General features: G+C 49.7%; 2 protein-coding genes across 9 annotated transcripts; both read left to right on the forward strand.

Annotated features, from left to right (window-relative positions):
• Positions 1-699: 699 nt before the first annotated feature.
• Positions 700-80,178, forward strand: SYT17 (synaptotagmin 17). Of its 8 annotated transcripts, none has more exons than XM_070484855.1 (8): positions 714-1,009; positions 5,045-5,067; positions 5,715-5,863; positions 11,717-11,865; positions 14,676-15,295; positions 47,502-47,622; positions 49,311-49,466; positions 78,806-80,178. In XM_070484855.1, the coding sequence occupies exons 1-8, from the start codon at positions 826-828 to the stop codon at positions 79,000-79,002; spliced, it is 1,599 nt and encodes a 532-aa protein (XP_070340956.1). In that variant the 5' UTR covers positions 714-825; the 3' UTR covers positions 79,003-80,178. The 8 variants fall into 8 exon arrangements, with proteins under 8 accessions (XP_070340962.1, XP_070340956.1, XP_070340960.1 ...); XM_070484859.1 differs by having other exon boundaries at positions 841-1,009; positions 5,050-5,067; XM_044747085.2 differs by lacking the exon at positions 714-1,009 and adding an exon at positions 1,134-1,524 and having other exon boundaries at positions 5,050-5,067.
• Positions 80,179-85,527: 5,349 nt separating this feature from the next.
• Positions 85,528-106,232, forward strand: CLEC19A (C-type lectin domain containing 19A). The gene is made up of 5 exons (XM_070484862.1): positions 85,528-85,728; positions 96,586-96,751; positions 102,060-102,153; positions 104,619-104,751; positions 106,027-106,232. The coding sequence occupies exons 1-5, from the start codon at positions 85,641-85,643 to the stop codon at positions 106,104-106,106; spliced, it is 561 nt and encodes a 186-aa protein (XP_070340963.1). The 5' UTR covers positions 85,528-85,640; the 3' UTR covers positions 106,107-106,232.
• The last annotated feature ends 36,640 nt before the right edge of the window (positions 106,233-142,872 follow it).

The raw sequence follows: 142,872 nt of genomic DNA on the forward strand, positions 1-142,872 counted from the left end.
CCCTCCTCATAAAGTTAAGAGGAGTCAACTGCAACAATATAAACATTTATTGAGTGCCTACTCCAGTCAGGTACGGGAATGAGCAAGGCAGACGAGGATGAAAGCAAATCATGCTTGTGAGGCGTAGAGCACAGCGCCTGCAGAATTATAAGCGCTCAACCTGCACTACATGCCACGTGCTACCAATGAAATATTCTCTCCTACTCAAAACCGTATACCTAGGCTAGATTTTTACACGGAATATATACAAGTATGTACATTACATCTTTCGCTAATGACTTCCACATTCATGTCCTTATTTATTCCCACAAAACAGCCCTGGAGGATACGCAGGGCAGAGATTTTATGCCAGTTTCACTGACGAAAGGACAGAGGCGCTGGGAGGTTCAAAGGTCGATAAACTGGAGTCTGGCAACAGGAGATGGCTGGGCATTTTAAGAGGAGAACCAGCGGAGGCCAAGGTTCCACGTCAAACCCGTCCCTGGAGAGCCAGCCCCAGCTCCGCAGCCTTGGGGCGGTGAACTGGCGCGCGGAGGCCTCCAGGCCCAGGGCGCCCCAGCCACGCAGCCACGCAGGCAGGCGGGCGGACCCGCCCGGGGGCGCACGCTCGCTGGCGCGGAGCTCCGAGCTGGCAGTGGCGCGCACGGCGCTGGTGCGACGCTGGGTGGCGCTGCTGGGCCGCCCCACGCCAGACCTGTTGAGCCCAGGGCGCAACTCGGGCAGGTTTAGGGGGACCCGGCGCTCCGCTCTCCCCGCGCGCCCCTGCATCCCGGCTGCAGCGCCTCCCTCGGGGCGCCCCACGCCCCACCGTAACTTAAGGCTCCCATGCCTTTGGCCTCTGCGTTCCCCGCCGCAACAGTTCTAGGCGCGTCGGGTGGGGCGGGAGTAAAGTTTTTCCAAGCTGGTCTGGGAGAGGGCTGGATGGGGAGGACCCTCCCAGCTCCAGACTCCATGGCGGGCTGGACTGTGTCCCCTCGGCGTCAGGGCCGCCCAGGGGGCTCTTCTGTCGGTAGGTGCCAGCCCCGGGGCCGACCGGATGGGCTGACCCGTGCACCGCCCCCTCCCACCCGCTTCCCCATCCCCATCCCCCTCCCCCGCCTCTGGCGCGCACCGGCCCCGGCGTCTCCGGCCCCGCCTGCGCCGGGGTCGCTGCAGTCCCCGCGGCTGCCCCAGGCTCCCTCCCCAGGCGCCCCGGCTTGATTCCAGCCCGGGGAGCGCCTCGGGGGCAGCGCGGGACAGCGAGGGAGGCCGAGGCGGGGGCCCTGGGCGCCCCAGCTCTCCCACCCTGGGAGGCGGCCCCGACTCCGGGAGCCGGAACGCAGGGAAAGGCAAGGACGGGGCGGCCGGCGGAGGGGCGGGCGCCGTTCATCAGCCACGCCAGTCACGTCTGGGGCCACCCGGCTGCCTTCTTCCTTTCCCCCTTTGCTTTCTCCCCCCTCTCCTGTTGGCGAGGGCAAAGTGGCCGTGGCGGCGCCATGCCCGGGCCGGAGTGAGTGCGCGCGGGCGAAAATGGCGTACATCCAGGTAGGGCTGAGGCTGGGGGGCAAGGTCCGCGGGGTGGGTGGGGGTGCGCGGCCCCTCGGACTGGGAGCGCCCCCAAGGGAGGGCATCCGGTTAGGCTCCCACAAACTTGCCTCGAGAAAAAGGATGCCCGAGCGCAGGCAACCTGTGCAGCGGCGAGGCAGCGCCCCAGAAGAGGCTGGGGACCCCCACACCCCGGGATGAAGGACCCCGTGTGGACTCTGCCCGCGCACCCTCGCTTCCTGGGGAGGGAATGGGGGGGTGGGGCGGACTTTTCTCCCCACTCCCCCCTCCCTCTCCCTCTTGCACCCCACCCCAGGGGAGGGGCCGCGGGGAGGGCGGCCCGGGGCGCGCCGGCCGCCCGGCCCGCCAGCTGGCGTTGCCGTGGTGACGGCTCCGGCTAATTGGCCGGCGGAGGGAGCCCGAGGCAGCTGTTCCGGCCAGGAGGGACAAGGACATCCTCTCTCCCGGGCACTGGGTGCTGACGGGTGGGGGACGCACCAGAGGCGTGCTGGTTGGCGGTGGCCGCTGATTACTTTAGGCCATTGAATTGGGGTCTGAGAGTTCTGGACCCCTATTACCTTGGGGAAACTCCCCCAAGAATCCTTGGGCTGACATTAGTAACAAGCATCTTTTTGGGAGCGTGGGGGCTGCTTGACTAAGAGAGCTTTCTCCTCAATATGAGGGGGCAAGTGGCTACAGGTCAGTGTCAAGGTCACGCAGTCACACCCGTTGAGCGGCTTGCCTCTGGGGCTGGCTTCTCTGAGCCCGACAGAGAAGCCTACAGGCTCCTACATTCGGGGTGCATCTGGCCTCACTTCTCCTTGGCCACAGCCCGGGGGCTGCTGGTCCCCTGGTTCCCCTCTGGCTCACACATCCCTCATTTTGTCCTTTTCTGGCTGCCAGGAACTCTGTGCTCCGTCGCCTGGTGTAGATTCACTCCATTGGCTTCCTTTCATGGAGTCCCTAGGTCTTCTTTTCAAGTTCAATGAACGTCATAGTTACTGTACACCTACTGTGTGCTGGATGTTGTCAGGGGGACTATTCAGTAGTCACTCGACAAACACTTGGGTGACCACCTACTATATGTGGGCACTGGGGATACAGCTGTGAAAACAGTATGGTCCCTGCCCCTCAGAAGACACAATCTAGTGAGAAATGAACAATGTTGGAACAGGCTTCTGTGGTTCTTAATGACCACTTTCAGCACAGAGAAATTAAGTATCTTGCCCAAGGTCACACAGCTGCTTAGGGGTCATGGTGAGATCTAAGAGGGAGGGTGGTGGGGAATTTGTTAAACATCTAGTATGAGGATGGCCCAGTGATGTTTGTTGACTTTCCTTCTAGAACAAGGTGTTAAACTTTTTCTGTAAAGGGCCAGATAGTAAATATTCTCTTCTGACATTTGAATTGCATATATTTTATATGAGTCAAGAAGTATTCTTCTTTTGACGTTTTCCCAACCATTTGACAGTGTACTAACCATTCTTAGCTGGAGGGCTGCACAAAAACAGGCTGCCAGCTGGATTTGGCCTGCGTGTCATGGTTTGCCAACCCCTCTTCTAGAATGTCTGGGTTCTCCTTCTTTCTCTTTCTCTTTGGCTTGAATCAATTCTCCATCGGGCCAAACACACAAACCCAGTGGACCCGATGTGAGGAAAGACGACGTGCTTGGGAGCATCAGAGCGTCTTCTCTTTCCTCTTCATCTTCCTTGGCTTCTCTTTGCCTCCTGACACTCATCTTATACTGGGCCTTGAGAAAGCTGGATGGTTGGTCCTCAGTGGAGGTCCGCAGGTGGTCTTGTCTCTGCTCATCGTGGTCTTATAAATGGTTCTCCAAATCACCAAGTACTCGGGAAATGCCTCCCCAGATGAAAAGAATGGGCATGGATTGTGAATTAGCGTCCCTTTATCCTTGTCCTTTCTCTTAGCACTTGCTCATGGAAGCCCCACGAGGGCATGGCTGTTTGCTGCTCTCTTCACTCCTGGATCAGCCAGGACAGTCCCTGGTGCCTGGTAGGTTCCAACTGGACTTGACAGACCTCCTTGTTCTCATAAGCCACAGAAAGGGTGCAGATATTTTGCAGCTGGTCAGCACACCAGCATTTTCATAGTCAGTGTCCTAGCTTAGCCCTTCCACTAAAGAAAAGAGGTAACCGAGGCTCAGAGTGGCCCCCTGACTTGCCCAAGTTGCACGATTGGCTGCTGGGGAGGCCGGAACTAGCGCCTGCCCGCTCAGCTCTTTGCATGGCCCCCCGCACTTTCTTGCTCTGTGTATGGTTTGAGTTTCCGTTTGGAAAAGTTTGTAATCAGTGCCTGAGATTTCGCTTCCCAAGCTGCAGTCACTCCCTTACCGCTTCAAGGACTTTGGCTTTTTCACGAGCTTTGTACCACCTGTACTGTTACTTACTTAATATTTTTTCTGTAAATGGAGTCACTTTTTTTTAACTTTAAGAAATCATATGAAAAGGAAAACTTTATGTCACTACCATAGTAGAAAACCAGGATCACTTGATATAAACAGAAGGCAATTGGAAAAATAAACACAATGAGAATAAATGCCACTTTATTAGATTTTAGCTGGATGGAGCTATCTCCATGGCTCCGAGGGGGGGTCTGCTCTCTGTTTAAAAAGGAAGGAGGGGTAGAGAGATTTGCAAGTGGTAGAAAGATGTTAAATGCAATGGTACCAAATGAAGACTTTCTCCTCCTTGCAAGAGAATTGAAAAAGACCCTAACTTTCTCCCTCTAGATTCAAAGTTCTGAGTTTGAACCCCACCTCCTTTCCTCTCTGGGACATGTCCCAGGCTGGGATGCGGGACCCCCTCCTAACCCACCTGGTTTACTGGGCCCACTTGGAAAGCCTTCGAGACCCTGGCCTGGAAGAGAAGGAGGGAGCCCGTGCCTTGGGATCCTGCGAGAAGACGATGGGGTGGGGGATGGGGCCGAAGAAGGGAGGAAGCCCCTCCCTCCTCCCCCAGGACCAGTTATGGCTTACTTTTCGGCTCCCTCTATTTGTGGGTGATCATATGAAGCTCCCTACCGTCACCATTGGAGCAGAATTGGAAGGTAGGGCCTCCGAGAGGGTGGGGGTGCCGAGTCACATCCCCTCTGTGCCTGCCTGTGTGTTGCTGAGCACGTCCCTCTGGGTGGGCTTCCTGGCTGTTTCTGTAGAGGAAGGTTTGTCTTCTGAAGTGTGGCTGCGTTGGATAGCTTGACTGTCTATCCACCCGGGCTGATTCATAACAGCATACGGTGCAAAGCAGATCGAAATGCTCAAGTTTCCCATTTATTCGGTGTTGGTTAGCCAGGAGCCTACCAGCAGCCCTGGGAATAGCAACACCTTGCTAGGAAGTCAGCTCCCTTCCCACGATGGTAAGTGGAAAGAGGAGGGCTTTTTTGTCCCTTTTCTTTCTGTTTTCTTTTTTGAGTTGCTGGAATATTGCTAAACTGGTCTTGTCTCTCTCTTTTTTGTGATCCCCCCACCCCCTGCGCCCCTGGCTTCATCGTGGATCTCTAAAAGGGCAGTTGGAACCGTTAAACAAGGTGGGTGAATTCAGTGGTCCGTTTGGTCTGGTTTCAAACCATGAAATGCTTGCCTTTCGTTTTGGAGTCTTCTGTGGGGCTGTGGGGAGATGGAATTTTAAACAATCACCAGATGTTGATAACAGCACCGTTGCGAGGTCTTTCTGTGGAAGGGAGATCCCCGTGAAGAGATGCTGGTCCCGGAGATGGGGTTCCCTCCCCAGCGCTACTTATTCCGCTCGATTATGTCTGTTTACATTCGTATCCCAGAGATGATGGTTTTAAAAGATTTTTGCTTGGATTTCAAGAAGACAGAGTCATATCCATTGTGTTTTGAGAACATATTGTCTGGCCCTCACGGTGTTGTAGACAACCCACCCACATGTCAAGAAAGACGTTCCCAGAAACTACAGGAGAAAATACCTGTAAATGTTTTGCTCTCTGTTAGTGGCTCCCACGAGTTGGTGTTTGCCATCCTCATGCCAGCAGTTGGTAAACAGAAATGGAAAACATTTTGCTCTGTGTTCACGGTGGAGACAGAGCCCCTGGATGGCGGGGGGCGTCGGCTCCTTATAATTTTGGGTGTTTTTTTCCTCCTCCTCCTCTCTGCCCTCCTTTACCCCTCCCCCCCACCCCTCTCCCCTGCCCACTTCCCGCCTTGGCCTCAGGGTTTTCTTTCTAGAATCTCCGACCTGCTGCTATGCAGGTGGACTTGCCACCGCTGCTGTCAGAAGTGCTGTGAATCCAGCTGCTGCCAGTCGAGCGAGGATGAAGTGGAAATTTTGGGACCTTTTCCTGCCCAGACGCCTCCGTGGCTGTAAGTAAAACCGCTCTGAACTTTCTGGAAGGCGATCCCAAGACCTTTCTGTGCTCGGTTGCTGGGAGGGGGTCTGGGCCTGTGGGAGGGAGGATTTCGGGTGGGAAAGAGGGAAAGGCCGAGTTTCTGTTGACCCCCCCGCTGTGGGCGGGGCCATGCTCTGTGCCTCTCATTTTGTTTAGCGGGCTGGCGAGACCAGCTGGCGGCGGGGCTGTAGTTCAGCTATTTCACATCGGGCCTCCTGAGATGGGAGCTGGGTGATGCTGAGCGTGTGGGCACTTGTGATCACGTTGAGTGTCTTTCCAAATGGAAAAAGAGCTCTGTGAGCATCTATATTCTTCAAGGGATGTCCAGCTTCTAAAGGTGTCCGTCCAAGTCCGTGTGACAGATTGTCCTGGCACCTGGTCCAGCGCCTGGTCCTTAGGAGATGCTCGAAAAGTATTTGTTGCATGGATGGGTGGATGGAAAGAACAGACAAGAGCCTCTTTGCTGGTCTGAGCAAGAACCTCAGGAACAGGGAAGCAGAGAAGCACCTCCGGGCTCCATCCTGTCCTCCAACGCTGTTTATGTTCTCTCTGGCATCTTTCATTTTATTTCCAAGTCATTCTCCTCCCGCGCCTGCATGCAACATCTCCATCTGCCAGTCGCTCGGATATTTTGGGAATGCAGTTTTGAAGCTTCTCAGGCACGTGTCTGGTCCACCTCTCTGTGGCTGGGAGGGGAGCGTGGCCAGAGAGTCTGCGTGGAGTCCAGAGGCCGGGGCCTGGGAGTCACCCAGCGTAACTTCCCACGATACGCAGAGGGAAGCCCAGAGAGGGAGGGGAACAGTGCAGGGGCTCACAGCTACAGCCTCGGCGGGGACCCCGCACTGTCTCAGCTAAATCCTTGCACTGAGAGTCCATGGGCCTCTGGCACCCCTTCTTTGCCTCCTAATCGGGGGTCATGCCGCAATCCTTTTGTCGTCTTAGAAGCAAGTATCAAATATTTCTGTAGCAGAATGGCTCTGGGTCAGGCTACGTGAGCTCACATCTTATTTCTCCTCCTTTTTTCTAGTTCTATGACCTTGGTCAAGTTGCTTGGTCTCTCTGTGCCTTAACTTCCCATCTGTTAACATGGGGACGATAAAAAGAACAGTATTTATCATCGGGTCCTTGTGGTGATTGCAGGAATTCGGATATGGGAAAGCCCTTAGGAATGCTTGACACTTTGTTGGCAGTCATAAATGTAAGGAATTCTTCTTAGGCTGTTTGGTCTCAGTTTTCTCATCTGTAAAGTGGGAACAGTGATAGAACTTATTGTATAGGGTCGTTATTAACGATAATGGGATATGTACATAACATGCTTAGCGCAGTAGTAAATATCCATTTTTATCAATATCAGGTATTGATCGCAATTCATGCAACTGATATAAAGGCAACCCGAAGCAACTCTTCCATCATTCATAGATGGTAGCCTGCATCCCACAGGTGTGCATAGAGTTGAGAGGTTTGGTGAAACCAACTCATTAATCCAGGGGTCATTTCCATTTTTCGGAGCCCGACCTGGGGAGGTTGGCTCAGCCCGTCTGGTATCTTTCAAGCCATGCTCAGAAGGATGCCAGCTCTGTGAGGGCAAGGTTTTATCTGTCTTGTTCACTTTGAAAAATAGTTGTTGACTGACTGACTGAGCTACAGGCAGAAATTGAATCCTGCAAGCACCAATCGTCTGGCTGGAAAGTTAATCTCAGTTTCTTTAGTCATGTCTCTAGTACACCCTGTGTGCCTGGCACTGTGGGATGCACAAAGCTAGATAGAGTCCCATTACCATGCTCAGGGGATTTTAAATCCAGTATAGAAGGTAGATATGTAAGTCCAGTCACCACCTAGAGTTGTGCATGCATCCCCTTCACACTCATATGACAGTCCTGCATTGAGTCTTGTTACAGAAGAATCCAGGGATGATGGTTTCAGGCATAGCTGGATCCAGGAGCTCAAATGATGTCACAGGCATGCATGCTCTCTCTCTCTCTCTCTTTCTTCTGTATTGGCCTCATTCTTAGGCTTGCTTTCTTCTTTGCTTCGCTCTTAACAGCAGCAAAGACACCAGGAAAGGCTCTCATTGCCCTGGCTTGCGTCATGTGCCGGTCATGTGAGCCAGTCACTTCTGCTTGGAGAAAGTGATGCTCGAATGGTACCTGGGTTGCCGACCACTCTGGAACCAGGGGAAGGGTCACTCCCCCATAAAACACATGGGCTAAGCTAGGAGACCCAGGGTTGGCAAACTTTCTCTTTAGAGGGCCAGACAGTAAATATTTTAGCCTCGTGGGGTTCGTCTCTGTTGCAACGACTCTCTTCTGTCATGTGAGAAAGCAGCCATAGACGAGACACAATGAACGGGGATGGCTGTGCTCCAGGAACACTTCAGTTACAGGGCCAGGAGCGGGGTCGGCCTGTCGTTGGCTGACGTTTGTAAAAGACAGTTTGGGTTCTGTGAGCAGAGATGGGGGAGTGGACCCAGGCCGGGCAGGCACCACAAATGGACACCACATCTAAGAGGAGTTGGGGGAATGATGGAAAATGGGCCTGCCAGCTTAGGTCCTGTGGGGTCCTCAGTGCCAGGTTAGGGAATATGGGTTTTTCCTGAACCAGTGGACACCCCCGGATGGACCCTGAAGATCAGTCAGGTCTGTGTTTGCCCCTGGATTCCCAGATGTGGAGTGTTACAGACGCATGGCCTAGATCCTCACTCTGGATTGGAGGACAATTGCACCCTTTGTGCAAACAGCGGACTCTTTCTGGGGACAAGGGGTTGAGACCCAATGGGAAACCACTTCTTTTGGTTTTGTCACAAGCAGAGAAATGGGCTGGAACCTTCCCAGCAGGGCCAACACACTGCACAACTCCAGGAGGTGCCATTCCCACAGCCATGTTAAATGGTACCACCCAGAGATGTGCAGTCTACAGCCTGAATGGCTGTACATGACCTTTATGCTTCCCAAGATGAACCAGGTCTCCCTTAAATCCCGGGCAGTACTTGGCACATTTTTGGCACTCAACATGATGCAAAATGTTACAAGAAATCTGTAAAGGGGTGGCAGATTTAAATCATTCAAAAAGCAAATTTACAGCTTGTGCTTTCCCCAGATTTATTTACCAAGTGGGCAGTTGTATGTTATCAAACAGGCAGGGAGGAGAAATGTCAAGTGTACAGGCTTTGCAGTGCTATTCCTACCGTGACATTTGAGCCAAGAACCACAGGGCACACCTCTCTGCAGGGCGGCATGTGGCAGCTGAGCTGGCCCTTTGTGTGTGTGATTTTGGGGGACACGCCATTACTTGTCACACCATGAATTGTCCTTCCTGTGGGTCCCCCGCTTTCCTTGGCTGGGCTGGGCTGGTGAGGGTCAGGAAAGCTGTGCAATCCGACTGGCTCCTTTTGTAGCAATGCCGGAAAGACCCTCAGTGAAGAGTGAGTTAAAGTCAGATTATTGGTTTGTTCAATAAGCACGTGTTGAGTACCTACTGTGTGCAGAGCTCCTACTGGCCTCGCAGGGGATGCCCAGCTCAGTAGGGTGGGCCATGCGATCCGGAGTCTGGAATTGCTGGATCCAGTTGGGGTTCTCCCGTTTAACAGTGGTGCAAGGTAATTCCTCATCCTCGCCTCCCCCTGCCCCGGAGCTTCCATTTCCCTATCTGCGAAGCGGGCGGGGCGGTTAATGACAAGTAATTCCTGGATTGTTTTCAGGATGGAATGAGATGTTTCCTGCGGAGCATTTAGCACAGTCCCTGGCACATCGTAGCTGCCTGGCATCTGGTACCTTCAATAATAATAAGTACAGACCCCACCATGATGAAGTGTGCCCTGCTGGGGGGGGGGGGGTGGTGCGGACAAAATGCGCGCTCGGATCCTCGTGACACAAGGCGCATCAGATGTGCACCACAGGAAGGCTTTGTTCATTCACTCATTGGGAACATCAATGTGGAGCACCCCAAACGTGTGAGTGGCCGAGCTGGGGCAAGGTCGGCGGTCGTGAATGAGACAGACACCGCTCTGCCCGCACGCAGCCCGGCTTAGTGTCGGATGCAGAAGATGAGCAGTGAGACACGACCAAAGATGCGTTGAGTGCAGTGTTGAAAAGGGAATAAGGAGGGTGCAGGGATAAGGGCTGACGGGCTGGGAGATGAAGCCGAGACCTGAATGATGAGAAGGGACCAGACCCGTGAAGGGGACAGAAGAACACGCCAGTCAGAGGGAACAGCGTGCCTTGACTTGTCGCAAGAAGGGCAGGGTGGCGCAGGGCCTGCAGAGGAGGCCGGGGCGGCTCGGGCATATGTGGTACTGGGCCTGAGAGGACTCAGCCAAGGCTTCCGGAGGCGGTGGCCTTTTAGCTGATGCCCGAAGACCGATGGGGCTTCAGAGGTGGAGGCTGCTGCCTCAGTGAGGTGTGGCAGCCGGGAAACACACAGGTGGACATGGTGCCCCAGTGGCCAGAGCGTTCTGGCCCTGCCTCCCTTGGGAGATGCTGCTGCTTGCATGTAAGGGAGAGAGAGGAATGATTGATACAGTCTGACCCCGTTTCTGTGCCCCCCGCTCCTCCCCCCATCTGCCACATTCACCTCTTCCAGAGCAGGAGCGAAGCCAGGCCTGGGCATCGCCCCCCCTCCGTCTCACATGCTGGGGCTTGTCCTGGCTGTGACCCTGACATCGCTTTGCAAGAACATTAGATCAGTCTCATTTCATGCACGGGATGCGTCTGAAGACCTCACAGGATTCGGAACTTGCATTTTTCAGGACTAGTTTCCCCGCGGGCTTGAATGTTAAGTTGGGGGATGCAGTCACGCAAGGTATCAGTCTACAGCTGTGGCAGTTGACGGGGCTGTGGGCAGCAGCCTCCCTCACAGCCGCATCGCCAGCGTCTGTTCCCCCGCCCTTCCCCTCCCTCTGGCATCCCTACCTAGCTTTATGAGCATCGGGGCGTCTGGAAGCCACCGTTGTAGTAACAGCATCAGCTAAAATGCATCGTGCGCCTACCTAGACAGAGCAGGCCTTGTTGCGAGCATCTTCTCTGTGTTAACCCATTCAGTGTTCTCAGCAGGCATATAAGGTAGGTACTGTTATTCCCATTTTACAGTCAGCGAGACAGAGGCACAGAGAGAGGAAGGGACTCGCCCAAGGTCACACAGCCAGGGATCAAACCCAGACACCGTGCTCTTAATTACTACCCCACCCCACCCCCACGGTGCTTTCCATGTTGTCAGCGTTTCTCATCCTCACTGGGGGCCACATTGAACCACGGCTGCTGCTAGTTCATAGCTCTTTCTTCACATCGAACTATTGTTCTTAAATCATTGCTTCTCAGGGCGTTTTTGTAGCCATTGCCCTGCCATTCAAAGAACGCTTGAATGACATTGCCGTAGGATATTTTTTAAAAGATGTAAGTTATAGACACAGTGGCTGTTGAAACAGCAGGACAATTCGCACCAAAAGCCACTTGCAGAAGTCGGGTGCATATAAACAGCCACGTGGTTCCTTCCAGACTCGGCGTTGACAGGTCTCGTCTGTCTTCACCAAGGTGGCGCCCCCGTGTGGCAATATCCTAAATAGGTTTACAGAGTCCTCCCCATGGCCCCAGCTTTGCCCTTAGGCAAATTATTGACAGATTGTTCTGTCTGGGGGAATCTTCATTCATATCCATTCATGTCATTTCATATTTTGTGCAAAATGCAAGCGTTACTGAGAGTTTCAGGCTACCACACTATTTCAGATTTGCGTTGTTTGAATCCAAGTTGTGTAAACTGGGTCTGTCCCCCAAGGGCAGAGATGCCAGTCCCTGGGGATTCTTTGACAATCCTTGAGACATTCTTCCTCCTCTAGGATGGCTAGCCGGAGCAGTGACAAGGACGGGGACTCCGTCCACACAGCCAGCGAAGTCCCTCTGACTCCACGGACCAGCTCCCCCGATCGGAGATGCTCATCCTCGGACACATCTAAGTCCACGCACAGCCTGACCCGGAGGATTTCAAGTGAGTGTCTCTGCCGTGACTGTCTGGGCTGTCCCGGGTCGTCAAAGCTTGGAGGCTTAGCCGCCATTCAGAGTCCGTGGATTAAAATCCCATTAGCTGGGTCCCCAGGACAAGGGAAGAGAGCTGGCTTTCCCAGACAGTCAGCGGTGTCCCCAAAGAAAGATGTGAAGGACAGGGCCGTCTCTGGGGAGGAGTCGGAGTGGGGCAACAGTCCAGGAGACAAGAGAACAGAGAGATAATGACAATGTGACAGGAGTGCATCGCACCTGATTGCTGAGTTCACTCAGAAGCGGTCATTTTTGATAGATTTTTGTTTTTACTGATCACACGTTTCCTTGAATTGGCTCAGTTGATTGACATCATCAGCATGTATCATTTCAGACCCCGAAAGGTGAGTGTCACCACGTTATACAGCAGGGCTTGCAGATTCAAGTGGCTTCAGGGGCCAGGTGGATTGTGTCGGTGACTGAGTGCAGAGGGCTGGATAGAGATAAATGTTGCCCTAATGCAGTGATAAATGGCAGCTGACTCTCAGCCTTGAGAGGGTACTAGGGCAGGGTGGGGACTGCGGCCAATTGCAAAGCTAATACCCTGTTAGAAGGGGGCCGCTGCCACTCAGCTCTAGCCGTGTGGGATTGTGGGCCCAGTGTTGCCTCATCTTTCTAAAAAGAAACTGGCAATCTGGGCTTTTATAGGAAACTTCCTTACTTTAAACCCAAATAAAATGTATCTATGGGTCGAATTTGGCCCTAGGCCCCCTAGTTTGTCCCCTCTGATGTATAGCGTATGTGTTTGACCCAATGATGTGATTTGGTGGGGAGGAGAAAGTAAAAAGCCTGAAGACTCCCACCCTCCTCTCACTCCCCTAGAGTTTCTTTGCTCCCTCATTCAGCTGATGTCTGAAATTAGCTTAACAGAGGGAAAAAGCTTAAAATTCATGAAACAAATCCACCCAGGTGGAAATTCGGTGTCTGATCTTTCCTGGGAGTAGATGGGGAAGAAAAAGGAAGTAGAGAAAAGCTCAGGGGCTTAAGATAGTGAAACAGAGGGGATGTCGGCCTTCTCCAGGCCCCAGCCTTTCCATTTGTAAGATGAGAGGGCTGGTCTTGACCTGCGCTGCCCGCTACAGCGGCCACCAGCCGCATGTGGCGGCCGAGCATTTACATGGGGCTGGGCCGAATGGAGATGTGCTGTATGTGTCACATACACACTGGATTTTGAAGCCAGTGTGAAAAAAAGATGATTTAAAGTGTCTCACTGAAGTGTTTTTCTATGGATTACATGTTGGGATGAGAATATTTTGGATATATTAGGTTAAAGAAAATATTAAAATTAATTTCACCTGTCATCTTTGCACTTTTAAAAAGTTGTCGCCACTGGAAAATGTCAAGTGACCTCTGTGGCTTGTATTTCTGGCTCACGTTTTATTTCAGTTGGATAGCGCTGGTCTAGATGGTTCCTGAGCCTCGTGCCCAGTTCTGTACGCAGGTGATTTCTATTTAGCACACAGTTATCAGAGTGGTTACCGTGCACCAGGCGAAGCTCTCATGATTTTAGTCAAGTTATTTGGGCAATTCACAAAATACTACACATCCCACTAATATGAGGAATCTGATAGTCAGACTCATAGGGGCAGAATGTGGTTCTCAGCGGGCAGTAGGAACGGGGTGGGGGGGTGTCAGTTTCAGATATGTGAGATGAATACATTCTAGAGATCTACTCTGCAGCATCGCGCATAAAGTTAACAATACTGTGTTGTATTCTTAAAAATTTGCGAAGAGTAGATCTTGTGTTCTTATCACACACAAAAAGTTAATTAAATAAAAAAGGCAGGAGGAAACTTTTGAAGGCGATGGGTAGGTCTATGCAGAGACTGTGGTGGTGGTTTCATGGGGGCACACTTACCTCCAGCCTCATCAAGTTGTATGTATTAAATATGTACAGCTTTTTGCATATCAATCGTGCTTCAATTAAGTGGTTTAAAAAAAAAAGAATGCCAAGGGCTCGTTTCTAGAATAGAGGGATGAGCAAAGATTAGAATGATGGCAGCAGTGAGCTCTGCTGGTTGATGGAGGAGGGAGGAACCCCCTAAGTGATGAGGTCTTCATGTGATCCTTGAAGAAGTACGAGAGTTCCCATCTAGCGGGTTCTTACCACGTGCGCGCTCTGTGCCAACCCCTCTCCTTGCGTTTGCTCAGTGAATCTTTACCACAATCTTTGAGGTGGGTGCTCTTATGGACTCCCTTTTACAGATGGGGAAACCGAGTCCCAGAGAGTCTAAAGAATGTGCCCAGAGTCACATGGCTCACCTGTAAGGAGCTGAGATGCAGTTTGACCCAGGCACTCTGGGCCCTGAGTCCACTCTCTGAAAGTGGAGGCAGTACAGGGTAATGGTTAGAGCCAGGCTCTGGGGCCGGACAGGCTGGGCTCGACTCCTGGCTCCTCCTCTTACTACTTGTCTGACCTTCAGTGAGTTACTTACTTAAAGTGTCTGTTTCCTCATCTGTAAAATGGGGATACAGTTATTCTCTAACACCTGGTGAAGATTAGATGACTTGACGTACGCCGTGCATTTACAACAGCGCCTGGCGCTTAGCTGCCGTGCTGATGGGGATGGAGCCGGGAATGCCACCCTGCTGCCTCTCAGGATAACTGAGAGGATTTCAGAGTGTGGAGACCAGGTGGCGAAGAGCATTAGGAAGCAGAGTGAACGATGTGAGAATCTGGGAAATGGGGCCTATCTCACAAAGCGGCCCAGGTCTGGTCCCATACGCGGCGGTGTTAATTTCTTATTTCTGGTGGCCGTTTAGGTCTCGAGTCCAGACGACCCAGCTCCCCGCTCATTGATATTAAACCCATCGAGTTTGGCGTTCTCAGCGCCAAGAAGGAGCCCATCCAGCCCTCGGTGCTCAGACGGACCTATACCCCGGACGATTATTTCAGAAAGTTCGAGCCCCGGCTGTACTCCCTTGACTCCAACAGCGACGACGTGGACTTCCTGACCGATGAGGAGATCTTGTCCAAGTACCAGCTGGGCATGCTGCATTTCAGCACCCAGTACGACCTGCTGCACAACCACCTGACGGTGCGGGTCATCGAGGCCAGGGACTTGCCGCCCCCCATCTCCCACGACGGCTCGCGCCAGGACATGGCGCACTCCAACCCCTACGTCAAGATCTGCCTCCTGCCGGACCAGAAGAACTCGAAGCAGACGGGGGTCAAACGCAAGACCCAGAAGCCCGTGTTCGAGGAGCGCTACACCTTCGAGATCCCCTTCCTTGAGGCGCAGCGGCGGACGCTGCTTCTAACCGTGGTGGATTTTGATAAATTCTCACGCCACTGCGTCATCGGGAAGGTGTCTGTGCCTCTGTGCGAGGTGGACCTGGTCAAGGGCGGCCACTGGTGGAAGGCGCTGATCCCTAGTTCTCAGGTAAGGGGTGGGTGGGCGGTGTCTCTGAAGCTTTTGAAAAAAATGATGATTTTTATTTACTGTTTAAAATTTTTTGCATTTTGAAAACTTTTTTATTTTGAAATAATTTTTGACGCACGAGTTGCAAAAACAGTACGGAGAGTTCCAGTGTATTGTGTATCCGTCAACCCCAGTGATGAATCTTACAGGACCAGAGTACATTAGCGGGACCAGGAAATTGACGCTGGCAGCTAGACTACAGACTCTTTTCAGTTTTCACTGGTTTTTACATGCACCGCTGTATGTGGGTGTGCACATGCACTCGTGTGTGGAGTTCTATGAAATTTTATCACATGTATAGATTCATGTACCCACCTCCAACCTGGGAGCTTTTTTGTCATTGATGCCGGGTTATTTAATAAGGATAGTGATTGTCCGGGGTACGAAGCTATCAGTCATTTTGACTTTGGGAAATTGATTTGGGAAAAATAAAATGAGGGCTGAAGAACAGGATGATAGATGGATGTTTTTCAGGCAAATTGTGAGATTGGCTTCCCTCCCATTTCCAGCCCGGGGACATGCAATTGGCTGCGTGGGAAGCCACCCACGGACGGGCTCTCTCTCCAGTGGGCCGTCCCTCCGTTGGGGATCAGTGGGCTGGAAGATGACAGTGCACCCACTGTGGATGCAAGGATGTGGTGGGAGCCCCAGGGAAGGGAAAGACCCAGCCAGTTGGAGGCTGGTCTAGCCCAACCATGCTGGGGACCACAGTCCTGTGTAATGCAGGCGGGATAATTTTGCATCAAACACACCTAGGTGCTTCTCAGAGCTGAGTTCTACTGGCCTAGGATTTGATGATCCAGTGTCACGTTTGGAAGTTAGGTTTTTAACATGAGGTCTGGAGGGGCTGCTCCACTGTCAGAGAGAGTGTGTGTGTGTGTGTGTGTGTGTCTCTATGTCTATACACACCATCAAAGATAGGAGATTTATCCCTCTCTTAGTTTGGATTCCCCAAGAAGAAGACCCCAAGGCAAGGGAAGGCATTTATTAGGAAGATGACTTACAGGAAACACCAGGACGGAATGCGAAAGTCATATAAAGGATGGCTCATCAGGCCGGCTACCGCTGTGGGTGACTGGAGCTGAAACGTGCTGGGGAAACAGGGAGCCAGCGTCAGACACACGCCTGAGAGTCTTTCCACCCCAGGAGTGAGGGAGCTGGGGCGTTTATACACCAGCTCCTATCAGCCATTGAATGAGCGCAGTTGGGAGATGGGGAGCTTCATCCCCTGGCTTTTCTGGCCTGTTACACTGGCCGATAAAGAGACCTTGGACCTCCACAGACGCAATAAAGTGCATTTGCCGGCATCGGGATGTGGGCCTGTGTGCGCTGAAGTGGGCATGGCCAGGAGGTGGTGGGAGAGGTGTTGGCAGCGTCTGCTATAGTTCCCAATCCTGCCTCCCATCACGTGATCGGGTTCTGTTGGATGGTGTCCATGTATCTTCTTTGATATTTGATATCACTGGGTTTTCAACTGTCAAGAAACTTAGAGTCGAAAGAGGGAGACCCACTCGACCAAATAGATTCTCTATGGCCAAGCTCCATTCTTCACGCTGGTGCAAGGCCCTGGACAGACAGACACTCTGGACATCCCCATCCCTGACCTCCTTTAGGTCTTGGTGGAAATGTCACCAGCAAAGCCCTCCTGGCATGTGTGCCGTAGTTTGGTTCTCCTGAAATCTGAAGCCGACGCAAGGACCTGGGTGCAGGTAGTTGATTTAGGGGGTGACCCCAGGAATGAGGCATGAGGGGGTGAGGAGGAGACAGGGAACGAGGGAATGAGTTCAGCAGTCAACAGTGTTTCTTAAGGTCGCCGTTCCGGCAGTGGGGGAGGGCAGACTTTCATTCTGCTGGAGCGTGGCCTCCGCCCTTGCACGTGGGCCAGGTGGGCTCCCACAACCCCACAGAAGGGCTCGGGCAGAAGAAAGAGGCCAGGTGTGCTGCTGCCTGCCTGCGCTGAGACCGTGCCCGAGCGGGACCATGGGAGCATCCGTAGCTGACCCCAGAAGCAGCATCCGCAGCATCATTCTGTTTACATGGCAGCCCCCCCGCTCTGGGCCCCCCATGTCCCCTTCTCCTGCTTTATTGTTCTCCATGGCACTTATCATCATCCCATAGGTCATACATTTGACTGTCTGTCTCCCCTGCTAGTATGTAAACCCCATGAGGGCAGAGGTTTTTGTCTATTTTATTTACTTCTGTCTTCCCAGCATCTAGAACAGCACCTGGCGTGTGGTCGTGCTCAGTACTGTTTGTTGAATGAATGAAGGATGGAAGGAAGGAAGGATTCCCCAAAGTGAATTTCCTTCTTCCCTCCCTCCCTTCTTCCTTTCCTTCCTTCCTTCTCACACAAAGAAAGGCTCGTGGAAATTGAGTGAGGGAAGAGTGGCCTCCTGTCTCCCATCTCAGGCTTGCCCTGGAGTTGATGCTCTCGCAGTGGGAAGGCCAGGTGTCTGTGGATGGCTTCCCTGAAGCAGAGCCTGATGCAGGGATTGGGTGCAGGTTAGTTGCCTAAGGCTGCGTGATAGCACCACGCACTGGGTGGGTTGTAACTACAGAAGTGCCTTGTCTCACAGTCTGGAGTTTAGAAGCCAAGATCAGGGTGGGCAAGGCCCCACTCCCCCTGAAACCCGGAGGGGCTCCTTCTTTCTGGCCTCGCTGGCTTCCAGAGGTTGCCGCCATCCTCGGTGCTCCCTGGCGGGTAGCTGCGTCACTCTGGTCTCTGCCTCTGTTGTCACACGGCCTTCTCCGTGTGTGTCTGTGTCTTTTCTCTTCCTAGGGCACCAGTCATATTGGGTTAGGGGCCCATCCTGCTCCAGTATGACCTCATCTTAAATACTCGCGTCTGCAACAGCCCTATTTCCAAATCAGGTCACGTTCGGAAGTACTGGGCATTAGGATGTCAGCATATCTTTTTGGGGGGCACAGTTCAACCCTAAAGAGGAGAAAATCCTGAGGGGAGGGAGGGAAGCAGTCTAGGTGAGGGGTGACCGCCCGGTGAGGGTGTGGTCCTCATGGACCTGTGGTGGGGAGGGGACTCTGGGCCCTGGATCGCCCTGCACCGTGGGATGGTGCAGTGGACAAGGGAGCCCGCTGTGTGTACTCCCACGTCGGTGGGTCGTTGGCTGGGACCAGGCTAGGAAATCTGATTCTCGGCTGGGCGGCCAGGGGCCTTCCTGAAGCTCCTAGACTCTGGAACAGTGGTTCTGAACCACAGGCGGTTTTGCCCGCAGGACATTGGGCAGTGCCGGGGGGACGTTTTGGGTTTGGCGGGTGGGAGCTGCTACTGGGATCTAGTGAGTGGAGACCAGGGATGTCGCTAAACATCCTGCAGTGCCCAGGACAGCCCCCACCACAAAGAATGAGCCGGCCCCGAATGTCAGTAGTGCTGAGGGTGAGAAGGCCAGTGTGGAGGAAGGAGAGAGAGGAGGTGGGCGGACGGCGGCAGGGTCTGCCATGCCAGGCGAGACGAGAGCTGGGCTTTCTGTACGGTGAGGAGGTGTTTCAGAGAGAGACAGTCATTGGGGTGGGCAGAGAGCCAAGGATGGAGGCTGAGAGGAACATGGCCAGGGAACTGCTCTGCTGTTCATTCCGTGTGTGGAAAAGGAGCTATTGGTTCCGAACAAAGATCCACATCAAGCAAATTAGGCCTGCACTGGAAACAGAAGAAAAAACCCTCACACGATGCGCTGAGGCCATTAGAATGGATGTCACTGCTGGTTTGCGTTGGAGGCCCCCGTCTGCCTTCACCAAAGCACCTGGCTGGTCAGTGGAATGGGAGGGGAGCTGCAGCTGTGTCCTGGGGCGGAAGCCAGAGCTCTGCCATTCCTCGTTTGCAGCCTGGCTTCATGAAGTCAGAGGAACTCTGAGGGTCTGGTTCTCCATTCTCTGCCTTGGAGAAGCCACGCGAGCAGGAGGCTGGGAGGGCCAGCATGGGGGCACCCTCTGGCTCGTGGCAGAACGTCCCAGCTGTTTTGTGTCTTTGAACATTGTGCCTTTGATCTTGGCGTTCAGGAGATTAGCGGCTAATGGAGCTACTGTGAATTTTTTGGTCTCATTGATAAGGTTTGGCTAGAAGATACTGGAAACGAGAATGGAGAAATAGGAGGGGTGGGGGAGTGACTGAGTAGGCTTGAAGTTACACCGGCTGCTAAGATAACTTCTACTCGTCCCAGTGGGCTGAAGCGAGTTGACGCGTTGGCCATTTAGAGGTGAAATCCATTTAGGCTCAGCTCTTTTTGAAAAAAATTATTAGTAATTGTGACAAAACACACATAACAAAATTTACCATCTGATCTGTTTTTAAGTGTACATTTCAGTGGTCTTAGATACTTTCATATTCTTACCCAACCATCACCGCCAACCATATCCCGAAGTCTTTTCATCTTGCAAAATGAAACTCCGTGCCCCTTGAACCATGGCTCCCCATCCCTTGCTGCCCCCAGGCCCTGGCAGTCACCATTCTCTGTGTCTCTGTGAATTTGACTGCTCCAGGTACCTCGTATAAGTGGAATCATATAGTATTGTCTTGTCATGACTGGCTTATTTCACTCAGCGTGATATCCTCCAGGTTCATCCATGTTGTCACCTGTGTCAGAATTTCCTTCCTTTCTCAGGCTGAGTAATATTCCGTTGTGTGCATGGACCACGTTTTGTCTGTCCATTCATCCATCAATCGATGGACGCTTCCGGTTGCTTCTACCTTTTGGTTATGTGAGTGATGCTGCCGTGAACCTGGGGGCACAGGTACTTCTTCAGTCCCTTTTTGAGCCAGAAAAGTATCCAGGATGAAGGCGGTTCATGTCCTCTTAGATCGTGTGGCTTTGGGAGGGAAGGGCAGGCGAGGTGGAGAGATTAGCTGCCCGGTGGACATGCCGGAACCTCACGGAGTATTAGGAAGGACCAGAGTGCTTGTTCCAGCCCTTTCTCCAGGTTGGCTGTGACTAGAGTCACGTCACCACGTGGGTCCTGGTTTGCTTATGTGGAACGCAGACACGGTACCCACCGCCTTCCCGCCCCCGCAGCGCAGCTGTACGGGTGTAAACCCATCTCAGGAGAAAGTAGCTTCTGGACGTGAAAGTCCCTCGACTTGAGGAAAATTATGATATATTATACACAGTAAAGAGACAATACAAATATTGTACATATGCGAACTATTCATTTAGTCAGTCAATGAATATTTATTAGCTGCTTACCATGGTTCAGGGCTGCGGCTGCTGCCTTAGCTCTGAGTGAGTGAGTGTCTGTGGCAGCCGAGCCGAGTTCTGAATAATCTCCCTGTGCTAACTTCTTTATCCTCTCAAGGCCCGTTTTACAAAGCGGGGAACTGGGCTGAGAGAAGTTGAGTAACTTGTTCGTGCTTCTAACTGGTAAAACTGAGGCTCTTTGGCTTAAAAAACGGTGTTCCATAACTGAGACGTTGGACTGGGTCTCTCCAGCTCGCAAAACAAAGTCCCCGCCCTCAGGGAGCTGGCATTCTATGAGAGAGAGATGCAGCAGACAGGCGAGTTCACAGATCATGCCGTGTTGGCACTGTCTATGCCAAGAGGAAAAATAAAGCAGGAGAAGGGGCTGGGTGGTGAGAGTGGGGACGCTATTTAGATGGGTGAGGAGATGACATTTAAGTAGAGGGCTGGACAGAGTGAGAGCGTAAGCCTGGAGGATGTCTGGGGAAGAGCATTCTGAATAGTGAGTGTGGGATGTGCAAAGGCCCTGGGGCAGGAGCTGGCTTGGCACGTTGATGGCTAGAGTAGAGTGAGTGAGGGCAAGGCCAGCAGGAGGTGTGATCAAATTTATATAAGAGGCCGCATCACATCAGTCTTGTAGGCTGAGGTGAAGACTTGGCTTTTATTCCTAAGTGGGTTGGGCAGCCCTGGAGAGTTTTGAGAAGGAGGGGTGACCAGGTCAGACTGCCCTGGAGAGAAGTCACTGGGGGACACTGCCAAGGTACTTATATCCAAAATATATAAAGAACTCCAACGACTCGAAAGGAAAAGATTTACTTATTTAACTAAATTTAAATAACAGGCAATTTAAAAATGGGCACCAGTTTTGAGCAGATGCTGGACCAAAGAAGACGCATATCAACGGTCCATAAGCCCGTGGACGCGTGCTCAGCGTCATCAGCCATCAGGGAAATGCAGATGAAAACCACAGTCAGAGGCCAGCACACACCCCCCGACCATGTCCAAAGTGACAAAGACTCACCCACCAAATGTCGGTGAGGATGGGGAGCAACTGGAACTCCCAAGGCTGTGGGGTATAACATGGCATAGCCACTTAGCAAGAAGTTCTAGCATTTTCTTATAAAATGAGACCTGTATCTACTCTGTGATCCAGCAGTGCCACTCCTAAGAGAAGTGAAAGTGTTAGGTCCACAGAAAAACTTGTACCTGAATATTTACAGCAGCTTTTCGCATAATAGCACCAACTGGAAACAGCCAGGTGTCCGTCAAGAGGAGAGAAGATAGAATAAAAAAAAAAAAGAGGAGAGAAGATAACAAACTGTGGTATGTTCATATAATGGACCATTATTCAGCGATGAGAAGGAAAAAGTGTGGATTTACACAGCATGGGGGAATGTCACAAACATTATGCTCACACCATTATGCTAAATAGAAGCCGGACCCAAGAGAGCACATCATATATATGATTGCGTTTGCATGAAGTTCGAGAACCGACATAACTAATCTACGGTGAAAAATCGAAACACTGGTTGCAACTGGGGTAGTGAGGATGGGGATTGACTGGAATGGGGCAAGAGGGGAATTTCTGGGCCGCTAGTGATGTTCTGCCTCTTGATAGAGCATTGGGATACACGCTGTATGTCTTTGTCAAACTCATTAAGTACTTAAGGTTTGCACATTTCGTTGTCTATAAATTTATCCGGAAAAAAAAAAGAGCCATAAACAGATTGAATTCTGGTTGATAATATGCCTGCTGAAGTGTTTTGGGGGAAGTGTTCTGATGTCTGCAGCTTACTTTAAAATGCATCCCCAAAAAAATCGATAGGGCCGGTCTGGTGGCTCAGTGGTTAAGTTTGCATGTTCCACTTCAGTGGCCCAGGGTTCGCCAATTCGGATCCCGGGTGCGGACATGGCACCGCTTGACAAGCCATGCTGTGACAGGCATCCCACATATAACGTAGAGGAAGATGGGCATGGATATTAGCTCAGGGCTAATCTTCCTAAGGAAAAAAAAATCGATATGCAATAAAGCAAATACAGCCTATTTAAAATATATTAATTGTAAATTATTAATATTGATAACTTCATTGTAGAATCTAGATGATGAATATAAAGGAGTTCGCTGTGCGATTCTTTTCAGCTGTTCTGTATTTGAAGATGTTTGTAATCAAATGTTAGGGAGCAAGAGAGAGACGAGAACAGCTTCCCGTTCGGAGCAGTTTGCAGTGGCCTCCGAGGCGGGAGGTGGTGATGGCCGGGCTCCTGGTGTAAGGTGGACGAGTGGCCCACTCGGGAGGCAGTTTAGAGGCAGTCTCTGATGCCCAGGACCAGTCCTTAGACATTAAACTCCAGCTTCAGGAGCCCTGTAAGCAAGGGCCATGAAACAGCCTGGGGGCTGCGATTCCCTTACTTTCACAAACGTGGAATACCCCGGGAGCTGTCACGGGGGTGTTCCCAGACCTCAGCCTTGCTCGTTCCAACTCCCTGAGTCTCGGGTGAATCTGCGCTTTAGCGGCTGTGCTGGGACATTCGAATGCAGGTGAGCTTGGACCTCGTTCTGGGAAGCGCGGGGTGGATGGTGGAAGGTGCACAGGGCGCGGCTGTCTGAGTGCCGGATGGAGGCTGCCTTTAGGAGTATGTTTTCTGGAGGCTTCGGGAAGGAGCAGGCTCAGGTTAGAGTGCTCCTCGATGTTCCTGGGAGATAATTCTGAGTCGTGGAGGGTGTCGACTCTTTTATTGCAAAGCCAGATTGCCTGCTGAGGAGGAGTGTTTGATGGGGGCCCAGAAGAAGAAAACCTGTTTAATCAAAGGTGATATTTGCACACCTGAATGCTGGGTACCTATGTTTCTGAAAATTGCTTTAACCTGAGATTTGCTCCGTCCAAAGCAACGTGGCCCTGGAGGTGAAGTCTGTGCGAGTTGCCTTCGCCAAGTGAGGTTCAGCGATGGTAGCAATAAATGTGTACTGGGTACTTGCCCCATACCAGACCCTGGGCTGGGGGCAGTACTTAACGTTACCCTACTAGATGGGTAGTACCGGCTCCCCTGCATCTTCCTGAGGCTCAGAGAGGTTAAGGAACTTGCCCAAGTTTGCACAGCTGGAATGGGGACTTGAACCTGAGACTGACTCCCAGCCCACACTGCTATGAAATAATCACCTCAGCAGAAAGTCCTGGCCAAGGACTGGGTGGATGTACCTGCAGGATGTCACCTGAGCATGATAAGACAGTCTCTCTCCTAAGAATACCCACATCTTGGTATCAGTGCATCTTGCTTCCTTCCACCTTTGGAGCCGTCCCCTCGGAAGGAATTCTGCATCTGCTCTGAACCTGTCTTTTAGGAATGTCTTCAGAGTCTGAGGGTGCTCGTGGCTTTCCTCAAGATCCCCACAGTGATTGCATTTTCTGGAAATGGCCAAAGGGCGTCTGAATTGGTAACCAAGATAGGTGTCGGCGGTGGGCACGGCTGTGTTGTTTGAGCAATAGAAAGAAAAATTGTGTGACTCTGACGTCGAGACTTCCTTTCGTGGGTGGCCCTGTAAATCTCTTTTTCTCAGGAATCTGGGTTCAGAGTGACAGAACCCGTCTCAAACTCACTTTGGCCCAAGAGGCAAGTCTGGGGTCATGTGGGCTCCTGGCAGCACTGGGCCTGGGGTCGGGGGAGGTGCCCTGGGAATCTTTCTCAGCCAGAATGTTCCTCAGCTCCGCCTTCCTCCATCACCTCTCTTCTCAGGAAGCAGAAGTGGCCACAAGTTGCCTCAGCCTTGCCTCCTGTCAGCTGGGCACGCCAGTGGAAAGAGAGATCCTCGCTTCCAAAAGTTCTGGAAGTCCCAGGGAGGACTCTCAGGGGCCTGGCCTGGTCGTGGGCCGGCACAGCTCTGTCCTCGCTCAGGTGGAGGGCTGCCCATCATCACGCCTGGTGGGCTTTAAGCGGGAGGCGGTGTGGATTAAGAGGAGGAAGAGTGAACGCCTTCTTGCATCATGGCCACACCTCAGTTCTCTCTGTTGTCGTTGTTGTGTCTCTGGCTGACGTCCCCACTGAGGAAACTGGCAGGTGTTCAAGAGCTGGCCCTGGGGCAGGCGTGTGTCCACTGTTTGGAAGGTTCTGGCAGTGGGCGGGGGCCGTCCTGGCCCTGGGAGTGCATCTCATGGCCTCTTCCTCTTGGGGTCCCTTCACCAGGGAGCAGCCCTTGGGGACGGGCCCCAGTCAGATGGCGCCGACCCAGCCTCCTTCTCTGGGGCTCGCTCCCCCATGGGAAAGTCACCTGTTCTGCATTGGGCTCCCCTAGAAACAGACCCTGAGACCGAGATTCGTGTGCGAGTGTTTCATTTGGGGGGGATGGCGAGGAAAACCAGAAGGGAAGGAGCGAAAGGAGACCGATGAAGGACGTGCTCTCGGGCAAGTTGACACTGTGGCCCTGGATTGTGATCCTTGTGGGCGCTTGGTGGAGCCCGCCGAGGGCTCACGGTGCCGGGGTGCTTGTTCACCGGCTGCCGGCAGGCCGGGGTTGAGGGAGCTTCCAGGGGGCCTTAAACCCTGCCTGGCTTGTGCACACGGGGAGAGAGGACAGGTGGAGAGATGCCGGGCTGGCGGGAGGAGCTCGGGGGTCCTGAGGGATGTGGTCAGGGCTGGGGGCAGGGCCGCCCCTCCAGCATCCCCACACTTCCTCCGGCCACCTCGAGGGCTCCGAGCACAGGGCCTTCCATGCTGCCCCTTTGCACTGCTCGCCACCTCCCTCTGTTCTCCTTGCCTCTGGTCAGGAAGGTGCAAGGCAGATGAGCAAGACCCTTGGCTGAGCAGATGGCCGCGGAGAGGAAGGTGCCCGTCTCCTTGAGGAGCCGGCTGGGCTTCGTGAGCGGCTCTCTTGGCAGCCATCTCTGTCGGCTTTTGGGTGGATGAGCGGGGACAGTCCCCAGCCCTCCCAGCTTGGCCAGTGCCCGCCCTTCTGCTTCTAGAGGCGGGGGATGGAGATGGCGTGAATACCACAGGACCCAGTCTCTACCCCTGAAAATCCCAGAGGGAGGTGCCGGGCCCCAGTTGTTGCTGGCTCTTGGTGCCTCTCCCTTGTCCCCAGCTTCGGGCCAATTCTGGGGTCAACAGAAGTCCCCCCTCCACATCCTGTCAATGCTCAGCTAAAGGCTCGGCCACACCCTGGGGTGGGGTCACCACTCCATGGACATCAGCTTCGGTGGTTATGTATTCTCAGTTTCTTTGGCACTTAGAAGCTCAGGGGATGCTCTTTGAATGGAATGAATATCATTGTGTAAAGAGCATCAGCTCTTGAGTTAGACTGAGCTGGTTGGGGTCCCGGCTTTGCCTGCACCTCTCAGTTGGGGGTAATAATGCTTACTGCCTGGGGAGTTGCAGGGGCGTTGTGAAGATAACGTAATGATGCTGACTCTGACATAGTGCCAGGCCTGAGTCTAAGCACTTCTGTTCTATTAACTGTTATCATCATCCCATTCTATAGATGGGGAAACTGAGGCACGTCTTAAATAACACGCCCAAGATCACACAGCTGGGATTTGAACCCAGCCTGTCCAGCTCTGGAGGCTGTGCTCTTGGCCACTCTGCTCCACTGCGTTGCCCCTTGAAAACCCAAGGTCAGCAGGCTAAGCCCCAGGCGTGATATACACTGAATAAGTGGTGTCTGGGTGCTCGGGCCCCGGGAAGGAGGAGAGAGGACGCCAGAAAGAGGAAGGACAGGTTGGAGAGCAGCTGAGATTGAGGCCATGAAGAATTGGCCTTAGAATCTAGTTTGTGTTTCAATATACGGTTGTGGTTGCTTAATGACGGGGATACGTTCTGAGAAATGTGTCAGGCGATTTCGTCATTCTGCAAACATCGTAGAGTGTACTTACACACACCTAGCCCACCACACACCTAGGCTCTTTGGTACTAATCTTATGGGACCATCTTGTTATGTGTGGTCTGAGGTTGACCAAAATGTTGTTATGCATCACATGACTGTGTGCATAACACACACTCGGACAACACTCGGATCTTAACCATGCCCCAGGCAGAGAAAAATAGAAGGAACTTAACACCTTTTTTTTTTTTGCTGAGGAAGATTTGCCCTGAGCTAACATCATGCCAGCCTTCCTCTGTTTTGTATGTGGATCACCGCCACAGCATGGCTGCCAACAAGTGGTGTAGGTCTGTGCTGAGGATCTGAACCCGAGCCGCTGAAGTGGAGTGTGCCAAACTTAACCACTAGGCCATGGGGCCAGCCCTTCTTCTTCTTTTTTTTTTTTTTTTGCTGAGGAAGACTGTCCCTGAGCTAACATCTGTGCCAATCTTCCTCTATTTTATATGTGGGATGCTGCCACAGCATGGCTGACGAGTGGTATAGGTCCATGCCTGGGATCCAAACCCGCAAATCCAGGCTGCCGAAGTGGAATGAACCAACCTTAATCACTATGCAATAGTTGATGATTCAAGGCACTCAGAGTTACGTGCTGATTGGGCCAAGTGCCTGGGAACTGCCTGGAGTGGTACCCAGCCTCTCCTGACTGCCTGCTGTGTTTCGAGGTCACTCAGCACTTACTGCTGTAACAGGAAGGCCCTTGACCAGGCAGATGTTGGTTTCTGACATGCCCCGAGCTGCTGTCGGCCTTGACCCTCTCAGCAGAATCCTGACCTCTGTGTGTGTTAAAGGCATTTCCTGCCCCGGTCTGGTGAACAGCAGTGTTTTGGAGATACTGTGCAACCACGGCTGGGCCCAGGCCAGAGCCTTACAAGGCAGTATTAACTAGAAGTTTCTTTTCATGTGGTCCTTCTGGTTTTCCTCCCCTGACATAGAAATGGAGTTTTCATTTCAGAACTCAACACAAGCTTTTGATTCCCAGTTATAATATGAACCAGAAGGGGAACCAGAGATGACTTGGCCCAACTCTGTTTTATAGGTGAGAAAACTGCAGCCCAGAGAGATTGAGTGACTTGTCCGAGGTCACACAGCTTTCAGTGACAGGAATGAGACTAGAGTTAGGTTGCTTGACTTCCAGGCGGGAGGTCTTGCCGCTGTGCCACACTGCTGTACCTTACAAGAGAAGGGAGCACAGGCTCTGGAGTCATCCAGACCTGGGTTCAAGTCCCAGCTTTGCCACCCTCTTAGAGGTGTGGGCCGGCGAGAGTAACTTACCTCCTCTAAGCCTCAGTTTCTTCATCTGTAAAATGGAGATTGCGTGGTGTGCTGACTAGCAGTCAGAGGGCTAGTTCATGTGGGGCTCAAAGCACAGACCCTGACCTGTGTGCACAGTGGTGCTGTCTGGAGGTCAAGGGCAGGGTTCTGCGGCCCCATAATCCTCAGGCCAGGGTCAGCCCAACCACTTCCAGTGTGTGACCTTGGGCACCTGCTCCACGTCACTGATCATAATGGTAATTGCTGACTCTTCCAGACCAGGCACTGTTCTACAGCTTTCCATGTAAGTTTAAAAACACCCAAAGACTATCATTATCCTCATTTTGCAGTTAGAGAAACTGAGGCACAGAAAGTTGGAGTAACTTGCCCACAGCCATGAAGCTAGTGATGGAGGAGGCTGCCTTCAGATCCCAGCATCTGCTCTTGGTCTGCACCCTGCCTCGTGGAGGCTCAGCTTCCTTCTTTGGAAAATGGCAGGAATAGCCACTCCGACCTCAAGGGTTGTGGTTAGGGTGGCATCTGATAATGCCTGTGGTGTCCACGTGGGCCCCGCATGTAGCAAGGCCTCAGTCAGTGTGCACCAGCTGCTGGTCAGCACTCGGTAAATGTCGCTGTCGGTCATTGCTGTGATGATTGTATTGAGCTCTTCCTAGCCAAGGGCTGGGGATTCAGTTTGACCAAGGAGGTTAAAGCAACATTTGCCAGCCAAGCACTTCATCCACTCCTTCTGGGGTCGAGAAGATGAAGCCCCAGCTCGGAGTGGCTGGAGGGTTGGTTGGCCCTCGCATCTGGCTTCAGAATGCTGGGGCTCTGTTCACAGAGGGAGAGGTCCAGAGTTTCCACGGGTCGTCACCATTGATTGAACACATGCAGACGGCAGGATCTGGGACCACAAACCCGAGAAAGATCCAGTCCTTCCCCTTGAGATTCTCATCATAACACAACAAATGGCGAGCACTTGTCGACGTTTGCTGTTTCCCAACACCGTGGGAAGCATTCTCCCCGCGTGAGCCTGTTGAATTCTCATACAAGCCTGCGAGGAGCGAGGATCAACCCATTTTACACACAAGGAAACTGAGGCTGGTGCGGGACTTGCCTTGTGGAAATGCTGGTGGAACCAGGACTTGGACATAAGTGACTCAGGAGCTCAGGATTTCCTCATCACCTGGAGTTACGTCTGAAACCATCAGTAACTATGACATGAGGTAGAAATTAGTGGGGCCGTAAGACAAGGGTCTTTCCATTTCAAGCAGCAGGAAAACTGAGTCTGGCCAGCTTAAGGGAAAGGATAAATAAAATGATAATAGGTCCACTCACTAAATGCTGGGCTCTAAGCCCTTCCCATCCGTGACCCCACTTAACTCCTTCAACAGCTGTGTCTGGTAGGCGTTCTTACCATCGCCATTGTACAGATAAGAGAACGGAGGCCAGGGCTCAGGGAACCCGTCCAGGGTCACATGGTAAATGGCAGAGGCGGGATTCCTACCAGGCTCTTGGAGAAAAAGAAGGGGGTATGGAAAGGGTAGGGGACTAGATCATAGAAGCACAGGAAAACTTGAACCCAGGACGCTCTGGGACCCTCTTGAGCAGATGTCCAGGGACCTGACTGTCCAGCAGAAATGGAACGTGAGCCCGTGGATGTAATTTTAAATTTCCCAGTAGCCACGTTAAAAAACTAAAACAGGCAAAATTTATTCGAGCGTATTTTATTTAATCTAACGTGTCTAAACTGTTAGCGTTTTCACATGGAATCAATTTATAAAAAATTATTAGTGTGAAGTGTTACATTCGTCTTTTCATACTAAATCATGGGATCCGTTGTCTATTTTATGCTTACAGTGTGGCTCGATTTGGGGCCGCCTTTCTCTCTCCCTCAGATTGACTCTTTCTGTTCTTAGAAGAAACAGCCACCAGCCAGCTCACAGCCTGGCACCCGGCGTTAGTTTTCTTTTGCTGTGTAACAACCACAAACGTAGCAGCTTAAAACAAGACCCTTTCATTGCCTCACCCTCCCCAGGGATGGCGCAGCTGGGTCCTCTGCTCAGAGTCTCCCCTGGTTAAAATCCAGGTGTCGGCTGGGGCTTTGATCTCATCTGGGGCTCGGGGGTCCTCTTTCCAGCCCACTGTTTATCGGCAGACTTCAGTTTTGTGCGGTTGTAGGACAGAGCCCACAGCTCTTGGAGGCCTCCCGCGGTTCCTGCCCCGTGGCTCTCTCCACACATGGCAGCTTGCTTCCTTGGGGCCAACTGGAACCTGAACTGGAGCATGTCTGCTGCCGCTCTCTCTCTGACTTCTAAATCCTCTTTGAAAGGGCTCGCCTGATAAGGTCAGGCCCACCCAGGATAATCTCCCTTGTGATGAATTCAGAGTTGGGGGACCTTAATTACCTCTACAAAATCCTCTTACCTCTGTCATATAATTAGTCTAATTGTGAGAATGATGTCCAATCATATTCAGGGGTCCCACCCACACTCAAGGGGAGGGGATTGTACAGGGCGTATATGTACACCAGGGGGCCCAGCCTGGGGGGCCATCTTAGAATTGGACCTCCCACACCCCCACATGGGTGAGGACTCTGATTGGCTGGTTTGGTCACACAGCCATCTCTGAGCCAGTCTCCTGGCCAGGGAGAGAAGGGTACTCTAGCCAGGCAGGGACAAATGCCCAGGGTTAGCCCCACCCAGACCCAGCCAAAGAGGTTCTGATACTGGAATAAAGGGGGGAGGGATGCTGAATAGAGAGATACCTCCTGTAGGGCCTCCCCAAACCCCAGACTGAGAGAAAGTGCAGTTTCTCATAATCCTGACTTGACCACTTACTCCTTCATCCATTCGATAAATATTTACTGAGCATTTAGGCAGGGCACTGGTGTTGTCACAGGGGACTCTCACTGTGTGACCTTGGGAAAGTTACTTGACTTCTCTGAGCCTCACTTTTCAGTGGGGATAAAAGCCAAAGAGCATAGTTGTCAAGAGTGCACAACCTGGAGTCAGCTTCCTTAGATACTTACCCTGTAAACTGTTCTGACTCGTAACATTGAGGACACCAAATTTGTGGGGATTTTTCTCCACACCCACAAGTTCTCCATTTCTCCAGACACCCACTGGGTGTCCTACAGTGCTGTCCAATTCTGACGCTAACTGCCTGGAGTTAGCTGACCCCACAGGTTAACGACTTAGTCCCATGAGACTGCCCCCACTTCACATGCCATCGCAAGCCCCAGGTTGTCACCAGTACTTCTGACCGACCCAGCTATAAATGAGGGGTCCTTGTGACATCCTCCTCAGGTTCCGTAATTTGCTAAAATGGCTCACAGAACTTGGGGAGGCACCTTACTTACTATTATTGGCTTATTATAAAGAATACAATTCAGGAACAGCCAAATCGGGGAGAGGCATAGAGCAGGGTATTCGGGGAGGGGTGTGGAGCTTCCATCCCCTCTCCGGTGCACCACCCTCCCAGCACCTCGATGGGTTGGCTAACTCAGAAGCTCTCCAGACTCTGTTATTTAGGAGTTTTTATAGAAGTTTCATTCCGTAAGCACGATTGGTTAAATCATTGGCCATTGGCAACTGAACTCAGCCCCCAGCCCCTCTCCCATCCCCAGAGGATGGGGATTCGGGCTGAGTGTCTGAACCTTCTAATCGTGCCTTGGTCTTTCTGGCGACCAGCCTCCATCCTGAAGCTTTCTAGGGACCCCCAACCACCAGTCCCCTCATTACCATACAGAAGACACTCATCACTCTGGAGGTTGCAAGGGTTTTAGGAGCTATATGCCAGGAACTGGGGACAAAGACCAAATAGATATTTATTGTATTGCACTCTGGCTCTGCTGTCTGCTTGCTGTGTGATGTCAGGCATGTGCCTTAACCCTCCAGGGTCTCAGTTTACTCATTTGTACAATGAGGATAATAATAGTCCCTCTCCCAGAGGGTTGTAGTGAAGATTAAATGGGAAAATAAAGGAAAGCACTTAGAACTCTGTGCCTGGCACATGGTGTGCTCTCAGTAAAGTTGGGTATCATCCTCGTCATCCTCATTAACACCATCAACATCATCATCATCATCAACACCATCATCATCAACATGAACATCATCATCATTAACATCATCATCATCATCATTAACACCATCATCATCATCAACACCGTCAACATCATCATCAACACCATCATCATCATCAACATCATCATCATCAACATCATCGTCGTCATCATCAACGTCATCTTCATATCTTCATCGTCATCATCGTCATCAACATCATCATCATCAACACCATCATCATCGTGAACATCATCATCATTAACACCACCATCATCATCAACATCATCATCATCAACATCATCGTCGTCGTCATCATCATCATCCTTATCAAAGGGTTCTTTTCAGAATTGAATGAGATAATAGATGCCGCATGCTCTGCTGTGGTTATTCATTTATTTAGTGAACATGTTAGGAGGGTTTCCCATGTCTACGCTCTGGTGTGGGCTCATGATCTAGACAGAAGGTGACAGTTAGAACCCGGAGTCCTAAGTTGTGCCCTATGCTGACCCCTCCCTCACCTCCCTGGGATGGGCTTCCTGGGGAACTCATTCACCGCCCTGTGCCCATGCTGTGCCAGTCCCTGGCTCAGAGTAGAGCTTCTACTTGTGGAATGCATGACCTGTTGGGAGCATTTCCTCTAAGAGGTAAGTCTGGGACCTGGAGGGGCACCTGTGCCCACTTGTAGGTGGGGTGGGAGCAGGAGGGAGTTTGGGCAGTCTGGAATGTTCTGTTTGCCTGGCACATAGTTTGACCCTATGAAGAATGGTGCAACGTAAGATTGAGGGAAACTGAAGTTGGGGGTTGAAGAACCTCATAGACAGCATTTCTCCCGAGGCGGGCAGGAGCCATTAAGAGATAAAAAACAGGGGGGACCCTGGTCAGGTTTGCATTTCAGCTGCTCCTTCTGGACGCGAGTTCGATTTAGATCAGATGAGTTAGATCTCAGCCTCAGCACTCTTGACATCTTGGGCTGATCATTCTCTTTGGGGAGAGGCTGTCCTGTGCGCTGGAGGATGTTTAACAGCATCTCTGGGCTCTACCCACTGGATACCGGTAGCAGCCTGTCCCCCAGTTGTGACAACCAAAAATGTCTGCAGACATGGCCAGATGTCCCCGGGGGCACGATCGCCCGGTTTAAAACCACTGGCTGAGAGATGAGTGAGAACAGAGGTGGGTGACCTTTGACTGCGGTGGGCGAGGCCACCGGGTGTGACTGAGGGCAGGGCTGGGCTCGGAGTCAAGGTGGTGTCGTCGTTGGAAGTGACATGAAGGCGGAGGGTGCGGGAGGCCTCCAGGATCCTGCTCAGTTGGCTGCGTTGAGGGGCTTGCTGGTTGGCGGTGCTGGATGGTGAGGTGGGAGGGACGGTGAGCAGGGGGGCGCGGGGTGATGAGGATGACCATGGAGCATCCGCGTGGAGACTCGCCCTGCACTCAGCTAAAGCTCTCTGAGTGATCTCTGATCCCTTCGCTGGAACACCTGTTACCGCTATTTCTGGGGCACTTGTTGAAAGCACGAATTCCCGGTCTCCTCCTCTGAAGAATGTGAGCAATTAGGTTCAGGGCGGGCCCAGTGCTCTGTTTCATGAGCAGCCCCAGGTGGTGCTTCTGCTGAGGGCAGCTTGGGAAACACTGAACTTGACCAGCCTGGGCCTGACCCCTGCCTGGATGGACCCCTCGCTCATAGCACGTTCAAGACTGAACTCTTGATTTCTCTCCAAATTGCTCCTCCACGCCTGCTCCCTGTATCCATTAGTGGTACCACCATTTACCCCCAAACTGAGGAGTCTTATCCTACACCCATCAGCAAATCGCGTCAGCCCTACCAGCCTCTCTCAGTCCCTGCCACTCCCACCACCTGCTCCACGCCACCATCATGTCCCACCTGGATTCTTTTAACTCTCTGTACAGGTCTCCCTGCTGCATCCTTTTGCCCCACTTAATGTATTCTGAACACAGCAGCTAGGGGAATGCAGTAGAATGAGTATCAGCTCCTGTCTGATGTGGTTTCCCATCTCATTCGACAGAAATTCTAAACAGGCCCCAGACCCTGCTTCTTCCTCCAACCTTTTCCCACCTGTTCATGGTCTCCCTCATTCTGTTCCAAACCAGCTTTGCTGGGTTTCTCAAGCATACCAAGCATGGTCCTGCCTCGGGACCTTTGCACTTGCTGTCTCTGCTTGGAATGCTCTCCCTCCAGACAATTTCATGGCTCCCTCCTTCCTCATTCAGGTCTGGCCTCAATATCACCATCTCAGAGAGGCCTTCCCTGGCTGCTTTCTTTAAGAGCAGCCCCATCACTTTCTATCTCCTTAAGCGGCTTGATTTTTTTTCATAGCACTTACTTCTCGCAGACATTACAAACTGATTTCTTTATTATCTGTTTCCTCCACTGCAATGTGAGCTTCAAGAGGATGGGATTGTTTCTGTCTTGCTCACCACTGGCCCCCCAGTGCCTGGTCCATCACAGATGTTCAATAGAGATATTTCTGGAAGGGAAGAAAGGAAAGGAGAAAGAGAAAACCTATCAGGCTTAGGCAGGACTAGAACTCAAAAGAAATCAGCCTGTTTGGCCCACACAGTAAATGTGATACTTACAACCCTGGGCATCAACCAAATTACTAAGGGACACTGTATAATGTAAAAGAAAGGTGGCCAGGAGTTGAATTCTGGGGAGAACTACATTTAAGGGCAGGGGAGCAGGAATAAGAACTCTGAAGAAGACCCAGAAACAGAAGGTGGAAGGTTAGCAGAAAACTAGGAGAGACCGCTGTCCAGTGGACCACCAGAAGAACTTCAAGAAGAGCCATTCTCCACTAGAACTTTGTGGGGTGTAATGTCCCCTGTTTTCCCCAGGAGGAAAGAAAATGAGGCTCAGAGTGGTTCAGCCACATGTGCAGGGTCACACAGCCAGTACCTGGTAGAGCTGGCATTGGAATTAAGTCTGTGGCTCAGCCTTTTGGCTTCATCCGCCTCTGTATCAGTTTCCCGGGGCTGCAGAAACAAATGACCACAGGCCAGGTGGCTTTAAAAACAGGAATTTATTCTGTCACAGTTCTGGAGGCTGGAAGTCCAAAATCAAGGTGTTGGCAGGGTCCGTTCCTTCCGGAGGCCCTGAGGGGGATTCTGTTCCAGGCCCGTCTCCCAGCTTCTGGAGGTGGGCCCATCCTTGGCGTTCCTTGGCTTGTAGACGGATCACCTGATCTCTGCCTCTGTCGCCACGTGGCGTCCTCTGCCCTTCTCTGTCCGTGTCTCTCCTCTTCCTCTGAGGACACCAGTCATATTGGATCCAGGGCCCACTCTCCTCCACTATGACCTTGTCTTGACTTGATTATACTGCAAAATCCTGATTTCCCAATAAGGTCATGTTCATAGGTACTGGGGGCTTAGCACTTCAACATGTCTTTTTAGGGGACGATGTTTAACCCACACCAACATGCCACCTCCAGTTACGGGGGGAGGAAAGAGAGGTGGGTGAGAACATAAAAGATGTGGTCCCTCCCTGCAGAAATTATACCACGTGAAAAGTAAAAGAGGCTCATAAAAGAGTTTGTTCCGAGAGGTGCAGGGAAGTGAATGATTATAACACGCGTCAAAGAGGGAGTCAGAAGGAGAGACGGCCAGAACCGTCGGAAGAGGAGGAAGTGTAGCCGGAGAGATCATTTAAAAATGCACGTCTAATTAGGTGACTGTCTGCCTAAAGCCTTCTGTGGCTCCCTATTCCTCAGGATAAGTCGAAACTCCTTACCTGGCAGGAAAGCATGAGCTGACGTGTCTTTTCCCCCAGTCTCAGCTCTGCCCCCTGCCCCGCAGCCGCCCCTCTGCCCCCCTTCTCTTGTCTGTATTGGTCTTTTCAGTTGCCCTGTGTGCCTGCTCCAGGGCCCTCTAACTCCTGTTCCTACTTCTGCAGAGGAGTCTTAGGGAGGTCAGCTCCCACAGCACTCCGTTATTCATCGTAGCACACATCACAGTGCTAGAAAATCATCTCATAATTCATGTTATGCATAATCATGAATTAAGTAATGTTTACTGTCAGGAAGTGCACTTCAGGGACCTTGACCGTCTTGCTCACTGCTGTGCGCTTTGTGTCTAGCACAGTCGCCCAGTCATCGGATAACTATTGAGCTCCTATTGTATGCTAGCCCTGTGCCCGACATGTGGTAGATACTCTGTCAATATCTGTTGACTGGATGGTTGAGCTGGATCCGAGGTTGGGTAGGGACAGAGAAGCAGAGGGGGCCTTTCTATGCGGAAATGGAGTGAGCAGCCAGAAGGGTCTGGGGGCTGGACCCTGCTGGCTCATCCTGGCTCCTCTCCCTCGCATAATTCTCTCCACTGTTGGTCCTTCGTTCTGCACACGGGGTGGCTGGGGACAAGGCTCCTTGCCTGTCGTTTCAGGTTTGGGTTGATAGCGTTGCGTGTTCCGGAGCAATCTGTGCCAGAACAGCCGTCTCTATTACAAGACGCTCACTGGGAGCCCACTTTAGGATAAAGTTAATACCTCACTCTTTCGAGATGCTTGAGTGGGTCTGAAGTGGGTTGATCTAATTTGGATGGCCATTGAGTCCTAGACATAAACTCTCAGACATCAGGAGATGGAGCGTCTCTCCCATCTTCCCTGGGAGGTTTAGCTTCATACGCAGGATATAAACAAACGTTTCTCTTGGCCAGCATCCACCAAGGGTCTGTTCTGTACCTGGGGACATGGACGGAAGTAATGTAAGATCACTGTCCTCAGGGAACTCACGGCCTTGTGGGGCAGAAAGACGGGAGAAAAGATGGTCACTACGTCAAAAGAGAAAACGGAGCCTTACCTCCCACCACAGACCGAAACCAAGTCCAGACGGCCCAAGGACTTACATTTGAAAGGCCAAACTTTAAGTTTTAGGAGGAAGACAAGGAGAATATCTTTTCAACCTTAGCGTAGCAAAGCATTTCTAAAAAAGTCGTAAAGTGCGAACCACAGAGGAAGAAGATGGATATGTTCTACTGCTCTTAAAATTATGCATTCTGCTCTTCAGAAAATATGGTAAAAAAAAAAAAAAAGAGCAAGCCACAAACTGGGAAGTTTGTTTGCTATATACATGTATTGTTCTGCTAGGACTGTTATAACAAAGAACCACAAACAGAGTGGCTTAAACAGCAGAAATTTACTGTCTCACGGTTCTGGAGGCTGGCAGACCCAGATCCGGATGTCGGCAGGCCACGCTCCCTCTGAGGTTCTAGAAGGGATCTGTTCCAGCCTCTCTCTTGGCTTCTGGTTGTTTCTTGGCTTGTGGCAGCGTCACTCCGGTTTTCATGTGACATTCTCCCTGTGGGCATGTCTGTGTCCTAATTTCCCCCTTTTATAAGGACACCCGTTATATTGGAGTAAAGGCCCACCCTCTTCCAGGATGACCTTGTCTGAACTAATTATATCTGCAATGACCCTGTTTTCAATTAAGGTCACATTCTGAGATACTGGGGATTGGGGCTGGAGCCTATGAATTTTGGGGGGACACAGTTCACACCATAGCAACATATAACTGGTGAATAATTTAGTCTCTATCATATTTACAGACTTTTTTTATAAATGAATCAGAGAAAGACGAATATCCAATAGAAAAAATGAAATGAACAGGGTTTTCAGAGAAGAGAAAGTATAAATGGCTGATGAACATGAAAAGATGCTCAACGTTTTTAGCAGCCGGGGAAATACAAACTAAATCCACAGGAAGATATCCAGTGGATGGGAATAATTAGAAAGCCTGATAGTAACAGATAAATACAATCCAGCACAAAATGCGCATTGTCAGCCACGCTGTAGGCATATACATAGAGGGAGGGCATTGAACTCACAAAGACAGAAAGGCAGTGTTTCCTTGAAAAAGGGGAAATGCAGTTAAATTGATATATGACTAGATATTCAACCAAAGAAATGCAAACAAAAAATATTTGAGCAACCACCCTGATCCCATGACCATTTGTCAAAATGTTAATACCCAGTGCTGGTGACATGGTGGGGACACTCCTGTCCTCACTTGCTGCTGGTGACTGTGAAGTTAGTTCAGCCCTTTTGGCAAACAGTCTGGCAGTTCATACTGAGCGGCTGAAAAACATCTGGATATTTTTGCTAGATCTTGATATAGTCTCTGAGCCAGTGATCCCATCCTGGGTTTTATTAGAAGGGTGTAATCTAAAAGAAGAAAAATGCCAAAGCGCTGGATTTTAGGTCATTAAAAATAACCTGAGTACTTAGCAATAGAAAAATGGTTAAAATAAGTTACGGTATTTCAGTCTAATGGAAGATGCTAGGTAGACATTAAAAATGTTACTTAGGATGTCTAGGTAGTAACATGGAAAATGTGTGTCCATTTATTTCGTTGTGCGGGGGAGAAAAGAAAGCATGTGATGAAATGTGCAAAGTGCTGAGATTGTGGTTGGATTTTGCTTTTGAAAAACTCCATTCCTCTTTTACCTTTGTTTGTGCAGTAAATTAAGAGACAGAGGGTTTCTCCCAGCCCCTGAGAACAAAGGCGGGAGCGCGGAGCAGCTGTGTTTGGGCATTGTTGGAAGTGGTGTACACGCGTCTGAAACCCTCTGCTGGGTGAGCGAGAGTGGGAGTCTGTTTAGAAGCACTTCAAAGCATGGCAGGAGGAGCGCCCGGCTGTTGTTTTCCCCAGAAAGTGTCTTTTGTCCCAAATGGTTTTCTTTGATTTCCTTTTTATTGATTCGAACTTCACTGCGTTCAAAGGCTGTGGGGATTTTTGTCTGGGTGGAGAGCAAAGCAGCGTTTGCCCAAGCCGGCTGCTGGGGGTTTGCAGGCTGGCTTCTGAATTCGTTTGAGTAATTCACGGATGGTCTATTTCAGTTCTCCCAAGCCCACCCCACGTGGTTCAACCAAATTCAGTTCATCAGGCTCTAAAAAAAGGAAAGGAGGCCTGTTTCTTTGTGGCATTGCCTTTTCACAGGAAAGGGTAGCCGTGGCGCCAGTCGCCCAGTGCCTTCTCCCACCTCAGCTTCAGTCTCTTGAGGCTGGATAGGGCAGGTGACAGGCGTTGACTGGATGACCCCTCTCGGACCACGATGGGGCAGCGTCAGCCTCTGTGCTGGGGGCTGCATAGCTTGTTCTCATGGTTGTCTGGATTGAAGTTGTTCCAGGTGCTATGAATGTCATAGGGGCGAGATGGAAATTGTTCTTGCCTTTATGGGGAACAAGAAAATATCAGATAAGGACAAAGTGCCCTGAAAGAAAGAAAACAAGGCGATGGGATTGAAAGCGATGGAGGCAGGGGACTGTTTTCAACTGGGTGGTTGTGGAAAGCTTAGAGGAGGAGGTGACATTTGAGTTGAGAGTCCCAGGTTGAGGGAACAGCTGGTGCCAGCCCTGGGGCAGGAATGGTCTTGAGGTTTCAAGGAAATGGAAAGAAGGCAGATGTGGCTGGTGGATGAGGTCTGAAATGTAGGCAGGGATCAAATGATTTAGATCCGGGCAGACCAGTTGTTCTCAACTGGGTGATTTTGTCCTCAGAAGACATTTGACAACGTCGAGAGACATTTTGGGTTGTCACAATTGGGGGCAAAATGCTCCTAGTATCTGGTAGGTAGAGACCAGAGATGCTGTTAAACGTCCTACAATGCACGGACAGCCCCCTTGACACAGAATGATCCAGCCCAAAATGACAGTGGGCCAAGGTTGACAAATCCTGTCGTAGACTAGGCAGAGCGCTTTGGATTTCTTTCTAGGAGTGATGGAGGGCGTTCAGCTGGGAAGTGGGAGAATGGCCTGCTTCAGTTTTCTTTTATAAACCTAGAGTATTGGACCAAATTATTCCAGCTCTGACATGCCAGCCTCATCTGATTAAATTTGGGTAGGAGAAGGGAGACTTTATCAGTTGTAGATCCTTCCAGAATAAGCAATCCATTCTGCTTGGGTCAGCTGAGCCCCCTTCCTGGGAGTGTTGTATGTGGTGGTTGGGTTTCTGCTTGCAGCGAAGAAGAGAGGCCTGAGGAGGAAGCGGAAGGATGGAAATCGTCGCTCGATCTTTGGTTTGTAGCTGGAGCTTTGGGCTCTGCCGATCTGGAGGAGAAGACCCGAGACTAGCTCAGCTGAGGGTGTGAACGGACTTCCCTCAGATCTACTGGAGAAAAATTTGAAGTCTTTAGTTGCTGTTAACGTTCATTCAGGGTGGAATCGTGTATAAGAGAGAAGGATCTGAACCAGCGCAAAGTTCATAGGTTTCGTCGAGATTTCTCACCATCAGCACTGTTGACATTTTGGGCCGGGTCGTTGTGTGTTGGGTGGCGGGGGGGGGGGGGGGGGGTCCTGTACGTTGTAGACTCTTTAGCAGCATCCCTAGCCTCCACCCACTGGATGTCAGTAGCAACCCCCTTCCCAGTTGGGACAACCAAAAAAGGTCTCCAGACATTGTCAAATGTCCCTGGAGGGGGAGGGGCAGGGCACCATTCCCCAGGTTGATGTAAGGTTAATGTACCGATAGGTCATGGGTGTCCACAAAGATTGTCATAAATTCTATGATCCTGCGGGGGAGGGACGGGTGGGGGAGCCACTGAGCTAGATGGTCCTGCTTTTTCTGTTCTCATATTCTAAGTTCCTTCCTAGCTGGCTGCTGCTCAGCTTTTCTTTCTTTTTTTTTTTTTTTGAGGAAGATTAGCCCTGAGCTAACATCTGCCGCCAATCCTCCTCTTTTTTGCTGAGGAAGACTGGCCCTGAGCTAACCTCCATGCCCATCTTCCTCTACTTTATATGTGGGACGCCTACCACAACGTGGTTTGCCAAGTGGTGCCATGTCCACACCTGGGATCCGAACTGGCGAACCCCAGGCCGGAACGTGTGCACTTAACTGCTGTGCCACTGGGCCGGCCCCCACTGCTCAGCTTTTAAATTTCGCATCACATACCTCTTCTAGGGAAAAGGGCCTAAGAAGACACTGGCTTCAGCAAACCTCCAGGACCATTTTTGCCCTCAGGTCGTTTGGAGCTGCAGCTTTTGATGTCTGTGTGGACCCTCCGCTTTCTCCAGGGCTGGGTTAAGATCCAACCTTGAGGTGCCAAGCCCTGAAAATTAGGGAACCTTTCCTTATATGTCGCTCAAGATAATAATTCTCAACTATAAGTCCCAGCAGCATTCTAATTTTTCCACAAGGATGACATCACTAGTATTTCTGAAATATCAAATTCTTGCCAAAAAATATATTTCTCTCTCTTTTATTTTAAGTGGAGTTTTGGGGGCATCCCCTGCTTCTAGGGGGCCCAGAACACACACCTGTTCCACCTAAGGGGGAAGCCAGCAGTGTCTTTCCCACTTAAAAAACAACCAACCGACCAAGAATACACATGAATGAGGCCAATGTTACTTAAATGGAGAATCCTCACTAATTTATTTTAGAAATCCAAGTTATTAACCATCTTTGGCTACTTTGTTATGAATAGCAAATTACTTGGGACTTTGTGTTGTGAAAGCAAGAACTTCAGGACCAGAGCAACAGAGGATAAGGGGTCTGCATCCAAGGGTTCCCTGATTCTGTTCCATCTGCATGGAATGCTGTTCCCTGCAATGTTTGCTGGACAAAATCCTACTTATCTTTTTTCTAGATTTATTGAGATATAATTGACGTACAACACTGTGTAAGTTAAGGCGTACAGTGATTTGATACATGTATATATTTTGAAGTGATTACCATGATAAGGTTAGTTAACGCATCCTACTTATCTTTCAAGTATTTAAACTCATTTAACTCAAATGCCTCCTCCATGAAGCTTTCCCTGACCACACTGCTCCTAAGAATGTGTTATACTTCATTCAGTCTGTCTTACACTAGGTCTGGTTCACATGGCTCATTAACACTTAGGACCTATAACTTGTTGTTACTTGAGGTGAAATTCACATAACATCCATTTAACCTTTTTTTTTTTTTTTTTTTTTGGTGACGAAGACTGGCCCTGAGCTAACATCCATGCCCATCTTCCTCTACTTTATATGTGGGACGCCTGCCACAGCATGGTGTGCCAAGCGGTGTCATGTTGTGATGAGCTGTTGTGAAGAGAGCTGCTGTGAACATCCGTGTGCCAGTTTTTCTGTTCTCTTGGGTGTACACCCAGCAGTGGGATGGCTGTGTCGTATGGTACCTCTCTGTTTAACCTTTTGAGGAACGGCCAGACTGTTTAGGTTGTTTTGTGTATAGCCATCGTAGTGAGTGTGAGGCCCCTGGAATTTTGGTGTGTTTTTATATCTTCCTGCTCTCCCCCGATAGGGCAAATTGTTGATGCTGGGGATGCTTCCATTTCCAGCACCACGGTGTAAGAGTTAACGCCTGCATCCTGTCCCCATTTAGGATCTTGAGCACATGTCACTCGCTCCCCTGAGCCTGACTTCTTTCCTCTGTCAAATGAGAACCTCTGGGGTGGTTGAGGGGAAGAAGTGAGATCCCGCCTCAGTGTGCAGGCGTCAGTGCCTGGCCCAGGGTGACTTCTCAATAAAGCTTTTCTGTAATTGGCACAATCACGACGTCCCCGATGCCTGGGTCACAGTAACTGTTGAATAAATGTTTGATAAATAAGCAAACCCTTCGATATTGCTCAATTACCCCTCTTTTTTATTTCTACCAACTGTTGCTGGAATTCCAGACAACTAGCTGGCAAATTGATCCTTCCCAAGACGAGGAGGAGAGAGAGAGAGTGGCTAGGTCAATGGCAGCCTTCCCTGGAAAATGCAACATGAAAACCTTGATATGACTGTGTTGGGGGTGGGGTGGACCTGGGGAGGACAGCGAGCTTGTGTCCTCGGAAGGGAAGGAGGGATAAATAAGCCTTGCTTTTCTTGAGATGATAAACTTTGTTCTTAGAGAGGGAACAGCACCAGGAAGCTGCCTGGTTGAAGGTCCATCAGTGGCCCTGGGGGAGGGAAAGAGCAGCTGTCTCCATTCTAGAAAGGGCTTCAGGGCCCTTAGACCATGAGGGCCCAGGAGCTGCCTTGGGGTCCTCCTTGCCCTTCTTTTGTTGTTGTTGTTTTTTGTTTTGTTTTTGAGGAAGATTAGTGCTGAGCTAACATCCGCCGCCAATACCCCTCTTTTTGCTGAGGAAGACTGGCCCTGAGCTAACATCCATGCCCATCTTCTTCTATTTTCTATGTGGGACGCCTGCCAGAGCATGGCTTGATAAGTGATGGGTAAGTCTGTGCCTGAGATCCGAACTAGCAAACCCCGGGCCACCAAAGCAGAGCATGTGAACTTAACCGCTGTACCACCAGGCCGACCCCTCCTTTCACTTCTTGTAAGGGCCTCAGAGGGTGGGCAGATGCCCTCTAGGTCAGCCACTGGGCGGTTTTCTCTAGCTCCCATGGACCTTTCCAGAATCCACGTCTTACCACATTCTAGCCACACTGGCCTTCCCTCTGTTCTTTTTTTTTTTTTTCCTCCCCAAATCTCTGCCAGTACATTGTTGTATATTTTAGTTGTGGGTCTTTCCAGCTGTAGCGTGTAGGATGCCGCCTCAGCATGGCCTGATGAGCGGGGTGCCATGTCCGTGCCCAGGATCCGAACCAGCGAAACCGTGGGCCGCTGAAGCAGAGCGCGCAAACTTAACCGTTCAGCTATGGGGCCGGCCCCTTCCCTCTGTTCTTGAACACAGCAGGTTGTTCCTCTCTGCACTTGCTGTTCCCTCTGCCTGGTGTACCCCGCTCTCCACTTCACCCCTTCACTTCCCTCCAGCCTTCTTCCACCCCCACCTCACAGAGAGGCCTAGCCTGACCTCCCTGGCTGACACAGCAGCTCCCACATGTGCCCATCAGCCACCATTCTCTTACCCTTCCTGATTTTTCTTGCTTCCCATTTTAATATGTATTTTATGTTTTTAAATAAAATATTTCTAACCTAAGGGGCCAGCCCAGTGGTGCAGCGGTTAAGTTCGCACGTTCCACTGCTGCGGCCTGGGGTTTGCCAGTTCGGGTCCCAGGTGCAGACATGACACCGCTTGGCAAGCCATGCTGTGGCAGGTGTCCCACATATAAAGTAGAGGAAGATGGGCACGGATGTTAGCTCAGGGCCAGTCTTCCTCAGCAAAAAGAGGAGGATTGGCGGCAGATGTTAGCTCAGGGCTAATCTTCCTCAAAAAAAAAAAAAAAATATATATATATATATTTCTAACATAAAATAATAACACAAACACCCCTGTACCCCTCTCCCAGATTTGACAGGTGTTAGTGTTCTGCCCTATTGCTTACTTCAGATCCCCCCTTTTAATCAACTTTGTTGAGGTAGAATTTACATACAATAAATACATACATTTTTAACATGTAGTTTGTTGATTTTTGGCAAAGGCACCGTGTAACCACCACCACAATCAAGATACAGACGATTTCCATCAGCCCGGAGAGGCCCCTCACCTCCCTTACCCTGCCGGATTTTTCTTCCTAGTACTTAGCATTATCTGAAATCGCCTGTTTGTGCCTTTTTTAGTCTGTTTATTGTCTGTCTCTCCCAGTGGAGTGTAAGTCCCACAAAGGCAGGGACTGTATCTTGCTCTCTAGTCCTGGCGCATAGTAGGCCCGCAGTCAGTCCATCAGAGTCCTGATATTGTATTTATTATCCTTATGCGCACATCTTGACACACGTGTGTGAGGACATCTGTGGGGTAAGTTCCTGCAATTATTGGGTCAAAGGACATTTACTTTTTTTGTTCTCATAAAAGAGACATCTACGCCCCCTTCTCTCGTCTATCCAGAGTTCCTCCACCTCAGCATTGTTGCCATTTTGGGCTAGGTCATTCTTTGCTTGGGGGTCGGGGGCTGTCCTGCGCATTGCAGGACGTCGAACAGCATCCCTGCCCTCTACCGATGAGATGCCAGCGGCATCCTCCACCCCAGCTGTGACAACCCCAAATGTCTCCAGACATTGGTAAATGTCCCCTGGGGGGCCAAATTGTCCCCAGTTGAGAACCACTGGTCTATATATGTAGGCTCCTTTCTCGCCATACTAGATTGTTCCTCAGCTGGGCCCATCTCTAAATAAACGACCCTCGATGATGCTAGATTTGTAGAATCGGTTGTTTACCCTGTTTATGCGGCTCAGCGGACTGAATTACAAGTCCTGACCCCTGTCTGCATCAGGAGATGAGAAGCTGATTACCTTTAGAAGCAGGACAGGCATCTCTCTGATTTGTCACCTGGGAGGATCAGAATCCACAAGAAGGGAACGGCTTTTCCCCGGCCTGGGGCTGGGCGCAGCAGAATTCTCAGCATTCCCTGCCTGAGGATAGATAGGTCTGCAGGGTCATGCCCTGAGGATGCTGCCTTTTCCAGGCCTTCGAGAACAAGGAGGAAACCCCTAGCAACCGGGTAAAGGGTTCTGAACTTCTTTGATTACTCAGAACACTGAGTTGGCCGTTCCTGTCAAAAAATCTGGAAGCTTGATGCCCGGGGCAGCACAGCAGGAATGTAAAGGGGTGAAGGAGGACCTGTGGGGACCTAGTGAAATACAGAGGGCAGGTCCCACCACGGGGAGCACTGCACTGTGGCTGGATGAGAGCCCAGCCTTGCCAAACCTTCCCATTTTTTTCAAAAAGGCAAGAAATTCAGATTTTAAAAAAATGTGAAATATCTTGATTCTTGAATTTTGTCACAATTATCCAGTAATTTATCTGTTTAAACATAATCTGGGCCAAACAGAACGCGTCTACAGGCTGCCAGTTTGCAACCTCTTGAGTTAATGTGCAAGGTTGTTTCTTGTTTGGGGACTAACTCTCTTGGTACAGAAATCTTTTGGTTTGACTGTTTATCCAGTCAACAGATGTTTATTGAGTATCTACTATGTGCCAGGCATTGTTCTAGAGATGCCACGTGGCATTAAGGTGCTGAAATGACTGACACCAAAAGGAATGGAGATTATGGGTGGATGGCTGGAGAATGGATAGGTGATGGATGGAGGAGGGATAGATGATGGGTAGATGGATGGAGGAGGGATAGATGATGGATGGATGGATGGAGGAGGGATAGATGATGGATGGATGGATGGAGGAGGGATAGATGATGGATGGATGGATGGATGGAGGATGGATAGATGATGGGTAGATGGATGGAGGAGGGATAGATGATGGATGGATGGATGGAGGAGGGATAGATGATGGATGGATGGTTGGAGGAGGGATAGATGTTGGATGGATGGATGGTAAATGGATGGATGGGTGGATACATAGACAGATAGATCAAGCTGGTCTTTTAGAGATACATACTAAAATATTATAGATAAAATAATATGATATCTGGGCATTACTTCAGAATAACATGGGGACTTGAATAAGACTATAGGAAAATCAAGAATGGCCATGAGATGATAATTGTTGAAGCTGAATGATGGTAGATTTGGGGAGGTTCCTTCTACTCTTCTGCCTTTTGAATACGATTGGAAATTTCCTGTACTAAAAATGTTTGTTTCAATTTCGTTATCAGTTAGAGATGCCCTCTGAAGGATATCCAGGTAAAATGACATCATGTCTGGGACTTGGTTTAAAATATTCAGCTAAAATTTTTTTACAAGCCAGGGTGTAGATGTGCTCTGGTCTGAATGTTTGTGTGTGTGTGTGTCTGGTGTCCTGCCACCAAACTCACTTGTTGGAATCTTAACGCCCAATGTGATGGTGTTCTATAGAAGGTGGGGCCTTGGGGAGGTGATCAGGTCATGAAGGAGGGGTCCTCATGAGTGGGATTAGTGCCCTTATAAAAGAGGCCCACAGAGTTCCCTAGCACCTTCCACAAGGAGGACATAAGGGGAAGTCTGTGACCCAGAAGGGGCCCCCCACCCGACCCTGCTGGCACCCTGATCTCGGACATCTAGCCTCCAGAACTGTGAGGAATAAATTTCTGCTGTTTCTTAGCCACCCAGGCTGCAGTATTTTGTTATAGCAGCCGGTCCGGACGAAGACCAGATGAAACATCCTTCAGCAAAATGTTGATAAGTTGTTATGACTGGGCGATAGAGATTCATTGTACTGGTCTGTTTCATTTGTATATGGTTGGAATTTTCTACAATAAAAGAAAGTTTTTAGAAAGGGACAGAGAAGGCGGGGGCTCCTATTTTCTAGGTACTTTTGGAAGTATGGAGTCATGCACTGGGGGCTTAGGTGAATTTCCAACAAGTGTGCCAGTGTTGACGTTAAGGGAATGGGTCCCCTTTAACAAGGGATGTCACAGGCCGAGCATTGCCATGGTGAGGCCGGAAGCGTGGGCTCTGTTGTGGACTGCGGGTGGAGAACACATTTCTCACCCAAAGAGTTGCCCTGCAGGGTAGTCTGCCTCCCAGGGGTCCTGCTGGGAGGCGGACTAGCATGGTGGGCAGAATATCTGGAATCAGCTTCCTTGAGTACACATACCAGCACTACTGATTTCCAGCTGTGTGGCCTTGGACATGCTCCTTAACCCCTCTGAGCCTCAATTTCCTCGTCTATTAAATGAGAGTAATATTAATGTCTCACAGACTCATTCTGAAGGTTGAACTGGTGATTACATGTAAAGTGCTTAACACAGTACTTGACAGGTAGCATTTATTTATTATCGTTACTGATGCTTTTGTTGTTACTGTGTCGTCGCTGCTGTTGAGTGTGCTAAGAGCAGAAAGAACTTTCTGAGATAGATGGAAGAAAATAATTGGGGGCAGAGGCTAAAGGAAGTCCAAGAGAGTGGCACCCACTGTCAACCGATCCACCCACGGAAGCCCGTTCGTGAGCTGCTGGAATCAATTTCCTGCGTGCTGGTTGCAAAAGGGGATATAAGAGGAAAGCAGCTTCCTGACCGCTTCCTTTTTCTGCAGAATGAAGTAGAGCTGGGGGAGCTGCTTCTGTCACTGAATTATCTCCCGAGTGCCGGGAGACTCAATGTTGATGTCATTCGAGCCAAGCAACTTCTTCAGACAGATGTGAGCCAAGGGTCAGGTACAGTGCGTTCCCCTCCTTCCTCTCTTTCTTTAACAAGCAATCTATTTTTGTTTGACACAGGGCCCCAGGTTTCTTTTTCTGCATCCCGGATACTATTAGTAAGACCCTGTGAGGGTAAATAACATCCAGAACTAGGAGGTTAGTTCAAGAGGGAAAATAAACCATCAGATATCTCTTAGGATGAGGCCGGTAAATGATGCCATCTCTGTATCCCCATTCAAAGTGGGGATTTGACCAAGACCAGGAGTGAGAACTACTGAAATCTAGATCCTTGTACACACGCAGCCCCAAGGAGGTTCCTTGCCTTTCCTGATGCTGTGCCTGCAATAGAGACATCACGCTCCAGGGGGCAGTAGTATGCATTGACTGTGCCTTCTAATCACCAAGAGTGATGCACAGACCCCGAGGTTTTTTCCCAGCTCGCTTCAAGTGTAGTATAAATCTTTATAAACCTCAGCTCAGAAAAGAATATTGTATTTAAAGTGTCTACTTTATAGCCAACCAATTCAAACATGACTTTTAATGAAGTGGAACAGATTACATTCCATCTGTATGTAGCTTCTCTCATGCCAGCAAAGGATATTACTTTGAAAGCAGCCATGGTCGCTGGGATCTCTTCAGCTCAGTGGTGGAAATGCTGTCCTCTCTAAGTGCGATAGCTAAAATAAATTACTTTCGCTATAAGGTGACAGCTGAATTTGGAAGACAACTTGCATTCTCAAAAACCATATTATAAAAACAGATCTGAAAAGAACCCGTGGAGAGAACAGTATTAAAGCTGCAGCGTTTCAGACTCACCACAAAGGATAGTCGGTATGATAAAATGATTAAGAGTTTCAGCGTCAAACTGCCTGGAACCAAATCCTATTTCTACTGCCTGCAAATGCTGTGGCCTTGGAGAAGTTACTTAACCTCTGTAAGCCTCAATTTCTCCACCTGAAAAATTGACATAATAACAGTATTCATCTCATTGGGTTGTTTAACAATATTAAATTAGATCACATACCTAAATCTCTTTGTAAACTGTTAAGTGAGCTAAGAATGATAGTTATAATTCTGCCATCTCTATTCTCCTGTGTATGGGCTATGGGCTCACTGACATGATAATGTGTTCTCAGGGACAGAAAGCCAGGACAGGCTCTTGGTCTGGCTTTTCCTCCACTAGCCAGATCTTAAGCAAATCATTTCTCGTCTTGAGTCCTCAGTTTCTTCGTTTGTAAAATGAACACAATGCCTGATGCAAGAGAGGAGCTCAGTAAATATTTGATGGCTGGAGGATGAGAGAAATGATGGGCAGATAAGCAATTGGATGGGAAAAAGGAGAAATGAATAACAGATGGATGGATGCGAAATGGATGAATGAAAGGGGTAGATGCCTGGACTGATGGATGGAAAGAGAGATGGATTAATGGAAAAAGAGATGAAAGGATGCATAGGTGGTTGGGCTGTAAGAGAGATGGGCAGATGGATGGCTAGATAGTTGGATGGGTAGAAGAATGGATGGAAGAGAGGGTGGGTGAAAGGCCGGTGAAATGATGCATGGATAGGTGAACTGATGGATGGATGGATGGAAGAGTGGATAAGTAAAAGGATGGATGGATGGTTGGGAGGATGAATGGGTGAATGGATGGATGGATTTGGTTTCATGATCTCCAGTATTCTATCACGCTGTGTCCCGTTCTCAGACCCCTTTGTGAAAATCCAACTGGTTCATGGACTCAAGCTTGTGAAAACCAAGAAGACATCCTTCTTAAGAGGCACAATTGATCCTTTCTACAATGAGTCCTTCAGCTTCAAAGTTCCCCAAGAAGAACTGGAAAATGCCAGCCTCGTGTTTACAGGTAGGTGGCATTCCAGACCCTGATGAATCCCAGGTGAGGCACGTTCAACTTATTGCCTAGAGATAGAAGACACCCAGAGAGGGTAATGTTTAAGAACTCCATGTCTAGTATTCAGCTACCTGAGTCTGAATCTACTTACCATCTGTGAACGTGGGTAAGACTCTTCGAGCCATATAGCATAATTGTTACAAATGTAAACTTTAGCCAGATTTCCCGGCACTTCCACATAATAACTTGCCCATGAAGCCTTGGGCAAGTTCCGGAGCCCCTCTGAGCCTCAGTTTCTTTATCTATAAAATGGGGGCAATAGTAGTCCTTGCTTCATAAGTTTGTTGTGAAGAAGTACTCACTGTGTTAGCTCTGACGATATGATGATTCAAGTAGCTTATAGTCTGCTGGGGAAACATTTGAAAAATAGGGTCGCCTAACTCAGAGAGGAGGATTTTGAAAGACTTCCCAGAGGATATAGCATTTAGGTAGACACTTCCTGTGCCACTCTCTGGTTGAACTTAATCTATTGTTTCCAGTGTCTAATTTAATCTATTGTCTCCAGGGTGTCTTAGTTATCTATTGCTGCATAACAAATCAGCCCAAAATTTAGTGGCTTAAAACAATGAACGTTTATTGTCTCATAGTTCCTGTGGGTCAGGAGTCCAGGCGTAGCTTTGCTTGCTTTCTGGCTAGGTTCTCTGACAAGGCTGCAGTCAAGCTATTGGCCAGGGCTGCAGTGTCATCTGAAGGCTCAGATCTATTTTCAAGCCCACTCACATAGTTGTTGGCAGGATTCAGGTCATTGCAGGCTGTTGCACTGGGGGCCTCAGTTCTGTCCTAGGGGTTGGCCAGTGACCTTGCTCAACTCCTCACCACGTGGGCTTCTCCCTAGGTCAACTCACAACAGAGCAGATGGCTTCCATCAGAGCGGGCAAGTGAGGGAGCAAGAGACAGTGAGCAAGATGGAAGCCAGAGTCTTTGTAAATCTAATCTCGGAAGTGACATCCTATCACTTGTGTTCATTAGAAGCAACTCACTAGGTCCAACACACACTCAAGTGTGGAGAGATTACACAAGGACACGAGTACTGGCAGGAAGAGATCATTGGGAGCCATTTTAGAAGCTGCCCACCACAACATGGTTAGAGTTACTAGAAGTAACAGTTATTATTTTCTGGGTCCCATTCACAGCAGGGGCTTCACCTCTATTGTTGCTAATCTTCATCATAACCCACCCTGTCAGGTCAGTATCATCCTCATCAACTTACCGGGCGAGGGACTTAAAACCTAAGCAGCCCACCCAGGGTCTCAAACTGGGGGCATCAGGGCTTGAGCTCTGTTCTCCATAGCTCCAAAGATCAAGGGATCTGCATTTCCGCAAGCGGCGAGGCAGTACTGGGACTGGGGATCTGACATCATGCTCTGAGGAGACCTGGTCCAGAGTAATTGGAAGCTCTCATCTGCTTCCGTCTGGTTTAAAATCCTTAGCTGCCGTAGCTGAAAAGCCTCGCATGCAAGGCTTCCTCCGCGTCGGCTTATTGCTTGTCATCACCGAGACTGCAGATGTTCCGTGCCCCGAGACCCCTCCCAGGTGGGCTGGGCTTTCTCAGGGCCTGTCTCCCGGAGAGTCTGCATGCGATCAGGGGCCTCCTGTCCTAAGCAGATACAATGGTCGTATCTGATCGCTGCAGCCTGTGATGGCTGCTGTCCCCGGGCCTCGCTCTCCCCAAGGTTTCAGGTCAGGACAGAAGACAGAGATTCCACTGAACCGTTGGTTGGTGGAGGGCAGGCAGTGGGAACTATATTGAGCTAAGATCAGATCCGAGTGTGGAACAGTGATTCCCAAGCCCCTGCTGAGAATAAAGGGCTTAATGTCACAAGTTTAGATCAGGAGGGGACTCCAGGGGACATGGAGAGCCCATAGGGAAAGCCCTGACACTTTCATATTTTACGACAAAAGTAGTACTCACTTGTTATAATGAGTGACACACCAAAAGATGCGTGTTGGGGGGCATCAGGAGATCAGAGGGGCTAAATGCACGGGCTGTGGAGCTGGGGCCTGGGTCCTGGCTTTGTGGCCTTGGGCTTAGGTTTTCTCATCTGTAAAATGGGGACAAGGACACCTCAAAGGATGGTGCTGTGGATTAAATGAGATTTAACACATAGTAGTGCTGAGCGCTGTGCCTCGCGCGCGGCCAGCCCTCAATAAGTGTTAACTGTTATTAAATGGACATCTTACCGTCTCCCTCATCCCCCTTCCACTCCCTTCTCCCTGGAGTCACCACCTTGAGCATCCTGGTGCGTCATTACACAGTTATCCTGGTTCACACAAACTTCATCCACATATGGAAGAGTCACTTCCTTTCAAAGGTTATTCACTAATTCAAGAAGTGTTTATGAAGCACCTTCCCTCTGCTAGACACTTTCCAAGTGCCGGGAACGTAGCAGTGGACAAAACAGGCTCTTGTGGAAGTTTCTGGACCGCTCTGTGGACGTCACCCTGAACTGTGCTTTCGTTTCATTCATAGTGAATGTGTTCAGCCCTCCAGGTCAATGCAAATGCGAATGGCTCTAACTCTTTATTTTTAACCGTGTTATATACCATTACGTGGTTTAGTGTGATCAAAGCAGAGGTTATTCTGTCCCAGGGGGCGAGGGGTGTGTGACGGAGCTTCAGAGAATGTGCTAAGAACTCTGGAGGATTCTCCCCACAAAAATATGCAGAAGGACAGAAAATTTTGCATATAGTTCAGAGGTTATTTGAATCCCATATGTGAACCCCATAAGGCAGAAGCCTCAAACTGGAGCGATGCTCCCCACCCCCCGTCCCCATCCGTGTCCCCTTCGACTCCCCGCACTACAGGTGGCAATGGTCAACTGCACCCGTCAGACAAGGCCTGAGCTTCCATTCAGGGAAGATCTGCTGCTCTCTTTGAAAGATTGGGGTTTGGGGCCCAGTTCAGGGGCTCTTCTCCTCAAGTTAGAAGCCTATTGAAAATATTCATTACAGAGGCTCGAGGCCTCCTTGCCCCCTTAAGTAAGGGGTTCTCAACCTTGCCTGTGCTTTAGAATCAGCTGGGAGCTTTAAAGCATTACCAGTGGCTAGACCCCATGCCCAGAGACTCTGATTCAGCTGGACCAAGCTGGGGTCCTGGGCGCTCTCTGTATATCTGTATTTTTAAAGCACCCCAGATATTTCTAATGCTCAGTCAGGGTGTAGAACCATGGCTGTAAGTGGAAATCGCAGCTGGGGTGGCATTTGACATAAAGGGCACTGGCTGGAATAACAAAAGAAGTACGGATTAAGCTGTATGTCTCTAGGCAAAGCTACAATTCTCCTGAATTCAAATCCATAAGGTTCTAACTTGCTTTATTTATCAACTAGGGGAAAGAGCTGTCACCTCCAGGCTCAAGATCTGAAACCCAGCCCATTAGCTTGTTTCCAAACACTTCATAGCAAAAGTAAGGTTGATCTGCAATTTAAGTGTTTGCAGAGAATGCTGGTAAGAGCCTGTAATTAGCTGGTGGGCCGGCTGTCTGAGCACTTCCATTCCTGTGTGGGATGTTCCTCTGCAGTTTTCAATCAGGTGATTTCTGCAGCTGAAGTTTAAAAGAAAAGAGGGGGGAAAATTGCTTTTCGACTCCTGAATTAGCAACACGCGGTCCACAGGCCCTCCGGGAAAGCAGGATGGAGTTGACCGCTGGATGACGGGCTGCCATTGGCAGTAGGGGGAAAAAAAGAAATGCAGCTTGATGATGGCTTTTCAAAAAATTAAAAATAGAATTCCAGTATGACCTGGCAGTTCTACTTCTGGGTATATACCCAAAAGAATTGACAACAGGACTCAAACAGATAACTGTGCACTCATGTTCATAGCAGCGTTAATCACAATAGCTAAAAGATGGAAGCAACCCAGTGTCCGTCAATGGATGGAGGGATGGACAAACAAAATGTGGTCCATCCATACAATGGAGAGTTACTCAGCCTTAAAAGGAGGGAAACTGTGAGACGTGCTCCAACATGGATGAAGCTTGAGGACGTCATGCTTCGTGAAATAAGCCAGATAGGAAAGGACAAATGCTGTGTAATTCCATGTATGTGAGTACCCGGAGTAGTCAGATTCATAGGGATAGAAAGAATAGAGGTTATCGGGTTGGGGGGAGGGGAGAATGGGGAGTTATTGTTTAATGGGTACAGAGTTTTAGTTTGGGAAGATGAAAAGATTTTTAGTTTGGGAGATGGATGGTGGTGATGGTTGCACAATAATGTGAGTTGCGTTAATTCCACCGAATTGTATGCCTAGAAGTGGTTAAAACGGTAAATGTTATGTTGCATGTATTTTACCATAATTTCAAAAAAACAGAGAGAGGAAGGAAATGCAGTTTGAGCTCCACCGAAGCCGAGTAGTCCTGGAGGCTGAGGCGGGACGCTTGCAGACTCTTCTCCCTGAGAAAAGGCCCCGTCCTTTCCTTGCCACTCTGAGGGGTAAGAGTGGGGTTGGGGGCCAGACCCTTGAGCCTGATGCCTGGGATCTTGGCCTCTCTTCGCCTCAGCTCCCTCATCTGTAAAATGGGGACACTGGTCCTTACTTCAGTCACTTGTTATCGAGTCCAAAATGGGTGACTGTATGTAAAGCTTTACAGTGGTGCTTGGCTCAGAGAAAGTGCTCCGTAAGCCTTAGCAGTTATTGTTATTACTTGAAAGACGCCAAATTTATGCAGCCAGATGCCACCATAAAGCTTCCGGAAAAGGGCGAGTAGTTATACATTAATAAATAATATGTTTCTACCCACTTTGTCAACTTAGAGTCAGATTCTGTGGAAAACCCAAAAAGGGAAGGAAAACCATTTTACACACTTACCTGGCTGGGGTATTGTCTCAGCTTCCTGTCCCCTCCCCCTCAACGTCAGAGGAAGACCCCTGTCTTCTTGGAGGTGAATTTCAAGGGAAATCGCTAGGTTAGAAGGAACCGAATGCTATGTCAGAATCCTCTAGTTCTCTACCTCCCTCAGTTTCCCCTAAGTGCCCTGGGCTTCCCGGCCTTCTGAGAAGCATTCAAAACTCCTATTCATCCGGCAAACTTAGTCAAGAAACGCTTGGCTTAGGAAAGGTTTCCTCATGCCTGGGGGAAGCAGGAGTCGGGGCCTGCGGCCTCAGGCAGCCTGTGATGACAGGGGCGGGAGCGGGCAGGGCCCAGCCCCCAAGTGTCGGTGCCCATGGATTAAATTTTTTTGAGCACCTACCATGTGGGCCTGGCACTGTCTAGATGCTCCGAATTCAACAGGGAACCAGACGTTCATGGCACATGTTCTCATGGAGCTTAATTCTAGCAAGGGGGCAGACAGACATTGATCCAGGGCCACACCAGTAACCATTTAATTGTGAATTGCTCTAAGGGACATGAAGGAGAGAAGCAGGGTGTGCTGCAGAGTGCCTGACCTCGTCAGGGGAGTGAGAGGAAGTGACATGGGAGCTGGGAACTGAAGGGTACAGGGAGCGAGGACGGGTCAGGCAGGGCTCCAGCCCAGAAGGGAAATGGAGATCTGGAAGAGAAATCGAGGCCGACTTTACCCTTCACCCCGGGAGCTGACGGGCTGCCAGGGAAGACCCACACTTTGCTGCCCATGTGTCCTGTGAGGGTTTCCCAAGGCAGCTACTGCGGCAGTGACCTGGGCATAAGCTTAAAGGGGGGCATCAGTGATAACCAGTGTGGGACAGCTGTGGAACACCCGAGAAGGAAAACCAGGCAGTGACTGACAGTCCTGGCTTCTTGCCAACTCCTAGTGTCTCTAGCTAGGACTAGAGCACACAGCGCATCAAACTTTAACAAGCGTAGGCATCCCCCAGGGGTGTGTTAACATGCAGATTCTGACTCAGTCGGTCTGGGGTGGGACCTGGGATCCTGCATTTCTAACGGTGCCGAGGAGATGCAGACTCTCCAGGTCTGCAGACCATGCTTTGGGGAGCAAGTACATTGAAGACCCAGGAAGGGCATCAAGGGGAGTGGCAGCCATTCCACCTGTTAGAAAGACTCGAACCCTCCAGCAGTAATTGTTAGCGCTGCATATCACTAGAACTCCAACTGTAACCATCTGTACGTTAGTATTACGTGGGATCTTTTAAAAATCCTGACGCCCAGGCTCCAGCCCAGAGCAACTGAATCAGCCAGGGCATCTGTATTTGGTGGTGATGGGGGCGGTGTCTGTATTTTTCGAAGCTCCGCAGGCGCTGTGCAGCCTGAGTTGGCAAGCATCTGCCTATGCTCTTCTGCCTCCCCCCACCCCGCTGTCGGCTTGGAGGCCTCCCAGGCCCCTCTGTGAGAGGGAGTTCCAAGGCACCTGGTCTGTTTTCCATAATTGCTTGGCTTTCTGCAGCTGTAGCATCAAATTGGTTAATTGAATCTGCTGGTGAGATGAGATGGGTGGGGACGCGTGGCAGAGAATGAGATGGGAAGTCTGGAGGACACTGCTGCCACCCTCTTGCCTGGGAAGTCCCCAGGGTTGAATGGGCACCAGAAGACGTGCTTTAAAAGTGTTGGGGTTTGGGAAGCAGAATGGTGCAGAAGCCAAGGGTTCCCAGCAGAGAGAGAAGGGGAGGCCAGTCGAGAGGGGCAGAGCCATTCTGCAAGAGCCAGAAACTCGCTTGAGATCAAGACATGTCCCCCAGCATCTGGCCCCAGCCCACGCATGCCACGCCTCGTCTCTGTCTTCTCCCCTCCCAGCCCCACGTATTGGGCATGAGGCCCAGCTCTGCCGAGAGAGAAGGTTGCACAGCCATTTAGAGTTTGAGTTGGAGTAAGATAGATTTTTGTTCAAATGTCACCTTTACCACTCGGCAAGTGCGTGTGACCTTGGGCAAGTGATGTCCCTTTTCTGAACCTCAGTTTCCTCCTCTGTTATGACCTTCCAATCTCAATTGTTGTTGTTAGTGCCATCAAGTCAATTCTGACTCCCAGGACCCCGTGGACAGCAGAGCGGAACCCTGCCTGGTCTTTTGCACCATCCTCCGACCTTCTGGCGCTGTATCGGACAGTGCGCTGCTGCTATTTGTAGGGTTTTCATGACCAGTTTTTTTGGAAGTGGGTGGCCAGGTCCTTCTTCCTGGTCTCTCTTAGTCTGGGAGCTCCGCTGAAACCTGTCCACCATGGGTGACCCTTCTGGTATTTGAAATACCAGTGGCACAGCTTTCAGCATCACAGCAACACGCAGCCACCAGTGTGACGACTGACAAACGGGTGGTATGCTTCCCTGACTGGGAAACGAACTTGGGCCATAGCAGTGAGAGCTGAATCTTAACCACTAGACTTCCAGGGCTGGCGTCCAATCTCAGTACTTGGGAAAGCTTTAGAGAGTGCTTTGTACATAGTTAGTGCTCAATAAATACCAGCTATGATGATGGTGGTGATGGTGGTGATTGATGGACCCTGCCATAGAGGAGTGGACCCCGGAATTACACAGCCTTGGGTTTGAATCTTGACTCCAATGTTAACCAGCTGTGTGATTTCAAGCAAATGACTCTACCTCTCTGAGTCCCACCTTTCTCTTGTGTAAAATGCTGCAAACCGTTCCTATTATGGGAATTAAAGGCAAATCAGCATGTGGACCCATCCATCCCACAAGAGGCCACTTGGAAAACCATACCTGCTGTTTTAATAATCAGAGTGGGCGCAAGAGTTGAAACCCTGGCACTTTTGAGGTTAATAGCTCAGCCCAGCTGCCCGTGGTTGTGTCCCCAGCATCTCCCTCACCTGATCACCATCACCCCAATGCTGCCGGCTGGTCCAGTGTCCAGGAGCCGGGGACTGACAGGAGAGCTGCGCCAACCCAGCCACAGAAGCAGACCGGTTTGTGCTCCCCACAGTGCCCTGGGGTTGGCAGCGTGCAAGAGGAGCTGGCAGCAGTGACTCGGCTCCAGACCCAGAGCCAGTCACGGGAAGTGAGAGGCAGAGCGGGGAGACTAAAGCCTCCACTTTTAGCCAGGCGACCATGCAAATGGGCCCCTGGGAGCAAGGGTGTGGGGAAGATTGCAGGGAGGAGGCAGTTCCAGAAGGGACCCTGTAAACTTGTGTGTGAACTCCTGGGCTCCTTCCCAAGCTGCACATGAGTGGATATGACTCTCAACAGTCTATGAGAGACTTTGAGACCTGAACTGCAGGGTAGACTGCCACCCAGGTCCCAAGCTGGCCCCGTGGGGACACACATGAGGGACATATAGGTGGGCCAGCCCAGTGGAGCAGTGGTTAAGTTCATGCACTCTGCTTTGGCAGCCTGGGGTTCGCTGGTTCGATTCCTGGGCGCGGACCTACGCGCCACTTATCAAGCCATGCTGTGGCAGGCGTCCCACATATGAAATAGAGGAAGACGGGCAAGGATGTTAGCTCAGGGCCTATCTTCCTCAGCAAAAAGAGGAAGATTGGCAGCAGATGTTAGCTCAGAGCCAATCTTCCTCAAAAAAAAAAAAAAGATATGAACTACAAAGACTAAAAGCTGAACTGATATTGGAATAACAACATGCAGAAGGCAGGTTAGGACATGTGGTCTGACCCTACCCTGGTTAATTTCCTGCTACAACTGAAAAATCAACATATTCAATAGGATTTAAACAAGACCTAGAATCTCATAGCATAATATTCAAAATGTCCAGGATGCAATCCAAAATTATCTGATTTACAAAGAACCAGCAAAATCTAACAAGTTCTTAGAGGACATATAAGTAGCAGATGTCAATCACAAGATGACCCAGATATTGGAATTATCAGACAAAGACAGTAGAGCAGTTATTATAACCATGCTCCAAGAAGTAAGGGTGAACCCTCTGGAAGAGACTGATAAGATGGAGACTATTAGCAGATCAATGGAGAAATAGAAGAGATAAAAAAGAACCAAATGGAAATTTTAGAATAGAAAAATACAGTAACTGACATAAAATATTCGCTGGATGAGCCCAATAGCAGGATGGAGATGAGAGAGGAAAGAGTTAGTGAACTTGAAGACAGATCAAGAAAAATTACGCAGTCGGAGCAACAGAGAGTAAAAAGATTGGGGGAGTTCCTTACCAGGTTGCTGGGCTGCCAATTTAGTAGGGCCACTACTGTCCTTCCCTTCCCAGAAAGCATTAGCAAGTCATGAGGAGGCAGTATTGCACTGTGGTTAAAGTCAGTCAGACCTGGCTTCACAGTCTGTGTGACTATGGGCAAATTGCTTTACCTCTCTGAGCCTCAGTTTCCTTGTCTGAACGATGGGGACAGTAGTACTTATATTCATCATGAACCTCTTGTGGGTTCATTATCTCATTTGATCTTTCAGCAAACATATATGGTGTGGTCTGTTTTATGGCTACATTTCAGGTGAGGAAACTGAAGCTCAGAGAAGGGAAGTGCAATGAGTTTAGCCAACTGCGAAGTCTGAGAGAACAGTCCCCACAAGACTGGCCTCACTTTAGAAACTAGCCACAGTTCAGGGGTCCCCAGGACCACCCTCACCTCAGACCAGTTCCAATCATCTTCTCCCCATGGAGTCAGGGATGGCGTTAGCTCCTCCCAGTTGCTAAGTATGACAATACGCCTAGAGTATTGCCCGCTGGGGAAGGTCACTAAGCCTTTGGTGTCCAGAGTTTTTATTGCGGCTCGGTCACATACTGTCCGGTGGCTGACCCTCCGTCTCCAGCGTCTCCTGGAAGTCAGCTCATACCTTAGTCATCAGTTTCTCCAGAGGTCTGGACTGATACTGCGTGGCCCTAAAGCTGCCGTCATAAATCGCATTGGTAGACAGTCCCATGGCCAGAGGCCCCAGGCAAACAGACGCGCTCCTGCAGAACATTCCAGGCGTCTGGAGATCGCCTCCCAGGAGGCAAGGGCAAAGACCGGCCCTCTCTTTGGGGAAGGTGAACTCTTCACCACACGGGAGCTAACTGCTCACTTGTGCAGGCATCCAGCTGGGGAGGGGTTGAGCCGAGCTCCCAACTCAAGCTGTTTGGTTCCAAACCTCCCTCACTCTTAACCGCTGCACTCTGGTGTGCATGTGAATCACCTGACTATCTTGTTAAAATGCAGATTCTGAGACAGTCTGGGATGGAACCTGAGCCCCTGTGTTTCTAATTAGCTCCAGGCAACACCACTGCTGGGCTGAGGACCACACTTGGAATAGCGAGAAGGTCCTTTCTCTGTTCGCCCACGTTACCCCAATATGTTCGGGGCAAGGTGAGCCTGCAGAAGTAGCAGAAGGCAGATCGAGTCGCATCTGTAGGATAAGAAGCTTGTAGTTTTTTCCAAGTGCACTGAGAAGCCTTTGGAGGGTTTAGACCAAGGAAGTGATATGATCTGGATGATGTTTTTAAATATCGTCCCAGGTGTCGAGTAGAGAATAGGTTATAGGAGAGCAGAAGGGGAACCAGGAGACCATCTGGGAGGCTGTGGTGCTGGTCCAGGTGGATCCGGGAGATGGCGGAAGGGTCTCAGAGAAGGAACTCAGTGGAAGATAATATTGGAGGCAGAGTCAACAGAACGTGCTGGTGGGTTCGATATAAAGGACCGTTCCCTATTTTGACAAGTTACTTAACTCCTTTTTACTTGTTTGTAGATCTCAGTTGCCACCTCTCAGAGCGTTGTGAGGACAAAAGGAGATAATGTATGTAACGTGCTTAGCACAGTGCCGGCACATAGTGAGGGCTCGGCGGATCGCGGCATTGAACCTGGATGTGGGCAGAGGCAGAACTCCAGCCAAGAGGCCAGGAGATGGAAGCGGACACCTGTCACCCTGGGGCTCTCCTGGCAGAGCCCAGTGCCCGCAGCGTCACCCCCATCTCAGCCTCTCCTCCAGAGGGCTCCTTGAGGCTGCCCAAGTCCACGCAGGCGGTGGAACTTGGCTGGATCTTAAACATTCGTTTTGGGTTCCAATGGCAACCTTTGAAGCCTGGGCCGGCTGCCAGGGCTCCTGGGGAGTTTTATTCCATTTGCCTGGCTGTTTAATGATTTTGGTGCTTTTGGATGGAGCCTCGTTCCAGGCAAACCCCCACTGGAGAGAGCATCAGCGGGCTGGGGAATTAGCCAACCATGTGTGTCCCTGCAGCGCCCGAGCTAGCTGGAGTGGGGAAGGGAGCCAGCGAGGTCAGGTCCAGCCTGGCCTTGTGCCTCAGTGCCAGCTAGAAGCAATCAGGCCAAGGCCAGCACCTGGGTGGGTTCGAGATGAAGGCTTGCGCACGGAATAAAATCAGAAACCAAGAATATTCTTCCCAGACATCCCTTCTATCCATCGCCTTGTCCTGACTTCCCCAACCCAGAGCTGCCAGCCAGTGGGAGAAGGCTTAACCTTAAAATGCCAGGCCTGCGGGGTGCAAGCTGTAGTGTCCCCCGTCTTTCTACATTTCCAGGAAACCTTTTGCTCTTGTGAAAATAGCTTTGGCTTAGAAATCAGAAAGCCAGACTCCCAGAGCTTGGTTGCTATATCAGGACCTTTTAATCTCTCTAAGCCTCCCTTCTCCATCTTTCAGACGCATAGAAAATCTGCCTTGGGGTTTTTCTTTTTTTTAAAAACTGTTTTTTTGTTTAAAAATTTTTTTTCTAGTTTAATTGAGAAATAATCAACATACCTCACTGTGTAAGTTTAAGGTGTACAGCATGATGGTTTGATTTACATATATTGTGAAACGATTACCACAATGGGTTTAGTTAATATCCATCATCTCATATAGATACAAAGAAAAGAAAAATAATTGTTCTCCTTGTGATGAGACCTCTCAGAATCCACTCTCTTAACGACTTTCATATAGATCGTGCATCAGTGTTAATGATAGTCGTCATGTTGTACATTACATCCCTACTCCTTAATTTTATAGCTGGAAGTTTGTACTTTTGACTACCTTCTTCCAATTCCCCCTCCCCCACCCAGTTATTCCATTTTTAACCATAATAGCAAATACATATACAGTCATGCGTTGCTTAACGACGGGGATACATTCTGAGAAATGGGCCCTTAGGTGATTTTGTCGTTGTGTGAATATCATAGTGTACGCACACACACCTAAATGGCAGAGCCCACTGCGTACCATCTGTGTGGCTGTTTGGTACTAATACTTATGGGACCACCGTCGTATATGTGGTCCATCGTTGGCCAAAATGTCGTTATCCGGTGCATCACTTTCCAGCGCTTCCTGCATGCCAGGCACTGCTCCAGCTGTTTCACATGAGTTAAGTCCTTTAATCCTCATAGCAACACTCTGACGTAGGAATCATTATCATTTTATAAATGAGAAAACTGAGGCAGCCCTAGGGTAAGTAGCTTGCCCAAGATCCCGGAGCCAGGATTCAAACTCAGGTCGTCTGGATCCAGAATCTGGGCTCTCAGTCACTGGGTTGCACAGCCTCAAACATTTATCAAGCCCCTACTTTGTTGAGGTGCTGCACTAGTTGCTGGAGGAATAGCAAAAAGACAGAAATAATTCCTCCTTCCATGATGCTGGCATTCTAGTTGGGGTGAGACAAACAAGAAATAAACATCTAAAGAATAATAGAATAAGGCAACGGAGAGGGCCTGGAGCGTTACTTTAAAGTGGGTAACATATGCTGAGAAAGGGCTGGCTGTGCAAAGATAGGGGAGAGGGACACTAGGCAGAGCAAATAGCAAGTGCAAAAGCCCTGGGGCAAGAATGAGCTTGTTTTGTTCGAAGAAGACTCCAAAGTGGCCAGAGGATAGTTCACGAGGGGAATGAATGATGCAATAAGTCGGGGCCGTAGTCAGCTTAGATGGAGCTGGTAAATATTTATTGGACACCTACTATGTGCTTAAGCCTGTGAGGCACTGGGGAAACAGAAATGAACAAGACAGAGGTGGTTCCTGCCTTCACGAAGGATGGGTGAGATGACAGGGACACTTAGTACATGGCAGATGCTCAGTGGGTGTAATTTTCTATCTTTCCCTATTCGTAAATTGACATGAAAACTGCTTCCCTGGGTTTTCGCCTAACCCCCACCCCCGCATTAAACAGGATGGAATGTCGTTGGCTTATAACGACAGTCATTTCTAGAGATGGCCTTATGCAAGGGCTTTATTTACCAGGCAAAACAGAGAAACAGGTCAGTGAAAGATAAGCAGAGTGGGCGAAGGGGCTCGACTTGCCCTCTGTCTTTAGGAGCGGGTGCCCCACACTGGCCAGGGGAGGGAGGGTCTTTGGGGCTTTTGTCCACTGGCTTGGTGCCAAAGTCCCCATTATGCGTCTGCTTTCAGATTTTATTTCGCTTCATTTTTATGGGGGCTGGGAAAACAGAAGAGAGGCAGCTTGTGGATGATTCGTGGGTGGGGTCCCGATCCATCCTTGTTCGGGGTCCCCTTGGCTTCTGGGTGGCCTCTTAGGTAAGGAGGGACTGGGACATTTAAGAGATGCCCAGACAACTGTATGATAAAATGAGGGTTCCCCAGCCTCGTGCTAAGAAGAATGTCTAAAACCCACTGTGTCTCTAAGGCACTTGAGGACCAGGGCAAATCATTCTTTCCCACGTTATTGAGTGTGACTTGGAACAGAAGTCACAAAAGGGATAATGATGAGAAGGGCTTCTAACTTGGGGGGCAAGAATTCAGCGGGAGCCCTTCTTCCCACTAATAACAACAGCCGACCTTTATTAAGACTTCTATGTTCCAGGCACTGTCCCAAGCACTGTCTCAGTTGATCCCAACAACCAAATGAGGTAGGTACTAGCACTGTCCCCATTTTACAGAGGAGGAAACTGAGGGTCAGAGAGCTCAAGTGACTTGCTAAAAGTCACTGTATTAAATAAGGTAACGTTAGCTGCTGTAATCGATCAGCCACCGAGGTTTTGTGGTTTAACACAATAGAAGCTTATTTCTTGGCTTGCACACTGGTCCTTTGTGGGTCCTTTAGAGTCTTCCACGTGGTGTTTCAGCAACCCAGGCCCCTTCCATCTTGTGGCTCTGCTGTCTTCTCCAGCCCTGAAGGGTTTCATCTCCAGCTGGTGGTTGGGAAAGAGAGAGAGTTGAAGATTGCATGGGACATTTTTAATGGGCAGGCCTGGAAGTTATACACATCACTTCCACTTCCACTCAACTCTATCGGTGACAGCTCCCTGCAGGGGAGGCTGGGAAATGTAGTCCAGCTGTTTGTCCAGGAAGAAAAGGCTTTGTTGACCAAGCAGCCATCTCTGCCACTAGTCCCCAAGCAGGTGAATAAAAGAGCCAGCCTGGGCACTGAACAAGCTTGCTCCACTGCCTCCCTGAGCACCTGTTGCCTCTGAGTTCATGGTCAGCATCAGCATGGGGGACCCCACACCACCAAATTCCAGGCTTGGGGAATTCAGGCTAACAAGAGCAGTCCTTGTGGTAAAATTACCAAATACCTTTTGGCTGGCGAGCCCGGGCACTTGCTGGTGTAGAAAAGCAATAAGACCAGTGTTTCTCATCTGGGGCTGACTTTGTCTCCCAGGAGACAATGGGCAATGTCTAGAGGCATTTTTGGTTGTCACAACTCAGGGATGCTATTGACACCTAGTGGGTAGAGGCCAGGGATGCTGCTAACCATCCTGCGATGCTCAGACAGCCCCTCACGATGGAGAACGTCAGTGGTGCTGAGGTCGAGACACCCTGAGCTGGAGCAGTGGATCTGCCGGCCTCCTGGAGTTGGCAGGGTGGGGCGGTGACCTCTGGCAGGAGCTGTGAAGGGCAGGTTGGCGTGGGCTCAAAGCCAGTCAGCTCCTGTTATGTGCCTGTTTGAGGCTCGTTTATTCTTACAGCATTTCAACCTCTCCCCGTCGCTTCGCTTTAGCTGCCTGAGTGTGAAGAATTCACAGGCAGAGCCCGTTGGGTGAATTGGTGCTCAGCTGTGCAGATTTTTTAGATGGCTTCCCTGTTTCCACCCACAGAAACCTGGGCAAACAGAAGCATCTTGCTCTGAAGACCAGGTGGTGTGCACTGGCCAGACGGACGGCAGCCAGGCTCACCGGGAGAGCGGGTGGGAGCCCTCTTGGGAAGAGGAGTGGAATATTTTTAAATCAGGTCTCTACTCTTCCCACACCTTGTGGTTATGTGTGTGTGCCACCTGCATGTGGTGACATGAAGGGGTTACATGGGAAAAGGAGCACTGATGGCTTTTTAATATTGTTATTATAAAAGATATATATATATACCTACATATAGGTATGTGTGCATGTGTATGTATAATGCAACCATATAGGAGACGGTACAATAGAAAATAAAAATCCCTAATTCCCCCTACTTAGACGTAACTATTCTTAATAATTTATTATAGCCTTCTCTCCAGGAATGTTTGCATTTATGTATATATGTGTGTTATGTTTGTGCATGTGTGTATATATGTGTATATCTCCATTCTCTGTTGTCAGCATCCAAAATAGATATACTTTCTGCAACTTGCTCCTCTCACACCATGTATCTGGGACACTTTTCCATATTAGCATATGTATATATTTGTTGAACAAATGTTCGTTGAATACTTCTAAAGAACCAGGCAGTATGGCTATATCCATGAACAAATTAGACAAAAACCCCAGTTTCAACAGGCAAACACTTGAATGTGGGGAAACAGGCAGGAAACAAAACAGTAACTGAATTATGCCGTGTAGAGATGATATTCAGTCCTCAGGAGAAAATAGAAGCAGGGAAAGAGGTCAGTGAGGGATGGGGTGTGAGTTGCAATTTTTTAAAAGGTGGCCAAGGAGGACCTCATGGAGAGGGGACGTTTGAGCCAAGACCTGAAGGGGACCAGGGATAGGCCATGTTGGTGTCTGTGGGAGAAGCATCCTAGCCACACGGCCAGTGGTGCAAAAAGGCCTTTACACGGGAGAAACAGCCAGGAGCTCAGTGTGGCTGACGTGGAGTATAGAGCTCCCTAATTATTCCTAATGGCTGCGTGATATTAAGTCAATGAGTTGAAGAACAGTTTATTTAATTAGTGCCCTGTTGGTAACCTTGGGGTCAATTCCAGTTCTTTGCAGTTAGAAATGTTATTGGAGGGAGCACCCACACACGTTTCTCTGCTGATATATCCCAATGTACCGTGAGCTATAGCCCAGCAGTGGGATGGCTTGCTCAAAGCATCTACGTTTGTCCGTTTTGATAGCTATTGTCAAAATGTACAATCCAGAAAAAAAAAGTGGCGCGATTTTTACTCTTTTGTATCTTCTTGGAGTGTGCATTTGAAACAGGTGACTCGGGCAAATGGTTTAACCCTCCGTGGCCCAGGGAGGCCCCGACTCCTGGCCCCAAGAAGAGGATTCATGCAAGGATGAAATAAGCAAGCTTTCAAAATGATTCAGTGCTGAACAGCTATGAGATGATATTTTTATCATTCTTTTTTACAAATTTAAAAAAGCCTTTTGATCTTTAATTCTGTATTATGTAATAATTCAAACATATGGAAAAGTACAGAAAAACAATCACAGGCAGCCATGGACCCCCCCCCCCACCCAGATCTGCCTCAGATTCATTTTTCATTTCTTAGTTGGCAGACGCAAGACAGCTGCACATTGATTGCTGGCTTCAAAAACCTCGGGTGTACAATTACTTTATTTTTAAATGAAATGGATGGAAAAGTGACAACTAGACTTCATCAAGATTTAAAAGTTTTGCTTTTTGAAAGGCACAGTTTAGAAAATAAAAGAGCAAGGCACACCCTGAGAGTAATTTTTTGCAAAACATATCCAACAGAGAGCCTGTATTCAGCATATGTAAAGAGCTCTTGTAACTCAATAACAAGACAGACAATCCGTAACTCAATAAAAAGTGAGCAAAAGATTTGAACAGACACACTTCACAAGAAGATACACAGATGGCAAAGAGGCACATTGAAAAGATCCACTGCTTCATCAGTCATTAGAAATGCAAAGTAAAATCACAATAAGATCCACTGCATACCCACTAGTAGTACTAAGTTTAAAAGACTGAAAATACCAAGTGTTGACAAAGATCTGCAGCAACTGGAACTCTTATAAATTTCTCGTGGGAATGTAAGATGTTATAACCACTTTGGAAAATGGTATGCCATTGCCTTATAAAATTAAATTTATATTTACCATACAAACCAGCAATTGTACTCCTAGGTATTTACTCAAGAGAAATGAGAACATACGTCCACAAAAAATCATGTACACGCACATTTCAAGTAGCATTATTTGTAATAACAACAACCTAAATGTCCACCAACTTGTGAATGGATAAACAAATTGACATCCTCACATTAGAATACCACCCAGCAATTAAAAAGAATGAAATATTAATACACGTATGCATGGGTTAATCTCAAAAACATTATGCTAAGTGAATGCAAATGACTATATACTGTACGATTCCATTTTTGTGAAATTCTAGTAAAGGCAAAACTATAGTGACAGCAGCAGATCATGATCACCTGGGACTGCAGCCTGCTTGGGACAGAGAAGGGATGGAGGGAAAAGGGACAAGTGGGAACCTTCTTAGGGAGAGAGAACTATTCTGTATCTTGATTGTGGTGGCAGTTACACATTTGTATACAGCGATCAAAATTCATCCAACTGTATACTTAAAATGGGATGGGTTTTATTCTATCTAAATAATACTTTAGTAAACAAAACCGAGGAAAAATTTTTTCTTAGATTATACAAATGGATGTGATTTGATTTTATTTTTGAGGAAGATTAGCCCTGAGCTAACATCCATGCCCATCTTCCTCTACTTTATACGTGGGACGCCTGCCACAGCATGGCTTGACAAGCAGTGTGTTGGTCCACACCCAGGATCCAAACTGGCAAACCCTGGGCTGCTGAAGCGAATTTAACCACTGTGCTACCGGGCTGGCCCCTTTATTTTATTTTTAAGATTGGCCCTGAGCTAACATCTGTTGCCAATCTTCTTTTCCTTTTTTTTTTTTCTCCCCAAAGCCCCAGTACATAGTTGTATATCATAGTTATAAGTCCTTCTAGTTCTTCTATGTGGAATGCCACCACAGCATGGCTTGATGAGTGGTATGTAGGTCTGTGCCCAGGATTTGAACTGGCGTACCCCACGCCACTGAAGCAGAGCACTAGAAGCCAACCTCTTGGCCACGGGGCTGGCCCAAAGTGGCTGTGATTTTATTTTGCGTTTCTCTGATGACTCAGGGCAGAGAACATCCTTTTTGTGCTTTTCGTGAGGAAGGAGGAAGGCATGAAGGCAGGGGCATGTTCTGAGCAGAGTCCAGGGTGCTCACTGGTCCAAAGGAGAATATTTTGTTTGATGTTGTGATCAGGCAAAACATCAGGGTTCGAGACCCTTCGGTTCAGGCCCAGGACAGTGTTTCTGGCCATATGTGGTCTGGTTGTTGTGGTCGTTGGGATAACCTGGCAGGACCCACTGGGAGCTCCTCGCCATTGCACCAGGTCCTCCTCTCTTGTCTACTCCCCTGTCCCTGATGGTCCAGCACGTTCGCTTCCTGCTCTATGATGCACCAGCCCTGTAACCAGCCTGTGAACTGAATAGTCACACAGACCTGGAATCGATATTTCTTTCTTATAAAGAAGCAAGTAAAGCTATGAAATAGGACATTGAGCTGTGTGTGTGTGTGTTTGTTTGTTTTCAATCCCAACATTTTATTAAGAAACTTTTAGAACCAGCTCTGATGGCCTGGCAGTTAAAGGTCAGTGTGCTCCACTTCGGCAGCCCAGGTCTGGTTCCTGGGCTCAGAGCCACACCACCTGTCTGTCAGTTGCCATGCTGTGGTGGCAGCTCACATAGAAGAACTGGAAGTACTTGCAACTAAAATACACAACTTTGGGGGCTTTGCGAAGAAAAAAAGAGAGAGAGAGGAAGATTGGCAACAGATGTTAGCTCAGAGCGAATCTTTCCCAGAGGAAAAAACAAAAAAACTTTAAAAAAATATTGAAAGAATTGTTCAGTCAACACCCATATTCCCACTGCCTGCGTTCTACAATGAACATTTGCTGTTTGCCTTATCACACATCTATCCATCCCTCTGTTTATTCTCTCAACTCATTTTTTTTCATGCATTTCAAGGTCAATTGCAAACTTTAGTCCCATTCGTTTGTTTTTTCAAGTTGACTTTTTGTTGATGTGTAACACTCGTACATACAGAAAATTGTTACGTAGGCGTAATTGATGAAATCATTGGCCATTGGTGATGAAGTCAACCTCCTGCCCCTCTCCTCTCTGGAGGTTGTTTTGGGGGATGGGGACAGAAAGTTCCAACCCTCTGATCATGCCTTGGTCTCTCTGGCAACCAGGCCCCATCCTGCCACTATCTGGAGCCACCAGCCAGCAGTCATCTCATTAGCATACAACAAGACGCTCTTATCTTTTCGAAGATTCCAAGGTCTTAGACGCTCTTGTGCCATGAACCAGGGACTAAGACCCAACAGCATAACAAAAGATGCTCCTGTCTTCCCCATCAGCAGGAAATTACGAGAGTTTTAGGAGCTCTGTGTCAGGAAGTGGGGCACAGACCAAATGTGTGTTTCTTCTTACGTCTCACACCCTTGGCCCATTTGTTTACATATTGTTTGTGGCTGCTTTCTGCTCCAGTGGCAGAGTAGTGGCGACAGGGACTGTAGGTGGCCCTTGATGGAAAAAGTTTGTCTACCCTTGCCCGAAAGTAACACCTCTGGGCTCTCTTTTATTCATTTTATTATTTTATTTACTCCTCTTTTTTCCTTTATTCACTTCTCCCAGGGAAGAAATGACTTATCTGATTGGGAACATGGTGAGTTTGCATCTAGGGGTCCACAGTCTTCTGCTGGATGGGATTAAGGTGTTAAAGGTCTCCCAGGGGCCGGCCCTGTAGCCTAGTGGTTAAGTTTGGGCCCAGTTCCCTGGGCATGGACCTATACCACTTGTTAGCAGCCATGTTGTGGCAGTGACCCACATACAAAGTAGAGGAAGATTGGCACAGATGTTAGCTCAGGGCAAATCTTCCTCAACAAATAAATAAATATAAAAATGAATAAAAATATAAATATAAAAAAATAAAGGTCTCCCAGGCCTCCTCCTCTCTCTGGGACCTACCTGCCTACAGCGGGCAGCATTCTCTGTAACTCCTTCTGTGAGCCTGCAGGGACAAAGCCTGCATGGGTTTTGGTCAGAGAAGTTTAATTCAAGGAGAGCAAATAGTAGGATCAGGCTCCTTTCTATAATCCAGCTAAGCCGCCAATCCCGCTGGTATTTTGATCTGCATCTCACACAGTGGATCTAACCTGACCGACCGCACACGAGAATCACCTGGGGAGCCTTTGAAGACCCTTGGCATCCAGTCTCCAACCCCTAAACCAATCAACAGAATCTCTTGGGATGAGATCCAAGCACTGGCATTTTTAAAACCCTTCCATTGGGGCCCGCCTGGTGGCACAGCGGTTAAGTGTGCACGTTCTGCTTTGGAGGCCCGGGGTTCGCTGGTTCGGATCCCGGGTGCAGACATGGCACCGCTTGGCAAGCCATGCTGTGGTAGGCGTCCCACATAGAAAGTAGAGGAAGATGGGCACAGATGTTAGCTCAGGGCCAGTCTTCCTCAGCAAAAAAAGGAGGATTGGCAGCAGATGTTACCTCAGGGCTAATCTTCCTCAAAAAAAAAAAAAAAGAAAGAAAAAGCCTTCCAGTGATTTGCTTATTTGTGATATTTCTCCTTTCTTTTCTTTTTTCCAATATTTTTTTTTTTCTCCTCAAAGCCCCAGTATATAGTTGTATATCCTAGTTGTAGGTCATTCTAATTCTTCTATGTGGGACGCTGCCACAGCATGGCTGTTTGAGCAGGTGCATAGTTCTGGATCCGAACCCGTGAACCCCAGACTGCCAAAGCAGAGTGCGTGAACTTAACCATTCGTCCACGGGGCCAACCCCCTCCCTTATTTTCTCAATTATTTCTCAATTATTTTAGAAGATTGAGGGGGGAAGATTTGATTAATTATCCCTCTAAAGCTCCAACAGGTGTCTTGTAACTAGCTCTGAAGACGGCTTAGTGAACATTTCCCCCCAGCCATGCCAGCATCTCTGAAACAAATGTACAAAGATGATCCTCACTCGATGTCTGAATTTTGGTTCGTGTAAAAACAAGCTCATTACATTACAGTCACACTTTTAGATGCTTCCTCCTAGACGCTGTGGTTCACACGAAGATCTGAAAGTGACTCTTCAACCCATCTGTCGCCTTCATAAACGCAGGCTCCACGGGGCTCAGTTTCCACACAGGGATGTCAAGAAGTGGTCCAGCTGTGGTCCAAAGGAATTTTAACAGAAATCAATCTTGACTTCTCTGTCTTGAGGAAGGAGAAAGAGATCTAATTCGTAAGCCATGGCTGCATTTCTCAGAAGCGCCTTCCCTGACTCCCCAGTTTTCTCTCACCCTGAATTCACTCTGGAATGTTTTCTCCGTCAAGCTCCAAAACTCTCTCCAGCTCTGTTGAGGTGATTTGGCCTCCCCCCTCCTCCCCAGGTCTCACGTCTCTTGTCTCTTTCCCTATAGATCCACATAGCCTCTCAGGTGTCAGTGGCTTTCCTTTGGTGTTGGTGGCAGTGGTGAATTAAGTATTAATGAAGGGAAACCGCAAAACATAACCCTTTTCCCTTAAGGCACCGTTTCTCAACCTCAACACTCATTGACATCTTGGGCCAGATAGTGCTTTGCTGTGGGGCTGCGCTGTGCTCTGTATAATGTTAGCAGCACCCCTGGCCTCCACCCACTAGATGCCAGTAGCAACCCCCCTCCCCCAATTGTGATGACCCAAATGTCTCCTGACATTGGATCAGATTTGGGGGATAACATTGGCCCCAGCTGGGAACCACTGCGCTAAAGGAATTCAGCAGTTCACTCTGAGCCAGTATTGCCTGTAAACCTGGGCAAAAGGGGGCCTCTAGCCCGGACCTCGTGCTTTCAATGGGGTGAGGAGTCTGAAGGTAGGGAGTCTAGAGGGTCAAGGAGACCTGCCCACCTGGAGTCTGCATCTTTTTTCTAGATCACCTCCGAGGACTGGGGTCCCAGAATTTCCCACCCAGTGACCCAAGCCTGTTTCTAGGCGTGCTCAGGGCTGTTGCCAGGTCTACCCTCGGGAAGGCAGGCCGTGATGCCAGTGTGACCTCTAGACCCAAGGAGATAATAATAGTATTTACCTTGAAGATAGGGTTGTTGTGTGGCTAAAGTACTGTATCAGAAGTCCATAGAACAGGGGCTGGTACGTGAGAAGCGCTATGTAAGTGTTAGGTGCTACTGTTATATTTTTCACATCATTAGTCCCTAAACGGAAGACAGCTTCCTTGTCTGCGGCCCTCCTGAAGTAGCAGCCATCCCTTCAGACGCCGGAGGCCAAGCCAACCCTGCGGGACCATAGAGAGCTGGTGCGAAGGTCTCTACCGTGACCCCTTCATGAGGGATTGCTGAGGGCCTTTCCGACCCTTGGCACCTCTTGCCTCACATGCCGGCTTGAGGACCTGCCTCCCCTTCAAACACACACATACAGTATATTTCTACTCCTAATCTCGTCCTTGTCATATGTCAGAGTCAGTGGAAGGGGGAATAGGCGAGACTTCTCTTCTTTTTGAGATGGGAGGAGAAAGGATGCTGAGCTTTGGTTTCAATTTCTACCGTGCCGCACGCTGGCTGTGTGACCTTTGGCACTCAACCTCCCAACCCCTCTGAACGTTTAATTCCCCACCTGCAAAATGGGGCGATAAATAGTACCTTCTCGAATAGGATCGTGGTGTGGATTAAGCCAGAAAATGTATATAAAGTACTTTGCTCTGTGCCTAGTGCACAGAACTCCAGATTCGGTATTGCTGATTTTTAATTATTATAGAACTGTTATCTAAATTGTCATTATGACTGTTGGAAGGAAAAACGTGGAGAAAAAAAGTTCTGTCCAAGCAGCTGCTGTGAATGACATAATGAGCCAAGAAAGCTTGAAAAACATCATCCTTAAGTCATGGACGAAACTTCTTAGAACCAAAGAAATGTCAGAGCTGGAGGGGCCCTTAAAACCTACATATACTGGCCCATTGTATAAATGGGAGGACTGAGGCCCAGGAAAGGGATATGATTTACCTGGTTTTGAAGAGAAACCTGGAACAGCTTCTAGGTTTCAGAGAGAAGCAGCAAAAAGAGGGAGTGCTATAGTTTGAGGAGGTCTTGCAAAAGTTGCAAAGAGGATGGGTACCACCTTTGTTGGGGGGTGTCAGAGCTGGCCTGTGGGGAGGAGCGGGGAAGAAACAGGGATGTATAGACTGGAGCTCCTCCGAGGGCATAGATAACTCAGGAACATCCTGATGAAGTGTGGGGACCCCTCCGGGATGAGGAATTAGGGAGCACCGTGAAACAGCCCAGGATGAGTTTCGCTGGCTTAGGTGCAGCTTTTCAGAAATGGGGGAGCCACTCAACCCAGCATCCCAGAGGTGGATTGTGTGGGACAGGGATGAGGTGGGGTTCTGGCCATGATCTGGGGACAGTCCTGCACTGTGCTGTCAGCCTTGAAGCTGCCTATGGGGCCATCCCCTTGTGAACCAAACATGCAAAATGGGGAGCTGTCGAGTCTGCTCCCGTTGGTAAAGATGGAGATTTTTTTTTCCCTTTGAATTTGCAGTGTTTATCACACCCACGCTCTAAGTATCCAGTTTCCCTTCCAGAACTGTCTGCCTTGGCAAACTAAATTAGCAGCCAAAAGAGTTTAGCTCTTGTGGGGAAGAACAAATTCACTATTACAGAAAATGTCAACATGTGAAAACCTCAGCTTGCCCCTGACACACTCGGGGCGCCTAGATTTTCACTGCAGCCGTGAGTGGTCTCCCTGTACCACTCTGGGTCTCCCCGGCTGTAAAATGGGCCAGTGAGAGCGGCTGCCTTAGAGCAGTGGTTCTCAGTGGAGGGGACGTGGTCATGCTCCCAGGGGACGTCGGGCGATGTCTGGAGGTACTTCGGGTTGTCACACCTGGGACTGCTAATGGCATCTAGTGGGCAGAGGCCACAGTTCCTGCTGAACATCCTACAGCACTTGGAACGGCCTCCAAAATACAGACTGATGTGGCCCCCAGTGGCAGTGGTGCCACCAATGAGAAACCCCACTCTAGAGGGTTGACGTGAAGATTGAGTGGGTTAATCCACGTGGTGTGCTTAGCCCTGGGCCATACACATGGTGGGTACTTAACGAAGCACCATCACCCTCTACGCTCCATCAAAGTCGGGTCCTGGAGCCCTGGGGGATGCCCCTCATCATGCTTTGTTTTCACCAGTTGTGTTTCTCTAACCTGAATTGCCATGGTGACTGGTGCCACAGAAGCAGACAGGTACATTGGTAATTCTTTAGAGATAAGTTGAGTCTAAAATTCCAGATGGGATTATGTAGGGTCTGTCCATGCCCTGTGTGAGGACAGAACTGGGTGTTGGTGATTCGCCTGTCCCCACAGAGGGCCATCCTCTGAGTCTGTGGCCATCAGGTGCTTGAGGGTGAGAGTAGTGTGACAGGTGACAGAGCATACTCCTGGGGACAGTGGCTGCTGCACTCTGTAGTCATCGGGGAAGAGCCACTAAGGGGGTTTTGTGTGTGTGTAGATTTTCCACTTACTGAATTCTTTTCCCTTAAACTTAAACAAAGGCTTTAAATTTTTAACTGTTTTTGATAGAAAACATTTCGCACCTCCTTGGACCCGTTAACCGGAACACTGAGCTTTCTTACTGATTCGAGTCATAATTATAAAAATACAGGATCACATGGTGCATCTCCCTCAGCTCCACGAAGGAGTAACGGGTTGCTGCCCCTTCACCCAGGGGCCCCGTTCTTGGATCTGTCGAGTAGTCACAATGCACTAAATTAATTTAAATCGCTCCTGGTGGGGAAAACAGAGGACCAGGTTTATTTGAATCGCGTCTAAATCCATGAAGAGTAAAGAGGTTCTTAGAGAACATGTGAGGAGCCCTCTCCATGGGTTTTGGGCACAGACGTTGTGACATCTCTTCTGACTGTTCAGGTGCCTTTTTGTCACTCTGGATTGTACAGGTTGTCAGGAGGTTGCCTCCAGACGACTGGGGCGCGTTGGAGTATATCCATTGTCCAGTTGTATACTAGTGACTGCGGTAAACTGGGTCCCCCATGACAGCCAGTGGGGATATTTGGGGGTGCCTGACAACAAAATTTCTAGATATGATCATTTCTAAAGAGGAGGAATGTAGGGATCTGGCTATGAGAACGTGCCTCCTTTACAGGTTATTTGTTGCAAATACTGTGAGTTTTATCACCAGCTGGCTCAGTGACTTGGTATCCTTATCTATAAAGTGGAGGGGGCGGGGTGTCTGGCCTTCTGTCTCTGAGCCCCATTCTGGATTCTCTAAGTATCCAGTCAATTCCCTATTCTCTCCAACAACACACCCCCTAGGAATTTAGTGATGGCAAATCTTGATATTCTCCCAGGCAACTTTTATGATGGAAATTAATTCGTCCTATTCAGCTTCAGCTTATTAAAATTTGCATTAAAACTTTTTGGTTTTTAAAGGACTGATGAGATTGCCTTAATGTTACCCAGTGACTTGTAAATACCAGAGCCTGCCAATTAACTCAGATGGCCGTGGCAGCCACTGCTCCCATCAAAAAGGCTGAGTCACTGAGAAGCTCCCGCCTTCCAAGGGCCGGATGACTCAGCAAGCCCATTTACTTTGCAAATTGGGATAAGGAACGTAGGATATTAGACTTCCTTTCGTTCTTTTTCCCCTTCTGGTGATTTACACGTGGATTCTCTAATAGGGGCTTATTTTTTCCTTTGTTTTCTTTCCGAAATAACATGTACTTGTCAGAAGTTCCAACTGTACACACTTATATAATACAGAAAAGGGAAAGTGCTTTCTTGCTTCCCTCCCTAGAGAGAGCCACTCTTTACACTTTGGTGACCATTCTTCCAGAAATTGTTCTCTATTCTATTTATTAACCTTTTCTTACACAAAAAGAGATTGTGTTTACCTATACGATTTTGCAACTTGATTTTGTGCGATATGTCTTGGAGGCTTTTCCATTTCGTGTATGTAGGTCTGTCTCATTTTTAGCCGCAACGTTGGTTTCCATGGTATTGTTACATCAGAAATTATTTAATTAGTCCCCTCCAGTCTCAGTCTGCGTGCCTCCCAAAGCTGATCCTACGACAATGACCTAGGTGCATATAGGCTTCTGGGGAGGTGAGCCCAGGAAACACTGATAAGAGAGTTGGGAAGTGAGAGAGGAAGGGCCAATCTGGGACGTTTGATGAGTGGGCAGCTGCAACTTGGGAGGTGCATCAGTTCAGTGATCCTCTGAAGGACTCGCAGAACTCAGAAAAGCCCTTATACTCATGGTTACAGTTTATTCCAGCCAAAGGACACAGATTGAAATCAGCAGAGGCACGAGGCATGTAGAGCAGAGTCCGGGAGAACGTGGGCGCCAGCTTCCAGGGGTCCTCTCCCGCTGGAGTCGTATGGAGAGCACTTCATTCTCCCAGTAACAATGTACGGCAGCACGCTCAGAGTATTGCCCACCAGGGAAGCTCACTCAAGCCTTGGTGTCCCGGATATTGAGTGAGGGTGAGTCACACAGGCATGGCTGACTGTCCGAGTCGCTGACCCTAGTCTCCAGCCCCTTCAGAGTTCAAGCTGCTATTGAGTGGCCCAAGGCCCCCACCACAAATCACACTGTTAGCATTGACTGGCGTGGCCCCGGCAGGGAGCTGTGGGCGCTCATTGTAGGACACCAGCCACGGAAGCTTCCGGCAGCCTCCAGAGTGGGCTGAGGGGTTGACAGGGCACCAACAGCCTCGACCACACTTCCTCACGGACATTTTTCTTATTTCCATCTTTCATTCTCACAAGCAATGTTCTAGAACAGGGATATGTCAACTTCTCTGTAAAGGGCCAGATAGTAAATATTTTCAGCTTCGTGGGCCACACGGTCTCTGTCGCAGCTACTCAGCTCTGCTGCTGTAGCTCGAAAGCAGCCATCGGCATTAGGCAAATGAGTGAGTTTGACTGGGTTCCAATAAAACTTTATTTACAAAAAACAGGTGGCAGGCCAGATTTGGCTTAGAAGCTCTAGTTTGCCCACCCCTGCGATGGAGAATATCGTTGTATGCATATCCTTGTCTATTTGCAGAGATAATTCTATGGGATAAATTCCTAGAAGCAGAATAGCTGGATCACGAGTTACGATATTCCTATCTAGAGCAGATACTGTGAATCTCCCCCAAAAGCGGAACCTGCTTCCTCTTTCACCAACAGTGCATGAGAGCGTTTCGGATTTCTTTTCTTAAAACTCTTTTCCCAACGAAGCAAAACCTCTACTCATTTACCAGGATGTTTCTGCATTTTCAATTCTGAGCTTTGAACACGCAGACGATGATAGAATGTTCTGTCCCCAAGGGGGAAAACCAAATGAGGCCTGAAATGGCATCCTAAATAGCATCATGCTTTAGATTCGAGGCCCACAGAGAAGGGGACTCTGGTAACTATTTCTCATTTGGTGAGATCAACCCTTACGTTGCCTAGCAGGTGTGGTTCAAGAGTCCCAAATGTTACCTCTTCGAAAAAAAATGTTTTTCAAATGCATCAGAGAGATCCTTAGCAATTGCCTTTATTAAGCAAAGATTCCATTCCTAATTTTTCCCTTCTGAAAGGGATTTTCATGGAAACGAGGTCCACCTGTGCATACTGAGCACTTGACCATGTGTACAAAAAACATACACGGTCCAATTTTTGTCCACGGAGCTGACAGGTACGGGACACTCTTGTTTTGTTTTTTTTTTTTTGAGGAAGATTATCCCTGAGCTAACTACTGCCAGTCCTCCTCTTTTTGCTGAGGAAGCCTGGCCCTGAGCTAACGTCATGCCCATCTTCCTCTGCTTTCTATGTGGGACGCCTACCGCAGCATGGCGTGCCAAGCGGTGCCATGTCCGCACCGGGGATCCAAACCGGCAGGACACTCTTGATTGAGACAGCATAGCATTTCACTTAGACTAGTTCACCCACGTCTTTTTGGTTTTTAGACACTTGATGGGCTTTTTGTTTTTGCACTTTTCTTTTTTTTCCCCCATTTGTATCATTTGGAATTCTTGATGTGAACCCCACAGGGGAGAACAGAGGCTCGTTAGCATTCCAGCTCTGTGTTTGGCTGCATAACGTAGCTGCTTTATCTGCTCATCGGCGTCCCTCCTGGGATCCAGCCCGCCTTTGCTCGGCTCACGCTGGGTGAATCTGTGAGATTTCCCATTCTGTAGTCCTTCATTTATAACACAGACGCAGCCTGCTTTCCCGTTAGCGAGATGGCATGCCTGGACTACCCCCACGCAGATAAAGAATGAGGCGGAACTCGGCTGGGAAGATAAATCAAGCTAACCATCTCATTAGGCTTGAAAGACACAAATTAAGCTTGCACTGGAATGAACAGAGAAGCCGTCCCCAAAAGACATGCAGTTCAATAAGGGGTTTAAGAAATGGCCACAGCCATGTCTCTCGGGAAACTTGCGTCCGTTGCCTGGAACAGAGGAAACATGAGGTCTCTTTTATAAAAGGTCATCAGTGAGAAATTTATGATCAAAAAAGCAGTCTATTATTGAGGGGCTGCGCTGTGTGCTGACAGAGGTAAAGTACTGTCAAGATTCCTATTGAACCGACAAGGAAACTGACTCTCAGAGAGGTTCCTTGACTTGTGTCCGGGTCCCAGAACCAGTCAAATGACAGAACTAGGATTAACCTAGGACACCTGGTGTCATGGCCACAGTTTAACCTCGTGGTTCTTATCCAGGATGAATTGGCCCCCCGCCCCAGAGGTTGTTTGGCCATGTCTGGAGACATTTGGGGTTGTGACATCTATGGAAGGGGGTGCCACTGGCATCCAGTGGGTAGAGGCCTGAGATGCTGCTAAGCATCCTGCAATGCACAGGCCAGCCCCACCACAAAGAATGATCCAGCCCCAAATGTCAACAGTGCCATGACTGAGAAACTGGCATAACCACTCAACTGGACTCCAATGATGGCAGACGCTTCCACTAGAACTATCCAGCTGCTGTGCCCTGTAGGCAGTGTGGTCAGGCTACAACACCTAAGTTTTAAGTTGAATATGGCAGAGGGAGCAGCTCTCTGGCAGAAGGAACAGCCAGTGCAGAGGCTGGGAGGCCGGAGCATGCCTGGCCATGGTGAGGGACAGCAGGAACCCCAGTGTGACAGGAGCGGGACTCCTGGGAGGGTGAGATGAGGGAACGGGGGAATTCTCACCATTCAGAGAAACAGACAATGACCTAGCAGCGAGGGCCCCGTGTTTGCAGTGGAGGAATGTGTAGACTAACGGCCTCTGTCTTGTCCCCGCCTCCCTGTTCTGTACCGCTCCTTCCGCTTGCCTCCTCCCCGCGGCACTCGCCCCTCTGGCTCCCTAGTGTTCGGCCACAACATGAAGAGCAGCAACGACTTCATCGGAAGGATCGTCATCGGCCAGTACTCTTCGGGCCCCTCCGAATCCAACCACTGGCGACGGATGCTTAACACCCACCGCACGGCCGTGGAGCAGTGGCACAGCCTGAGGTCCCGGGCCGAGTGTGACCGCGTGTCTCCCGCCTCACTGGAGGTGACCTGAGGGCTACCGGGAAGGCAACTTTCATTTGTTGGGAAAAAAAAAGAGAAGAAAATTTAAGACAGAAAAAATGTGTCGTATACCTGTTACATCCACACCTGCATACACATGCACAACACACACACACGCATACACACACACACCCCAAATCCTCTCAGAACTAAGAGGAAGCTGATCACAAAATGACCGCCCTCAATGAGTGAGGCCTGAGAACTTTCCGGAAGCCCCATCCATATATGTCACGAGCTGAGTGGGCTCTGCTGTGAGACTCACTGACAGAGCTTGCTCTTGTTGATACCCCTGCCCCAAAATGCACTTTGAACTTTCAGGCCAGAGAAAGGGCCTCCCTCAGGGTGCCAACCTCTGTCAAGATGAAATTTTCCAAGAGTTTGGCCAGTATGTGGAGGCCCGATCCCCGCGCCCCAAACTCACACCCGCTGGGTGTCTTCTGAACGGGCTGCTGTTCCCAGGGGTTCCCCAAAAGTGTAAGTACTCTGTCTTCTCTTTAGTGGACATGATTAATAGATTATACTATTTGGAAAAACCAAATGGCAACAAAAAATATTCCAGTGTGAGAAGCTTCCCTCGCTTAACTGAATTTGTCCTTGTGTTAGCTTATTCCTGGGGACTCCCCGTGAGTACGTATGTGGATGTTCTCGTGCGTGTGCCCTCACAGGTGAACATGTGTGTGCCGTGTGTCCTCTTGGCGAGCAGGGCGGTGGGCCAGAACCTCAGTCCTGAGCGCTCCCTTTTCTCTGCCTCTCCTGTCAGTGAAATTTCACCCAGGGTCCTCCTGTCTGTCAAGGCCCCACCTTCAGTAACAGTAGCGCATCTGTATGTCAAATAAATAGAATATCATAATAGAGCAAACGTAACACTTTTTGACCGAATCATGGTGATCGTGACTCACAGAAAACCCGCAAAGGACGGTTATGTGGATTAAAATGGCCACCGCAGCCACCCCACCCCATCCAAGATGCTCTCCTGACTTGTCACACTCTGAGGACCTTTCTGTGTTTGTGTGTGAACCAAAGTCATTTCTCTCTAAGTGCTAAGGAATTCGTGTAGTTAGAGTAGATCTCTCTGTGTCGGATGCTTCTGTATCTTTTCCCACAGCATATTGTCTGGCATAAGGGGGAGCGATTTGTTGAAATTAAAGATTATTTATTTGTGCCATGCATTCGCGTTATCTTTTTCTTTATGAACATGGGGCATCGAGGGTGCGAGGGTGTCTCGGTCACTGCTGCTGTGTAATGACCATCCCAATGACTCGGCGTGCTGCCATGGCATGAAGGTCAAGGGGGAAAGGCAGGAGGGCTGGGTTGGGTGACGCTTCTCAGGAGAGAAGGAGAGAAGGCATTTTCCCTCTCTGTCACATGGCTCCCTTACCGTGATGGTACAGAAGACGATAAAAGCCTGAGAGAGGGAACAGAATGAGGGAGGACGGGGACCTAACAGGCGTTCAGGACTAGAGATGAGGTCATATCGTGACTGGGCCCATGGGCTTTGGGACCAAAGAAGCCATGGTTCAAATCTCAGGCCCACCACTCCCTGCCTGTCTGCCCTTGCACAAGCCACATACCTTCTCTGAGCCTCAGTTTCCTCATCGTCTTAATTAGGATTCCTCAAAGGCAGACCATAAGGCAGGGGCCTGGGTGCAGATAGTGTAGTTGGGAAATGACCCCGGGGAAGCATGAACGGAAGATTAAGTGAAGGAAAAGAAAAAAGCAGATAAGAGCTGCATTAATTACCTCTGTGGGCAGCTGGGGTTCTGTCGTGCTGGGGACCCAGGCAGAATACACTTGAGAATTATCCTTATGGGGAAGCTGCGGTATTTGACTACTCACCCTTATTCCTCCGGGCCTGAGGGTTGCCCCTGGAGGCACAAAAGGGCACTTTAGGACTGTCCTGCCCGGGCTGAGAGAGCTTCCGTAGCACCAAGAAATCCCCGGGCAGAGAACGAGGTGCGTGTACTCCATCAGGTGCGCAGTCTCCGTGCACGTTCCCGGGGAACTTGACTGCAGCCGCAGGGGAACTCGGGCGGACTGAGGGGCAGCAACCCACGTGCGAGACGTTCTTAGTCGCCTTTTACAAATTAGGAGGCCAAGGTTTAATGAGATTAAGTGGCAAGTGAGCAATAGAGCTGGAATGCCAGCCCAGGCCCATCCGACTCCAGAGCCTGTTATGAGCTGAGTTCTGTCCCCCTCAAGATAGATATGTTGGGGTCCTAACCCCCAGGACCTCAGAATGTGACCTTATTTGAAGAAAGGGTCTTTACAGAGGTGATCCAGTTGAAGTGAGGTCCTCAGGGTGGGTCCTAAATTTGCCTGGTGTCCTTATAAAAAGGAGAAATGTGGGCACAGAGACAGACACGCACAGACAGGGTGCAGAGACACGGAGAAGACGGCCACCTCCAAGCTAAGGAGAGAGCCCCGGAACACAGCCTTCCCTCGCAGCCTCAGAAGGAACCAACCTGCCGACCCCTTGATTTCGGACTTCCGGCCTCCAGAACAGGGCGACAATGATGTTCTGCTGTTGGAGCCACCCAGTCTGTGGTGCTTTGTCACGGCAGCCCCAGGAAACTGATACAGAGCTGGGGGGCTAAGCCCCCTGCGGGGCTGTCTCATCTGAAAAGAGGGTGACAGTTCTTACCCCATGGGCTTGAAGCGGGCATTAGTGGCAACAATGCCTGCAAAACCTGAGCTTACCGTCCTCGCTGGCTTTCCACCTAGGCGCACATCAGGCAACGTTTGCTGGCTGACCAGAGGGAACAGTAGGAGGGCAGATGTCAGAGCCGTCCGCGTCTCCAAGGAAAGAGTTTGTCAGGAGAAAAGGGAAATGCGTTGAAAGGTGAAGAATGACTTGGTTTCTATAGAAACCTGGGCCCAAGGTGCCCTATCGTGGGCCACCCATTTGTTTCAAATAGCGTCCTCCTCCTCCTCAGCTAGGAGGTGGGAAAGGACACGCATGGGCCACCTACACGCCCTCTTTGGGGTGCGGAACCCGAGTTCAAAGGAAGGAGGTGGGGGAGGAGGGGTGGTGCGAAGTTTTAAAGCCATGTCTGTTTTCCCAGGGCTAATCCTTGAGCCCTCTCATCTCTTGAGACTCCAGAACCCCCCCAGGATTCCAGTCTACCCTCTGGGACCTGCCACAAAGTACAGCCTCTGCCCGGCCCTGCTCAGACGTGATGGGTCCCAGGGCGCCATTTGGGGCACTGATATCTCGCTCCCAGAAAGCGGGGGATCGCTGCCAGGGAGAGGAAGGAAGATTCACTTTTTTCTTCTGGGTGGCCTGTCTTCCACCGCCAGTGGGATACCTGACCTTTTTCTTATTCAAGAATACCGTTTAAAATAACTCAAGAATGATCACCGCTATGTAAAAACTAACAACTTACACCTAAAAAGAAGACCGGAAGGCATCGCCCTGAAGGTTGGCAGGGGGATCCTTCGGGAAGCTGTTTTTCTATTCAGCTGGATGTCTTCCTGTACGGTGTGTTCGAAGGTTCCATGGCGATCCATTGGTAGCTAACATGTCTTGAGTGCTTACCGTGTGTCAGCCGTTGACCTAAGCACTTGTACGAGGGAAGTACTGATCTGTCCCCATTTTGCAGGTGACGAAACTGAGGCTTAGAGAAACTAAATCAGTGCGGTCCCACAGCAGCAGGTGTGGAATTTGAACATGGATGTAGCTGAATTGAAAGCCATGCAATGAACTAGCCTCTACTATCCCTTTTATGATGGTGGTAAGGGGACAGGGGGCTTTGTTTTATTGGTAAATACATGATATTTTTAAGGAAGGAAGGAAGGAGGGAAGAAGGGAGGGAAAGACAGAGGGAATCGTCACTGAAACCCCAGGCCACCATGAGCACACTGTGTGTGTGAGTGTGTGTATGTGTATTTGGGGGTGCAGGGCAGTAATACCATCACACAATAAATGCAGCTTTAAGAAGCCAGAAAATACATACTGTGTTACAAAGAGACTTCTACAACCTTCAAATGACAGCAAAGACCATATTTGTCAAGTGAGGAAATTGTCTACTGTCTGGCCAGTCAACTTGAGGTCTAGAACAGGGGTTAAGCAACTGTGGCCCATGGGCCAAATCCGGCCCATTGCTTGTTTTTATAAATAAAGTTTTATTGAAACCCAGCCGGGCCCATTCCTATAGTCTGTGGCAGAGTTGAGTAGTTGTGACAGAGACCAAGTGGCCTGCACAACCTAAAATATTTACTGTGTGGCTCTTTACAGAAAAAGTTTACGTTGTAGTTATGGAGGATAAGTCCAGAGATCTAATGTACAGTATGATGACTGTAGTTAATAACATGGTACTGAATCCTGGAAATTGGCCAAGAGAGTAGATTTCAGGTGTTCTCGTCACCAAAAAAAGGTGACCATGAGAGGAGGTGATCTGTTAATTAGTTTGACTGTAGCGTCATTTCACTGTGTATATGTGTATCAAATCATCATGTTGTCCACCTTAAATATATACAATTTTTATTAAAAAATAGAAGTTTTTAAAAGTTTGCTTACCCCTGTCTAGAGCAATGCTTCATAAACTTTAATGTACCCAAGACCTCCTGAGATTTACTCAAAATGCAGATTCTGATTCAGTGGGTCTGGGGCGGGGCCAGAGATTCTGCATTTTTAACATGCTCCCAGGAGATGCCGTGCTGCTGGTCCGTGGACCACGCGGGATTGAGCACATAACAAATACTTTGTGTGTTTTCATCTGGGGATGGCATGAACTGATTGACAAAAACCTTCAGCCATCACATATCAACACAGATCATTAGGGGGGTTATTTGCCAAATCAAAAGATCCTCCACTTTTGAAAGGATTTCCAGTGGCCTGCATCTGACAGCCCCCCTTCTCCCCACCTGGTACGGGCACCCTCAGAGGGTGTCTGATTTCCGTGACAGCAGGGGTCTCCACAGTGCAGAGCACCAGATGATGGGGAGTAGGGAGAAAATATCCAGACTTTCTTCTATATTTATATTTTGCATCAACCTTTTAAAAGCGTCAATTTTGGGGGAGAGGTGTTTTATAACAGACATGATATATTAGTCCAGTAAGTAGTACATGCACATCACTATAAATATATAATACATTCATGTGCCGCATCACAACGTTTCCGTTTACGACGGGCTGCAAATACGATGGTGGTCCTGTAAGATTAGTACCATATAGCCCAGGCGTGAGGTGGGCTGCATCATCTAGGTCTGTGTAAGTGTCCTCTGTGATGTTCGCTCGATGATGAAATTGCCTAACAACGCATTTCTCGGAATGTATCCCCGATGTTAAGCGACACCTGCCTGTAAGTGTATGTCATTGATAAATAAATAATGTGCATACTCTGGAGTGTGCCCCAGCACAAAGTTTGGAGGCAGCTGGTAGGCATGAGGCGTGCTGCCGGCTGACGTTGGGCCTGGGCTGTGCTCGTAGCCCGGGTCAGCCTGGGCATGCTTTCATCCCAGGGCCAGCAGGGCAACACACGCTGTGTGGGCATGAGTTAGGGTATTCCTCGAAGTCAGAGCAGCGAGTGTTCCAGAGAAAAAAACGAGTGACCAGGACACGTTCGAGTCCCCCTAGTGAATGCCAGGGGCACTGAGTGTCGGGCACCTGGCTGAGTGCAGGGTGGGGAGTGTGCGAGGGGACGCCAGGAAAAGGCTTGCTCCGGATCCGTGATAATCCTAGCAAAAGTGCCTATCATTTATTCAACTCCTGCTACTTGCTAGCATGGATGGCAGATCATTTCATCTTTGTGAGGTAGGTTCTGTTCTGATGCCCTATTTTATCAAGGAGGAAACAGGCTCAGAGAGGCAAAGAGACTTGCCTGAGGACGCACGAAATGGACAGAAAAGACTCCGATTTTGAGAGGTTAATTCTCCCTCAATGCAATGGGATCCCAAGGAAACACCAGCGGGTTTTAAAACATTTAAGTGTGAGCAAGCCACGCGCTAGAACTCTGCACAGGGATGACGTTTGCTCCTCTTTGTCGAGCGCTTACTCTGTGTCGAGAACCTTCTACTGGCGCCTCCTCTAACCCCCAAGAGACCCTGAAAGGTGAAAGGAAAGGAGGGGAGGCTGCCCCACGGCGGCCAGGGACCCCGGGGTCCGGAGGCAGACGGGGTGGCCTGGGAGAGCCCGCGCGCAGCCCGCCTGAAGGGGGCGCCCTTTCTCAGCCCCACGCCATGGTTCCCATTGCCCCGCCAACGAGGGCTAAGGCTCATCGGATCTTCAGATTTTCGACAGAAGGCAGTAGTCTGGACTTACCCCTAAAATCTCCTTACCTGCTGGGACCGGCTGGGATGTGAGCTGCGTTCTCATCCCATCTTACAGAGGGGGAAACTGAGTCTCAGAAGCGCGCGCACGCCCCGTGGTTCCGAAGCAGGGCTGCAGGGTCTCCGAGCTCTCCGAAGGGGCTGGCCCGGGGCCGACGCTCTGAGCTGTTTCCAGCGGGACAGAGAGGAGGGAGCAGAGGTGGGAGGGGAGGAGAGGGGAGGGGGAGGAGACTGGGGTCGCCCAGTGTGTCCTAAGGGCTGGAGGCCCCGCCTGCGCCCGGGAGAGCAGTCCTGGACCCCAGCTCCCGCGGAAGGGCCTCTCTCCAGCGCTCAGGCCCGGAGGGGGCTTTCTCCCGGCTCAGGATGCAGAGGTGGGGGCTGTGGGCCGCGGCCGCCCTGACCCTCCTCTCTGCACAGGCCTTTCCGCAAGCGGACATCAGTATCAGCCCAGGTGAGCACAGGGCCCAGGGCCGGGAGCAGGTGGAGAGGAGCGCGCCCCACAGACCCTTGAGGTGCTATCAGTGAGGCCTGGCTGCCGGCGCTGCAGCGTCCCTTTTGGAGGCCTGGGGCTTCAGAGGAGCTCAGTTTCTTCCTCTCTTCAGTGAGGAAGCTGGGGTGCTGACTCTGGGGGGCCTCATCTGCGTTGGAAGAGTCCCGAGTCCAGGAAATTCCTCGTGGCTGAGGTTCTTGCCTGTCACCTCTGCCATGAGGGTTCTTTCCAAACGTTGTTTAAAAATAAAATAATGGGGCCGCCTGGGTGGCTCAGCGATTAAGTTCGCACATTCCGCTTTGGAGGCCCGGGGTTCGCTGGTTCGGATCCTGGGTACAGACACGGCACCACTTGGCAAGCCATGCTGTGGTAGGCGTCCCACATATAAAGTAGAGGAAGATGGGCACGGATGTTAGCTCAGGGCCAGTCTTCCTCAGCAAAAAGAGGAGGATTGGTGGCAGTTAGCTCAGGGCTAATCTTCCTCAAAAAAAAAAAAAAAGGAAAGAATAATAATATCAATAACAACTATTAAGATTTACATAGCCCTGACTTTGTGCCAGGGACTGGGTTAAGCACTTTTCATATGTGGATTTATTTAATCCTCGCAATAACCCTGTGGCAGAGAGATTGTTTTTATCCCCACTAGAGTAAAGCTCATCATGAAATCCTGGTAAGATTCCCATCAGGCCATGTCATCGGGCTGGTAGAGTGTTGGGGTGAATTTAAACAGTGGGGTGATAGGGTTGCCAGGTAAATTTGAATTTCAGATAAACTATAAATCATTTTATAGTATGTGTGTCCCAAATATGGCATAGGATGTCCTTATGCTAAAAATTATGTGTTGTTTCTCTGAAATGCAAATTTAACTGGGCATCCTTTTTTTTTCAACCTGGCATCAGTCGTGGGGATGAGTATAGTCTTGGTCCATTTAGGCAAACCTCAGGGCTCCAGTTCTGTCATAAACTCTGAGTGTCTGTGTCAGTCAGCCCCGGCTGCTATAACAGAATACCGCAGCTGGGCGGCTTCAACGGGAATTGATTTCTCGCGGTTCTGGAGGAGGGCAAGTCCGAGATCAAGGTGCTGCCTGAGTCGGTTCCCCCAGCGAGGGCTCTCTTCCTGGCTTGCAGATGGCCCCCTTCTCCCTGGGACCTCACAGGGCGGAGAGTGAGAGAGAGTGTGTGCTCTGGTGTCTTCCTCTTCTCATAAGATCACCAATCCCATCATGGGGGCCCCACCCTCATGACCTCATCTAACCCTAACCACCTCCCAAAGGCCCCGCCTCCTACCATCACCTGGGGGCTAGGGCTTCGGCATACGAATTCGGGGGGACGCAGACATTCAGTCCATGACAGCATCTTTGCATCCTTGCTCTTGTGCCTTGGTTTCCTCATCCATGCAGTGGGTGAGCAGGAGGGAAGCTGGACAAAATATCCTTGAAGGCTGCCTTGGATGTTCCAAAGTCTTGCCTCTCTGCCCGGCGTGTGTGGGAAGGGCCTGAGGCTGAGCTGAGAGGGAGAGAACAAGGGGAATCCTCTCCCTCACTGGCTGGTGCCTGTGGGGACTCTCTCTGAGCTTCAAGTTTCCTCCCCTGGAAAGTGGGGCTAATAAGGGGATAATAAGCCAAATGTTTGAGGATCTTCAGCGAGATCATGCAAGCGAGGCACTGAGCACCTGCTAAGCCCTTGAGAAATGGGAGTTCTTCCTTTTACCACTTCTGCCGCTGTGGTGCTGACGTTGTGATAGAATTGACCGGGAGACAGCTTTCTCTTACAACAGAAGACCCCCAAAAAGGCACATCCAGAAAGCTAGCCCCCCGCCTTACCCCCCACTACAGATAAGGGGACTGAGCTGGCTCCAAACCCAGCAACGGTGGAGATCTCATGGTTGGCACTGAAGGACGGGCCCTGGAAATCCATTTGGCCCAACCTTTCCAGATAACAGCCGTGGAAACTGAGGCCCACAGAGGCCAAGTGACCTGGCCAAGGTCCTCACCCGTCCAGGCCATAGTTGTGCTGTCCCCGGGCTCCCAGCCTGGCAGAAAGCCCAGCTACAGCCCCAGCAGACAGATCCTGTAGGGGAAAATGATTTCAACCCAGGAGAGAACGCGTGAGTGTTTGTGTGCTTGCATGTGTTTAAGTGGGCGTGTGTCTGACTGTGGGTGAGTGTGAGTGTGCATGTTGCTGTGTCGGGGGGGCTTGTCTTGGTGGGCCTTGCAGACTGTGAAGGTGGGTGCACAGCCAGAAGCCCTCCGTATGGAGAGTGGGCCTGGTTTGTCTTCTGGGTACCCCCAGCCTTTAGGTGCGAAGCAAACAGGGCATTGGTCATTCTGTCATCCATCCCACTGCTCCTGGCCTTTAATTACTCACCCCTGAGCATGCAAACATATGCAAATATATGCAAATAGTGCGACTCAGCCACACCCCCAGATCCCTGCATCCCCAGCCACATCCCTTTAGACACTTCAGAGAGACTTGGGAGAATTTAGCCAGACTAGATCCTTTCCCCAAAACCTTCTCTCTGAACCTGGCTTTGATCACATGGTTTAAGTGGATTCACGCAGGAAAGCCGCTTAGAAGAGAGCCTGGCGCCTAGTCAAAGCTGCGTCAATATTTGCTATTATGACTCTTCAACCGTAACCATCAAAAAGTGTTCTTTCCCTGCTCCGGAGCCCCAGAACTCTCCGCCCAAAGGAAATTCTAGCCAAGTGTTCTGAGGCTCAGGGTCACTACTGCAGGGCTGCAGGGGTGGGGGGCGGGGAATCGGTCAAGTTCCCTAGCCTCTTCCTCTCCCCTCTGAGAAGCTGGCCTTGCTCTCTCCGCTCTGGGAGGATTCCAGGGCCCAGGCTATCTCTGCTGTAATAATATCTAATGTTTATTAGGATGCCTACTGTGAGGCAGGCACTGGCTTCCCTGTGAAGTAGGCCTATCATCACGCCCATCTTACAGATGAGGAAACTGAGGCACAAACTGCGGAGTTTCCAACTAGGGCCATCTGACTCGAATCCAAGCTCTTAAGCTGGAGCACAGAGACCCAGGGAACTGCACCCCAGCTTCCTACCATCCACCTGGGAGTCTGGATCATAGAGTCGGGTCCTAGAGCGCCCTGTGCACGTTCTGGCCCACTCCCCACCCCTCCTCGATGGTCACAGAGCAGTCGGAGTACTTCTAGAATATCTCCTAGGAGATGAGGACCCATTGCCATGTGTGTTGTGTGTTCCTCCCTCCAGGCTGTGAGCAACTTGAGGGCACAGACCTCAAGCCAAATAGGCACCCAGGAAACGTTGAATTGTTTGCTCACTTAACTGTTGGTCCTGGCTGGGGCTGCCCTAGACTGGGAGACCGAAACAACAGACATTTATTTCTCACAATTCTAAAAACCAGGAAGTCCAACATCAAGGTGTTGGCTGATTCGGTTCCTGGTGAGGACTCTTCCTGGTTGCAGACAGGCACAGAGACAGAGAGCCCTGGTCTCACTTCCTCTTCTCATAAGGGCACTAATCCCATTGTGGGGCCCCACCCTCATGACCTCAGCGAACCCTAATCACCTCCCCAAGGCCCACCTCCAATACCATCACGTTGGGGAACAGAGCTTCAGCGTGTGGACGTGAAGGGGGACGCGTGCGGTCCACAACACTGTTAAAGCTGATGTTTGATGGATTGTCTTACAAATGAGGAAAACAAGACCAAAAGAAGATGCTTTCCGGGGGCACTGCAGTGCTTAGGAATTTCCGAGTCCGTAGACCTGAGTCTCACGCTGACACCGCCACTTGCCAGCTGTGGGAGCAAGTGAATGGACCGCTCTGAGCCTCAGTTTCCTCGTCTGTAAAATGGGGCTGATACTGATACCCCCCACCAGGTTGGTCTCAACAGTTACGTACTAACCCCCCGATGAATGGCCACTGTTAGTCGCAATATAAGAAATTACCCAGTGCTGTTTCCTCCGTGTCGTGTGGACACAAGAGCTGCCCAGAGACGGGAGAGCAAAGCTCAGGCGTGAGGCTGGGGACCCCCAGTTCTGCACAGCAGAGCCGGGGCCCACTGGAGGAGGACGCTCTGCGGTGGGATGTGCCCCGGAGAGGCAGCAGCAGTGAAGGCCATGAGGGCTTCCTGGACCCTGGGAGACCCTTTCCTTCGACCCCCTGAGGCATCTAGGGCCCAGTGGTCGGGGTAGGGGGCCAGATGTGGCCCCCGGAGCCTCCCCTTCTCCTCTCCTGGCTGGCTCCCACGGCTGATCTGGGCAGGAGGCAGTGGGGTGGTGGTTTGTGGGCAGCTGGATTGGGGCCAGGGAAGCGCGCAGCCAGATTGAGTGGGAGGGTGACAATTTATTCTTTTAGAAAGAGAGAGAAGAAAATGAGCCCCGAGCTCCACTGATGTGTTCTCTTTCCTTAACAAGCTCAGAGCTCCCAAAGTCTATGACTCCCACTCCAGCTGGTAGACCTTGGGGGGCCTTCGGTGCTGCTAATTGAGGTAAAAGACCATGGAGTTTGGCCTCCTGGTTTCCAGAGCAACAAGCTCCTTTGAGGCCCTCCTTCCCCTCCCCGCTTCCTCTTTCACCTCCAGCCTCATCTCCGTCCTCCTCCTCCTCTGGAATTCCCGGCCAGGCTAAACCATTTGCAATTCTCCAAATGTTCCCTTCTCTCTCATACCTCTGGGCCTTTGCACATGCTGTGCCCTCCACCTGGAACGCTCTGTCTCTGACTCTTATTCATCCTTCAAGTCTCAGCTGAGACATCACCCCCTCCAGGAAGCCTCCTGGATCTCCAAATCTGGGTTTTTGTGCCACTTTTATGTGCCTCCGTGGCAACATCTTGTACTCTCAATCCATGAAGGGAACTCTGGTGCCCTGACATAGTCACCCGTGGACTCCTTGAGGACAGGGTCAAGGTGGCCACCAGTTCAACTAGGGAGAGCAGAGGGCCAGACAAATAATTAGCTTCCAAAATAATTTGGCGGCTGCTCCCTCAAGTTTTTACCTGTACCACGTATGTTCAAAAATTACGTATTAATGACATCTTTATTTCTGTGCTTATTTTTCTTAATGCTGATCTCCATAGACCGTAAGACCGCAAGGTCAGAAGCCACCTCTTTGTTGTTTGCCACAGTATCTCCAACATATCCCAACTACCCGAGACCACGTAGGTGCTCTAATAAAACTTGTTGAATGACTAAGAGAACGAACAAAGGACCAGAGCATCAAGACTGAGACGAAAGGAAATGGGCTTAAATGCAGCGGGAATCTCTAAATTCGGTCAGGAGCCAGACAGCCTGGCTTCAAAACCCAGCCCTGCCCCTTAGGAGCTGTGTGATCTTGGGCAAGTTACTCAACCTCTCTGTGCTTTGGTTTCTTCGTGTATCAAGTTGCGTGTATGCAGGGGGTGATTGTGATACCTACCTCAGAGGATGTGTGAAAACTGAGTGGATTGATGTGTACAGAGCACTCGATGCCTGCTCAGGTGAAATCTTCGGTGGGGCTGGCCCTGTTGAGCTATAGAAATCCCTTCACAAGAGACACACATTAGCAAAGGCTGGATTGGGGTTTAGGTTGATGAAAGGCCTCTGAGATCCTTCTCTTCCCAGTTTCTAAAATCCCAGAGGTAAAGGAGGCGGAGGGTGAGGTCCATCGTCATCCCAGTGCCAGTCCTCGTCTCCTTTTTGCCTCCCCAGGTCCCCCAATTAAAGGCCTTTGCCTGCCCAGGTGGAAAGGGGAGTAATTGAGCAGTGACCTGTCGCAGCCCCATTTTCTGGTGTGTTTCACCCCAGGCATCCATAACCACCGTTTGCTGGGTGGAGAGAGTCAGAAGGACCAGGAGTGGGGAGGGGGGATGTAGGGAGCTCTGTGGGGTCACACCTCAGGGAGCTTGTTTTCCACACAGGGACTTGCTTGTGAAATATCCACCAGATTTAGGACCCCAGAGACCCTTCGGAGTCTCCCCTCCTCCTCTCCTGTTCCAGCCCCCTTCATTGAATTGGTTGTTAATGTCCCCTTGAGTGAGTGAATGAGCCAGTGATTCTGCAGGCCCCATCCTTTGGTCTGGCTCACTGCTGACTAGCGATTTCCAGGCTCACTTACACACGAATCACCGTCACCGGGGAGTCTTGTTAAAATGCAGATTTGGGTCCAGGGCGGGCCCTGAGATGCTGCATTGCGAATGAGCTCCATGGTGATGCTGATGCTGCTGTCACAGCATCCTTGTGCTATATGATCTGGAAAACCCTGGCCAGTCAGCCTGCCTTCGCCATCCTCAAGTCAGGACACACAGATGGTGCACACACCCTTCTCACCCACTGTCCCCCAAAGCGGGCAGTTGCTCCAAAGAAGCAGAGTGCGATTCCCTAGCAGGTATTTATTCATTCAGAACTAGCTATTGCACACCTGCCATGTGCCAGACATTGACCGAGACAGGGTTAGACCAGCCCCCAACAAGACTTCACTCGGGCGTGTGAAAGGTGGGGTGTCGGGGCCTCTAGGAGCCGTTAGCAGGGGCTCCTGCCTCGTCTCCACGGAAGAAGTCATCATGCAGCTGAGACTCAAAGAAGAAACAAGAATTGGCCGGAGGCAAGCCGAGGGAAATATCTGCAAGGACCTGAACTGGCATTTGAGAAATGACAAGAGTTTGAACGAATCTGGAGCATATTGTGAGTGACGGGAGATAAGCTTCGGAGGAGCCAGGCGCCCAGGTCCCAAGGGCGGTGGGGACTCGGGAGGGCGCCAGTGAGATGAGATCAGGTTGTTGGAATGATCCCTCTGGGTTTGGAAGGCGAGATAAGGCAGAAAGAACAGCTAAGTGGCAGCTGAGAATGTGGAAGGGAAAAAAGGAACGAAAGAAACGAATTAGAAAGATGCTAGGAGGTGGAACAGACAAGTCACGAAAATTGATTGGATTCGAGGAGCGGGAAAAAGAGGAAATAAAGATGATTTTTGGTAAGTATCCAACAATGCTAGACAATTCTGGCCAATTCCAGCCAATTCTGTCTAATCACGAGTCTGTGTGTATGTGTGTGTGTGTGCGCACCTCTGTGCCTTTTTCTGGGGAAAGAAAGGGACAGTGGCTCAATCAAGAGAGCTATGCTATAGTATTTCATGTCAAATACAACACATAGATGGAGTAAATGTAATGGGATATTGTGGGCTAGATCTGGGAACAGAAAAAGAAAAAACTGGTGAAATGCGGGTAAAGGCTATATTTTGGTGAATAGTATTATGCCCATCTTAACTTCCTAATTTTGACAAATGGACCACGGGAATGTTGATGTTAACATTAGGGGAAATGGAATGAAGCGGCTACGGGAACTCTCTATACTATTTTTGCAATTTTTCTGTAAATCTAAATTTATTCCAAAATAAAAAAAGTTAATTTTTTGAGGAAAAAAGTGGAAGAAAAGGAAAAGAGATAAAAGACAAAAAGGGTGGAGACTTCCAGATCAGATAAGACAGTAAATTCGAGAACACAAACCTCTCCTCTATAGACGTGCGGAAATGCCGGGTAAATGTTTGCAAACATCTCTTGAAAAATTAAGCTGTGCTTCCAGAAAATGAGGGGGGTGCCCAGGAGCCAGAAACCAGGATGAGAATCAAAGCAGGGCGCACGTCGCTGGGGGGCCCTGGGGGGGGGATCAGCCTCCCTCCTGCAGAGCCTTGGGTGTCGCATCCACACGGGAGGGAGATGATGGCAGAGCCATCTGAAGCGAGGAGTTGAGACGGCAACCCTCTCATGGAGCAGAGACCCGTGAAGAGCTCTGCTTACAGGAAAGGTACACCAGGGGAAAGAGAGAGAGCAAAGAGTTTGTCTGCTTCATCCTGAACTCGGGGAGGAAAAGGCAAGACGTCCCTTCTGCAGCATTTTTTGGTGAGGTCTGCACCATTAAATTTAAACGCAATGTTCTAGCAACGTTGCCAGTGCTTTAAGCGTTGGGTTTATGAGAGTAATACATTTTAAAATTAAAATCAAATTAGAGAAATAACCCAAACTTGACTTCTAATCAGTTGTGTAGCCTGTGGCTTAATTTTTGTTAAAGAAAATACGGATAAGCTGAGAAATGTGGATATTGGCTGCGATGTTTCGTGTTGCTGACCTCTGGGGTTATTTCACATTTGTGGAGTTCTGCCTTCCGTCTCAGGCAGGCTCTCTGTTGACATTTGGGGTTGGAAAGCTCTTGGTTGTGGGGGGCTGTCCCGTTCATTGTAGGATGGTTACCAGCATCGCTGGCCTCTACCCGTTGGATGCCAATAGCACTACCATCCCCGTTTGTGACCACCAAAAATGTCTTCAGGCATTGTCCACTGTCCCCTGGGGGTCAGAATCGCCCTTGATTGAGAACCACTGCTCCAGGGTGACCAAGTGGAGGAGGTCTGGGATGTAGCACTTTCCATTTTAAAACTGGGACAGTCCCGGACAAACCGGGATGGTTGGGCCCCCCTACTTTCATCTCTAATATGAATATTTAGGATGCCACGTAATTTTAGGATGGGTGGGCGTGGGGAAAGTGGTTTAGCACCAGCAAATACCATCCTCCTGGCCCATTATTCTGGCCAACTCCGGGACAAGCATGGCCAAGTTCTCAGCGATGAGCGTCCCTGGTTACAAATGATGGGTGGAAAGGAGATGGAAATGATTCGCCGCTTCTCGTCCATGCAAAGGGGGAAGTGCTCCAAAAGTAGACCCCAGGAAGAGGTTCAGGTGACTCTGTCTGTGTAGCAGGCAGTGCTGAAAAGTCCCCACAAAGAGCTCAGCCACACTCTGAGTTACAAGGGGTCCGTCAGCCCTCTCCGCGTGGAGGCATTGTCCTCCTAGACCAATGATCTCAACTGAGAAGGGTGGACACCGAGCTCCGGAGGGGGTCAGGGACAGGCCAGGGGTCCTGAGCCCTCCTAACTCTGCAAGCAGAGCTCTCTCCCTTTGCCATGTAGAGAGGGGTTAAGAGAGCAAATTCTGCATCACTTCGGATAGCAGCGCACGTTGAAAGACAGCTGGCCGGGACTGACCACGAGGGGTGGGACGAGCCAGGACTGACCAGCTCAGCTGCCTGGCATGGGGAAGGCCTGGTTCTGATCAAATGGGAATGCCCAATGGCTCTGATCAGTGATGGGAAGCGTGGCCTGGAACTGCCTGCTTAGCATAAGTCTCTTGATTAAAGGAACTCTCCCTTTCTTTCCCCAGAAAAATGCACAGAGGTGCATGCACACACGCGCGTGCACACACACACACTTTCAATTCTGCATTTAATTTCAGGGGTTTCGCTGGACCCCTGAAGCCCATCAACCCCGTTTATAAAACCCTGAGCTAATCGTTAATAATCATACGATTACAGAGCAATCCATATATGCCACGTGCTCTGCGAATTTATTTGGCCCAATCAATCGGCCAGCAACCTCATGAAGTAGGTGCTAAGGACTATTAACCATTCTCAGCCCTGTTGATCTCCCGTGATGAGGCATCAAGTGGACTTTGAGATCAAAGACTTTGGTGTCCGGAGGCCTGAGTTCAAATTCCTGCTCTGCCACTTACTAGCAGGATGACCTTGGGCAAGTCACAACCTGTGTGTGCTTGGCGCATCATCAGTGCTCAGTAACTGTTGTCCACTATGTTCTTATCCAAGAGCTCAGCCAGCTATTACAGTGGCTTGAAGGGCAAAGAGGCCACACCCTTGGGTGGCTGCAAAAGGGACCCCCCAGCTCAGCCAGTTTGACAGCCGAGAAGGGAAGCAATGTGCCATCGTCACACAGCATGTCAGGTGCAGAGCTGGCAGCTGGGACCCAGCCTTTCTGATCGCTGTCTAAATAAATTTCACCACTGCCCACTGCCTCCTTCATGGGTGAGCCACCCAACCCAGCTCAAGGTGGGTGCTCAGCACGCCTTCCTCCTCCACCAGTCATCTTGGGTTGTGGTTTCCAGAAAAAGCACCCACAAGAGGCCTTCAGAGGGGCTGAGGCTGGGAGAAGTTTATTGGCTCAAACACGGGCTTTTTCCTTTGTACCTTTTCAGAATTAACAAATCCTGGACCCCAGTAGTTTGATGGGCTCAAGATATTAATCGTCTTGGCTGTAGTCTGTCAATAAACACATGGAAAAATGACCTCCCTTGCCGGAGAGCCCAGACCAGCAAATTGCAACAAGAGGCTGTTTTTTGCTTATAAAATTTGCAGATTGCCGTTAAAGTGGTAACGCTCAGCGCTGGCGGGGGCGCTGTGAGCTAGGCCCACTCGGACATCACCGTGCGAGTGTGCATCACTTTCAGGAGGCAACTGAGCAAATTGTGTCAAAATCTTATAAACCTCTCCTCAGAAAATCATCAGAAATGCTGAAAAGCTTTATGCACAAGGCTGTTCATGGTGCATAATTGTAATTGTTTTTTAAAAAGGGAAACAATCTAATTATCCATAAATAGGGGGATGATTAAATAAACTCTGGGGGGGGGCTGCTCAGTGGAGTATTCAAGAGCTGTTTAAAACAATGTTCACAAAAATTTATAACGATGTGGGGGGAAATGCTTATATTCTAATTTCTAGGACTCAGAATACGGACAGGTGTGTAGTGTACAATATAATAACCATTGCATTTTTAACAAATCACTGTATTCAAGCATGACCAAAACAAGGCACCAAAGGATTAACATTTTCCAAGTGTTCTAGAATGAGCGTGTATTACTTTTATTATTTTGTGAATTTTAGGTGAGCCTGTATTTTTTGGGACCTCAGGCATAGAAGTGCATCACTCATAATGGGACATTTTTATTTTCGTTCTGGAAAAGGTGTCATAAGCTACAGAGACAGTGTTTGCACTGCCAACCTTCCTTTCGGTCCGTTTTCTCTCTGTCCCCAGCCGTGCCAGAGCTGCCCCGGGCTTCCCTGTGCCCACTCTTCTGGATGGAGTTCCAAGGCCACTGCTATAGATTTTTCCCTCTCAATAAGACCTGGGCCGAGGCTGACTTCCACTGTTCTGAGTTCTCCATCGGCAGGAAGTCCGCCAAGCTGGCCTCCATTCACAGGTGAGTGGACTGCTCGTCCCTCCACAGCCCAACCAAGCACCCCCTTGGAAAGCGGAGTGGAGAACGGCATCTCCCACTGGCGTTTCTCTTTGGTAATTGGTGCTAGCTTTTATCCAGCCCACTTTCTCTTTGAAGTTGCCCTTTACAGCAGAAGGGAAAGCATTTAGTGGGGGTAGCAAATAGCACACTGGAAGATCCATCTTTATCTGCTCTCATAGTACACATAAAAGAATATAATGTAAGGAATAATAATGGACATTTATTTGCTAAGCGTTTGTGTACATCATCATGTTAAATCTCCCTCAAACCGTATTAGGCAGGAATCTTCATTTTACAAACAGGGAACCTGAGGCTCCGAGAAGGTAAGTAACTGGCTCAAAGTTGCACAGCTATAAAGTGATGGAGCTGGGATTTGAACCTGAGCAGTCGAAGGCCATAGCCCGTCCATCAAGGCCGCCTTCCCCATTCCTCCATGTCTCCTAAGCCCCCGCCACGCTGACCACCTCAAAGTTCTCCAGTCTGGTTCAGCTCTTTTCCTCCTCCATACGTTTGCACATTCCATTCCCTCTGCTGGGAATTCCCATCCCTATCTTCTCTTCCAGGTAGACACCTCCTCAGCCTTCAAGACTCAGCTCTGACAACATCTCTTCACCGAAGTCACCCCTGACTTCCCGGCACCCTCATTGCTCTCCTCACCCTCCTCTCCTAGAGCACGTCCTTCATCAGAGTTTAATGACCTGTTTTCACTCCTGACGTCCTTGCTGATTTGTGGGTTCCTTGAAGCCAGAGGTGCTGTGTTCCATTGGCACCCAAACTACAAATTCCCAGTCTTGCCTCTGTTCTTCAGGAACCTCAGAGGCTTGAAGTTAGAAAGACAGTTGGTTCCTATGCTTTGGAGTCACTGAATTTTGTTAAGAACAGAGAAGGGGTCCTCATCTTCGTTTCCAAAGGAGTCATGAAACCACTACAAATATTTAAAACAGAGAGGCTTTAATACATACACAAGTGATGGAAGCTAAGAACTTTAAGAGGCGGTAGTGAGGCAACCTACAGATTCGAAAGCAGGAAGCTGACTCTACCCCTCCCTGGAGGGCAGGCCAGTCCTCTGGGGGCTCGAGCCACTGAGGCAAGACAGTCCCTGCCAGGGACTCCCAAGGCAGAGAGGCACAGAAACCCCCTGGCTGCTCTCTCCCTCCCACCCTCCATCAGTGCCTCCCGTTACTTGGAGGGCGGCTGACACGACGGGGAAAGCTGGTCTTCAGAGGTCAAATGCACTGTGATACAGAGCACAGCACAGCGCAGGACTAGCACTTACAAAGATGGATAAAAGAAGTTCTCAAACATTCCCAGCCTAGAGAGGGAAATGCGATATGTGTAATAAAGAGTAAATTTAGAAGTGATTCCAAATGAGGATTTTCCGTTAGCTAGTCCACAGGAAGGACCGTTCAGCCTGCCTCCCGGTGCCTGTAAGCTAAACCTTGGTTAACTGGCCATCAGAAAGGATTTGAGGGAAATTCAGGGGGTTTCCGGCAACCCTTGACCCTACTCTTGTCCTTTTTTGCCTCGATTTGCCTTCTTCCTCTCTTCTCAACTCCTGACATCCCTCTTTACCTCGTTCACAATAACCTCCCGCTTCCCTCTCTTAGATAGGTAGCTCTCCACTTTGGATATAATACTTTCCTGAAAACATGTTGAAAAGTTGAATTTGAACAACACATTCCCCTGTGGTAAATGAGGTTCGGTTCCTATAAAGCTAGACAGTATTACGAAACCTCTAATTATATCTTGTCTTTGAGACACGATCCAATTTTATATTTCTTCATGATTTTTTATTTTGTTCTTTCCCTTCATAATTAAGCACTCAGTCAGCTTATGGCCGTGGAGCATCTGATTGAAGTTTAAGATTGTCATACTTTCAGCTTGCTGAATAATTCCCATCTTTGTTTCGAGAGACAGCTGAATTGAATTAAGTTCATTTGATCTGTGCTCCTTATTACTTGCAGTAGTGCCGTGGGCCTTTCTATTTTCCAGTTATTTTGACTAGATATGGGGAACATGCAATAAAATATTGAAATAGTTTCCCAAGCAGATGCCGTTGAACCAAGATGGCGACAGTGCTAGAATGACTGGGCGGCCACTCTCCCACATGACTGCCCCAAATGCACGTTCAGCAGGTGGTGTAGGAGACCCCCAGTTGTGCACGAGAGGGGCATTTTGGGGTGGCAGTGCTTACTCAGCAGAGTAGGTCCAAGCTCAAAGACCTGTTGGACTGAAACACACTTTGTCCCCAGGAATCATACCACGCTCATGTTAGACGGAACGCACACTCGGAACATGACCATTGAGTAGAGCCTGGTGAGGATTTGGGAGAAGATGTCAAAGAGAAATGAAACATGATGTCCATCTGTGTGGTCCTGGCAGCCCATTTTGGGGAGACCAGACGTCAAGGAACAGAGAACAGAACCAACCAGCCCAGCCCTTGGAGGACAGAAACTTTGTGTTGCGGGTGGTCAAGGATTGGAGAGAGGGTGCTCATGAAAGCCTTCCTGGAAACACTGGTCCTGGATCAGGCTCTTGAAGGATCAGGAAGCTTAGGGAATGGGAGCGGAAGATGTTCCGAATGAAGGACCCCACCGGAGACCTTGTTTGCATCAGTGAAGGGCATTAGAGTCAGGCAGTCCTAGAGTGGTCCCAGCTGTACCGCTTCCTACCTGCACCATCTTGACCAAGTCACGGAAACTCTCCGAGCCAAAGAGTCCTCAACTAGGGAACAGCAGTAATCACACTGACCTCTTAACGCTGTGGGGCTTTCGAAGCGCTAATGCATCCAAGTTCTCACACAGCGCTTGGCTAACTCAGTGCCCAACAGTCGCAGCTGTGACTATTTTTGTTAAGTATAATTCTAGTCATCTCAAGGAAGTCAGTTCGTACTTAGTGTTCCCATGTCAGGTTATCTTTCTGAGGGCAAGCAAGCCTTGCCTCGTCTGCCCCCTTTCCTTTCCGTTTCCTCCAATAACATCTGTCTTAGTCTGTTCAGGCTGCTGTAACGAAAATACCATAGACTGGGTGGCTGATCAACGACAGAAACTTATTTCTCACAGTCCTGGAGGCTGGAAGTCCAAGATCAGGGCTCCGGTGTGGTTCAGTTCTTGGGGAGGGCCACTCCCTTCTTTGCAGATGGCCATCTTCATGCTGCAGCCTCACATGGCGGACAGGGTGAGCCAGCTCTCTGCTATTTCTTTTATCATGGCGCTGATCTCATTCATGAGGGCTGTACCTTCACAAACAAATCACCTCCCAGAGGCCCCGCCTCCTAATACCATCACGTTGGGGGTTAGGATTTCAACGTATGAATTTTGGAGGGCACAAACGTTTAGTCCATCGTAGTTTAGCAACTCTGCATGTGACTGCCTGGAGCACTGTGTTGAGAAGGATTCTGAGTGCCAGAATTCTGAGTGCTTCTGGAATGGATTAGTCATGTCTTCCACAAACACAAAATTAAGGAGAGTAAATATGTGTGCTTTGATTTGCTCCCAATGCCTCAAGCCAAAAGGTATCTAAGGGTGGGCATTTTAGACGGGGTGGCGGCCTTTAGAAAGTGGCCATTTAGAAGAAGCCAATGGGAGCGGATACTTTTTGTTGCAACATACATGGTACCTCAGCATAGTCCTGTTTTGGAGTGAATTATTGGTTCAGTGTTAGGTCTCAGGCTGATTGTTATTTATAACGACATCGTCAACACACTAAGGTTTGTTTCTTAGTGCCAAGTGGAAGCCACAAATGGGAATCTCTTTCCAGTGGGGTTGTCCCTCTGGGTCCGTGAACTGCATGAGTGAAGCGTGCCTGTCATTTGTCCCTTTGCTCTCGCATCCCTCACCCACCCTTCCAGCCTCTGCAAATGACATTTTCCAGGCTCGCTAATACCAGGGCACTGGGTGAGCCGTTGTCTTCCTCTGGGGTCTCCCATGCAGCAGCCCCCAGTTTCACATCCTCACGCAACTACAACCTGAGGAGGAAAGACAGTGGAAGACACTGGGCCTGGCCCTCACAGCTCTGTCCTGTTATTAGGGAGGGGAACATTTCCACCATGCCCCCTACAAACTTCCCCTTCTGTCTAACTGGCTGAACTGGGTCTTCTAGCCAGTGTTAGCTCCAAAGGAGGCTGGGAAACTGAAATCTGGCTTTCCTAAATTCTAACATACGCAACAGGCAAAGGGCTGTAGGGTAGACAACCAGTTGCGTCTGCCCCGGTGCCTGTCTGATGTGAGGATGACATGACTTCACGCTCAGCACGGTACCTGGCGTGAAATCAGAGCTCAGGAAACATTTTAATGGCCTGGTGAAAATCTCTGTCTGTCTCTCCGTCCATCCATCCATCTCTATTTCTTTGTTGTGTTGGGCAACAGACTGCCTCCAGGGTCCTCCGCTGATTTTTTTTGTTGGATGAATTATTTTATAAGCTCTTTGAAAAAGGAGGTGAGAATCCCCCCAGAAGACGCTGATGTCTCCTGCCGTGGTTTGAATGGGGCCCCCATAAATGGGATGAGTGTGCTTATGAAAGAGGCCCCACAGAGCTCCCCAGCCCACTTCCGCCTTGTGAGGATGCAACGAGAAGTCTATGAGCTGAAAGCGGGCCCTCACCTGACCCTGCTGGCACGTTGATCTTGGACTTCCAGCCTCCATAACTGTGAGGAATAGATTTCGGTTCCTTATGAGCCACCAAGGCTGTGGTGTGTGACGGCAGCCTGAACAGACTAAGACCTTCTAAGGAACGTGGACTCAGCTACAGGGGCTTTGGTTTGGCTGAGTGAGCGATGCAAGTTCAGGCTTAGAGCTGAATTTTCCAGAAAAAAAAACAAAAGATTTTGGAAATAGGATGTGAGAAGAGACTAGGAGAGAAGAAGATATGTAAGGAGGGTTTGAGAGAGAGCAAAAATGTTGCGTGGAGATTTTCATTGTTATTGGATGTGCGCGATGCGGTGTAAACTCCTTTCTTTGTCTCTCCGTGATATCTTCAACAGCATCCGCCTTGTCGGCTAGTGTTTTTGAGGTGGATTTAAATTTTTAGGATGAGCAGCAGTGCTGAGACCTGCTCTGAGCTGGTGTCAATCGAATCCAGGGGTGGCTGTGGGAGGACCGCCACATCTGGGTGACCTAAATAAAAAAGAGAAAGAAGGGAAAAGCAAGATTGGATCACTTCTTCTGTTTACTTTGGTCCAGGAGGGCTAATGAAGATTGTTTGCAGTTTTCAACTCTATCCTATGAAAAGAGGCAACGAGTAACGTGCTACTGTTTCTTGCCTTCGTAGCTGGGAGGAGAATGTCTTTGTGTACGACCTCGTGAACAGCTGTGTGCCTGGCATCCCGGCCGACATCTGGATAGGGCTCCACGATCACAGGCAGGTGAGGAAGAATGGCCATTAGGCCTCTCGGAAGCTCCAACCAAGATCCCATTTTGATTTAGCCAACCTTTCACGTGGGGACCTGTGTGCCAGGTCACTGCTGTGTGCTCAGCACGCAGAGAGAAATCAGACATCAGGATGTTCCAGTTAGAATAAGGTCCATGTTGTGAAAGAAGATATGATGGGAGCGTAGAGTGTGGTCAGGGAAGGCCTCTGCTGGGGTTTGGGTTCCCCAAAAAGCAGGCACAAAAACGTGATTAGATGTGCAAGGGGGTTTTGAGGGGAAACATCTGTGAAGGAAAAAAGAGGAGGGGGCGTAAGGAGGCAGGGCAGGCCTTCAGACAACGATGTGGGTCTGAGACCTGTGAAAGGAGCGGGGGGCGGAGGACGGGGTGGGGAGAGCCTCCGATCACAGCACGGTTCTGAGAAAGTCTGGGCGAGGCCAGTGGGGAGCCACCAGGCAAAGGATGCTCATTAGCGGAATGGGGTCATTCAGGAAAGGATGCCTACTGGTCAGGAATGGACCACCACTAGGACCCCTGACATGCTAAGTCACCGGCTGGCCACAGCCTGGATGGAGGAAGAAATGTCTCACCGGGAACATGGTGGTGGATCCAATGGGGCAGAAGCATGTTCTCGCTACAAATGAGGTGGGGAACCAAAGACGCCAGGATCTGAGGCTGTCAGCCAACTATGGTCCCTTCAGCTGGTCCTCCTGAAGGAGCTCGGAGCAGCGCACTCCCGTGGCTGCCTCAACTCCCTGAGTGAGAGACATTTAAGCTGGTGTCTAATGGATAAATAGGAGTCAGCCAGAGGAAGACCATTCCAGGTAGAGGGAACAGCACGAGCAAAGGTCCTGAGGTGGGAGACACCATGGCACATTCAAGGACACTAAAAACCAATGTGTCTGGGATGCAGAGTGTGGCAGGGTGGGTGGAAAATGGTGGAGAATAAGGCTGAAGAGGGTGGGTTGGGCCAGGTCTTATGCTGGCATTGTCACAGCAGCCCCACCTGCACATTTGGTCCCCAGACTTTCCCGGGGCAAGCTGAACGCTGAGTCTCTATTTTGCATGTGTGCCTCTCACTCTACTCAGAGCACTACAGGGAACAGGGTTCCAGTTCCAGCTCCTGCGCCTGGTCTGCCACTTACTGGCTGGTAGGCGACTTCGGGGGATTTTTTTTTCCTCTCTGAGCATCAGTTTCCTCAGCTGTAAAATGGGGGTGATGATAATAATAGTACCTCACGGTAAAAAGTAAATGGGCTAATGCATCTAAAGGGCTTCGCCTCATGTCCAGCGCGCTGTAAGCGCTCGTGAAGGGTGATGGAAGCTGCCGTCAATGTAGCGGAAATAACAGTAGTGGCCAGATGCAGCACAGATGTATTTTTTAAATCAGTAGAATTCATCTGGGAAGAACCCATACAGAAGTCGCAATGAAAAAAAACCCAAAAATGTCCATTTATAACAGCAACGTTAAAGTTGGGTTATGAATACACTTAATTAGAAGTTAAGGAACTCGTATTACAAGACCTAAGAATAGTAAGAATAAACAATACAGTACAAGAAAAGGGCTTGTTTTTTTCTCTTCCGGACCAGGCACCTTGTACGAGCTCAGTCCCTCTTTGTGCTTTAATTTGTTCAGTCCTCACAATAACCCTCTGAGGGACACGTGAGCTCCATTTTATAGATGTGGAAACTGAGGCTCAGAGAGGTTAAGTCACTTGCCCAGATTGCAGAGCCAGGAAGTGGGTGGAACTGGAATCTCAAACTCTCTCTCAGAAGTAACATGCCATGTCCAACTTATGACGTGGCCTCCATCATCATCGGTGCTTTGGGAAGACTTTTCTAGAACCTTGAATAAACGGAGAAATGATTTTTGTTCCAGGACGTGGCAGAGATGTGGTTCTTTCCCCCAGTTAATTTGCACGTTTATTGCAAAACCAATCAAATTCCCAACAGGACTCTTCCTGCAATTAGAGTAGTTCCACATTGGGCGAGAAAAATACATACAATTTGGACAAAGAGAAGAGAGATGGAGGGTTCCTCCCATCCACTGGTAAATTTAAAAACAGAAAGTGGAGTAGTCAGGGTCTTGGGTACTGGAGTCGGAGAGACCTGGGTTCAAATCCCGGCACTAATGCCTTATTCGCTATGTGAGTTTGGGTAGACAGCTCTGAGTCTGTTTTCTCATCTGTAAAAGAGCTGTGATGATGCCGGCTGTGCAGGAAGGTGAGGATAACATGAGTGAGGCACCTGTCAGGGCACTAACAAGCCTTCCACTGATACAGCTCGTGAAGGGAGTACTAACAGCAGGATGTCAGATTAAAAGTGAGGACTTCCGCCCTGTGGGACACGGAGGTGTTAGAATGTGATCCCGGGGCCGGAGCTGGCTCAGGTGCCCACTCTTTCTCTCCTCGGTTTGCTTCCTTGCCTCGGGATGGACCCCCCCCCCCCCCCCCCGCTCCAGGAAGGGCAGTTTGAATGGACCGACGGCTCGTCCCATGACTACAGCTACTGGGATGGGAGCCAGCCGGATGACGGCGTCTACGCAGAGCCAGAAGAGGAGGACTGCGTGCAGATATGGTACCGGCCCACCAGCGGTGGGTGCCCCTGAGCCCAGGGCTCTTGCAGGGCGGCTGGGGAGGCCCCACGGATGCGGGAGACGGGGGGATTATTCAGCACCTTGGAAAGCGACCAGAGGTCACTGGGGGCATTAGGGGCGGGGCCGTTCTCCATGATGGATGCGTTTTAAACAGTAGTGAACGGTGCGTTGTTGACATGCAGACTATGATTTGGATGAAAAGATGTTAGAGATGGAAGCGTGGGGGAAAAAAAGATTTGTATAGAGAGCAGTCAAAGGATGGTCCTTCTGTGTCAGCCCACCAGCGCACTAAAGGTGGCTCAGCTCCTGAGTACTGGAACCAAGATAAGCTTGAGGAAGCCCCCTGGTGTCAGCAGTGAGAAGACCTGGGCTCCGTGCCCGGCCCTGTTGCTTTCTAGCTCTGTGGGCTTGCAGGAAATTACTTCTTCTCTCTGAGATTCCGTTTCCTCTCCCGTAAAATGGAGTTAATAATAGTTTCCACCCACAGGGCTGATCTGAGGATTAAAGGAGGTACAGTTGATAGACACGGTGATGAGAACATGGACCCTGGAGCTGGATGCCCTTTTCTGAACCCCAGCGCCACCCCTTATTAATTGCATAGCCGGGAGTAAATGCCTTAACCTCTTGGTGCCTCAGATTCTTCATCTGCAAAATGGGGCTAAGGGACCTTAACTCATAGGGATGCTGTGAAGGGAAAAGAAGATAACGTGGCTGCAGTGGTTTGTGCGTGGTGTTAGCCATCGCCACTGTCATCGTTAACGACATCGACATTGCTCACACCAATCCGGAAAAGTAAAACCTATTAATATTGCCATTTTGCAGATGAGGAAACTGAGGCTCAGAGAAGTTAAGTGATTTGGTCGAGGTTACACAGCAAGCAAGTAGTGGAGCTGGGTTTCAAACCTAGATCTATGGAACTCTAGATCCAGTCACTCAACTGCTGTTCCCTCTTTGCTCCTTTTTCTTTTCCTGATTAGGGGAGGGAGGTATGGAACAGCAACTTGCTGTCCTGGGAGCCATCCTGGAGCCCGGTAGCCAGAGCTGGGCCAAGCCGCTGGGTGAGGTTTGTCCTGCCCCTCCACGCTGGCAAGTCCAGACCAGCCTTAGGAGAGAGGAAGGCTGGACAGCAGCCTCCTCAAGCATCAGCAAGAAAGGGTTGCCAGTGTAGACGTGAGGCCTGCTGGAGAGAGCTTTTACTCCAGCGGGGTGGCGGGGCTACTTCTACTGTGGGGAGTGGGCCTTCACCCAGACTCTCTGCTTTTTCCCACCACAGCTCCGCGGTCATGGAACGATAACTCCTGCGGCCGAAAGTTCCCGTTTGTCTGCAAGATCGCCTCGCTGACCATTCACTGATCCGGTCTTGCCCCCTGGGAGCGAGCCCCACTCCAGCGTCCTCTGGTAGCTGTACCATCACGTTGACACAATAAACGTAAAACACACAAAGGAGAGGAATCGCGCAGACAGAGATTTTAAACCAGCAAATCTTAATGATACAGAGTGGTCAGTTGGTCACAAGGGACAGGACACCCAACTCGAACTGGATTAAGAAATAAAAAGGGGTGGTGGATTTATTGGTCCGAGTGAGGAAAGTCCAGGGGTTGTTCCAGGTTCAGAGTTGAGTCTCGGTGGCCTGGCTCAGGCACGTGCCTGTTCCTGAGCAATCACCTTGGCGTGTGCTGGCGGGCCAGACCCTGCTGGGATGTCATCACTGGGGCAGAGGGCGGCGGGAGTCAATGTCATCTGAACCACACGGGCCCCAGGGGAGGCTGGCTCCCGAAGGAAAACAAAAATATCACCAAACTCATACATTGCTGATGGGAGTGTAAAATGGTGACACCATCCTGGAAAACGGTTTGGTGCTTTCTCAAAAGGTTAAACACAGAATAACCATATGACCTAGCAGTTTCATTCCTAGGTGTATATCCGAGAGAATTGAAAACAGGTATTCAAACGTGGTGGTCATAGCAGCATGATTCATGGTAACCCAAAATGTGGAAACACCTTTGGGGGCGCCACTCAGACGACCTCGTCCCATGTGTCAGGGTCCCATCCAGGGCCCTGACCGTCGCCTAACACGCTGCCTTGGTTGGGAGCTGAACCGCCTCTGAAGTTCCATCACCAAGTCCCAGGCTGGGTCTGCCCTCCCGCCACAAGAGATGAGAACTTCCCTGTCTGCAACCAAAGAGGCCCTTTGGCTTTCAGTCCTGGAGCAGGTGCTGGTCACTTGTCCTCCGCAGTCTATTATCTTTCTGTAGAGCATCAGAGCCATGTGGCAGTAGCCATCCAATCTCCCCATTATGCTCATGGGGACTGGTGCGTTCCCTTCCCGGTCACCTTCCCCCTTCACCCCATGAAGCTGTGAACAGTCGGACACCACCCTGTGCCAGGGGCCATCTGTGCGCCACCCTCCACCACTGATGGCCAGCCTAGGGGGACGCGATCTGGCACCTGAGCCCCATCTTGTCGCCTGCTTTCTCAGACCACTCCCGGTGTTGGTGGGTCTACATTAGGCTCTCCGGAAGCAGTTGCTGAGACAGAGGTGGAGTAGAAGATGTGTATTAGGGATCATACCTGTGAAGGGAAGGCAGAGGAAGGGCTGGAACTGAGACACGGCCTGATGAATTAGCAGCCAACCTGGCAGGCAGATCCTCAGCACATAGTGGCCGTCAGAGTGGACCACACAGGGCCGAGATGGCCAGGCTTGAGACCCGGGCTTCACTCGGTCACTGCTGTGGGCTTCCCCGGAAAGGATGTGACCTCAGTTAAGGCAGCTCTCTGCAGCTGAGGCTGACCTTGAAGGAGCCGACAGCTGGAAGCCCTCTGTCCTCTTCCCTGAAGTGGGCGGTGCAGCTCCATGTCACCACATCTGGAATCAAAAAGACATGGGTTCAAATCCCACCACTGCCATTTTTACTGTGTGACTTCATGAAAGTGGCTTAGCGTCTCTGAGTCTCAGTTTTCTCCTTTGTAAAATAGAGATACAGTCCCTTCCAGCTCTGACTGTGATTTATCAGACAGCTTTGGGAAATGAGGAGTTCTGCATAGGTGATTTTCCCAGAAAACGAAAACTCGTTCTTCAAGCATCACAACTCTCTCTATTTTTTCCACTTTGGATGGCAGTCTTTTTAAACGGCGTTATACATTTCCCCGCTTCCTTCAACAGATGATTCGCAAGAGGATTAGTCTTTTCGTGACGATTCAGGGTCACGTGGGCTGCATCTACCTCTGGTATTTTTGTCTCCTGTCATCATATCTGGGTGTCACTGTGCCAGTCTCCGACAGCCCACAGAATCTCCCATCTTTTCTAGATCGTTGCTGCTGAGATGCTGTGGGCGGGGCAGCCAGGCAACAAACCTGGGAATAATCTGAGAGAGAGAGAGAATGAGAATAGATGATAGCTGATAGATCAGTGATAAATGATGAGCACATGGCTGCATGGATGCTTCGATGCGTAGGTGAATGGATGGATGCAGGCATGGAGGAGTGGATGGAGACAAAACAGAGATTTTTTTAGAGAGATGTAGAGGACAGATAGATGGGTGGATGGAGAGATACATAGACAGACAGATAAGCAGGCTGGTGCTCATGACAATAAATACATACCACCCATACAATCGTCGCAAATGAAGCGTAGGAGCCCACTGTGCAGATGGATCAAACGTATTTAACCATTCTTCTACTGTTAGTCTTTTAGATTGCATCTAATTTTTCACTCTTACAAATAACACAGTGATGAGCATCTCTGTGCACAATTATTTTCTTGGGATTATATTCCTAGAAGGGGAATTGCTAGTTCACAGGGCATGCACATTTTAAAAGTGGAGTTTCTTTTCATTATAAACATACGCATGTGGACTACAAAAACAGAGAGAGAGAAAAGTGTGTGTGTGTCTCCCATAATCCCACCAGGCAGAGTTAACTACTACTGACCTTCTAAGAGTGGATTCCGGGCATGTAGACTGTGATGGCCACAAGAATGCACCTCGAGGACCTGCTCCCACCAGGGACGTAATTGACTGCGGGTTTTTGTGGTTGGAATCCTTCTCTGAGTTTGCTCGGAGGCCTTACCTCCCATAGGCTGCCCCCAGGCGATGACTGGGTGGGGCAGGGTCCGGAGGCAGCCCTGTTCCTGGGAGACGCAGGAGTCCCTGGCTGGTGGACTTTTTGGCCCAGGGGCGTCCCAATGGCCTTGCTGAACCTGCCCTGGACTGCAGGGCACTCTAGGAGCCTCCACCCTCTCTCCTTCACTGGGGGTTGGACTTGCATCACAGACTGCCGCCTCTACCAGCCTTCCCTGGACCCCCTCCCCATTTTCTTTCCCACAGACATTTCCTCTAATAAAATCCTTGCACACTTAATTCATCTTGGCACCTGCTTCTCAGGGACCCAGATGAACACATACAGAGTATTCAGATGGCCCTCCCAAAGTCTGTGCTCATTTACCCTCCTACGTGCAGTGTAGGAGAGCTCCTCTTCACCTGCGCTTTGCCAACACATTGGTCCCCACTTTCAAATTGAGCCTCCAAAGAACAGGTGGACATTCCTTCCACTCCCTTGGCAGCCCTCAGGGGAATTCTGGAGGCAAATGCATCACTGACACTGTTTTGATTGCTGGGGACAGAAAACCCAAACCAAACTGCCTTGAACACAAAATAAGTTTTATTTACTCATAGATCTGAAAAGTCCAGAGGTATTCTAGCTTCAGGTTCAGCTTGATCCAGGAGCTTAAACGATATTACCAAAGACATTTGTCTCCCTGCTCTGCCTCCATGGTGTTGGTTTGATCCTGAAGCTTCAGTCTGTCCTCTTAGGGAAGAAAAATGACCAGTGTGATTCTAGATCTTACACCCTTCAAGAGGAAGGGTGTCTCTTTCCCAGAAGCCCTAGCAATCAACTCCTCTAGTCTCACTGGCTGTAGGGCGTTTCTTGGCCAACCCTTAACGAATCACTGTGGCCAGGAGGATGGAAGAGCCTGATTGCTCTCAGGGCTGAGAGCTGCGGAGAGATGGCTTCCCAAAAGGAATGGAGGTGCCATCTTATCAAAAGAGAGCTAATGGCAGCCGTGTTGAAGACACAACAAAATATCTCTGTTACGAGAAGGCATCAAGGAACCAAAGCTAAATTTCAAACTGGGGAGATGGTGGAAAACGCGGAAGGCTGGCCACAGCCTGGGGGCAGTCTTCCCAGAGAAGGGCAAGACCACAAGTCCTCGGAGGGAGTATTTTTCTCCAGCTCCAGCTCTTAAGTCGGATGCTCTCCATACAGCTGCAAAGAGAATCACGAGATGTATCAAATGTCAAAATAAATTCGTGGGGCATAGCTAAGGGGTTTGCTCAATTTGAAGGATAATAATAATAGGTTTTTAAAAAACAGAGAAGTCAGAACTCTGCTATTTTGAAGCAAATTTCCCAGCCAACAGCCCAGCATCCATCTGGGGAGTTCTCTCAAGGGAGCCGTGCCTTCCTCTCCCAATTCTTATAAACACACTATGTTGGAAGATTCCAGGGCTTTCTCTTGCTACCCAGGTTTGCCCGCACAGCCCTTCTACCTGACACCTACTGAGCGTCAGGGACCTTAGCCGTGGAAGCTCTCTCGTTCCTCTCAACAACCCCACAACAGCGGCTCTGCTGAGCCTGGGGATGAGGAGTGTGGGCTCGGGGTCAGAGTCACGGCTCAAAGCCCAGCCGGGCCACTTGCAAGCTGTGACCTTGGCGAGCTACTTCACCTCTCCAAGCTTCCGTTTGGGAATGCTAATGGGAGCAGCAAAAGGACGGAATAAGATGCTCCTCAGAAAGTGCTCTACGGTGGCCAGCACGGAGTAGACGCTCAATGATTGTGGGCTCTCCTTATTACGGTAATTGTGTGTCCTGCTCCATCAGCTGGGACAAGGAGCGGACTCTGTCCATTTAGTATTCAAATTGGTTGACGTTGCCCCCCACCCTGAGTACTCACGAATGTCCTTGTTGCCACAGATCCTTCCTTCCTTCTGTAATGCTCGGTGATCCCTGAGGGATGTTCATTCTGGTTTATCATCTCCTCAAAGAAAGAAACCTGTTGACCCGCATGCGCAGCCCGGGTCCTCTGGCTCTTGTTGATATCACTGATGCCGCACAGGTGGTCCTGAGCTGTCCATCCCACTGTGGGGACGAGGTCCGCACCTCTGCTGAAACCTGGCATCGAGGCATCTGCCTGCTCCCCAGGACAGAGCTCCCGTGCAGGCATCTTCCGCAATGGGTGAGGCCTGGGCGCTCTGCCCACGTGGGACCTGCTCAGTCGGCTCTTGTCTCCTTGGACCCCAACTCCCAGCGGCACAGACTGCGCTCCCCGTTGCGGCTTGGCACACGTGCTAGGGTGGGTTGGGTCCTGAGAAGTTCCTCAGTGGCGGCCACGCCCTGTGCCTGGAGCACACCCTCTCCTCTCTCTCGCTTGGCAGACCCCATAAGCAGAAATCGCCCCTCACTCTTTCCTTCCCCAGACTCACTCTCACAGACTTCCATGGGCCACTTGGAAAACTGTTTTCCTATACAGAGGGGCCTAGAGTCCCAAACCAGAATGGCCAAGTGGCTATGAGTTCAGGTAGCCTTCAATTCCATGGAGGGAGGAGAGGTTTTTCCTTCTCTCCAATGAAATGGGACTAAGGAAGCGTATGGCCAGCCCTGGGCATCTAGTGGTTACGATTTGGCGCTCTCACCACCCTAGCCCAGCTTTGTTTCCCCATCAGGGAATCACACCACCCATCTGTCAATTGTCATACTATAGACACTGTGTGTTGCTGTGTTGCTGAAAGCTATGCCACCGGTATTTCAAATACCAGCAGGGTTCCCCATGGTGGACAGGTTTCAGCAGAGCTTCCAGACTAGACAGACTAGGAAGAAGGAACTGGCCATCCACTTCTGCAAAAATTGGCCATAAAAACCCTATGAATGGCAGCAAAGCACTGTCTGACAGGCGCCAGAAGATGAGAGGATGGCACAAAAAGACCAGGCAGGCTTCTGCAAGATGTTTAGTAGTAATAATATTTAAACTGGAAGGTCTGACAGTGATTTACTCATTTTTTTTAAGACTGAGCTCAAGATTACCCCAATAATAGCAACAGCTCCTCTTCACTTATATTCCAATATGCATTGCCAAGAGGGAAGGGTAGGGACAGATTGAGGACAGAGGGTCCCAAGCCATTACATCTAACTTTGCACCTCTAAGCAATGTGTTCCAAATGTGAACATCTTCCATTGTCAATGGCATGGGGAGATGGGGGTAAACCAGGTTGAGAACCATTGCCCTCTAATAAACGGCCAGGTAAATAAACTAGGGTGCATTTGCTCATTGGGACGCTATGCAGCCTTTATGTACAGATTCGAAACATGGCTGAGGCATAATGTTGAGCGCTAAAAGCAAGTTGCAGAAAAATGCAAAAATTATTCTATGGTTTATATAATCCAAAATCTCCCCCACAGAATTATACTTTATATTTCTATAGACACATATATCTGTAAATACGGAATAAAGGGTCTGGAAAGATACAGAAAACTGACAAAATTGAGGATCTCAGAGGTGGAGTGGTGGTCCCAAGGGGGGGATTTTCGTTTTATCTGTAATGTTTGATTTTTTCTAATGATTATATGTCCAAGTATCACTTGTGTAGTTAAAAATATATAGCTACTTTTTAAATATAATAAATTTCAGCCCATTCTCTCTCATAACCTCTAAGGCTGGGTTTGACTTGGCGAAGGACGCAGGACCAGCGACAGTGATGGGAACAAAACGCTGATATGTTTAATATATTTATTGTCAAAATGCTTTCAAGACGGTGATACCAGTTTCCACCCTGATCTATGAGAAGATGACAAAAGCAATAACATTCGTCGCTGGTACTGGATTTAATTAGTGTTTCTTTGATTCCTGCTGAGGATGAGCGTTTTTTCACAGTGCTCTTGGCCATTTCGAATTGCAGGGAGGGGCGCCAGTTTTTATACTCCCCTCTGGGCTGGGAATGCCCACCTCCCACAGCCTGGGGACTATTTAATGAACACCTGCGCCCCACGAAACCAAACAACCACTGGCATCCAGCGAGCTTTACCTCGGCGGGAGCCCACCCTTTTCTCCACGCCCACTGGAGTCATTGCTTTCTGCTTCACAGTGGAAAGACTCCAACAGTCACATCGGCCTGTCAGAGCCAAGCCTTCTGGGGAGCACCGGCCCGGATTAATGATACCATGTATCCACAGGGCGAGTCCCCCGCTGCGCTGTAGGCACGGATGCAGGGGAGAGATGGGAGAAGCCCTGCAGGAGCCCTCAGAGGCTCCACACGCCCCCATCTCCTCCACGTGCGCCCCGGCACCTTGACCTTCACTGATGCCTCTTTGCTACGCCCCGCTGTGCATCAGCCACGACCAGCATCATTAACTCATTACCTTTCATCCATGCAGGCCAGCCCTCTGCCAGCCCCGACCCTGGCCTCACGGAGGAGGAGGTTGAGGCAGAAAAGGCCTCATAGAATAATAGAGCAGTAGAGAAAAATTACAGGCATCGGAATTCCTCCTAGGGACAGACCTGTCTTTATTTAGGAAAGCATCTTGACAGAGCTCTCGGTGGAGGGGAGGGGAGCCAGGCTAACAAAAGAGATGGCCAGACTACTCCACGTGCAAAATGAATTGGAAAAATATGATGAACGTGTGTCAAAGGTGTGTTTAATTCATTCACAAAGGAGCTAGAGGGATGGCAAAAGTGGTTAAGAGTACGACAAACCAACATACGCACACCACCACCATATAAACACCCACATCCACGCCCACACGCGCTCGGTGGAAAAAAAGACGGCGGGAATAAATTTCCAAGCTAAATACAGAACTAGTTAATGATCTACATGGCAGTCAAGACTTTAGGCCAAGAATTGGCAAATTATGACCCGGAGATCGAGTCAGACCTACCACTTGCTTTTACACCCCCAGGAGCGAAGAATGTTTTTCACATTTTTAAACAGGTGGAAAAAGACAGAATAATATTTCATAACAGGTGAAAATGATCTGAAATTCAAATTTCAATGCCCGTAAATAAAGTTTTATTGGAACACAGCCATGCAGCCTGTGGTTGCTTTCACAGTTGAGTGGTTGTGACCCTTTACAGAAAAAGTTTGCTGACCTCTGCTATCGGATAATAACATGCTAATACTTAGAGATTATCTTCTCTACTGGACACAAATCATTTGCATCTCCACAGGGCAAAAATCATTTGCACCTTATCGGTTTTCTACAAGTTAACATGTGACTTTATAGAACGTGGGCTTAACCAGTAACAAAGTTGAACCAAGTTACATCCCCAAGAGAATCAGATAACCTTTCATCAGATAGTGTTTTAATTTGATTTTGAAAGGTCATGCAGCCATCTTTTTACTTTATTTCGAACTTTCGGATAATTGTTCTTAACACTTGAAACCATAAGATCATCAGGTCATGCAGACTCAGGGGTCTATAATGAACCACAATTCATGGTCTAGAAGCTCGCCTCCTCCTTGGTTCTCACCGGCTTGCTGGTCTACCTTGAAGGGTCATGCATGATATTGCTCCTTCTTCCAGCTCCCACCCCCAGCCGTGCTCTAAGATTCATTTCTGAGATGAAGGGCAGTGGGATGGAGTCAACCATTTGGTTCCAGAACACTCCTCCTTTTGTTTCCATTTTTTCCTGTATCTCATCAGTATAGAAATATCTGAAGGGCATGGAGATGTCTGGGATTTAGGAAATAGGCATGTTGGAATTTGGCACTTAGGAAACAAATGCCTGTTCACGGAGGGCTGGGTAAGAGTTGTTATCATCCACGATCTACTCAGGACCCCCTCCCAGCACCTAGGAGGTACAATTTCCAGGTTTCGGGAATTCCTGCTCTCTCAGGTCACATTCCTAGAAGCAGGGCCTAAGACAAGGATGCGCGAGCAAGTGACTTATTGAGGGGGTGCTCCCAGGAGAACTTGTAAGCGAGGACGAGAAGCAGGATAGGGCTGGGGAAGAAAGTAAGAGTTTATTCTGCTTCGTGGCCAGGGAAATGGGCTTCCACAGCCCCACACCAGTCAGCCGGAGGCTACGGCCACGTGGTGAGGGGGATCCTAGCTCCTAGGCACCTCCGAGGGGCCAAGGCAGCTCCAGTTACCGGGAGCAACCTGTGGAGAGGGTTTTCCATGTGAGCCATGAGCAGCCGCACCTGCAGCAGCTAGAAGATGAGTCTACAGAACAGGTGAACAGGATCCCAGGGGTGGGGCACCAACAGCATCTGCTTACTGTGCCAACACTGCTGGTTTTCTAATTATCCCTACACATACACACAGACACACACACACACACACACACAGCTCCTAAGGGTGCTGAATACAAAAGAAACAATAGCAAAGTGGGAATCAAGATGCCATTGATTACTGGCTGGACCAATACCAGTGGAGCTCCAGGCTGGGAGTCTTGCATCCGTCCCTAAGTCCGGAGTCGGCCTCCTCAGTTCTTCCTGTCACTATCGCTGCATAACACACCACTCCAGACTTAATGCTTCAAAGCAACAGTCGGTTATTTTGCTCATAAATGGACTATTCGGGCGAGGTGGGCATAGTCGGTCTCTGCTCCACGTGACATACCCCGGGCTGGCTTGACTGGGGGCTGGAGGATCCTTCAAGATGGCCCCCTCGCCTGGCTGGAAATTTGGTGCCGGCTCTTGGCTGGGCCCTCAGGCAGGGCTGTGGGCCGGGGGCTCAGTTCCTCTCTGCCGGAGGGTCTCCACAGACTGCATGGACTCCCTCACAGCATGAGGCTGGATTCCACCGGCAAGCCTCCTCAGAGACAGGAAGCAAAAGCTGTGATTTCTGGAGGCCTGGACCTGGAAACTGGCGGGGTCATTTCTGCCATGTGCTTTGAGTCAGGCAATCACAGAGCCCAGATCCAAGAGAGGGGGATACAGACCCCATCTCCTGATGGAGGAGCGCCAAACAATTTTGGGGTCATGTTTTAAAACTGCCACATGAGATAAGCGTGGACAGAGAGAGACGGCTGGGCCCTAAGAGAAGCCCTGACTCAGTTCACCAGTCCCACACGGACTAGAGAGAAAACAGATGGGCATGACCTTTAGTGATGGTTAATTTTGTGTGTCCACTTGACACCCAGATACTCGGTCACATGTGTCTGGATGTTGCTGTGAAGGCCTTTTTTACATGAGATTGACCTTCCAATCAGCAGACTTAGAATAAAGCAGATTAGCCCGTGTAATGGTTCACTTTGTGTGTCAACTTGACAGCGCTGGGGGGTGGTACCCGGATATCTGGTCAAACGTTAGTCTAAGTGCGTCTGTGAGGATGTTTCTGGGTGGGATTAGCATTTGAATCGGTAAACTGAGTAAAGCAGATTGTCCTCCCTATAGGTGGGCCTCATCCGATCAGTTGAAGGCCTGAATAGAACAAAAAGGCTGACCCTCCCCAGTGTAAGAGAGAGTTCTTTCTGCCTGACCAACTTTGAACTGGGACATCAGCTTTTTTCCTACCTTCAGGCTCAAACAGAATCATCCGCTCCTCCTGGTCTCAAGGCTGCTGGGCTTCAGACTGGAAGGACATCATCGGCTCTCCTGGGTCTCTAGCCTGTGATTCATGCTGCAAATATGGGGAATTGTCAGCCTCCATAATCACATGAACCAACTCCTTATAATAAATCTCTTGATTGATAGATAGATAGATAGGTAGATAGATTGATGATAGAGAGATCTCCTGCTGGTTCTGTTTCTCTGCAGAACCCTGACTAGCACACCTTCATTATGTGGCTGGGCCTCATCCAATTGCTTGGAGACTTACCCCAAAGACAAGGCAATTCTGCCAATAGGTTGCCTTTGGACTCCAACTGCAGCATCAGACTCTTTTCCTTGTGTCCCCAGCCTGCTGGCTTTACCCTGTAGATTTAGGACTTGCCAGCCGCCACGATCAGATAAGCCAATTCCTAGAACAACAACAACAAAAACTGCTCATTCCTTCCTTCATTCATTTCACGCACGTCCCGTTGGCTCTGTTGCTCTGGAGAAAGAACCCTGACCAACACACCTTTCGATGAACGGTGACTCTGGCCACCAGCAATCGATGTCTTGTCATCTGGCGGGGCAGAGCAGCAGTTCTCCTCTGAGAAGTAGAATTAGGAAGGAGGTGAGCAAAGAGTCAGGCGAGAGGGCTAGATGTCTAGCCCCGCTAAAGGAGAGGGCTCTGGTGGGTCAAAGGCAGCGTGGTCAAGGCACTTCGGGCAGTCCTTCCGACCCTCCAGCGGTCAGCAGGGCTGACGGTCACTCACTCATGGATCTTTCTCTATTTTGTTCTCCCAGGATGAGCGCCTTTAGGCCATTGCAGAATAGGACACAGAAACGCAGGATTGGGTTTCCTTCGCTTCATCTTTGAGGCCGTTGACCTGTCACGATGAGAGAAAGCCCCAGATCTTACAGAATGAGGGCTGGGCTGGGAATCAGCCGGCCGGGTTCTCGCCGGGGGGCCATCACTTACTAGTTCTGTAGACTGAGCCTGTCGCTCAAGCCTCTATCCATCCTTCAATAAAATAGGGACAGCAACATCTTCCCCACCTACCTCTGGACTCCAGTGTCAACGTTAAATGAGGTAACCGAGGTCTGAGAATCCACGTATCAGTCAGGGCTTCATCGGAGAGGCGAAACCGCCAGAGATGTCCATCACAAGGGATGTACACGGGGATCCGACCCTACCCAATGGCAGAGCCGGTACACAGTCTGCTGAGGCCGGCGTTTCTTTCTGTGTCTTCTGCTGGAATCTGACGTCCATGGAGCGGGCAGGCGGGAAAGGAGATGACCGTGAAGTGGAGGAGAGCAAGTGCGAACAGAAGGAAACCTGCGAGACTGAGCTGGAACCACGAGGACAGACTGGACCCCACCAGGTCTCTCATGGCCCCCCAGCCTCCAGCCTCAAGGACGGGCGCGTCCTGCAGGAGCGGCTGCCGCTCTTCCTCATGAAGTTTAACACACATCAGAGCCAGGAGGAGAAGTGGAAAAGGATCCAGGGCCTGCAGGCCTGGCTGCTGCACCACGTCGACCAGGTGTACCTGCAGATAAGCGACAACTGCGTGAGCTTCCACAGCGCTGCAGGCTCCCACCGCCCCCGCACAGAAAGCGAGGTGGCTGCTGCCCCCCTCCACCTCCACATCTTGCACAAATGTCTCCGCACCTCGTGCCAACTGGGAAGTCTGCAAGGAACGGAGTTCTGAGGAAGGTAGTTGCATTTCAGCTAAGTTGACACAATACTCATCCATCACAGTTTGTCAGCTCCAAGTTACCAGCCCAATGAAGGTGGGGATGAACCCAAATAACTTCTTTCCAGCAGAGCTAACTAAACCGGAAGCATCTTAGGGCCATGAAACAGCTTGGTTAGGGACAGTTCTTTGCACCGTGGAAGTGATAATACCATCATGAAAACTATACACAAGTGACTTTTTTTTTTTTTTTTTGGTGAGGAAGATTGTCCCTGAGTTAACATCTCTACCAGCCTTCCTCTATTTTGTGTGTGGGATACTTCCACAGTGTGGCTTGACAAGTGCTGTGTAGGTCTGCACCCAGGATCCAAACCTTCGGACCCCAGGTCCCTGAATCAGAGTACACCAACTTAACCGCTAGGCCATCAGGCCGGCCCCCACAAGTGACTTTTATTTTTCCCTTTGCAGTTGTTAAGCACTTTGAAAAACCCAGGACCTACTCCTTCCTTCCTTCATTTCTTTTATGAGAAATAATTGAGAATGTTCTTCAGCCATAAAGAGGAATGAAGCTCTGCTACGAGCTACGACATGGGTGAACCTTGAAAAGGTTACTCTCGCTCTACGTTACATGCCATGAGGAAAAATGCAAATTACAAAACAATGGGATACCACTACAGAACCGTTAGAACGGCCAAAATCCAGAACACTGACACCACCAAATGCTGGTGAGGACGTGGAGCAACAGGAACTCCCGTTCATCGCTGGTGGGGAATGCAAAATAGCCTCGCCACTTTGGAAGCCAGTTTGGCATTTTCCTACAAAACCAAGCAGACTCTTGCCATCTGATCCAGCAATTGCACTGCTTGATATTCACCCAACGGAGCTGAAAAGTTGTGTCCACACAAAAACCTGCACACAGATGTTCATAGCAGCTTTATTCATCATTGCCAAAACCTGGAAGCAACTGAGAGGTTGAGTAACTTGCCCAGGGTCTCACAGCCCATAAATAGGAGAACTGGGATGTGGATCCATCTCCATCTGATTCCAGGACCTACACACTGAACCACTAAGCCTGGCTTAGTGTGACCAAGTTAGACTGTGACCTCAGGGAGAACCACATTTGACATAGTGACCCAGCACACACCTACACACGCACACAAAATAAAAACAAGATGTCACAAAACTTACCCTAACTACATAGGATGCACTTTGGTGTTCTCTGTCTTCCTCTAATTATTTTTTTTTAAACAGTTACAACCCACTACCTGTATTTCCCCACCCACTGACAGGTCGCCACCTGCAGTTTGAAAAATCACCGCCCTGTGCTAAGCTAAGTCTTCAGCACTTAAACACTTCCTGAGCACCTGCTCCGAGCCAGGTGCTAAAGTGGACTAGAGATCCCAAGAGAAATGGCCCCTATCTTCAGAGATTTCACATTCTAGGACAGACGGGACAGAGAAGGAAATGATTCATAATATTTGAGCATCTGTAATCTACCAAGCTCTTTGCCAGGCACGTCGACACCCCTTGTCATCGATTTTCAGAACAAGTCTGCGAATTAGGCCGGTGCTTCCCAGCCTCGAAGGTGCGTTGAGTCACCTGGGGATCTCGTTACAACGGACATCCTGCTGCCGTAGGTCTCGAGTGGGGCCTGAGATTCTGCGTTTCCTTCCAGCTCCCAGACGATGCCTATGCTGCCGGTCCAGAGACTCTGCTTTGAGCAGCACAGAGTCATTTTGATACGGGCTCAACACAAGGTTGACATAAGGGAAGCCATATTGTAGAAAAGAAACCATATTGTAACTTTAAAGGACCTCTGACTAACTAGCCCAGGCAAACTCTGTAGATTTTGTGGCCCCTCCCAGCTGCTTTAGGATGATAACTTTGTTCTTTTGAGTTCCTTAGGAATGTGATGACCCCCAGGCAGAGAGCCTATGCTGATGACCATCATCAATGACAACTGAAAGATCAGGGTATAGGGGCAGCTGCTCCATTCTCTGATGCATATCCAGTAAAACAAAAGACTGTCAGGAACTGGGACCAGGTGTCTGCCCCCACACAGAGACCAGCCACCGCCCCCACCTGGAGACCAGCCCCCTATATAACTGGCCTGTAGTCTTTGCTTGGGGAGATGGTTCTTTGGGCCATGAGTCGGCCATCTTCCCTCTTGCCAGCAAGCTGTAATACAGTCCTTTCCTACCACCTTGTCTCCTGACTATTGGCATGTCTTGCAGTGACCAGACGACCCCCCGTGGGCAGTAACAATTTATTTTTAAACTCTCTATTGAGTAATTCTTACACACCAGACACCAAGCTCAGCACGCGGGATGTGTTGGTGAGGCCACCACTTGAATGCAGGGCTCTCTGACTGCAAAGTTCGTGCTCATAGCCAAGAAGTGGGAGCAGTCATGCTGCAGATGCAGGAAAAGAAACAACAGAAGACGAGGCTAGGAGGGAGGGTGGGGGCCAGGCCAGGGCCAGTCTCCAGAGCCAAGCTGAGGGACCTGTGGGTAATTTTATGGGCGGTTTGGCTGTCATAGAGCGCATAGTTTGGTGCAGACTGGCTGATGGTCAGGGTAGGCTTATGCGGGTCCCTCTGGATTCCTTGCAGCCAAGAAACCTCTGACTCACACAGCAGGTCACATCCAACACACGGCCCTGGAGACAGCACTTCCTGCAGTAGCCTTGGACTCCTTGCTCTGTAGCTTCCAGATGAGTCTTTGGGGGCAGACTTGCCAAATAGCACAGTGGGTCCAGCCCACGAAGGGCTCCACAGCCTGTGAGCTGTCAATCAAGATACTCGCCCCTCTGCAAGACACTCATCTTAGCAATCAAAGCCACGTGGCTCTGAAATGCTCAAATATTTATTCCACTCACTCTCTGCGATTTGTTTTGTGTGGTTTCTAGAGCTGTAGGGTTTCCAAGCCCAGGGAACAGCTGAGTGAGACCAGTGCCGACTGCACACAGATTCAGTGCCCTTCAACAGACACACATGAACGACAGCCTTGTCCCACGCCCTGTGGTGGGCACTGAAAGCACAGACACTTGAAAACACGAAAAAGAGGTCTCAGTGTGTTATCCGAGCTGTGTGCCCCCTCACTGCTCAAAAGTGTCTCAGAGAGGGTCCCACCCGGTGGCATAGTGGTTCAGTTCAAGTGTTCCACTTTGGCAGCCTGGGGTTTGTGGGTTCAGATCCCCAGCGTGGACCTACACACTGCTCATCAAGCCATGCTGTGGCAGCGTCCCACATATAAAATAAATAGAGGAAGACTGGCACAGATGTTAGCTCAGCAACAATCTTCCTCAAGCAAAAAGAGGAAGATTGGCAACAGATATTAGCTCGGGGCCAATCTTCCTCACCAAAAAAAAATAAATAAATAAAAGTGCCTCAGAGAAAACCACATGGCCAATAACCATATGAAATGATGCTCAGACTCTATAATAAAGTAAAGGGAACCAAAACATCAGCAAAATGCCATGTTTTGTCCTTCAGCTAGACAAAAGGGTAAAAGAAAAGATTCGGTGTTGGAGATGTTATGATGAAATGGACACCTTCAGACACTGTAATTGGGTAGGTTAATTTGCAACACATTTGTGGAGGCAATTTGGCAGTTTCTTTCACGGGTTGGGATGGGTTCAATGGCCTTTGACCCAACCATTTCCTTTCAAGAGCCCATCGCTAAAGAAAGAGGCAAAGGGAGGAATTGCCATAAAAATTGAGAGGTCTTTGTTCTGAGCATGTGTGCCTTGGGACTCCCATTACAAGTATCGTGACAGAGTAGATGGCCCAGATGTTGTACAGGAGAGGATGGGACAGATGTAAAGAAGTGCTGTTTGCTAACTGTTTTGCCACCTTCCTTTTGTGCCTGGCAGGCTGATATGCCTCTAACAACACCAGATTACCTCCAGCCTCCACCCTTGAGGGGCTTACAATCCAGTATGGAAGGAAGGTGTTTACACAAAAAGAAGAGACTTGAAGTTGAGAACAATGGGTGCTGCAATGGAGCGATGGTACCAGGAGCCAGTGCTTATAGCGAGCCCATTGAGTGCCAGGCGCTTCATTGGCATTATCCCAGCTAAGCCTCCCAATAACTCAGTGGGTTAAGTGATAATATTCCCATTTTATGTTATTTTATTTTTTTCTCCCCAAAGCCCCAGTACATAGTTGTATATCCTAGTTGTAGGTCATTCTCATTCTTCTATGTGGGACACCGCCTTAGCATGGCTTGATGAGCAGTGTGTAGGTCCATGCCCAGGATTCGAACTGGTGAACCCCAGCCACCAAAGTGGAGCACACGAACTTAACCATTTGGCCATGGGGCTGGCCTTATCCCCATTTTATAAACATGAAAACTGAGTGATGGAGAACTGAAGTCACTTGCCCAAAGTGTCATGACGAGTAATTGGTAGCGTCAAGATTCTGGCTCCAGGTTGGCTGACTCCAAAACCCCCTACCCCACAGTGTGACATCGCTGCCCTCCAGGCTTTTTCACCCAGATGCCCAAATTCTGATAACTCCCTGAGAGCAGCCATGAGAAGCCACTGCCCCAGAGGCAGGGTCTTCTCTATTTTATAGGTTTAACAAGCCCCTCTAATTGGATTCCTGACTTAATCTGTACATCACTCAAAATGCAAAGGCACCCTAAGAGAAGCAAGCCTTGTATGTAGAGAGAGCACACAAGGAATGGTCTATTTATTCATTCGTCTCTTCCGAATGATGAAAAGAGAGATGACACAGTGGTTAAGGCTATAGGTCCTGGAGCCAGACTGCCAGGGTTTGAATCTGAGCTCTCCCATTTAGCAGCTGGGCGACCGTGGACAATTACGTAACCTCTCTGTGCCTCAGTTACCTACAAAGAGGGTGTTTTGGTGAAATAAATGAGCTAATATTTCTGAAGAACTTAGCACAGTGTTTGGCATAGGGGAAGTGCTATTTGTTGAAGTCTCAGTGGCTGGTTGGAAAATTTATCTTTATTTTCCTATATTTATATAGGAAATACATTTATTTGGATAAAATTTAACTATATTTATTTAGACAAAACACAGTGGCGTTTTGGGATGAGACCACACTGCACCCTTCCCCCAAAGGACACGCTCAAATAACAAAACGTGCCCCCCTAGGTGCCTTCGAAAGTGAGGGGTCTTATCCCCCAGGAGCCTCAGTTTGTTTAGCATCATCGTGGATTTGGGTGGAGAAGCTCACTTTCTCCTCATACTAAAGGGATGAAGAATTTGAATGGAAATCCAAGCGAGAGCAGAGACTAAGTTTGGGAGCTGGACATGGAGAGTGGAGAGAAAGCGCATGCTCAGAGGTTTCCAGCTGAAGAACTTGAGAGAACAGAGATGCCCGCTATGGACATCTAGGGGAACTGGTGTGGCCGGCTTACTATGAGCCCTCTTCCCTGTGACCCCACAACTCCTCAGTGAAGTCGATCACTTTCTCCGTCTTCTTGGTGGGATCAGATCTCTATGGAGATGGGTGGATGGCATGGGTTCCGACTCAGGGCCTGGAGGGAGGGAGCGTGGTGAGGCTTCGGGGAGCCGAGGTCAGGGTCCTAGCCAGGCGAGGTGGTCACTGCGTCGTGCCATGTGGAAAGGCTGCAGAGGGAGGGAGGCGACATGGCCTCTGCACCAGGATAGCTCACAGTCCTGCGGGGGCGGCTATGGTGTCCCCATCTTCCTGGCCACTGGGGCTGTTTCGAGGGAAGGCACGTGAGCTCCCTAGCTAATCAATGGCTCTCCGAGACTCTCCAGGAGAGGGGAGCTCTGTCTTGCCTCTGGAAACCAAGCCGAGATGACGGCAGCCTGGCTTGACCTATGGCCCCTTGCCGCACTGAGGCCAAAGCACAGAGAGAAACTGAGGCACGAGACAGAGAGATTTTTGACATGTTGTGTGAGACCCTGGGCCCCACCACTGAGTTTCCTAATTATCTGAACCAATAAACCCCAGTTGTGGCTAGTTTGCTGTGGGTTTCCTTCACTTGCAATAGAAAAAATCCCAGTGTCAACAAATACAAACACAGCAGGCCGTGTGAACACGTGTCTCTCCCTAGCGTTATAGATGCCCTTTGTTGATGCCTCCTACCCTGCCCCGAGCTCCGTCACTCCTCCCAACAAACGGGCAGCCCCACCAACCCCATTCTGCAGATGAGGAGACAGTCGGAGAGGGTGGGAACATTCTCCAACCCCATCCAACTAGAAGGTGGCTGAGCCGGGATTTGAACCCACACCTGCCTCACGCTGAAGCCCATGACTTAGCCGCCGTCCTGTACTGTGGACCCTTCTACCTGGGAGAGCAGTGATTTCATCTGGTGGTTCTTTGGGGTCTGAGTTTTCCTTGGGGTTTCCTATGGGGCTGGGAACATTGTAGGCATTTGGCAATTAAGGCCATGACTGATTTTCACAACGCTGAAGCTCAAACCGTAGAGTCAGGCCACTCAGTTCTGCCACTTTCTAGCTGCGTGATCTTGGACAAGGCCTGTGGTCCCTCTAACCTCAGCTTCCTCATTGTAAAATGGTAATAATGGCAGGGCCCACCACAGAGGGCTGATGTAAAGATGGAAGGAAATGCATGTAAATTCTCGTTCTATAGATAGCCTTCAATCAATGTCAGCTCTTATCATTATTATCGCTGACAAATGTCTGAATTCCAGGAGGATTCTAGAAATTATGAAGCAAAGACAGCAGCATTGGGAAAAACGTGCAGTTGGGCATGGCACTACTAGGAGAACATCACACGGTTGACGCGGGCGTGGCTGTGACCAAGGCAGATGTGCTCACCAGCCGATGATGTGGTGGTGATGTGGTGGCCTCTTGGCCAATGGGATGGGGCGCCTCCTCTCTGTTTCTGCTGTCACAGAGGCAGCCCCTCACTAGAGGAGCTCATTGGGCTGGGTAAGGAGCTTAAACTAACTGGGCAGAAACCGGAAGTGGGTGTTCCTTTCGCTTCCGGCAGGTTGCGGAAGGGAGCAGGGAGCAGAAAGACAGGATTAGGAGGAGGGAAAAGAGACATCTACTCTCTATAAGCTGAGCTGCTGTCACAAAGAGGTCCTGAAACAAAGTGGTTTCCCTTTTTTTTTTTTTTTTGAGGAAGCTCAGCCCTGAGCTAACATCTGCCAATCCTCCTCTATTTCCCGCCCCCCCCTCCCCCGCTGAGGAAGACTGGCCCTGAGCTAACATTCATGCCCATCTTCCTCTACTTTACATGTGGGACGCCTGCCACAGCATGGCCTGATGAGCAGTGCCATGTCCGTGCCCGGGATCCACACCAGTGGAGCCCGGGCTGCCAAAGCAGAATGTGCACACTTAACCACTGCACCACCAGGCTGGCCCCTCCATTTTTTTAAAAAAGCTTATTTCTCATTTTTATAAGAGTTCAGAGATGCGGGGTCCAGGCTGGTGGGGCAGCTGTGATCCACACAGTCATTCAGGGATGAAATTTCCTTTCATTTTGTTTCACGAAACGAGCGTTGCCCTCCCCCTCTCCCCCACCACCACCAGTGGCCCATGGGAAAGGGAAAGAGAAAAGATACATGGCAAGAAATTTCCTCTTAAGCATGTGATGCAAGAGTTTGCCCACGTTACTTCTGCTCACATCCCATTGTCGAGAACTTAGTCACGTGGTCACATCTCACTTGGGAGATAGAATCTCAAGCTGGGTAACTCTGTGCCCATCAGACTCCATTATTATGGAGAAAGTAGAGAATGGGTATTAGTGGACATTAATGGTTCAGTGTTCTTAGAGACCAGCCAGTGTTACCTCCCCACGTAAAATATGAGAAACTGAGACCCAGAGAGGGACGACACTTGTTCAAAAGTGCACAGCTTGATAGAGGAAGAGCTGGATTAGAACCAGGCTTGCTGACTCCTTGCCCCTCGCAGCCCACAGCTTGGAGAGCTTGGACCTCAAAGAGCAAGACAGGAACCAGATGGGGTAGCTGGAGCCACGTTCAATGGCTTCTTGGTGGACCGGCCCACCCTTGCTCTTCCCTCTTTGTGTCTCCCACCAGACTGTGAGCCCCATGAGGGCGGGATCGTCCTTGTTCATGTCTCCACCGCCCCGTGCCCATAGTCAGTGCTCAGTGAGTGTTTGATGATAAATAGAGAGCGCTCAGCACAGCGCCGGTCACATAATGTGCATTCAAAAATACTAGCTATTAACGTGGAGGCTGGTTTTGTTTGGGGTGGAGGAGTCTTGGTGAGCTGTTCTGGCGGGAAAGGATGCTTGGGTTGTGGGAAGCTGCAAAGGATATGGGAGGCTGATGGTGACCACTGCTTGACTGGGGAACAAAAGAAGCATGAAGAGCCCAGTGACAGTTAGAAGGTCAACAGCAAGGACATAAACATTTTCTCATATTAAAAACGGAGCTGGGACTAGGTCGTGAGTTCCACACTAGTGTCTTCTTTATCTTTACACTGGGTAACAAGGATGCAGACATTGGTTCTAGGCTGATTTTTCTCCTACTTGCAGCCCTGCCTGAACTTCCGTGTCAGGATTAGGTTCGGTTGCATAAAACACAAATCCAATTAGTGATGGCTTATAAAGATAAAGCGTCGTCTCCCACGTGAAAAAAAAATCTGGAGGCAGGTGTCCTGGGTTGGAATGACAGCTTGGCGGTCAGCAGAGATCCAGCTTCCTCTGGCTTTCTGCCCCACCATCATTAGCACGTGTCTTTCATCTCCTTTTAATGCCCCCAGCAACCCAGCCAGTGTGTCCACCTGAAAATACTGAGGTTCGCATGTGCCAGAAGTAGAATCTGAATTCAGATCCACTTGCCTTTTCCGGTTGTGCTCCAAACTGCTGCTGTCTTCTGTCTGTGGGGGAAAGAAATGAAACTACCACTAGTATGTGGCAGAGATGACTAGCGCCCCCCAGCATCTACCCTCCCCTTCTTCTGTAGCGTATGTCTCAACCAGGTTCAATTTTGTCTCCAAGGGGATGTTAGGCAATGTCTGCAGATATTTTGTTTGTCACAACTTGGAGAAGGGATGCTACTGGCATCCAAAGGGCAGAGGCCAGGGGCATTGCTAACCACCCTATAATGTACAGGACAGCCCTCACAATACAGAATTATCTGGCCCCAAATGTCAATGGTGCTGAGGTTGAGAAACCCAGTTCTATAGGAAGAGAGCCCTGATTTTCAGCTGGGCACAGGGTTGCCTAGAATAATGACCACAAGTGACTAAGTTCTGGCCAATGGGATCTGAGCAACTTCTGTACTGTGCCCTTCAAGGAAGAAGTGTGCCCTCCAGTTCCTCTTCTCTCCCATCCTGATGTCTGGAATTCCAATGTGGTGGTGGCCATCTTGGAACCTGCAGATGGGGGCAGAACCCCAAGGACGGCAGACCAACAAGATGGGAGGACCCTGCACCCCTGATGACTCCACAGAATGAGCCACCACACTAGCTGGGACTTTTGCCTGAGAGAGTGACAAACTTTTATCCTGTTAAAGCCATAATTATTGTGAGTCTTGGTTATAGCCATCAACCCCTTGTGTGAACCAACACGATGTAATGGCTCCCTCTTTCTCCCATGTTCAGAGAACTTCTGGTCTCTGGAGAATACCCTCTGAAGAGCCTGAGTGTCTGCTTTATCTTGGTAGCAGACCCTGAAGGACGGGAAAGCACTTCTCTTATGCTCTTTTTTTTGGTGAGGAAGACTGGCCCTGAGCTAGCATCTGTTCTCAATCTTCCTCTTCTTTTTCTCTCCCCAAAGCCCCAGCACATAGTTGTATATCCTAGTTGTAGCTCCTTCTAGTTCTTCTATGTGGGATGCCACCCCAGCATGGCTTGATGAGCAGTGTAGAGGTCCAGGCCCAGTATCAAAACCAGCGAACCCTGGGCCACTAAAGCAGAGTGCGTGAACTTAACCACTGTGTCACCAGGCCAGCCCTAGGAAAGCACTTCTAAAATGCAATGTCATTACAACCCGGCAGCATCTGCTCTGTTGATGTGCGCCCGCGAGTCATTGCCATCTGAGAATGTTCTGTCATCAAATTCCCAGACTTTGACTCAGCTCCATCAGTCTCTGCTTCCAGGGCCTCCAGTGGTCTTTTTATGCACAAAAACAATCTCCCGAATACAGAACAGGTGCACATTTCTGGAATGGTAATCTGTCATCCCGGGGAGAATGGAATGAAGGAGTAGCTGGCCAGCCTCCGCTGGTGGCCTTGCTGCCCTGGCCGGGCACCTCGCAATTCCTCTGTTCTCACACCAGGCCATGGTTCATCCCCCAGATGTCACTATACTCGCCACTGAGTCATGTCATCCACACTGTTTCTTGCAGGCCAGGCGACACATGGCATGGGTTTGGGACACAGCTGAACACTTTCAAAGGTGCGGTGGAAGAAACACCAGCCTGGATATTAAGATATCTGGTTTCTTAGTCCCGAACCTGCCTGTAATTAGTTGTATGATTCTTTTTTGTTTGCAACTGATGATACTTAAACTAGCTTCAGCGAAAGAGCAGGGAATCTGTTGCCTCGTGGAAATGACAAAGTCCAAAATCAGAGTATGGCTGGATCCGGGGACGGTATTCACCTCGTTCCGGTATCCTGTAAACTTGATGCTTTAACACCTGCCCCGCGTCCATATGCTGGACCCACCTTGCTCTAGACGGCCTGGTAACATGCCTGTGTCCTGAGTCACCTTTTGGCCTCCTGCCTCTTTTGTCACCTTCCCTCCTGGGGTGGCGTCCTCCTCTTGGGAGATGCTTTACAAATACAAACCAACCAATGCGGAGTCTACACACCTAACCACCCGTTTATCAGACTCTCACACCCTGGGCCACCGTACACCTGCCCTAATCCCGCCCGAGTCCACTGAAATTCAAAACAGCCAATCCTAACCCTGCTTAGCATGTCTCATCCGTTCCTTCCTGCAGAAACCACAGTGAAGGCCCGTGCCCACCGTTCTCCTTGCTCCCTCTGCCACGTGACTGACACTGGTGCTTCCCCACGGGGCCCCTCACGGTGTGCTGTGTGCTCCCTCTTTTGGGATCTAGGAGTGTATATAATAAACTATCTTTTCAATGGTGGCTGTCTCCTGATCGGTTGGCCTTGCCATACCTAAATAACAATAAAACCTATTAAACAGGGACTCAGACAGTGTCATCAGGAAGCAGTCTCCAGCTCTAAGCCCTGCTGTTCCCGGTGCTGGCTTCACTCCTGGCCAAGCCTGCCCTGTGGGGCGGACAGGTCTGCTGGCAGTGCCCTGCCCATCTTCGTGGAGTTTAGAAACCTCCATGGAAGGATGGCTTCTCTTCCCGACGGTAATCTCACACTCCATCTCTATTGCTCTGGCTTGAGGGACACGCTAAGATTCTGCACCCAATTCCAGCTCTGGTCACCAACTGCAATTCTGGTCAGTTCTGACACAATCTATCTGGAGATGGGGTCAGATCCCACAGGGTAAGGGCTCAGTCCTACAAAACTGTCTCCCCCGCAACTTCAGACACCCATCGTAAATCCAGATTGTTGCCCATCCTTCTGACCAACCAGCTGTAGTGTGGAGGTTCCCACGGTCCCTCTGTGGGTTGAATTAATTTGCCAGAGGGGCTCACAGAACTCCAGAAACCCGTTTACTCACTAGATTACCAGTTTATCACAAAGGATATTAAAGGATACGAATCAGCAGCCAGAGGAAGAGATACATAGGGTGAGGTCCCAGACAAAGGAGCCTCGGTCCCCGTGGAGTTTGGGGCCCGGCATGGCAGTACATCACGTCTTCTGGTTCCCAACCTGGAATCTCCGACCCTTATCCTTTTGGGGTTTTTATGGGACTTCATCACAAAGGCACGACTGATTAACTTATTGGCCATTGGCGATTAATTCAACCTCCAGCCCCTCTGCCTTCCCTGGAGGTTGAGGGGTGGGGCTGAAAGTCCCAGCCTTCTAATCACATGGTTGGCTCCTCCACAATCAGCCATCTTCCTTAGGTACTTTCCAAAAGTCACCTCATTAACATAACAAAAGACAGCTTTACTGGTCTGGTCACAGGAGCTTCCAAGAGTTTTAGGAGCTCTGTGCCAGGAACCATGAATGAAGACCGAATATATATTTCTTATTATAAATCACACATGCCCATCCTCCAGTCACCATGGTCAGAAAGATGGGGTGCTCTGATTGGCTGACATAGGAGACTTCCAACCCCTGGAGCCCGGCAGTGGGATCCACCCTACCCAAGCCACATGGAGTGAGATTGTAGGATGGCTGCCTTCTGGAAGAAAATGGCGATGCCGGGCAGGAGAAAACCATAGATGGTCATGACCTTAGTTTGCATTCCCTAGAAGCAGACCCAGGAGATGAGGATTTGGTGCAAGTAGTGTATTTGGGAAGTGATGCCTGGAAGCCCCAGCAGGAAATGAGGAAGGGAAAGAAGGAAGGAAGCCAATCCTGGGTGTAGTCTTGAGCAGGTTACAGCTTAGGGTAATGGGGACCCCAACCAGCTGGGGACTTCCCGGAGGCTGTATAGAACTTGTCTAAGGGGTGAGGGAGTTGGGACATTTATCCACCAACTCTCATCTGTCACCAGTTGAGGCTGCTTCAAAGACATAAATATTCAAGCATTTCTAGACTACCCTGAGGGCTCATAGAGCGGTTCCCGGGGCCAGAGAGCACCCCAGGCAGAAAACCACGGGTGCTTTGCAGTACGAAGCTGTGGGTCTGTGCAGAAGGGTGAGACCCCAGGGGATATGAGCCCGGGGCCCCACCAGCATCTGTTACAGTCAGAGCAAGACATTCCCCGATTCCACACCCACTAAGATGTTCTCATGTGTGACATCAGACAATTAGACTCGAGGCTCTCTCATCTCCCCCTTGTGGATGAAAATAATCCATAACCAATCTATAAATGGAAATTTGGGTGAGTCTATTCTGAGCTAAAATGTGAGGACCATGGCCCAGGGTCTTTCCTCCAAAGGAAGAAAGGGCAGCAAAGAAGTGGGGTGTACAGAGTGGTTATATACTCCCAAAGAGGATGTTTCACATATGATTGAAAGGTCCCTTTTACAATAGTCACGAGACTGCTCTGTTGGCACAGTGATTGATGGACACAGCAGGTAGGTCTGCTGTCTGGGTGGACACAGCAGGGTAGCAGGTCTGCTGTCTCGAGCTGGGTGGTCACAGGTGAGCTGGATGGTCACAGGATAAGCACAGCAATCAGTTCCTAGCCTGAGGAAAGATGCTTATCCTTAAGGAAACGCCAATGTGGGGGGGAAGTGGCACCTTTATCTTAAGGCCATTTGTTCTTGCCACAGGAAATGTTTAAAGCAGATATGCAATGCATGCTCAATGGCCATGTCAGGCCCTTTCGGAAAAACAAAGTCAGGCCGAATTAGGTTTACACCAAATGGCTTCCTCATATACTCCAATATCTCCTATTGCTTGCCATTTCTATTTGTCACCCTCCAAGGGAGATCCTCAAGCTTCCTGTCTGGCTTGAGGCAATGTCAGGCGGTGGCTGAGTGTTCAGGCTCGGAGGTTGGACGATTTGGTGTCTCAGTCAGGGGCCCAGCAGAAAACATATGGCACGTGCTAGAAGGTTTCTTTAAAGAGAATTCAATGATGGGGTGGTCTACAAAGCTGTAGTAATCAAAACAGCATGGTTCTGGCAGAAAAACAGACACACAGATCCATGGAACAGAACGGAGAGCCCAGAAATAAACCCACACATTTACGGACAGCTAATTTTTGACAAAGGAGCCAAGAGCATACAATGGAGAAAGGAAAGTCTCTTCAATAAATGGTGCTGGGAAAACTGGACATCCACATGCAAAAGAATGAAAGTAGACCATTATCTTACACCATGCACAGAAATGAACTCAAAGTGGATCAAAGACTTGAATGTAAGACCTGAAACCATAAAACTTCTAGAAGAAAATATAGACAGTACACTCTTTGACATTGGTCTTAGCACCATCTCAGCATCTTTTTGAATATGTCTCCTCAGACAAGGGAAACAAAAGAAAAAATAAACAAATGGGACTACATTAAACTAACAAATTTCTGCACAACAAAGGAAACCAACAAAATAAAAAGACAACACACCAACTGGGAGAAAATATCTGCAAATCATATACCCGATAAGGATTAATATTCAAAATGTATAAAGAACTCATGCAACTCAACAACAAAGAAACAATCTGATTAAAAAATGGGCAGAGGATCTGAATAGACATTTTTCCAAAGAAAATATACAGACGGCCAAGAGGCACATGAAAAGATGTTCAGCATCACTAATCATCAAGGAAATGCAAATCAAAACCACCATGAGATATCGCCTCACACCCCTCACAAAGGCTCTTATTAAAAAGACAAGAAATAACAAGTATTGGAGAGGATGTGGAGAAAAGGGAGCCCTCGAACACTGCTGGTGGGAATGTAAATTGGTGCAGCCACTAAGGAAAACAGTATGGAGATTCCTCAAAAAATTAAAAATAGAAATACCATACGATCCAGCGATCCCACTACTAGATATTTATCTAAAGAACATAAAAACACTAATTAAAAAAAGATATATGTACCTCTACGGTTCATGGCAGCGTTATTCACAATAGCCAAGATGTGGAAGCAATCTAGGCGCCGATCAATGGATGAATGGATAAAGAAGATGTGGCGTATATACACAATGGAATAAATAACATATATACTGTGGTATATATATATGTGTGGTATATATATATACAATGGAATAACAAAAAAAGATGAAATCGTGCCATTTGCAACAACATGGATGGACCTTGAGGGCATTATGCTGAGTGAAATAAGTCAGAGGGAGAAAGCCAAGCTCCATACGATTTCACTCATATGTGGAAGATAAAAACAACGCGACAACAAAGACGTTGATACAGAGAACAGATTGGTGGTTGCCAGAGGGGGTGGGAGGTGGGGGGAGGGTGAAAGGGGCAAAGGGGCGCATGTGGACGGTGATGGATGTCAGCTAGACTTTTAGTGGGGAGCACAACGTAGTCTATACGGAAGTTGAAATATAATGACGTACACCGGAAATTTACAAAGCGTTATAAACCACTGTGGCCTCAATAAATAAAGAAAGAAACAAAGATGGGGTGGGGCGGCAGGGGGGACTAGCAGAAGCAGGGAGGCCTAGGGCTGAATGGGACAAGGGGCAGGCGTGTGTCACCAGAGCCCTGGAGAGTCAGGATGGTAGAAGAGGGTCCCTTGGCAGAGCCTTGGCTGTGAAGCAACACAGTCTCTGCCAGAGCTGCAGCCCAGGAGGGCGGGGAGGGGCAAGACACAGCCCAACCCCCTCCTGCCCCCCAAACCCTGCCACTGGCACAACCCCACCGGAACCCAGAGGACAAGATGATCAGAGCACGGAGGCCAGCCTCCCGGAGCACAGAGAAGGGCAGAGAAGGGCAGCAACTGGATCGAGGGGGACAAATGGGGAAAAATCACCTGCCTGGATTCAACTCCGGGTTCCTCTACTCACTAGCTGTGCAACTCTGGGCCAGTTGCTTAACCTGTCCGTGCCTCAGTTTCCCATCTGTAAATTGACAAAGATTAAATAAGTTAACACACCTAAAAACACTTAAAACAGTGCCAGGCATTTTGTAAATGATCAACAAACATCAGCCATTATTAATAGTACCATAAGATTACATTAGTTATCATAAATATTACCCTCTCATTTATTACCCTACGACAGCCCTGTGCTGAGTGCTAAATTGCTGTGAAAACATGCTAAGATGTGTTGAAGGGATTTAAAAATTTGGGTGGACTCTCAGATACTAAAGAGCACTATTATTATTTGGCCTCAGAAGATTCAGTGAAGAAAGGGGCTGCAGAGAGAGAGAGAGAGAGAGAGACTGACAGGGGTGGGTGGGGAGAGACCTGATTTTCTTTCTCAGGGACACTCTTTCCACCTCTTGCCAAAAACCATTTCTCGCCTACACTGCACCAAGAGCCAATTTTTTAGGAGTATGTGTGCTCTTTATTGTGGATAAGTCAAGACAGATCTTTTCAGATGAAGAGACAGTTATTTCTGGGAAGAGGCTGCGAGAGGAGCCTGGCTCTCGTGGCGTCTGCAGGAAGCTTTTAAGACCTCGCAATCTCCTCCACGTTACTACGGAGGCTGCGCCGTGCTCGGCAAGCAAATCAGACTTCAGGGGGCAGCGAGATCAGAGCCCCTTCCTAGAGTGCTGGCGAAGGGCCAGGCACTGTGCTGGGCGCCTGCAAGCATCATCTCCTTCATCCTTCCTGCAAGATGTTGCTAGTCCCCATTCTACAGATGAGGAAACTGAGGCTCAGAGGGGTCCAGGAATTTCCCCAGATCATGCAGCTACTGAGCGGCTGGAGCCACTGTCGTCCTATCTCCAAAGCTCATGATCTTTCTGGGACCCCTGGACCCAGTTCCAGCCCAACCATTCACATCCTCTGTAATCTGAGGGACACCACTGCCCATCTTTGGACATGGCACAATAATGGGGCCAGCCGAGGCAGTCTCTCCTTCCAGCTACGTGCTCAGGGTAGGGATTCCTACCCTGAAGCTCCTAAGCAAGAATAACCAAACCATAATAGGAACGTCACGTGCCAGATTTCTCATAGTCAGCCTGGTTTATATTGGTTATGTTAAAAAACAGTGTGTGCGGCTGGCCCGGTGGCTTGGTGGTTATGTTTGTGTGCTCCACTTTGGCAGCCCGGGTTCATGGGTTCAGATCCCGGGCATGGACCCACACATCACTCGTCATGCCATGCTGTGGTAGCGTCCCACGTGCAAAGTGGAGGAAGATTGGCACAGAGGTTAGCTCAGGGCCAATCTTCTTCAAGTAAAAAAAGAAGAAGATTGGCAACACATGTTAGCTCAGGGCCAATCTTCCTCACCAAAAAAAAAGTGCAAAGCAAATTAAAAGCATCAACTAGAACTGAGAACAGTGCAAACGTCTGTGAATTGTTGAATGGATAAATAATTGTTTTCAGAGTCACACATTGGAATATGACACAGCAGTGCTTCCAAACTGTTGTGAAGGAACAGTTTTGTTTCCCTCAACCTGTCACAGACCACAAGTGTGTCCTCTTGCACAGGACTAGTCCTCAGCTTGTGGCCATGCGGGGAGTTCAACCGACACTCAGGCAGTCTAAACCCTGACCCTCAGGACTGAAGTGTCATGGAATGTCCAATTGTTGGAGAACTGTTAAAACGCTGACTCTCGATTTCTGTACTAACTTTGGCCTCGACCATAAACAGTCTGTAGACCAGCGTGAGTCAGCTGACCACGTCTTAAGTGACTCTGCCATACAGCAACGGTCCAAAAACATTGCGTGTAAAGGGCCAGATAGCAAGTATTTTAGGCTTTGCAGGCCATATGGTCTCTGTCGCAACTGCCCAACTCTGCCGTTATAGTGACAGCAGCCACAGACAGCATGGAAATGAATAGGCAAGGCTGTGTTCTTTTTTTTTTCCATTTTGCTGAGGAAGATTCGCCCTGAGCTAACATCCACTGCCAATCCTCCTCTTTTTTTTTTCATGTGAGCTGCTGCCACTGCATGGCCACTAACAGACAAGTCATGTGGTTCCTCCCCGGAGAACCCAACCCAGGCCACTGAAGCAGAGCACACTGAACTTTAACCATTAGGCCATCAGGCCTGGCCCAAGGCTGTGTTCTAATAAAACTTTATTTATAAAAGTAGGCAGCAGGGGGACTGGCCCCGTGGCCGAGTGGTTAAGTTCCACACTCTGCTGCAGGCGGCCCAGTGTTTCGTTGGTTCGACTCCTGGGTGCGGACATGGCACTGCTCATCAGACCACACTGAGGCAGTGTCCCACATGCCACAACTAGAAGGACCCACAACGAAGAATATACAACTATGTACTGGGGGGCTTTGGGGAGAAAAAGGAGAAAAATAAAATCTTTAAAAAAAAAAATAGGCAGCAGGGGCCAGCCCTGTGGCCTAGTGGTTAAGTTCAGCGCACTCTTCTTTGGGACCCTGGGTTCACAGGTTTGGATCCTGGGCACAGACCTATACCACTCATCAGCCATGCTGGGGCAGCAACCCACATACAAAATAGAGGAAGATGGGCACAGATGTTACTTCAGAGAGAATCTTCCTCAAGCAAAAAGAGGAAGATTGGCAATGGATGTTAGCTCAGAGCCAATCTTCCTCAGCAAAAAAAAAAAAAAGGTAGCAGGCCAGATTTGGCCCATCAGCTTTCTATAGTTTGCTAGCTCCTGCCTTATAGCAATAAGAAGAACAAACTGAAACTATACTCCACAAAACATGGACTCATCTCACGAACTCGAGGTCGAATGAGAAGAGCCAGATACAGAAGACACACTGTGTGGTTCCATTTGCATTAAGTTCAAAACCAGGCGTGATCTACGGCAGCAGAGGACAGGATGGTGGTACCCTTGGCGGGTGAGTGACTGGAAAGGTCATCGGGGCACTTCTGGGTGCAGGTGAAACTCTGCCCCTTGATCTGGGTGCTCGGTTACAAGAGGGTGTTCACTTGGGTTTGTGAAAAGCCCTCGGGCCACACCCGTGTGGTGTGTGTTTTTCTTAGGTAAGTTATGCTTCAGTGGTCGGTGACATTTACATTGCAAACGTAAAAGGTGTGGGCTGGACTCCTCGCAGGGGTGCCGGGAAGGTCGTTTGGTGTTGAGTTGTCCAGCTCCAGGCCAAAGTCCTGGGTATGATGCTCCAGGCCCCACGACAGTCAGTTACAAAGCTCTGGGGGCAGACCCCCAGCTTGGTGCCGGACCCGGGCTCATTGGGTGCAGCGCAGCCTCTGGAGGGAGCTGCCTGTCATCTGACCAGCCCTCGCCCGCCCGCTGGGACAAAGGCCACGTCAGGGAGCCCGAGCTTTGCTTTTTCCTTGTGTTTGCTTTCACTATGGTGCTAAGAAAATAAAGACTTGTTACTTTCAGTTTGTCTTGTTGTCCTAATTGATCACCTTGACATCTGGCAGCTCCACCCACCTGCGTTCGTTCCAGAACAGTGGGGAAGCCCGAATCCTCGTCCGCCTCCCCAGGAGCTGCACTGTGCTACAGGGAGTGGCTTCCTATAGCACCCAGAACAAGACGAAACGTCAGATCTAGCCCCTGCCTAACTCCTCCCGCCCCTCACCCCCTCACTCACCTGTACTGAGTGAGCCACCCCAGTCACCTTTCATTTCCGCCAAGGCACCAAGCCTTTTCTGCCCCCAGGGTCTTCTCATATGCTGTTCCCTCCTCTCATATGCTGTTCCTGCTCTTCCCATTGCTGGCTCCTTTGCAAACTTCAGGGTTCAACTTAAATGTCGTTTCTTCAAGGAGGTCTTCCTTGACCGCCCGCCTCATCTAAAGCTCATCCACTCTGTTGTTCCCTCCCCTAGTACCTTCTTCTTTTTCTTTGTAGTGCTTGTCACAATTTGTACTTATCTATCTGTTTGTTTATTTGCTAGTTTACACACTAGAGTGTAAGTTCCATGAGGGCAAGGCCCACGGTTTATTTTACTCACCACCATGTCCACACGACCATGACAGTGCCTGGCACATGGCAGACATTTCATATACACTTGTTGAATAAATGAGTACACACTAACATGTTAAAGGCTCTGAGAAGTCCTGCAATAAGGAACCTTGTTAAACTTCAATTAACCTGCTCTTTCCCAAATCTATTTGACCCTGGACCTCTTTCGTGTGTTGTGATGAGCATAAACTCTACGAATATTCTAAGAATATATTCTCTGAAAAATGCCTTCTATAGATGTCCATTTACATACTAGCAAGAACTGTGTTCCCCACAAGTCAGTTTTTGGCGGATCTTTCATGGATGGCTACCTGGAAATACAAGCACTCAGGCAACACGTTTTTTAAGGATTTCAAATGCCTTTCCTGGAAAAACCGCTGGCTTTGTAGCATAGTGAAAAACAACATTAAGACGAGTATTTCTCAACGGTGCCTGCCCATCGGAATCACAGGGAGCTTTTCAAAACCCAGGGCTACACCCGGACTGTGTGAATCAGAATCCTCAGGGTGAGGCCCAGGCGTCAGTGTTTTTTAAACTCCTAAGGGGTTCTTTGTGCAACCAGGGTTGATAACCTTAAAAGGCAATCCAGAGAAACTAGAACCCCAGGAGGTTAGCCACTTCGTGCGTCTGTGGCTGCAGACCAGCTTCCCCTTCCGCCTTCATCTTCTTCCTGCTCCTCTCAAGATCCAAGCGATGGTGAATTTCTTCTGCTCCAGGTCATCCATTAATACAAACTATTTTATTATAACGCTCTTACTATTACCATTATTATTTCAGATAGGACTATCTTAGGGCTGAAAAGGCTTTAAAATATCATTTACTCCATTGCCTGCCTCAAGATTGCCATCTAGCGCACGGGTCTGTAAAATACCATCCACGTGTCAAATCTGGCCCACCACTTGTTCTTGTGAATAAAGTTTTATTGGCACACATTTGTTTAAGCGTCGTCTAAGGCTGCCTTCCCACGACAACGTCCCAATCGAGTAGTTGTGACTGAGATCGTCTGCCCCGCAAAGCCTAAAATATTTACTATCTGGACTTTGACAGACAAAATTTGGCAGCTAACCGTTGCTCTAGTGTAACCTGGAAGAAAGTCATCATGCTCTTCCTCTGAATCTCAAGAGAAGGCTGCTCAAGCTTCCCGTGCCAACCGTTTGGGGGAATTCAGACAGGCAATGAGTTTGGTAAATAGGTTACTTCATTGCATGGAGCCTCAGGATCTCCATCTGAAAAATGGGTATAGAGGGCTGCTGCGGAGCGCGGAGATTATAATATTGCACAGAAAGCACCCGGGGAAGGAGCTGGCCCTTAGCAGAGACCTGCTGGCTGGCGGGTCAGAACGTGAGCCCGTTGGTGTTTCCACAGGATTCAGTTCCAGCTTGTTTCACTGATTCTCAGACATTTTTAGTTTGTGTAGAAGCCGCCTTGGGCCTGACCCTGGGGAGGGAAATCCCTGCTTCTCGTTCCAGCATTTTCTCAACTGCCCTGGATTTAGTCTAAGGAGATGGTGCCATGTTCGTCTCCGAGATGGGTGGCCGGAGGCTCCCCACCCTCCACCTGGGGGTCTCCTCCCTCTGAATGCGGGGACAGCCCTTAGCCCCATCCACACCCCGACTTTCTTCATGGATCCTCTCAGCCACCACATCCAAGTCCGGTTGAACTGACCTAGAAGGTTCTGAGGTCCTAAGACTCGGGTCTCGCCACACCGCAGACTTACTACGTGTGATCTTAGACAAGGACCTTCACTGCTCTCGAGCTCTTTATTCTAAAATGAGCGTAAGGATGCTTACCTCACTGGGGGAGGGGCTGAGTGGATTAAAGTGAAATTGTGTAGACAGAAATCTCCGATAACAGAAATGGATTAGTTAAGAGTTTGGGGCTTTAAGCAACAGAAACAAACAACGGCTACTTCAAACAAAGAAGCAGAAATTTATAGAAAGCATGTAGTAGATCTCACAGGAAGAAGGAAAATGGAAGAGCCAGGACTTGAAAAGGACAAAGGCGGGCTGAGAGTCGTAGGCAGAGTTCTAAGAATGACCCCCGATGATCCTTGTCCCTGTACAATGTCCTCACGGTGAATGTGAGCAGAATCTGTGAATATGATGACCTGCCACATCGATGATTATGTTATGTTATGTGGCAAAATGGACTTTGCAGATGTAATTAGGGTTACTAATCGGTCAACTTTGAGTTCATCAAAAGGGAGACTAGCCAGGTGGGCCTAATCTAATCACAAGAGCTTTTTTTTTTTTTAAGATTTTATTTTTTTCCTTTTTCTCCCAAAGCCGCCTGGTACATAGTTGTGTATTTTTTTTTAGCCGTGGGTCCTTCTAGTTGTGGCATGTGGGATGGGCCGCCGAAGCAGAGCACGCAAACTTAAGCACTCGGCCACGGGGCTAGCCCCTGCAAGAGATTTTTTTTTTTTTCTTTGAGGAAGATTAGCCCTGAGCTAACAACTGCCACCAATCCTCCTCTTTTTGCTGAGGAAGACTGGCCCTGAGCTAACATCCATGTCCATGTTCCTCTACTTTACATGTGGGATGCCTACCACAGCATGGCTTGACAAGCGGTGCAGTGTCTGCATCCGGGATCCGACCCGGCAAACCCCGGGCCACCAAAGTGGAATGTGCACACTTAACCGCTGCGCCACCAGGCTGGCCCCTGCAAGAGTTTTTTAAAAGCAGAGAGTTTTCTCCAGCTGGTAGCAGAGCGGAGAATCAGAGAGACTCCAAGTGTGAGAAATATTCAGTGCACCATTGCTGGCTTGGAAGGAGGGGATGTTAGGAGGTCAGAGTGGCTCCTGGCTCACGGCCAGCAGGAGACTGGAATCTCAGTCCTGCAACCACAGGAAGCTAAATTAGGCCGCCATCCTGACTGAGCTGGGCAGAGGAGTCTTCTCCAGGGCCTCCAGAAGGAAATTCAGCCCGGTCGGCATCTTGATTTCAACCTTGCAAGACCCTGAATAATGAACACAGCCAAGCCTGCCCAGACTTCTCAGACCTGCAGAAATGTGACAAGAAATAGGTGCTGTTTTACTTTGTTTTCATTTTAGTTCATAGACAATGACTTTTATACTATCTTTGATACAATTTTAATTTTATATTATTATTATGTATTTATTACAGTATTTCTAAGCACAATTCGAAAGAAACAGAGTAACAATTTTCTACGCTGTGTGACAAATTACCACAAAGGCAGTGGCTGAAACCAACACAAACTCATGCTCTCAGTTTCTGTGGGTCAGAAGTCCAGACACAGCTCCAGGTCTGGCCTGGCTGGACTCAAGGTGTGGGCTGGGGCCGTGGCCTCACCTGAGGCTGAGATCCTCCTCCAAGCTCTACAGGTTGCAGACCGAGCCCCTCATAGCTGTAGGACTGAGCCCCCAGCTCCTGGAGGCTGCCCACTGTGTCTCTGTGTTTGAGTTTCTCTATGTGAATGTGCGTGTGTGTGTGTATGTTTGGCTCGCTCTCTCTCTCCTTTTTCTTTGTGTGTGTGTCTCTCTCCCTCTCTCCCCGTCTCTCTTTGTTACACACACGCACACACACACACACACAACACCTCCTCTCCATCCTTTCCTTCTCCAACCTTTTGGGGAATGTTTCCTTTGAGAGTCGTTTTGAAGGGGTGGGGATGTTTGAGGAAAGAAAGGGAAAGGAGCTCACAAGCCCAGTCTTCTTAACTGCTCGTGATGACTGAGCACTTACTGTCTTCCAGGCGCTAGGCTGAGCCAAGACTTTATGTCCATCACCTCACTCATCCTCATGGCAACCTCGGTTGCTATCATATCCATTTGACTGATAAGGAGATGGGGACTCAGAGGGGCTAAGCTACTTACCCAAGGTCACACAGTAAGTGACCAGGTCAGGATGCCCACTCACGTTAGTCCAACCGACTGCTGCCTCTTTCCTGGACCCTAATGCCTCTCCCCAGAGCCCTCTGGCTTCTCTGCCGTCGTGGTGAACTGCCTGAAACCTCAGCTCACCTAGAAGGGGAACAAGAAGCAGACAGAAGGCCCTTGCTCCCTGCCTCCCAGCCCCGCAGCTCTCCCGCCCTGCTTTGCACTCACGACAACATCAATCTTGCTCCAACCCCAGAGCCCACGAGCCCCGCTGGGCTGGCAGCGTCTGAGTCATCGCACACTGGCAGACGATGCTAAACTAATTTTCCAGCATCTTTGAGGAGGATTTGGTTTCTGTCTCTCCGGCTAAGAGCCATGCAGACAGCGGCAGCAGGCCAGCACTACCCAGCGCTCCCTGCCCGGTCTGGGAGAGCCCAGGCAGAGACGTGGTCAGGTCCTGATTAACAGAGTGGCAGGACCTTGGAGAGGGCTGCAGCCCCAACTGGACTGAGGGACGGGACAGTAGGTGCCAAACTGCAGGGATGGCGCCAAAACATCCCTGGAAATGTAACCGGGCAGAGAAAATTGTCATTATTTTTTACAATGGCTGACCTGGCTCTTGCTTTGTGTACAGATGATTTAATCTTCATCATAACCCTACGAGGTAGGTACTATTTATTGCTGCCATTTTACAGATGAGGAAACTGAGGCACAGAGCTCCAGTAACTTGCTCAAGGCCACAAACCTAGGAGGTGATGGACCCAGGATTTTAACCCTGACCACCTCACTTGACAGGATACCACGTCATTAGCCTGTGCAGGTGCCCACATGTCTGGGTCCATCCCTGGAGATGGCAGGCAGAGAAGGGGAAACAGGAAGTCAGTGAGCATCTTTCCCTTCTCTGGGTGTTTCAAATTGGTCCCCAAGTGGCTAGTGATGCTGGGTTTTAAGCCAGGCCCAGCCATCTTTCTGGTACCCATCTCCCTGCTTCCCTTACAGGCTCAAGATGCTACTTTCCACTGGCTGATACCATCAACGGAGACAGCGTGGGGTAACGGAGGAGCCAGGGCCAAGGAGCCAAGTTCGAATCCTGGCTCAGCCACCACCCGTCGCCTTGGGTGCTTATATCTCTGAACTTCAGTTTCCTCTCCTGAAAAAGGCAATAATGATGCCCACCTTGCTGAGCTCTCAGAATTGGCCCAGAGATATAAACGTACATATCTATACCCTTCTATATATATACAAGGGCACACAGTCAGCCCTCAATCAGTGACAGCGGCAGAGCTGACATCACGGTGACTCTTAGAGATGAGCCTGTTGGTTGAGCTTACAGATGCCAGAGCCCACCTGGGTTCAAGGCCGCACAGACTTTCAGATTTGCTGGTTAACCTGAGACCTCATCTGTAAAGTGGGGACACTAATGATGCCCACATTTTAGTTAATTAAGCTATATAAAGGTTTAGGACACCAGTGTGCACTAAATACTCATAATGTTATTTAAAATCATGATCGCAGGGGGCCAGCCCGGTGGCGCAGTGGTTAAGTGTGCACGTTCCGCTTCGGCGGCCCGGGGTTCCCAGGTTCGGATCCCGGGTGCGGAC

This window comes from Equus asinus, chromosome 14 (genome assembly GCF_041296235.1).
Source record: "Equus asinus isolate D_3611 breed Donkey chromosome 14, EquAss-T2T_v2, whole genome shotgun sequence".
NCBI classification, from domain to species: domain Eukaryota; kingdom Metazoa; phylum Chordata; class Mammalia; order Perissodactyla; family Equidae; genus Equus; species Equus asinus.

Bases quoted from the DNA above. Each gene is read 5' to 3' on its own strand.
- SYT17 (XM_070484855.1), top strand. From the start codon at position 826: ATGCCTTTGGCCTCTGCGTTCCCCGCCGCAACAGTTCTAGGCGCGTCG. The intron at 1,010-5,044 runs GTAGGTGCCAGC...GATCTCTAAAAG, and splicing joins CCCAGGGGGCTCTTCTGTCG to GGCAGTTGGAACCGTTAAAC. The intron at 5,068-5,714 runs GTGGGTGAATTC...CCTTGGCCTCAG, and splicing joins AGTTGGAACCGTTAAACAAG to GGTTTTCTTTCTAGAATCTC.
- CLEC19A (XM_070484862.1), top strand. From the start codon at position 85,641: ATGCAGAGGTGGGGGCTGTGGGCCGCGGCCGCCCTGACCCTCCTCTCT. The intron at 102,154-104,618 runs GTGAGGAAGAAT...CCCCCGCTCCAG, and splicing joins GGCTCCACGATCACAGGCAG to GAAGGGCAGTTTGAATGGAC. The intron at 104,752-106,026 runs GTGGGTGCCCCT...TTCCCACCACAG, and splicing joins ATGGTACCGGCCCACCAGCG to CTCCGCGGTCATGGAACGAT.